At 35.3% G+C, this 130,307-nt stretch overlaps 2 protein-coding genes and 1 long non-coding RNA gene across 7 annotated transcripts in view; all 3 read right to left on the reverse strand.

Moving 5' to 3' along the window:
- The window catches only part of LOC135153777 (uncharacterized), a 20,889-nt gene extending 9,222 nt beyond the window's left edge, over window positions 1-11,667 (reverse strand). The window contains exons 1-4 of one of the 4 annotated variants that reach the window (XR_010293283.1): window positions 11,597-11,667; window positions 6,402-6,731; window positions 3,202-3,285; window positions 1,966-2,156 (exon numbers count right to left, since the gene is read on the reverse strand). This is a non-coding gene — a long non-coding RNA (uncharacterized LOC135153777). Of the gene's footprint in view, window positions 1-1,965; window positions 2,157-3,201; window positions 3,286-6,401; window positions 6,732-11,534 lie in introns of all 4 variants that reach the window. The other 3 variants (XR_010293284.1, XR_010293287.1, XR_010293288.1) reach the window with 3 other exon arrangements.
- A 4,489-nt stretch (window positions 11,668-16,156) lies between these two features.
- On the reverse strand, window positions 16,157-73,050 carry LOC129259276 (1-phosphatidylinositol 4,5-bisphosphate phosphodiesterase delta-4-like). 2 transcript variants are annotated; one of them, XM_064097926.1, is made up of 21 exons: window positions 72,797-73,050; window positions 64,445-64,597; window positions 60,618-60,852; window positions 55,327-55,456; window positions 51,057-51,184; window positions 44,813-44,879; window positions 42,029-42,122; window positions 40,174-40,291; window positions 37,184-37,269; window positions 36,223-36,343; window positions 35,505-35,590; window positions 34,780-34,862; window positions 33,926-34,057; window positions 29,325-29,342; window positions 22,659-22,746; window positions 22,028-22,207; window positions 21,300-21,407; window positions 20,757-20,818; window positions 20,294-20,420; window positions 19,745-19,894; window positions 16,157-19,186 (listed from the first exon to the last, which is right to left on the reverse strand). In XM_064097926.1, exons 1-21 carry the CDS (start codon window positions 72,816-72,818, stop codon window positions 19,098-19,100), a joined length of 2,277 nt encoding a protein of 758 aa, XP_063953996.1. In that variant the 5' UTR covers window positions 72,819-73,050; the 3' UTR covers window positions 16,157-19,097. The 2 variants fall into 2 exon arrangements, with proteins under 2 accessions (XP_063953996.1, XP_063953993.1); XM_064097923.1 differs by lacking the exon at window positions 29,325-29,342 and adding an exon at window positions 31,481-31,498.
- Window positions 73,051-80,943: 7,893 nt separating this feature from the next.
- Window positions 80,944-84,988, reverse strand: LOC129259300 (proto-oncogene Wnt-3-like). The gene is made up of 3 exons (XM_054897600.2): window positions 84,754-84,988; window positions 83,991-84,277; window positions 80,944-83,475 (listed from the first exon to the last, which is right to left on the reverse strand). Exons 1-3 carry the CDS (start codon window positions 84,878-84,880, stop codon window positions 82,996-82,998), a joined length of 894 nt encoding a protein of 297 aa, XP_054753575.1. The 5' UTR covers window positions 84,881-84,988; the 3' UTR covers window positions 80,944-82,995.
- Window positions 84,989-130,307: the final 45,319 nt, after the last annotated feature.

Genomic DNA, 130,307 nt, shown 5'->3' on the forward strand with positions numbered 1-130,307 from the left:
CAATTGTATAAAAATGTTCTTTGATGACTGCTAAGCTTTATGTTACTGGCCCCTGGAAGGTGGGCACTGTCAGCAGTATTACTGTGGCAGTTTACAAGTGATCCACAGCCCTCTTTATACATCATATTGCAGTAATCCTAGTGATACTTAAGGTGTTTTCTACACTTGAAAGATAGGGAGTTCTTTAGGTCCCCTCCAAGATCCTGGTTGCACATCGCTGCCGATCACAACTACAAATCGACCAGCGTGTCACCAATGATGTAATCTACAAAATTGTACATTTCATTATTCCAAAATTTTCTTGGTCTCCATGAATCGCCTCTGCATTTTCAGAGTGTATTCCACAAAGCAGCAAAATTATCCTATACCGGGATCCCATACAATAAGGTATAAATCTTGCGATTAAATATGGTACATTACAAAAATGAGTTCAAGGATGTACAGTATATGTATAGCCAATAGCGAGTGTGTATGCAAGTCATGTCTTCATGCTTTAATTTTACGCAATCTCCTAGCTGTGCAGTTTTTGTGCAGCACTGTGCATTTTGGGGGCATCACTTCACCCATAGCACATAAAAACTGAGACGCTATCTGAAATATGTGTTCTTTCAGGGTTCCCAGCTTTTCATAAGAACAAAATTCCATGATTTTTCCCTGATGAAATTTAAAAATTCCCTGATAATTATTTCAACCCCATTTCCAGTTTTGCATGTTTTTAAGTTGTTGCAGTGAATTACATGCATTTTCAGTATAAAAACAATAATGTAAAACTAATTAGTACCACCATAACCAGTCATTCAATGGATGTCGTTTTGATATGCAACAATATACAACAGAGTCTGACTGACTACCGTGCTTTCGACTTTTGGGCTGATCAGAATTCCCTAATTTTTCCCTCATTTTGAGGCATTTTCCCTGATTTGAGGTATTTTTCATCAACTTCCCTGATTTTTCCCTGACTGGAAAAACGTAAAATAATTTTCCCTGATGGGCTGGGAACCCCGTCTTTCAAAGGGCTAAGGCAAGGATTGTGATTTGCTTACTTAGGCATGCATACTCGATGAGCCTGTGACGTCATAATAGAAAGCAGATGTGATCTCTTCATCCGTGCAATCCTCAAAAGTTTTGAGACTTGAAAAACCTTTCCACAACAAATTTTTACTGCCGGCCCGTTTTATAAAACAAATAATGCATATTTATAAATTTGTAATGTTTGTGACAATGCAGGCATCTCGGTATACATTCGCAATAACATGCAAAAGCACTCGGCGCAATATGCTCTGATATTGCACAGACAAATCATACACACATGGCATCTTAAAGGGATGCTCCAGGCGGAAGATATTCATATCAAAATAAAAAGAGTGAAATTCATAGAGAAAAATGCTGAAAATTTCATCAAAATCAGAGAACAAATAACGAAGTTATTGAATTTTAAAGATTAGCATTATTCCGGTGAAACTAGGTGAAACAGTTCTAGGCATGTCTTCATGAATATTCATTAGGTGGGCTGATGATATCATATCCCCACTTGTTTTTTTGTATTTTATTATATGAAATTAGGTTTATTCAAAATTTCTCTACCAAGAACTAAAACAATTGGATTGACAACTTATTAAGTGCATTAGTTATTTCTTGCTGCAACTTATTTCATAATAATGGAGACACATCATTTACACATTTCTGAAAAATGAAACAATTTTCGATTTCATGTAATGACATAAGAAAAAGGAAAGTGGGGATGTGACATCATTAGCCCACCTAATGAATATTCATGATAATGTGCATAATAACTGTTTAAAATTCAATAACTTTATTTGTTATCTGATTTTTATGAAATTTTTAGCATTTTGCTCTGTAAATTTTACTATATTTATTTAGATATGAATATTTTCAGCCCGGAGCATCCCTTGCATCGCTAAACTGCCCTAATATTACATCTATCATTAATACTGCACAACTTACCACTGGTTCTGATGTCTAATTTCTAGGAATTATCTTGACGTCTGACCCGACTTTGTTGAGTTTATCCTCCACCTTTAACAAAGACTTCTTTTTAATCTAGCTCCATATTCAGTGCTCCCTGTTGAACCACTTCTGCCAGATGAACCTGTTACGGTTTTGCTCTCACGGAAAGAAATCCCAGTCTCTGCTTGCTGCAGATAGAAACGTAAATAGAAAATAACTTTAAGATAAAAATTGTGTACTCGGTTATAAATTTGAAAAATGGAATCATCTCAAAGTGATTATGAAATCATATTCAAAATGCAGGTAAGATCTCGTGTTTGCTGTGTAGCAAAAATTATCAAAATGATAATAGTCAGGCAGCATTGGTCATTTACTTTGACAAATTTGCCAAGTTTGATTTTTCACTTAAAATCATGTGTTCAGGGACATCATAAGGAACAACTTTCAACTTGGTGTGAAAATTCTAATGGTCATCTTGACCATTTGAGGAGTCAAAATTGAGTCAATTGGGGTCAAATTTTGAAAATGGCCCTGGTTGTGTGATTCGTCACATTGTTTGTCTTGTTATAATGAAAAAGTGTACAGCATCATATACCCTTGGCCTCCTGTTATGACATTGGGTGATTTCAAGTTACGTGTTGACCTATTGGTGTTGGTGTTAGGTCAATTTTTACACGAGTATAACACCAAACATAAAATGAAGATGGTCCTGAAAAGTCACTCACTAGTTTTTGAGATGTCAATAATGTGATCTGGATCACTTTTACAAACTCAGAATAGATTTTGGAGATAGGGGAAGCAGTCCAAATTCCAACACCAATACCAACACCAATGCCAACACTGGACTTAGAATCACCCATTATTAGTGGAAAGGTCAAAAGGTCAACAAACTGTCATTAAAATACAATAAAAACAAGGTATTGTTAGTGTTTAGAAAGATTATTTTGGTGTTTTCTCTTCACTCTCCACTTTTTTTAGTATTCCATTATAATAGGTACATCCAGTAGATAGGGTTCAAGACAAAGCCATGGGGGGGGGGGGGGGTAAAGTGAGTTCTTATAGGAAAAACATAAACATTAACGGTTACTTGTACTCCAAGGTTTCAATGACTATTCTTTCTGGCAACATCCCAGCAACTTGGAAGAAACAGTGTAAGAGAATAAGAGATGATGAAATGGGGCTTGAAATGATTCATTGTCCGCAAATGGAGGTGAGGTGGAATTAATTACTTACCATTCTCTGACGCTGAAATTTCTTCACAACATCCTGAAGACATTCTCTGCAACATCCTCGCTGTTACACCACCACTTCTGATCCCTGGCAGATAGTAACAAAAATATTATTATCGTTATTATTATCATTCTTTGTGTAAAATATAGAAGTTAACAAGTGGATAACATTGAAGAAGAAAGAATCACACAAAAGATGACATCCATACTACATGTATAAAAAGATTCCCACAAGTAAGGCAAACTAGAAGTTACCTCAACCACGAAGGTCATCTATTCCAGCATGCTGATGCAGCACCAATGGGAGATCAAACTTAGAACAAATTTAGAAAATTAATCTTGCATGTCTTTACCCCAACATGAATATTTTTGCCAACTTTCATGAGCACTGGCTAAAAACTAGGGAAGTAGTGTGATCCACAATAAGTTTTTCAGATTTTTTTTTTTTACATAGTTATAATGGCAACACATTTTCTGACAAATGCAAAAAAACGTGTCTTGCACATCTTTAGCTCAAGACCTATGTGCGTGCCAAATATCATGGGCATAGGTCATAAATTGATGACATAATTCAATCCACATGATGTTTACACATTGCTGTAATATGCTGTTACCATGGAAATGCAGTTTCCAACACATGGAGAAAAATGTCTTGCCCATCTTGTGAACCAAATATCATCAGAATTGGTTGAAAACTGATGAGGTAGTTCACACTGCAAGATTTTTACCTAATTTTTGGCATAATCACCACATGTGGCAACAAAATTTCCCACAAATGCAAAAAAAAAAATGTGTCTTGCACATCTTTTAACCAAGTCCGATCTGTGTTCCAAATTTCATGGAAATTGGATAAAAACTGAGGAAGTGGTTTGACCCACAAGATGTGTGATGGACAGCTCGACCATATGCTGATTCCTTCAAACTTCGATTGGCAGGTAATAAAAAACTATATAACATAGTATATCCAGAAATCACTACCATCTTCCCTGACTAACCAGATTTGAGATATTAAATTTTTTATTGAAATATTTAGCCAAAAAAATAAAGAAGACAAAAGACACATAATTATGTAAATAAATATTTATAGATCCATATTAAATTATTGAAGCTGTATACTACATATACCGTCCACTGACAAAAAGGAAGCAACTCTTTAAAAATAAAAAAATTCTTCAAAATTTACTTTCCTTGATTAGAATATTTTAAGAATATTTTAAAAATTGTCAATGATCTGAAGTCACATACACGTATGGCCCAATTTCTGAAATGTATACATTTAAAGAGCAAGGAGCTCTATTTTAACAATGACACATTTTTATCATTTACTAAGAAACAAATTCCACAGAGTTGCTTCCTTTTGTCAGTGGTGACAGTTCATGCATATACATGTATCATGAATATTTGCACCTTGTGAATAAGATAAAATTACGCTTTATATGAAGTGAGTGCCATGATATTAGCATCATGATTGCCAGACTTGCCAGTCCACCTAAAAATGTATTATATCTTAATACGAGAATATTTTATTATCAAATGAACAAAAATGGTTTTGAGTTGATAACGCTAATAATCAAAAGTGTGTTGTTCATCACAATACTCCAATGATCGCAGTTACCCCCTATACAGTGCGTATATAAAAAAGTTTACACTTAAAAAAATGCTGTAAAAGTATACATGTGTAATATCCTGAAGCTTTTTCCACATTTAACCATTGGTACAGATCTCTTTTATAAGCAAATGATGATATAACTGTCAACAAATCTTTCTGCTTGAATGAGTTCTATACTTTAGAAAAGTTTGTGAAAAAGAATTTGCGCAGGGCTTGGAAATACTTATATCAATAAAAGTAGAAATTAGTCATGAAGAACCCAAACTTTAGCTAGAAAGATTGATTTGAAAATATATTTTGCCTTTTAAGCTTGTTTCCTTGCCCAAAACACTTCATAGAGCGTCATTGCACACCCCCCACACACCGGGGCCGTCGTGATATCTACTTTACACGGAGATGTACATGAAATGGCTAAGGCTTGATTTTAGGTTTTTAATCATTGTCAAGCTTGGGAAAAGTGTGGAGAAACAAGTATTAAATGAAATATGAAAATGTAGGGTTGTTATCGTTGAGAAAGTTCTTTGTCAATATCATGCTAAAAATATCTTACCGATATCATGGACCTATTACAAATGGACATTCAACGAATCCCCTCCTTTCGGCCGAAGACCGTCACCGCTATTAAATCCTTTTATAAATGAGCGCTGGCAGCTGACGCCCATCAATGTTTCCGTGAATTCCATGAAATCACGGAAAATCACTGTGTCCCTATATAACAGCGGGTATTATCGACAACGAGAGAAAGGTTATCGATATCGCTAAGTGGCAAAAAACAAGTGATTATCGACAGGACTAGCGATAAAGACGTTATCAATAACAGCCCTAACAAAATGTGGTCCCAGTCTAAAAACTTAGTGAAAGAATGCTGGAGATGTCTGAAATAAACTTTTGTTTACATTCAGTTGTTTCCTGAGATCCAGCCGGCACAAAAAAAAGGAGTAAAGGTTGTGGTCTAGGATTAAAATGTTAATATGGGTGGCAAAGTTCTAAAAATATTTAGATATATCTGCATTATTTCAATTCGCTAAAAATACAAAGGAAATGTATGAGAAATGTACCACACGGTTGGATTGTTTTCGCCTTTTTTCCTTGACACAACGTCAAAATGATCTTTTCTGCGCAAACCTATTTCTGCGAGCTTTACAAAAATGGACAGTACTGTTCACTGAAGCGTACCATTCTGTCAAAATCTGTACTTTCATTTGATAGATGAGACCCAAACCCAAGAAAATATGTGAAAAAAATATCTCCATGTTGTACAGTATGTATATTTTCAATGCCCAGGACTTTTTCAAAGTGTAAACTTTTTATTGATATGCACTGTAGAATTCTTTCTTGTGATGCTTTGGTGGAACCGTATTAGGTCTAAGCACGTAATGCTCCTTATGCCTTAATACATAACATTAGTTGATTAATCCATTGCAAGCAGCCTTTCCTTTATAGCTAGATATGTAAGACAAGAAGACATAGCCACAGAGCTGGGACAAAGCCATGTATAATCAATTAAATTGGTTAAAACAAGAGTTTAACTCAATTCCTACATTGATTGGTGTCCAAGTAGATGTGATATTTTTACATTTAAGGTTTCCGCTTACCTCGACTTGTTCCGATCGGTCTGGTTGCTACACGTCCGAGCTTTGCAGGTGAGCTGAGCTGACGATCCGGGGTCCGTTTCTTAAAGACTTACAACTATCTTAACATTGCCATTATTGTAACTTCCATGGAAATCTTTATTATATCTGGCTGTTGAGTCTTGTCGTCACGGTAGTTGCCATAATGGCGATGTTACTTGTAACTCTTTATGAAAAAGGCCCCTGATCTGATGTCTGGAGCTGCCGCAGTCTAGTCATCGGGGCCATGTGTCGGTGTGATTGGTCCTGGTAGCAGGGGCTCCACAGCGGTTCATAAGAGTGGGCATCATCAGGCTGAATTGAACAAAATTAATAAATGAATTAATTACAAAATGGCTCAAATGGACTGTTAAATTATTGCATTTCCATTCTGCTTAGAGTTTAGATGAGATAAAGTATTAATTTGTATCAATGATATAATTTTACTAGACTGCCTCTGAGCTTAATATGAATTAATGGTGGCCTGACAATTTCTTTGCCAATCAGGACATAATTTTTAGAGAATGGATAGCATGTTATATGCTATTGTAGCATAAACAATAATTAAACAATGCCGCCTGAATGCTCATATAACCGGCGATACAGACTACTAATATGTACTATTATATCCCTTACTGAAAATTTGTTGCTATTTGATTGGTCGAGAGCCCTTCACGTGACTAATCACAATTTCACCAGAAAAATGAATTTCATAGGAGATCAAAAAAGTTTGTGATGTCAGAGTAGAATAGTTTTTTTTACTATTTTGTGTCCGACTGAAAACCGCGCAATCACTCGGGCACAGCGCACGATGGACTGCCTCCACAGGGCAAGTCTAGTAATGCAACGCCGCAGACGCTTTATCAGGGGACCGCTGAGCGCAGACTCAGAATCACAAACTCTCCAATAAATAAACTGTCAATGTGAAATCGCGTCTTGCTTGTTTACAATGAATTTGTATCATCATTTGATCAACCAAAGATTCGGGCTGCTTGATTTTAGTTCAGCAGGGTTTGTTCACAACCTTCACAACAGGTAAGTATGTTAGAAGATCGATCTCACTAGCACAGCCGCTGCGCAACATCAAACCACCCTGAGTGGTGCTTGGGAGCCGACGGTAGCCGCGCGCAGTTTATTCAGGAACCGGCTAGCATAGAGTGAGAAGCCAATTTTGCTTAAATTAGAGCTAAGCTGATCTAGATTTTGTCCAGATCATGGAGATGGGCCAATTAGGACTAGATTACCAATATTTTTGTTCAAACTTTAATTATGGAAGGGATATAAAACAAATATACCGGGTGTTTCTTTCAAAAGAGTAGTATTTCATCCTCCGTTGGTCCGGCAATGTTACTCCCTCGGGGCTGGCACCCTTCGGGAAAAATATTAATTGCCGAACCAACCTCGGACAAAAATATTTCCACTCTACTTTCTCAAACCCGGTATATTGTCTCACCTGCGAAGCAGAGTGAGACTATGGGCGCCGCTTTTCCGACGGCGGTTGCGTCAACACCAAATCTTAACCGAAGGTCAAGTTTTTTAAATGACAGCATAACTTAAAAAGTATATGGACCTAGTTCATGAAACTTGGCCATAAGGTCAATCAAGTATTACTGAACATCCTGCCTTAGTTTCAGGTCACATGACCAAGGTCAAAGGTCATTTAGGGTCAATGAACTTTGACCATATTGTTGGAATCAACATCAAAATCTTAACCTAAGGTTAATAAGTGTTTGAAATGTAATCATAACTTAGAAATTATATGGACCTAGTTCATGAAACTTGGACATAAGGTTAATCCAAAGGATCTAAATGGTTTGGTAAGTGTCATAACAGCATGTGAAATCTAAACTTGTGTGTTATTATATTTTATTTGGGCAAAAGCCCATTATATATTTGCATGTGTCATGTGTGTCGCGTGCATATTATAGATACTCCTTCGCTCGCGCAAAATGAAATGAACCCATGACATGAGTAGGTGGAGCGTAGTGTAGTGGTAGTGAAGTGGAGCCTGCACGAACTTTGCTCGAGGGGCCCGCATGCGCACCGCACCCAAGGGTTCATTACATGCCGCCGCGCGCAGAAAAATCAAGCCATAGAAGTCGTGTGTTGTGGAAACCAGAAGTGAGATCCCAGCACTCGCGACCCACTAGTTAGAAATCCACTGCCAAACGTGGTTCATGGACATGGTGCGAGGTTAGTATACTACTAACCAACGAACGTAGAGGGCAGCAACACACGGCAGTGTTGCTATTAGGAACGTCCACTCGATACGCGCATACAATTGAAGTGCGAGAACAAGTTGGTAGTCATGCCAACGAAACCATGAACCGTTACAATACACTCACGGAGTGATAGCAAAATAGAGGTAAACTAATGAATTATGACAATAGTAGATTCAAATAATAATAAAAAAATATAAAAACAATACAATTATATTGTACCACATTTTAAAAATAAAACTATTACTAAATTATTGTCTTAATTTTTTGTAAATCTTCAGTAAAACAGGATTGAATTCTGTCATAAACAAACCAGTCTGCTAATTTCACCTGAATTTAGCAAGCTCATTTTGTGACCATCGAAATCCTCTCAGAGCACTTTTTTTTTCTCACTATTTTTGCTTGAAAAGTTTTTACATCAAATATCATGCTTAAAAATATGAAATATGTGTTGCTGTATTTTTCCTAAAATATTACAGGGTGGTGACAACGGTTTTATGACTTTGCATATCAATAACAAGTATACATGAGGTTGATACGTCTTCATCTATAATTTCGCTGCACCACCATAATGTGCCTGTACAATCCAGCACCGCCTAGAGCGCCATAGCATGACATGACCTAGACAGCTGGCAGCCGTCTGTTTCGAGTTTTTTCAACATTTTTTTACTTTTTTAATTTCTCCTCGTACACAGACGGCTCGCAATCGTGCAGCCACCATTAGGGGGTGAACAATGCAAAATCCCCCCGACGGGGCACATCGATTTTTGTCTTTATTTCTTAAAAAATATTGAAAAAGAATTGAACCAAAATAGAGATTATTATTCCGTTTTGGCCTGAAATGCACCAAAACGGGGAAAAATAAACTTAAAAGGGGAAAAACAGTGACTTACTTTGGCTGTCGCACAACTTCACATCCCCGCTTTATCCGAGCTTAAGTACATAAACATATGGCCATTGAGTCCCCTGTACAGATCGCGCTAGAACTTCGGTCTCTGTATTTGGTGAGTTGAGCCAACGTAGTTCAGCGGAACAACCAACATAACAGAGACCGAAGCTTTTGGTCTAGACATGACCGTAAAATTATGGAATGAAAATAGTAGATGTATGACTATGACATAGACCTTCACCCCTGGCCTTGATAGTTCTCAAGTCAAGACCCGTCGGAGGCATAGCCATAGCTCGATACTGAACCAGATAGTTTGTCTAATTTTTAGCATGCGGAAGCGATATGCGCGAGGTACCGGGTCCGGTCCAAGCTCGGCCCCTCGCGCATGCGATGTTTTGAAATCGGCCGCGAATTATTTATACGTGAAAGGAACTTTATGTTACTGTTATAATTATATTATTAGCTCTAAATCACCAATTTTGAGACTGAAAGAAGCATGGAAAAGAAGTGAAACTTTGTGTAAAGTAAGAATATTAGTTTTAATTGTTTTTAAAGATCGTGATGTTGCATGAATTTTATATTTTCCCCCCATAAAATCCCACCTTTGTCGCTCGGAAAAGTTCACGGTCTCGAAGTTCGGGTAGGTGTAACCCAGGGAACTCCTGCCCGCGCAGGAGCCCACATTCATAACAAAAATGGCCGATCGAGACGGGGGTAGAAGGAGAGAACTTTTCGTTTTTTGGAAGTTCCAGTCTGTGCCTCGATGTCAGGAAACTGCCACTCGTTAGACTAGTCTTGAGGACTCCCATGATGATGTTTTATCAATCTGACATATACTTTTTATCATGGGAGTCTTGAACAGGGTTTCATATACACGTAAGCGAAGGAAGTACACAAAGATGGATTTCCCCAGGAAATCCATCTTTGTGCACTAGAATCGCACGAAATAGGTTTATTTTATTAATTTCTACACCTTCCCACGCGTAATGCGTAGGAAGGTTTTACAAATGGTCACTTAAAAAGTATTAAAAATGTCGCGAAGACCCCCTCGTTCCACATGTAAACAACGCAAATACAATGGCTACGACCCTTGAACTGCTTATGTATTACGTACTTCCGATGCGCGATGCCGTTTTGAAAAACAATTCATAGATAAAAAAAATATTTTATGAATATTAAAACTTATTACGTGATTATAAATAATTATTATCTTACTACTAATTATTTATAATCACGTAGGCCTAATAAGTTTTAATATTCATAAAATATTTTTTTTTCTATGAATTGTTTTTCAAAACGGCATCGTGCATCGAAAGTACGTAATACCTACGTAATACATAAGCAGTTCAAGGGTCGTAGCCATTGTATTTGCGTTGTTTACATGTGGAACGAGGGGGTCTTCGCGACATCAGTCTGGTAAGAAACCCTATTTTTTATACTTTTTAAGTGACCATTTGTAAAACCTTCCTACGCATTACGCGTGGGAAGGTGTAGAAATTAATAAAATAAACCTATTTCGTGCGATTCTAGTGCACAAAGATGGATTTCCTGGGGAAATCCATCTTTGTGTACTTCCTTCGCTTACGTGTATATGAAAGTAAACCCTGTTCAAGACTCCCATGATAAGAAGTATAGGCCTAGGCCTATGTCAGATTGATAAAACATCATCATGGGAGTCCTCAAGACTACGTTAGACCTTCATCCATATAATCGTGGTAAGTGCATACTTTCTGTTTTCACAATTCATTTGGAGAAATATTTAGACCATAAATCACCCTAGTCCCGTGAGTATGGTCAAATACACGGTAAGCCCCTTGGCTCCCGCCCGCTGCGCGGCCGGGAGCTCCCTGGGTTAGGGTAGGCGGAGCGATTCGCGTAGTGTAGCGGTAGTGAAGTGGAGTGGAGCCTGCACCAACTTCGCTCGAGGTAAGGCAGGGCGTGATAGAAACAAACACCAGTAGGCCTAGTAATAATGCCACAATCTATTCTTTGTAATAAGTAAGGGCTTACTTCAAAATTACCCTTGGATTAAGAAGGAAAACAACTTTCGATACATCTTACAGTATCATCACCTTGAATCTGCCGCCGCTCTTTCATTCGTTCCTCAACACGTCAAAGTATACAGCGCGCGGAGTTCGCCATTAAATGCCTTTTCACATTTTCAACGTTGGTGTCGTGATACTTTTCAAAAAAGAAAATGTGTGTCGTACACATTGATTGATTTTATTTGGCAAGTCACCATAACATATATATATTAGCATTAAAACAACAGGATGACCCACGAAAGCTCGAAAGCTTATTTCCAGTGGGGTCCTCGACATACAGAATTAAGATAATAAAATGGTAAAATTTACATATTTAAAAAATGAAGAAAAAAAAAATCAGAATTTACTATTACCAATAAATAAGATATATAGATAACATATACAAGAATATAACGAAGAAGAAGAAAAGAAGGAGAAGGAGGAGGAATAGAAGAAGAAAGGGGAGGAGGAGAAGGAGACGAAAGAAAAGGATGAAGAAAAATAATAAGGAGAAGAACAACAGCAAAAACGGCGACAACAATAACAACACGAAGAGGAGAATAGAAGGAAGAGATAAAAGAAATAGAAAGAATATAAGAAAGGACATATCGATGCTTCAATCAAACTATATAAAATAAATAATAATACCTGGTAGAGAAGAGAAAAGAACGTGGTCAGTATTCAGGCTAAATCAACCGTATAACATATCATTTGCATCTTCTCTTTGACTCTCAAGTGAAAGATATTCTTTCAATTTCCTCTTAAAATGCAAAAAGTTTCCTATTTCCTTTATATCATTGGGAAGGGAATTCCAATGTTTTATAGCATTGTAATAAAAGGAGTTACCAATACTACCTATCCTTTTTGGTAAGCAAAAGTTGAAATGGCTGTTTCTTGTATTATAGTTATGTAATTCGGTAACTAGATTAAAGTTTGATCCAATGTAATGATTCGATCTATTGTGATAGATTTTATTCAGGCTAAATATTCGTGGTGCAAAATAAGCTGTTTTGATCTTTTGTTGACTTCAAGAAAACCTGGCTCCAGAGAGTTCGGTGTAGCCAACATGGGTTCTGGGACCAGAACAGTTAATGAATCTAACCATTTTATTCTGTATAATTTTCTTTTATGTATTGTTATTTGTTACTGGAATTTCCAGGAATTTAAAGTGGATATGGTGTGATCAAACTATGAAAATTGATAACCCATAATGGTCATATCATGACTTTAGTCAAGAATATCGTGCACAAATAAAGGCATATCAGCCAAATTCCATATCATTGTCTAATACGTAATAGATCGATCGAAGGGGGTAACAAATTTCAACATTTTATTCTCTTTATTCTATATAAGTTCTCAATTTGTTAATTACGTTCTTTCTATAATATGCTATTTTGTTGTTTATTTGTGTTGTGTTTGACAACTCTCCATATTTTTTTGTTATAAGGTGTAAGCTTGATGAATAGTAAGTGGATGTTGGGGCTATTGAAATCACTTACGTCAATTAAGTGACGTATTCAGGGGGGGGGGCGGTGTGAGAGCAATATATTGAGCTGAAAATTAAACAAGTGGAATGCCTCTGGCGGTCTCACCCGCATCACGCGATTCAATATAGCAGCAGTGCTGACTTTGAAAACTTTTATAAAATAATTATTCACAATAAACACTATTCATATAATGATACAATACTACGTTCATTGATATTTGATCTTGATCATGACCTAGAACTTGTCAGTGATACTTATTGATTACCCCTATATCCACATCTTATACACATTGGCCCGAATTCACAAAGGTCGACTAAATTTAACCCCGGTATAACTTTAGTCGACCTTTGTGAATTCGGGCCATTATCTATAGACTTTGAAAGTTATGACAGCTATCTAATAATTACCTCGAATGGCCAAAGTTCAATAACCTTAAATGACTTTTGTCATGTGACCTGAAACTCGCATGAGATGTTCAGTGATACTTGACTATTCTGTCCAAGTTTCATGAATCAGCTCCATAAACTTTCGAAGTTATGATGGTAATTCAACAGATACCCCCATTATGGCCATTGACCTTTGACATTGGTCATTGGGTAATAGTGTATCGCTGAAGATCCTGCCTGAGTTTCAGGTCACATGATTAAAGGTCAAAGGTCACTTAGGGTCAACGAACTTTGGCCATGTTGGGGGTAATTTGAGGAATTGTCATCATAACTTTAAAATTGTATGGATCTAGTTCATAAAACTTGGACATAAGAGCAATCAAGTATCCTTGAACATCCTGTGCTAGTTTCAGGTCACATGACCAAGGTCAAAGGTCATTTAGGGTCAACAAACTTTGGTTATGTTGGGGGTATTTGTGGAATTGTCATCATACATGTAACTCTAAAAGTCTATGGATCTAGTTCATGAAACTTGGACATATAAGAGCAGCATTGTATCCCTGAATACCCTGTGTATTTGTCAGGAACATGGCAAATATCAAAGGTCATTTAAAGGTCAATGAACTCTGGCCGTGTTTGGAGTATGTGTTGAATTTGCATCACAACTTAAGAAGTTTATGGATCTAGCTCATGAAACATCGACATAATTAAGGGTAATCAAGTATGAATGGTTGTTTTGCACATGATCTTGGTCAAAGATCATTTTGGGGTCAATGGATATATTTTATTATCATATTAGTGTTTTCTTCTGTGAATTCATTGGCTGTTTTCAAAGGAAGCACTACTGCTATATCGAATTGCGTAATGCAGGCGAGACTGCCAGAGGCGTTCCACTTGTTCATTTTTTCAGGCCAAAAATAGCAAGGGGCATTGGCAAGCTACTGAATTTGTTTAGAATAACTGAAAATAATTTAAGAAAAGTTGAGTTAAATTCTGTCAGAATGGATGACCCTACGAGTGACGACTTTCACGAACTTGACTCGTCCAATTTGGTCGCATTTCAGAAAATCCTACTTGTATTAGCTCAGAAATTTCTTAAAGATATGAAGTTGCAAACTATAAATATTCCTATGTGTGACTAAATTAATGATAAACCACTTTCATCCATTTGAATGGCATTTGCTCATAATAGAAAATTATTATATAACAATGATGGGGATGGGCAAAATTTTAAGATGTTTGCTCATGAATATTATCAAGATATTTCAAAATTCGATCATCTTTTTCTCACAGTCAATGTGTGCACATTAATACCTCGGTCACATATGCTCTACGGCGGCCGTACGGCGAGTCGAAAACAGCCGTTTTATTTATTTTAATTCAAACCACCATGTAGCTGGTGTTAAAACGGCTGTTTTCGCCTCGCCGTACGGCCGCCGTAGAGCAAATGTGACCCAGGTATCAGTGTCATATAACTCATGATAAATCTCATTTATTCATTTGAAAAGCATTATGGCATACTTAAAAAAATACGAAAAAATAGTGTCGGATCTAGACAGGGAGCAATGTCCCCTCTAGGCCTACATAAGATTTGTTAATTAAACATATTAATGTTCTTTTTCTACACAGGGTTTCTGTGTTTTAAAGCAGCTATTTTCCGAATTGACAACATGCAGAACCATAGGCCTTTTCTGCTTAATTTTTATACAGTGCCTCTTTATTTGTCATGCATACTAGTGCAATTTGTGTTCAATTTATTATATGTATAGTCATGTCAATGTGTGCTTTATTTTAGTAACTACCAATCTAAAAGCTAGTGGAGGAAATGTTTCTTAGTATATCATGGATTGATAGATTGAAATTGGATTGAATAGCTAAATCTTAAAGGAGAATGAAACCCTTGAAACCAGCTGAATCCATATCAAAGAGAAAAATCAAAGAAACATATTGTTGAAAATTTGAGGAAGATTGAATGAATAATAAGAAAGTTATGAGCATTTGAATATTGAGATCACTAATGCCATGTAGATCCTCCTATTGGCAATGCGACCAAGATCTGTGATGTCACACACGTACAACTCCCTCATTACTTTAGTACTTATTTCACTTATATTCTCACTTTTATAGAGTCTATCACAAGGTGAGGTGTTCTCTTTATGAGAGGACAAGTATAGAGGTTTCACAACATTATATCATTGATGAATCATTTTGTCATATGATTAGAATGAGCAAAAAGAGATGTTTTGGGGTATATTTTCAGTGTCCAAAAGGGGAGAGTTGTTCATCTGTGACATCATAGATCTTGGTCGCATTGCCAATGCGAGGATCTCCATAGCATTAGTGATCTCGACATTCAAATGCTCATAACTCTTCTATTGCTAGTCCTATTTTACTCAAACTTTTGTTGATCTTATTCTTTGATTTTTCTGCTTTCACAAAAGCTAACTTGCTCCAAGAGTTTCATTCTCCTTTAACAATTTTCATGCCCCCTCTCTTTCCAAATTTGCTCCCCTTTTATTTAAAAATCCTGAATCTACCACTGATTTTTCTTTTTCAATTTTTGGCCAAGATTGTAAGGGTATGGGGATGGGGGCCGGGGGTGGTAATTCAAGAATTATGTTTACTTTTACTAGTAAATATTTGACAAATAAAACATCAACTGGCTTGGTAATGTCATAATCACTTACTCCAACTTTTCTGAACTCAATAAAGACATAAATACAAGCATCAGAGACTTTAAGATGATCTCACATGTCATTTAATACCAAATCAATCCTGCTTCGCAACAGCTGTAGTTATCGTACCAAAATGAATGGTGGTCAAATTGATGAAAATCCCAGTAAAATAGACTTTTCACTTAGAAGATCCAGGCAATATGACTTCACATTGAATGAATACTGTTGTAAAAGCAGCAGATAGGCACAAAAGATTTTTAACCTTGAGGGATAGAACTAATAAAATATTTTAAGTTAAGTCTTACAAATAAAGAAACGTGATTGTTGCATAATTGTAAGAACTTATTGTCTCAATGTGAATGTCTGCTTCTCTAATAATCATTTTTTCTTTTATTTTGTAGAAAATGGACGAGTTATGAAAAAATGTGTTATCTGATAGAAATGAAGAAATAAAATAAATGTATTTGTAAATGCAAACTCCTGTCAAGTCACGAAATTACCCACAAAAACAATAATTTTAAAACATGAATTACTGTACTCTTATTACTTAAAATGCTTTCATAGTGATTTTGATTTCTTCATTGACTAGACACATTTATGTACAAAGATCCCTTCATATTGAACCGCAAGTTATCTCATTTCCAGTAGAGCTATATATTGCATAATTTACATGCATAGAATAGGTTTAAATAGGTATTAATCATAATTAATTATATCGAAATGGGTCATGCAATAATTACCATAAAAATCTCCACATTGACTTCTGCCCATTAAAAATACCATATAAAACACTGAAATTGATAAAATATTATAAAATGTATCTAATACATATACATATTCTATTGCTTTTTAAAATAATTTCAAACATCTTTCTAATGCCCCTACAAAGCATATTCGACACAATCATAACGAATCGCAGTATTAATCAGAACGGCCAACATTAAAATTTTACACACCCCAACAGGTCTAGTTAGGAGTTTACTGTGTACAATATACCAACATTTGATTGTCTCACATGCGTATTTAAAAATAGTTAATTGAATGCTTGAGTGTTAGAGTGAACCCAATCTACCTACCCGTTTCATTGGAAACATTGAAAGCAGCCAACTACTACCTTTTTCCTGCAGCAACTAGCATTGGAAGACTTGTTTGATAAAAATGATAAAAAGAAAAAATCTCAGATGCTCTCATTGTAAAGACATTTCCTTTTGAATTATAGCTCTGTTATAGAAAACAATGGAATGTTTTTCTTATTCATTTCTTGGCTGATTTTTGTGAATGGAGCACAGGTATATTCAAAGTATGGTCCACTATATTTACTGTATAGAATGAAAGACAATAATGACACTATGACTACATAAAGTATTCCGAAATCAATAGTGGAATTACGCAAACAATTGAAACAAATGACAAAAAACCCATCTATTTTTCCTCAAAAAGGAGAGTATTGATCGGCAGTAATGATAATGTCTAACTTCCAATCACTGTAAAGACATTTTAGGACCGGTATTTAATTCAAGTTCAAGTTTAATTTGCTCAAAAAGGATTTAATTCAAAACTAAAGCTGGAAAAACTTAGTAATTTACAAATATTTTTCTGAAATAAAAGCTTCTCTGCTCACAGTCATTCTGAGCTGTGTAGAATAATCAAGTAAGAATTTTAGTAAGGCACGTTAATTGTGCATTATTTAGCAACAGCAATGTAAAATCACAATGCTGTTTAGTAAGAATTTTGCCTATACTTGGCTTAAAGTATAACAATAACTAATGAAGTGAATATGATTTAGGTAATATTTCTCAGCAAGTGATATGCTTAGTATAAGTTTTGCTTAATCCAAGTATTGAATTGAATACCAGCCCTGATCTCCAAAGAGACAACGCCTATGAAAAAATTCCTTTGAAAATCAGAAGGATTCATCCGAGAATTTAAAAGAGATTTAGTAATGTGTAATTTACAAACTGTGTACAAACTAAAATGTCTTTAACTCAAGTCAATATATACATTAAACTTAATGATAAAATTGATAAATCTTTAAAAATGCTGAAAATCTTCACTATGTACATACAAGTTTAAAAAATGTTCAAGCTTTTTTATGTACCTGTAATTTAAAGTTGAAATCTACAAATTTGTAATTTTCTTAAACAATGATGAAAATATATAGACATGCTCTAAAATCTTAAAACTTCTCAAATATGGATACATGCATATCAAATAATTTTCTAAGCACATCTAAAATTTTCTCAGGTTGCGAAAGAAATTTGCATGGTCTTCTTTGTAACATAAATTGCACTTCAGATGACAGAGAAATAAGATAAATTTTCCTTTAAAAAAGTTGATGTCATGATTAAAGTAATTTCATATTTCTCTCTTAAATAATTATCGAAGTTTTCAATACTCAGTACTTGGAATTTCTTTTTCATAATTTGAAATCTGTTTACAAGTTGAATGATAACAAAATATTGTTAAAAAGTGAAAGACATAACCCTGATACATGGAATGGAATATTTGCTTTTAAAAATGGCTTAAAAATGACTTAATTCCACATTACACATTTAAAAAAAATACATGTATATTAAACTGCATTATTATAAAATACACGATTTAAAAAAGGGCAGTTGGAATTTGTAAACCTTAGAATTTTTAAGTATATATAGTAGCACTAGTTGCAAAGCAGACTGCTGAATGTCTGTACCCTTTGGCTGCATGACGTACAGTGTATGACATAGCAAGACATTGAAGCTTGTATGTGGTTACACATTGAGGCAACACATAATGATTTTATGACAGTAGTTGTTTAACAGTTTTAATTCACATGTGTCCACAGTTTAATATTAGACTTTAGCAGACATGATTTCAGAAAACATAATCCTTCATTATCATGCATAGTTAATTATAAGAGAAAGAGAGCGGTCTTGTAAATATCATAACAGGACGTTTTGGCTGAGGAAGGAAGTCCAGAGTAAGGTTGACTTCTTTACCAACATGGCCTTTCACCTTAGATCTATGATGTATTAACCATGGTGTGTATGAAGAGACTGGCCGGCATAAGGTCATCACCCTTTGATCCCAATATAGGGACATGATGGTAGCCTGTAAAATCAAAATGAAAAATGGAAAAATTCTTAAGATGATAAGGTGGGCCAAGTGCAATCACATTGTTGGATGCAATCACAAGTTGGATGAGTTCAGGAGAAGGAACCAACTTGGAAAATCCAGGGAGAGGCGAAATGAACCCTAAAATTTGTGTTCCCTGGACATATGCAATATTTCTGCAATGCACAAACCAGCAAACACAACTTTCTAATCACTTCCCATTTGCATCTTTTAAAACAAAATTCAGGAGACCCAACGGTCCAAGCAAACTTGTTTTGAATGGAATAAATCAATTGCAACTACGAGCAGCCAGTAGCACTATAATCTACAGTATCAAACTCAAATTCCTTCAAAATAATTCATACATGTAACAAACATTCGGGCATCAATGTTTGAAACAATCAGCATGCCCTTTCCAATAGGGAAAACATACGCCTCTTAATAGATGAAGATGGCATCAATGACTTTCCAACGTTACAACTGAGGATAGGACCCTGATGGTCCTTGAGTCAAACCTACAGGAATTAAAGAATAGTTTTCATCGGAAACACTCACCAAGTTGCATTGATGCCAGTGGGAAGGTGTACTGACCAATGAACTCATTGGACGATGCCATGTCGTAGTCATGTACCACCAATCTGACCAGGGCTAGCTCCGGTACCTTGACTTCAAAGTCAAACTGTTGGTTCCAGGTGGGATTGAAGCCTGAATATAAGATGGACAAATGATATACGAAGATAAAAAGCAAAGGAGGTGCATCAAAACCTGTCTGGGTTCCTGCATACCAAGCCAAGAAAATGGCAGGATGTGCGTTAAAAACACCATTTAGTTGGTAAAAAGTCTTGGTTTCAATAACAACAATAATAATACATTAGAGTGAAATAGTACACTTCTCATCTTAGATAGATACTAAAGGTACTTACGCACTTTTAATGAGCAGGGTCTATATAAAAATCCTTACATTTAATCATTAGATCACCCTTCCAGACAAGCTTCATAGGTCGCCAACATGAATTTATTTACTAGATGACAAAAACATGTAAAATGATTATATGATTGGAAAAAAAATCATGAATGACTGAATTTGCAAGTAGTTTATCTCACCATTGTCTGAGACGACCTCTGTCTTAAATTCCTGCTTGGCCCCTCCTCCTAGGATATAGACCTTGACATATGGGTCAATGACCTCCTTGACACCAGAGGGTTTGGGCAGCTGCTGACCGCTGATCACCTGAATGAAGAGAACACAAGAAGAAGGAAGTCAGTTTTCTATTTGGAACAGCAACTGGAGCAAACAAGGTAGAGATGTCGAGGAGAAATAGCAAAAAGGCCAACAAAGATGTGGAGGGTGGGGATAATGAGGTGGAAAGCAAGGCTGGAAAATGCAATGGAAAAGGGGAGGGGCGGTCGGGTACATCTAGAGAGAGATTGATGGAGCACACAAAAAAGATAGGGATAACTATTTAAAAAAATCAATTTTTTGCTTCATATTGATCATTTAAAAAATAAAATTAACCCCCCTTTCCCTTGCATTCTTTATATTTCCTTCTTCCACATAAAGACTTACAGTGAGTGATACATGCTGTGTGTATTGATCGCCTGGCTTGGATGGGTTGAACTGCATGTTTGCTGCAAGATAACAAAATATATACAGTTTGGATTAAATTATTATAAATAAGGGTGAAAACTACATAATTCGAGCTTATACAAGATAAACAATTGACAAATTTGTCTCTTACAATATAACAATTGTAACAACATTGAGAATTTAAAATCTGAACTAATGACCTATATTTTCCAGAAACTGTGTCAATAATATGTGACATATTGAGAAGCTGGTGCCATTGGATGCTTTTTTAACAGAAAAATGGCACAATATGAATGCTGTTCAATATCATCACCACCACCACCACCATCATCATCATCATCATCATCATCATCAACACTCACATTCATCGTAATCAAAAGATACACGAAATGAAAATCAATAAAAAAAAAATACAATCCAACGAGACAATCTGAGATATATCATATGACATTGTCAGGATTGGAACCAATTTCATGCATATTTTTTTTCAAACCTTTCCCCTTCACCCAAATGATTTCTTACGTTTCCTAAGGAAGACCGGTTTTAAGATGAATCCTGACGCGCCATTCTGAAGGAACTTTCCTTGATTGAGATCCATTTCTTCACAAGGTGTCTGGAAGTTCAAAGCAACTGAAGGAAAAAAAAAAGGAAAGGGTGGATAAAATGAAAAATAATTAATGTTTCAGATATTTCACAGCATATATCAACAACTTTTGTTGGTTATGTCTTTTATACTCTTAACATGCATTGGTCCCTGATTGTAGTATCAAATGTACATGTATTGCTGAACTAATCATAATCTATAAATTGAATACTTGACCATTTACCAGCTTTGGTCAACAATAGTCACAAACATACAGTCAAATTCAATAAATACCCATCATCATTGAACAAGGAAATTAAAACACAGAGTTTTATGTGACATCTATCAAATAATCATTGGTATCCTTGTTCTCCTGAATTCATAGTTAAAATTAATCTCAAAATCATCACTGTCATTATTTTCATCAAAATATCAGTACAACAGGCAAAGAGATAATAAAGTCTAGAGTCCCTTTCCATAGAAGAGAGACTGAATAAGAGCAAATGTCATAATGTATGAAATGACAGATTTTCAAAAAGACACAAACAGGGGACGAGCTGCCATTCTCTGATAGTTACCATAGTAACAGTCAGAGACCAGTGCTTCTCAGCCAATCAAAAACAATGATTTTGAATTGGCTTGATTATGAAGCAAATAATCATCTTACCAATCTGGGCACCTACATCCCACATAGGAACAGGGTTGTAGTTGGAAGAGTTGGTCCGGAGACCACCGGGGTAGATTCTACTCAAGAAGAGTTTGTTGTGCTCTACGTAGTCCTGAGCCTTATCCTCGGCCAAATTGAATGCTTTACCCTCGGCAAAGGAAGACATCTGGTGACATTTGTCTGTGGATGGGATACGATATTCTTCATCAAATTGGCAATCCTAAGGGTTGTGATGCTAACGTGAATTGTGATTATGAAAAATACCCGACTCTAGACTACAACATGGTACATGATTAGAAATTGCATATAACACTATAAGCAGGTTTCAAAGAACATATCATTCAAAAGAAAAAAAAATACATCCAAAATAAAAATGTACTTGAAATATATGCTGTATATATTTATACAGATTTCACTATTTATAATTTTTTGTAATACATTTTGTACATTTCACTGAAGAAAATGGCTTTTAAATTCTCAACACCAAAGAACAAGGCGTTGCGAAAATGGAAAACTGGAGACTTTAGGTTAAACCGTTGGAGGCTGAATGACTTTGCTCTAGCGCATGTTTTCCATAGACTCCAGCACGCATATATATGGACTCAGTTTCCAATGCGTAAAGGGAACTCACATTTCTCCTTTGATGAAGAGAAAGAGCCGTAGTGGACACTGGCAAGAGTGACGATATCTGACAGTTCTTTGGCTAACTTCAGCTTTTTCTGTGTACGTGAAAAACAGATGGAAAAAAGATACCATATTTAAAATGCTTAACATTAAAAAAGAGGACAAATACATTACAAGTACATGATCTGACAACTTCATTTCCCCCTTTCAATAGATTCTACTTTTATTCAATGAATACTACCACTTATTGGCTTAAAAATCGTCATATTTGTATAATGGTATAATGAAATAATCATGAAATATTCTAATCTCCATATCGATACCTACATGTAACACATTTAGGTGAAACTCTAACATTCAATAAATTTGTTTCATAGAAATTGTTAGTTGTAATATTGTCATAAATTACCAAAACACCATTGATATTCCACGAAACGATTATTTCACATTTGTACATATGGGGGGGGGGGGGGGAGTGGCAAGAAACTGAATTGTGTTCAATTTCAAATTGACAATAGATTAATCTTAATTATACCAACTGAATATAATTTGTTGTTGTGGCACGAAGCAGCCAAGCATCTAGTTCTTAATTTGTGCATATAATTGCAAGACTTATACATTAATTGATTTGGGGTTAACTGATTTATGACCTAAACTTTACTAAAAACAGTTTTTTTGCTACATTACCTTGGATTACAAAGATAATATTCAGAAGTTATCTATTTTATCTATTAACTTACAACTTCTCATTAAACATTGACTTTTAGCACAGTAATCATTGACTGTTTTCAAAGCTTTGAACTTAATTACAATTAGTAAAACATATATTTAGTTTACTAAGCAATAAGAAAATTTTATTTTGAAAGGTAAGGCATGGGCAGGAAGGTTTTAGACTTTAAGAAAGTAATCAAATAAATAGCACAGGAAAATTAAGTCTTACATGATAAGAAAGTTGCTAGCAAGAGAGAACACATATTTTTTTTTACTGAAATAACTGAACTATGCGAGTACTAACACATGTAAAACACAAAGTAATCAGTATTATTAACTCATACTTAAACTTACACAGTACAAGCTTATATATGGTATTAATGTTTTGAATCCCAAAATGCTTATTATGTCTATTAGATTCCTTTAGATCTTCAAATGTGGTGAAAATAACAGATTGTATAAGATATATTTATCACTGTTTTTTTTTTTGTTTACATAAAACTTGTATCCAACATGAATGCATGGAGAAGCCTTTAATCAACAATAAATGTGATTTTGTCTCTTAGAAGTCAATATGCTCTCCACTATAAAGCAGGAAAGGCCTTTACAAGCAAAGTAAAGTTTTACACCACAAGCAGATATTGTTTTTGCTCAAAAGAGGCATTTTTAGACACTCTAAAAGTTTTCTTTTTCAAAGTTTCAAGAGAAATCAACTAAGAGAGAGAGAAAAAAAAAATTAGCATGTAATACTCTATAATGAAAAAAAAAACCCGAATTAAATACAAGCATGTACATTAATTAAAACCATTGCCAATGTGGCAAGAGGCTACACGCAGTCGTTTCAACCGAATATTTTTAATCAAAGATACCACAGAGAATGAGAAAATTGACAAACATAGCAATAATTCATTAACAAGTTTCATTTAACAACTCTTACATATACCTCCCTTTTATTCCAAGGAGTATGCTTCTTTTGCATGCAGCCATACTGCTTCAGGATATTTCAATTCAAGACTACTTGTTATATGCTCCTCAAAAGAAAGTTTGGAAATCCAAGTTTGATTATTTTCCCCTTATAGTAAAAGTCAGTGCATGTTTTGCACTGTCACAAAGATTATTTTTTTGTTTTAAAAATGAACTTATTTTTTATGACTATGCCTGATGTAAAGGTGCATTGCTTAGGAATATTAAAGATTCAAAATTGAAAATTTCAAAGTAGATGAAGTTTAAAAAGTCACTCAATGGTTGACCGCCAACAGGGTTGTGGAAACTTTTTTTTTTCAGAATCCAGGTGTAAACTTAGTTCTGCGGCCTATGAATCAAGCACAATGCATTAATGTAGTTCAATACAGTTTTTTTTAATGCTCAGTGTCAGACATAGATTGTTGTTTGTCAATTATTACTCAACAAATATCATTTGCATTCAATCAAGAAGTGTTTATCAAACAATGCATTAGACCTGTCTTAACTGTTGCTAATAGACCTGCCAACTGAATGGCTTTAAAGAATATCAATAATATTATGATGGTACAAAATAGGCTCTGATTCCAATTACACATATCATTAAAAAAATCAAACCCCAATTTTTCAAACTTTTTGAGGAGTTTCTATAAATTGATTTTACTAGATTGACATGCACAACACATGCTGATCACAATGCACACTGAATGTATATGGGTGGTGTCAGAACATTCTCATCAGACAGGAACATGAGGGTGAGACAATGCGTACATTATATCTCGCTCCAATCTATCTGATCAGAACAATCCGATGCCATTAGGGGTAGGAGAGGCAGTTAATGATCAAGGTATATACACAACTCTATCATCTTCATCATATTCACAACATATATTCATGATTATATAGTTTGTTTTACCTGGAGCATGAATAGGGTGGGGTAATGCTGTGTACAAGGCATGCCATTGATTTATTAAGGAAAAAAAAAGATGGAGGTTACGGTGATGGATACAAGATTTAAACATTAAAGTATGTGTATGCAATTATTATCAACTCAATACAAAATAAGGTTTTCATTTGTGCATAAAATAACAGATAATCTTTAAACTGCGTTCTACTGCTTCAAGAGTGTGGTCTTTTAATATAAGTTTTCATTCAATGCATGTTACATAGGGACTACTGCCAGATGTTAAAGGAGATGGGTGAAAGTTTCAGCAAAATTGATGATCCAATCATTCTTTACAATTTGACTACTTTATATCAAATTTGTAAATATCAATTTTGTATTATTAATATCATCAATAACAATGTCTAATAATCAAATAATATAATATCCTCTTCTCCAAGCCGATGTTAATGATAATCTTTGTACAAAGTATATTTGTTCAAATGTTCTCAAACATCTACATACTGAGTGAAAGACGGACAGTGCATGTAAGTTTATAGTGCTACTATCAATCTGACTATATTAAGCTATGGTACATACAATTTAGATTTTTTTCAGACACCATGCAGCAAAGCCCAATAACAGTGTGCAAACAATGTCATTGGGATAAGAGGAGACGGAAATCAAATTTTTTGAAATATCCAGCAGAAAAGAAGGGGTATGGACAAACCCATTACATCACAAGTTTGTTCATTAAGATGATTCTTCCAAAGTCAAGCTTATAAATTGACTTTACAACTATGATCATTAAAAAAAAACAGTTGCTGAGCCTTATTGCACCATGTCAAAACGAGATCATTTAATTTTATTTGAGTCTTAAAATGACTCATTAAACAAACATACAAACAGACATATTCTTGGTGCTTTGAAGGGTGTCTTGTAAAGCTGTTCATAAAAGGTGATTTTACAAATGATTGCAGCGGAGAGCGCCAAAGTTTTTAACAACAATGGGGTAATAAAACATCTGTGTTTCAAGTAATTCCAGCTTTTACATTAAATTTTTTTTTACCCGAAGTAAGTATCTTGATGATAAAGATTATTATCAATAACTGCATTTCAATTCAAGACACCCATTTGACTTGCCATATCCATTCACTCATGAATAATGTTGTGCATGAATTTACGAACAACTTTATGAAACAGCCCTGCTAACTGGATAAACCACCACTGAAAGATATCTAATCTAAAATACCACTTCCTAAGGAATCAGTTCTGTGCAAAACAATCCATATAGATATCTCATTTTTTTTTCTTAACACCCAGCTACCCGTGCATTCAAACTGATTTAACCAATAACACATTCAAATCAATCTACACTGAACATTATAGTTCTAATATCGGGTGTTTAATTATCGATATGTATAAGGATGTATATTTTAAGAAAGCATTATACTGCAGAAAAGCAAGGCTGGTATGAGAACCTTAAGAAGAAAGAAATATGCAATTCTATACATGGTTTGTTTTTATTCATTACTTGATCAAGCAATTCTAAATTTAAAGGAAGAATCATTATTTTCATAACAATTTAACTTTAAGATTATTTTTCATTGAGGCCTCTAATATATGAATTTGGAAACAATACTAAGCCACTACTTATTCTCATACTAAAATATGAATTTTCTTCTTTTTTTAAATTTAACTTGACAGTTTCAAAATATTACAACATGGGAGACGCAATATCCCCCAAAAACCATAGAAGCTCACATATTTGTGAAAATAAGAAAAGTACCAAGAAAGTCTTGAAAAGTAGGAGAGTAAAAGCAAATGGTGGTGATGAAAGTGCGTGAAAAGCTGTAGACTTCCGCCAAAAGCGGTAGAGCAGGCAACTATGGTGAATTGTAAAAATAGCAGAAAAAAATAATGAAAAATATTGGCGAAGGTTTGAGGAAAATCCACCAAAGAATAAAAAAATAAGTAATTAGAAGTTCAAATAATTTGATTTGTGACGACATATACAAGCAGCTTTCCTACATATCGTATGGTAAAAAATCAATAAAATGTCGTTTTCTTAGAAAATTGAGAATGGTTTTTATTGTTCCTTCAGTATATCAATACACAAATCATTTCACACATGCTCCTAAAAAGAAAATGAAAAATAAGTCATTACAAACCATTAACAGAAGTAATTTATGCATTTTATATTACATAACATTTGGGGCAGCTGCTTGTTTATATCACAAATCAAAAACTTGTAATTCTAATAACTTTCTTTAATAATATTCAATGGATTTTCCTAAAAACCTTCACCAATATTTCTTGTTATTTTTCCTGCTATTTTTACAACAAACTTTTCGTCAGGGTGAACTTCCCCTTAAATGCGTACTACACAAAGTCATGCAACATTACCACTACTTTCATTGTTACTGTCAAATAAAAGTAATATATAGCTATTTTCCTTTGAGCCTCAGAAAAAAAGTTTCTACACTACCAACATTGCACAAAACTTGATTTAATATACATGTATGTAGCTCAATCAATGTAGTAAATTCTGCCAGCTACATGTAAAATGGAGTGCTCTCCTGTGTATTGTAACTTACAATAAAACTAAAACAGGTGACATGTGCATGATCATGTACACGTATATCCTTATGTATGCATCAAGAATACAATAGAATATGAAACAAATGTGATCAGATTACACGTAAAATGGTCAAATATGGAAAAACCAAGTCGCAACATAAAGGCACTAAGGAAATGTATTTGAAGATTATAGTCTCAACCGCTGACTATCATCTAAATATTCTTGGGCATTGCACACAGGTTCAAACCATGGTTGAATTTATAAGCTGTTGCCTCTGTAGTTGTTAGTGCTGTTTTTGTGACCTTGGCAGTGCGAAGTCACTAGCCCAAACTCTAACCCAAGCAGGTGTATTCATATAAAATATACAATAACAATATTTTGATAAAAAATGCAAATATACAGTAAACCTCAAGGATCTGTTAAAAACTTTCCCTCAAAATAAGAATAGGAGACACCATTCCAATTTTGGTTTTATGAGAATTGAAGCCATTTCACTATGTTCCATGCAGTATTCTATACATGTACATGTAACAGTTACACTATGTAGTTCCATACACACCCTATACAGGTAGATCTATTATATTCCTCAAATGAGCTCGTCTAACTAACCCCCTTAAGTCACGGAAGAATCTGCTATCAAACTAAAACTCTATCTAAGACCCGTTTGGAATTTGAAATGGACCGATGAAACATGTAAACTGCACTAATCAATTGTTCTAGGGGTGGAAATAAAAGTTTTGACGCATACATGAATAAAAGATAAGGCACAATCTGCAAAGAGAATACATCATTGCATTTGGATTTTAGCTGTACATGTATGTGTCTGAAGATTTCAAACATAGTGTGCATGAATGTAATATCACCGAATTTGGATTTTAGATGTAGTTGGGTTGAAGTATTTCAAACACAGCGTTATCTTATCAAAATTCACAGCAACTTTTTCATCATATCTTATATATATAGAGGGAAGGTATCTATTTGGAAGGGATAGAAAATGCTTTTTTTCTAAAGAAAGTTATCATAAAATGCACACACAGAAAGATTTGTCATATGGAGTTAAACCTCTTACATTTCAAAATCACATTGTAAGTTATTCAAATGAAATGGTAACAAAAATAAATGGATTTTATGGTAATTATGTACATGCATTCTCCGTGTGATTGATTACAAATGAAGCTGAATTTTTTTGTGGATATTTTGTTTATGGAGATTGGTACATGTATGTGAGTACAATCATAACAAAAATCAGGAAAAATGATTTGTGAATATGCAAATATGCTTAATAAAACAAAGTGATGAGAATATTTGGTATTGTCTAGGTGTTGCTGAAATGGTTTTGAATAGTCATACTTGCTTCATCAAAAAAAGGTTTGATGATAAAAAATGGGTTGAAAAAGCATAGTGGAAAAAGTCTGGAACACAACAAGAAAAGCTATGGTTAGAAATAGGCTTTATCAAAAATATGAGTTAATCGAAGCCGGTGGTGTAGGGCATGCTCTTCGTATGGCTACAAGACAGACACAAGTGACATAACTTACCTTTTTCTTGTCTTTTGACTACATATAATACCAAATCATTCATAGACGAATGAAAAAAGGGAAGAATAACAAAGGCAGATTGAGGGGGAGAGAGAGAGAGAAGAGAAATACAACAACATACAATATTTAACATGATATAAATGGGGAGGAGGAATATATAAAAATGCAAGAGACATACATGTACGGGTGGGGTGACACATTTTCACAGATGGTAAGAGTCTGTGTGAGAACAATGAACTTCACGACAATTACATGATTTACATCAAAACTTAGAATGGCATGCTGGACAAATTCACAAGTGTACTACATTAATTAAAATGATATGTACCAGCACAGTACCATTCACATATGTACATATATTTCACAGTGACTGATATTTGGATTCAACAATACTGTATAATGAAAAATTATTCATGCAATTTAACGAAAATAATGAATCCTATCCTATTTGGGATTATATATCTTTTATTTTGAATCAATAGATTGAGAAGATAATACCCCCCCCCCCAAAAAAAAGAGAAGACTTAATTTTAATTATAAGCGAAACTGTAAGACATCTCACAGACAAGTTGACATTGGCAAAATGATGTAAATGTGATATCTAATTTGCATCAAAAGTCTGCTGGTATTATAACTTTCACATGTCACCTTTCACATCACTGCTTAGATTCAACTATTCAAACCTCATAAATTGCAACTAATCTACACCATGCATATACATTTTGAATAGAAAATTGTCTGTGTAGAGGGTATCCTAAAAGAATAAATGAATACTTTTGAAGAGTTGGATGTACTACCACTTCTAATGAAAAATACATGAAGAGATATCAGGAAAGGAAATATCTGCATCATAATAAGTGGATAACTACATACAACTAAATTATCATTATTAAAGTCTGTTTCATGTTCTAAAATACATTTTCACATGATTTACAGATTTAGTAGTACGTTTCACATCATTACGTGAATTATATTTTCTGATTGTTAAAAAATTCTGACAGTTATTACACTACAAGTAACTACATGGGTATTGTTTAAATGCCATATCTATGACGATTTGAAAAAAGGGTTTTTGAAAGGATTTAACAATAAGATGATCATATGTATAAACAAATATCATTACTATGTGGGTTTCTTAGGGTACTATTTGGAACATATCTTTATTTTCATGCAATATTTCTCTCTGCTTGATCTATGCATAAAAGTGAACAAAAGGGAGTATTTTCAGAATATGAATTTATTTGATTCAATGTCAAAGCAAGAAGGCTCACCTAAAGTAAGTTTGATAAGCCTCTGGTTTGGTATTAAGAGGATTAAATACCAAAGAGAAATAAATAAGATGATTAAAATAAAATTTCAGGTTCCTTTTACATAAATAATAAAGTTCCTGTAATCTCTACTTTCCAGTCTCATATCATTGCAGTTTAGTTTTTTTTTAAATAAATTCAAATTATTGACCTATTCTGCAGTGAATTAAGTTGATGATTCCATCTGAATAATACAAAAATGGTATTGATGGTGCTAATAAAAGTGGTGCACAGTACTCCATATTGCATAATAAGGTCATAATTGAGTGAGGAGATAAATGGTGCTTACGGCTAAATGTGCTTGTCCAAAAAGTTTATTGAGTAATTTGAGTTGCAAACCTGTAATATGTTTCATACAATACATCACTGATGCACATACAACACTGATAACAATACAAATACATTCTACATTATAAAGGCCCTGTTACATTGATCTTTCCGATTGAACAAAATGATGAATGCAATCATGGACCTACTAGGTCCATGATACAATCAATCATAATGATTGGCCCAACCATCAATTGCTAAGCTTTGTGAAACAAGGTCCTTGACAACACACATCGATGCGAAACCCAGGCAATACTCAAAACCAAGCAAATACACATATGTAAAAACCTTTGCAGGCAGAACATGTGAGTCCACAGAGGAAAAAAAAAATGGCAACAACTCATGAAATGACCAGAATTTGTGTACATGATGTAATGTACAACATACAACAATATCGAATACAAGTACACGTACGACAGGTGTTTCAGATGCTAGGAGTGAGAATCTTGCAAACTGGGTATTAAATTGGATGCTGGTGAGTGAGAGACGAATAATGAACATTCCTGTAATTTTAAAACTTACCTTTTCCCCTTCATCATTCTATGAAATCAATGAAACAATTATTCAGATATCTTTTAATACCATGTTACCATACTGATTCTCATTTACTGCATTTGACAAGACTAAAAGCGTTGTTGTTTTATCCTCCATGTTCCTCTGACCCTATTCCTATCCTCTGAGCCTTCACACTTTTCACCATAATATATGTTGTTTATCATTTGCGAGTATGCAATATGCATTCTTTTATTATGTATCATTGTACAATGTAATGATCATGATTGGAAACACCTAAAACAGCATCAGCAGTACAAGGAAGGAGGGAAACTGCCCTTCCCATGATTTTTTGAGTTGTGAAAGAAAAAGGGGGAGAAACAAAATTAAGAAAACAACAGCAAAAAGATGAAAAGTATCAAGAAGAGAAGTCTGGGTCATGGACTCTATATCATCCCTGTTATTTAATTGAGGACAAATATTACATAAGCTTCATGTCCTCTCATCCTCCCACCACTGACTTTACGATCCCTGCATCAATTACACCATCGAAACACGAGTTCCACAAACACCCACATGTCAAAACCATACAATGGAAAGAAAAAATATTCATAAAGGTGTCTAAACATGTAACATCTTACTTATAAAAATATAAATGTCTTTTTAAACGATTTGATAATCTACATGTATTAAAGAAAATAAATGTATGTATAGTAAGTATAAATATATATTGCTGATTATTTGCAGTTATTTATCCTTCAAAATTTGCTGATAGATGTTGGATTTGTTTATTAATACTTAGCTGATAAAAAGACACCAGTATGAGTAAAGAACCACTTCCCGTCAGGAAATCATGTACCCTTAAAACTATGTGTAAAAAGCTACCCAAACATGTCCTAGTTTCCATATTAACCACTTTGCACTCGACTATATTCTTCTCTAGACTTTAATACGAGAACCATTAAATCCCAGAGATAATGAGTTAATAATATTGAAGCAAGATTACATGGGGGCAAGCAAGCAAGCGGGCCAAGAAACACCTGGACAAGCAAAATGAATGTTGAGAATCAGTGTTCACCGATAATATTGCACCAACAAGACTCGAGAGACTTGATAAACTTGAGATTGAGGCCCTCCGAAAACTGCTTTTTCGCCTCTGGAGAAGGATAGGAAAAGGGAAGATCCAGGAATCAAGGAATATTTTAAATCTTTTATTTTACTGGGAGCACTGCAGCAAAATAATATGAGGGACCGCTGAAAAATAATTGTTTTCTTACAGCAAAAGATGGAACTTTTGCAAAAAAGTTTTTTTTTCTTGTGCTATCTTTCCAAAGTTTATCCTCAGCAATAATATGTTGATCATGATTGTGAAATGCAGTTTTTGTCTCTTTAAAGAAAGGAAGCCTGTGCACATTTCATAAAATCGTAGATTGGTTTAAAGACCAAAATTCACTAGCTGATTTTCAAGTACATATTTGATGACTAGAAAACAGCTGAAAACATTACTTTGATATGGCACATAGCAAGAGTATTGTACATGTATGCTTAAGCCCTGGATTTCAATCCATCTTATCCAATCTATTTTCTTCGCATGTCATTTGTTTTACTTGCTGTAAGTTACTCTTGCATGGTTTAGGGCATATTCATTATATGTATCTCAACTAGAAAGCTTTCCCTTTTTGCAGCCATTTTGATATCAGTTTTTGACATGTGAGTAAATTAGTACATCCCTCATTGCTTCGCATTCATAAATTTCATGCTTCAATTGGGTATTTGTCCTGCCTTTCTCTGATAAACTGTATAATTTCAATGACATACATGACGTAATGTCTTGTAATATTTATACTTTATTTCCAGCACATACGTGCCAAGCTTGATATACAATACAAGGTCGAGTTGGGGCAATATGGATTTTAACACTTAACCTTTATGTTTTGCATCCAAACTGTTATGGAGATTCTATTGTCACGCATCCAATTTCAGTTCATTCACCTTTGGTAGATCACAATACCATAGGATATCTGACATTGGAATGATAGAAAACACATGTTGTATGTCGTTTTGGACCTACACTAGCACTAAATCTTGAGATTGATTAAAGCAGAACTTGGTCTGTATTAAGACAGTACCTTCTGTGTGGATATTATCCTTCCGCTAATATCAACTCCTCAGTTGGATGAAGCACCAAAATTGGATCTGTGGTGCTGGAATTATAAGGACCCTGGAAGTTGTCCCAAACAAGCAATTATCACTCAGATGGGTTTAAAGCATGTACATTTGACCTGCACTGCTAGAATTAGAAAGTAGAATCTTCTGTGTAGTAGTGTTCCTACACCAAATCATCAGATGGTACACAGCACATACACTTGATCTGTGGTGCTAGAATCACAAGCAGTACCCACGACAGTGACTTAACACTAACACCTAAACCTGAGGTAGATTAAAGCACCTAATAAAGCTAGAGTTATAGTTTACCTTGGAAGTTGCCTTCTTCTTCTCCAGCTCCGCCTTTAGTTGAGGATCTTCAGTGTCGATGTCAGCAGCCTCGTCTTCGTCACTGACTTCACCATCATCCTCTGCTGTGGTTGAAGGGGGAAGCCTCTTACCCTGATTAAAACATGTGATGCAATATTCAAATTATTGACTTATAAATTTTCTGATTCCTGTTGGCCTATTTTAATAGTGACCAGAATCTTCTAATTTTCAACCTCCTAAAATATATGGACTCCTGATTGCACAGAGTAGTATAAGTCTCTGCCATTGCCAGATGGAGATAGCACACAAGCAACTTAAAAAACGATTGAATTTGATAGCCCCAAAACTTATCAGCTCACTGTCACTCATATGCAGACTTGGATCAAGTTTAAGGTAGATCATTCAAACAGTGTTTTATTTGATATGAAAGTGAGACAGGTGGACAGACGAATGGGACATGGAGGCATAAAGATAAAATCTAATACTATTTCTAGGTCCGCATGTTAAATTTGTGATGCTTGTGTCTGCGTTTGAAATCTGTATACCTGCTATCCGTTGTGTGTACACAAGCTGCCACTGAGCTCTCCAAAACTCTTTTGCAAAATTCTTTCTACAAGGTCAATAGATAGCTTCATGTACATCAATAGATCAGTATATCTTCCTAGACAAATCTCACCAGAGATAGTAGAAACAGATATGTTGATGATTTAACAGTGATATTAAAAGAAAATATTATTGGAAAATTGAATATATATATGTGAATCTCAGGTTGTTTGTTGGGTGAAAAAAAAACAGATATTCATGCAAGGCTCTAAAGGAAGACTATGAGACTGATATATCAATCCATACAATACCTTGATAAGGATTTTTCCTTTAAGTTCCTCTGGTGATGGGAATGCTGCTGCATTGTGAAGGTTGTTATTGGTGTAAAGCTTGTCTGAAAAAAAATTAAAGGAATATACATGTTAGTCATAAAAATATCAAAGCAATTAAAATGCACTATTTGCCACACAATTTGCTTCAATTGTCTCTTATTTTGCCACTGTCCATCATCTCACTTTCATCAAGATCTTACTTAGGAAGGTATGAGAATTCAGTTAGTGGATCAATGACGATTGGCATTGTGACACTTATGTCTTTTGATAAAGGCATTAGTCAATCCATCCTCTGAGAGGCTATAAAACAATAAGTCCTCTGCTTTGCTTACAAGCACTCATGCTTAATGGGTATTTGCATCCTGATATGTATTATCACCTTCTGCTGGTCAACATGGTAAGGGTTCTCAAAGGACAGTATCACAAGATATCTTCATCACAGGTAGAGCAAGATCTTCCACATTCTTGTGTCTGACACCTAATAAGTAATAACTGCAACCTCTGCTTTAAAGAGTTATGTAGAAATGACCAAGTATCAACGTAGAGATCAGTGCCATCACCCATATGCAAGTCCACATTGCAAATGTTCTCTAAAGAGAGTGCAGAACACTTTTTCCGGGCAAGAAGGAAAAAAAAAAGTCCCTTCTTGTTTCTGACAATTTATAATTGCACCATTTTTCTTCTAAAGTGTTACCCAGAATTACCTTTGAGAATAGATGTACAGATCTGTGCCATCACCTTTTGTTGGTCCACACTGCAATGGTTCTCAAAGGACAGTATCAAAGGATACCTACAGTATAAAAGATATAAAAGATTTTGGTGTCTTAAAGCCACAGTGCCAAGACAATGTGTTTATTCCAAGTCCTATAATACTCAGAGCCCCTGATTCTTTATCCACAATGCAATAATCTGACTAAGTGTACAAAGTCTTGTTATAAATGCCCACTAGAAGGAAGTTATATTTTTTGCCACTCTACATACAAATATTTTGAATTATATTACAATTAATCTTACAAGATCATTACGGCAACTGGGAATTATTTTAAACTGAACTAATAATATTTGTTCCATAATACATTGCCCTCATTTAAACATCACTTGTTTGCATAATTCTGAGAGATGGTCTATCTACAGTAAATGTACATGTACTCAACATCATGCATTAACCACAGTGTTCCTCTTTCACTATGATAAAAAATACCATTTATACACTACAGTTTTTATGGGATCAGTTCTTATTAATCCTTATTCTTCCCTGCACTTGAAATTCCTTGTTCAGTCACATATTCCTTTCATTATTTAATTCTTACCCGCAGCCAGTGAATTTTTATATCTTTGGAAAGAGAGGTCGACCTGCTAGCCTCTCATGATAATTAATATTGGCAGTGAGTGTAATATGAAGTACGTGACTTGAAGACTTACTCTGAGGCAGCAAATGCATATTTGTCTACCACTTCAATGATGTCTCTGAACTTGATCTTGGATGTCAGGGTGTGACCGTGGTAGACGATTGGGTCATTATCGGGTCCATCCCAGCAATCCACTGAGGGTTAAAAAATATGAACAGAAGAAATATATACTAGTATTACATACAATAGAGATGTAAATGTAAATAGCATTCAGATCCTTAGACTTATTTTATTATCTTCCTTTGCAATCTTTTCTCCTCATTTTCATATAAGCTTACAGGATAGATAACGTAACAATGGATGGTGGCAAATTTGCATGTTGTCAAATACATAACAACAATTTTATGAATATGAGCAACAACCTTTTTAATATCGATTTTGATGACTGATTATTTTTGCCATAAACATCTGCCATCATCATCAACATCAACATCATCATCATCATGACCATCATCATCATGACCATCATCATCATCCTCCTCATCATCGTCATCATCATCATCATCATCATCACCATCATCATCATCATAACCATCAACATCATCATCATCATCATCATCATCATCATCATCATCATCATCATCATCATCATCATCATCATCATCATCATCATCATCATCATCATTATCATCATCATCATCATCATCATTCCTTCTCCTCATCGTCGTCGGCGTCATCATCATCATCATCATCATCACCATCATCATCATCTACATCATCTTCATAACAATCACCACCATCAAAACATTCATCTTCTTATTCTTCACTACCATTTATATCATTCTCATTAGAATCACAGCTGCAAACATTGTCATTACCATCATCATCACCTTTAGCACTCCATTGCCACCATTTCCCCATTACCTTCCCTCTTCCTTAAATGTCAGTATCAACATCACTCCCATCATCATACACCAATACATCAATCCTACTTTGACCCTCAATGACCCCATGACCTCTACCATGTAACTTACATTCTACACATCTGCATCCTCTTTGCAATGCACTAATGTAGGCTTCTGTACTGCTTGGTCCTCGAAGCTGATCCTCCAACAAATATCTGCCATCAAAATGATCCAGTAAAAACAATCCATAATTGAAAATAGGTAATACATAGTCATGTTGATAAGAATTTTTTAACTATTAATTTTTCTCGGATTGCAATGCAAATAAATCATTCTATTAAATTACAAAAGGAAAATTATGATGTTACAGACAATTTAGATGTACAGTGTACATGTATCTCAAATATAAAATATATATCTAAAATATACTTATACTTACAAGTGATGGTGGCATATTTTTTTTTACCTCATGAGACCAAAATGTTGTCTTTTCCAGATTATTAGATTATATTGCATTATGTTCATATTAAAAAAAAAAATAGCACACTCATTTGACCTTTGAACCAGGTATTAAAGTTGAATTAAGAAGGGGGTGAGTTTCCATAAATATAGGTTCTACATACAATATATAGTATATATAAGTTGTTCAAACACATAGCATGTCACAATAATCCTCTGCCTTCTCGATATTTTGCTTTGAAAGTCTATGAAATTAGCCACCTGTCAGAGCCCGAGAGACGAGTGTACAGAAAAGTCACTCGGAGTGTGACGTCACCGGGGGGAATTTAGTATAAGAGGTGCCTGAATGTCATACAGAAATGCTATGCAGAGAGAGAAAGATATTTTACAATTTTTTTTCAAAGCAACTCAAATCAAACAAATAGGACTGATATGTACAAATCTTTACTTTCCCTGTATAAAAAACAGTATGAATAACCACCATGAACTCTTCAATCATGATGTAAGATAGCAAACAGTGAGTTATTGAATGATATTTTCACTATTTCTCATTTATTTTATCACGATGTTCAATCAAGTGAGTAGCTGGAAAGTAATTCCGGCGGCTAGCTCAGCGCGCGCTGAACGCATAATACTAGTACACACAACACCCAGGCATTGAGTGTACTGTTATGGTCTGGTATGTCGACTTAGTTCATGGCCGTGCAGCGATCCCCTGGCGTTTTTTTCTTCTTTTCTTTTGTCTTTGACTCCACTTTTATATCCTCTGGATCATTTCCACTCATAGCTCATTCCACAGAACAATCTTGAACCAAACGTATAGTATTCTTTCTTGGCCTTCTGAGTTGTTTTCTATATTTAATTACGCTAGGGGTCACCGTCACACATACAAACGCAATTCGGAAGTGAGTTGAAGACAGAAAGATATATAGTAATTAGTATACATCTCTATGGTTGAAGACAACAAGAACGGTACGGTAGCTCGACAGCTAGCTGCGCCGGAGCGGGCGGCCGGTCGGCACAAAGCAATTCCGCAACCAACTGTGTTTTTTTGCAAGAGCCGCGTCACACGCGGATAAATATGTCATAATAACACGTCTGCTACGTTATCGACTGGTGAGAAGATCTCGATCAAATTTCATATTATTCACCTTGAAATTATTCCTTTAGGGTCTATGGTATCATTCTGAGGGAATTCACATATTTGGAATAATAGTACGGCCACAAATATTTTAATCATTTCCTCTTTGCAAGTTCTATGGCTCGCAGATACAACTTCAACTGCAGTTATTCCATATGAAGGAGTACGTGCATAGTACACAAAACGGCACTGCCTTGTTTACTAAACCGGGACCGAATACCCCCCCGGTGACGTCACACTCAAAGAACACCCGTCTCGGTAGGCATTGCAGGAGCGAACTCAGGGAAAATGGGTACGGATAAATCGTTCAAATTCACTATTTTGAAAAAAGAAAATGGGGGGTCGAATCACCTATTAGTGTTTGGGGGGTTGTAAGGTTGCTATTAATGTAAATATCTCAATATTTGGAATCGTCTTCTTAATTCAACTTTAAGCCCTTAAAGTGGTTTTTGTTTAATAACAATGAACAGGATGTGCTTAATTAGTGTGCCAACTTAGGGGGCAATCCAATGACTTTTTCTCACTTTATTTATTTTTTACCTCTCTTTGTCCCCTTCTCACAACAATGGGAGTGTATTAAAGTAAGTTTGCTTCAATGGACTGGCCCACTTTATTTAATAAACTTCATTAAAAGTAACATTCTATTGTAGCAATATGAATTAAGATCATCCAATGGTTGCAAGTTATACATCATTTCATCTCCTTTTTCAGAATGGAATTCACTTCTGGTCATTAATTATTAATTCATTTGTTTATATTTTATTTATTAATTAATAAATTCATTTATTCATTTTATTATGTATTAATTCATTCATTTATATATTTAATATTTTAGTCATTCATTTTCATCTAATTTTTTTGTAGTGCCTGGTGGGTGTTTCATAGAACTGTTTGTATCAAAGTTACAAATGACCTTCGACACAACTGATGTCCCTTCCTTGTCGGTGCTACATTATATAGATCTATGTAGCTGTCTTTGAGCACCTAAGAAATTGATTCAGCAATGTGAAGTCATGTGTAACCTTGCGAACAGCTTTATAAAACACCCACCTGGCTGGTGTTTCAAGTAAAGGTTAGGTGTGACTTGAATTCAAGCTTTATTGTCAACGCATACTGTACATGATATGTAGCGTGCAATCTTATTGATTAATATGCAGTAGCATGCACTGTCGGATCCAGGGGGGGGGGGGGCACGGGCCGGCTGTGGTTTTTGGTTAAAACCCTTTTTTTTTTGCTTTGTCAAATTTTTTGGTCAACGAAATACCCTTAATTTGTTGTTAAAACCCCCTTTTTTGGGGGGGGGGCTTGTTAAATTTTTCCTCAGGAAAATGTGCCCCCCCCCCCTTTCGGAAAATTCTGGATCCACCCCTGATAGCATGCATCCTCTTTATGGCACAATTTGAATATAAATGCAGAGATGCCTTTTGTAACACACAAGAACTGGGAATTAATAACAAGTTCAACTCTAGGTCACATGTAAATCTTTGTGAAACACCCAAGACGTCACAAATGCACTCACGTGTTGTGGGATGAATTGACAAAGTAATGAGCCAGTGGTTGCTTCATATCCTGGTAGACACTTGCATGGAATGGATTGAAGACCAGTCCATTAGGGCCAATCATGAACAAGAGGAAACCTGGTCAAACATGAAGTAAATCATTGTTATTCTGTGATTAAAAGGAAGATTAGTTTAATGAATTCTGCACCATTCAGGTGAAAAATTAATGTAAATACTTAGATTAATACCGACTTGTTTCATGATTTTGGATGAAACTTATTTCCTCTACATTCCTTATTCCTTCAAGTGCTAGGTCGTTTTAATGGCTGGAGCATTCAGAGTGTCCAGGGAAATTTTCACTGACAAATTGTTCTTTAAACCTATCAGATACATCGGTTTCAGTAGCTTGTAACAATACTCAGTAAAATTCAATAACTAATATGACGGATATAGGACCATTTGCAGTACATTTATGTCAGAAATATTTAGCGTAATGACAATTATGTGTATTTGTGATAGCATTGGGCAGTGTTGCGTGTGATGAGTTTACCATACAACCAAACTCACCAATTCAAATCGCACTGAGAAGACAGAGAGTCATGGACATTAGAGTATTATATTTCAACATACATGTACAGTTGAGGCCAGAAGTTTACATACACCCAGGAAATTTGAAGAAAAGTTGACATTAGCCAAACATCATAAAATTTACTGTATCTTATAAGATATTTGTGCTATCATGATGAATTTGATATCAAACAAATGAGTATGTCATGCCCCTTCATCATATTGCTTTGTCATCAGGGGCTGAAAAATACTTAGGTGTCATTTCCCCCCAAAAAAATCTTCATATTTTAGACAAAATAAGTATAAGAACTTGACAAAATCATATCATATTTGTGCTAGTTACTTCTCAGCACAAATATTTCAGATTACATTTTTTTTGTTAAGTGGTGACATAACATGATAGAAAATGTAATTAAAGTCATAGATTTGACATTTATACATTTCTATGAAATGATGTTTGAAAATTTGATAACAAACAATAGAATACATTTAGCATGAATATTACTCTTTCTTTTCTGAGAAAATTCCACTTGAAATATACTTAAATCCCAACAGCATCCCAATCATGTGAAAAAAATTAATTCGCTTTTTCATTTGATACCAAATTCGTCATGGTAGTATTTATATTTCTGAAGATATAGTAAATTTTACGATGTATGGCAAGCAAACAAATTTCTCTTAATTCCATGTGTATGTAAACCTTTGGCCGCAACTGTATGTTTAAAGCCTTATTTACACCGTCATGGATGCAACATGTATCATCCCAGATGGTCAATCTGGTGTCATCTTTGTTAGTCTGGGATTACCGTGTACATACTGGCCACATATCCGTGTCATCCTTGATGTACCAGCGTATCCGGGAGAAAATTTGAACATGTTCATTCAATTTTTCATAACAGGACACTCTAGATGTCAATAAAGTATACTCCACACATGCATATTGTAGACATTAGTAGACGACAGTGGGAGCAGAGTGCATGTATTTAAGCTTATTCTCTCCTCAAAGAACCAGGATAATTCACTGATATTGTGAAAGTATCATTTACACATGAACAATGTGTGAATTTAATGCTGTTGTATAGCATTTAGATTTTCCAAAACCTTGCATAACCAAAGTTAATTTTGAGGAAAATGCTAGACAAGAAGTGACCAGAATGAGAGAATAATCAAAGATTTATTGCAGCTTGTAAACTAGACACTAATAATTATCACGAAACTATAACCTTTCATAAAATACACCATGTATTACATGAACATTGAATTTTGCTGGTGTGAACAGCGTTTCTATCATTTTTATATCATCATTACCATCCATAGTGAGGATCTTCTTATCTCTGAGCTCTTGGTTGGGTTCATACTTCTCAATGTTTTTTGCACACCACTCTGGGGTAACCTCTGACCTCTGAGAGAAGAAAAACACATAGAAAAATATAGGTGAAAAAACTGAAAAAACTGAAAGAAAATATGCATATCTTCATGCACAAGAATGGAGGTTATTGATTCTCGAACACTAGGACCATGAAACATAAAAGATAGAATCATTCTTGGAATTGATTGTAAACATAAGACTTTGTGGGCAAACCATGTATAAAAATTTTCAATTAATTGCAGACAATGATTGTTTCTCATAATGAAACATGCTCCATGGCCGTTACACCTGTAAATAACATGTCAAGCATTGTAGAGACTGAAAACAATACTGGTGTACACTAGATGATTTGAAGCCCTCAAGTCTGAAGCAAAATAACCGTCAGTACATTTCAGTCACCTTTATAGGCAACCAGGTTGTAAGTTTAGATATATATTGTTCATCCAGTGAGGGTAGGTCAATACAGTATTGTACTGATGAAGAATAAATATTGATTAGGCGTAATGTAAATGACCAGTGACCAGTAGATGGGGCATGATATGATATTGCATTCTTTATGCAAACAAGATTTAATATGGGATTTATGACAAATGGTGGGAGAACAACCTCACTGGTAAAATTGGTCTGTGTATGTAGCCAATATAGCTTTAGGTGTACATGTTTTATTTTAAAGGAGAATGAAACCCTTGAAACCAGCTGAATCCATATCAAAGAGAAAAATCAAAGAAACATATTGTTGAAAGTTTGAGGAAGATTGAATGAATAATAAGAAAGTTATGAGCATTTGAATATTGAGATCACTAATGCCATGTAGATCCTCTCATTGGCAATGCGACCAAGATCTGTGATGTCACACACGTAAAACTCCCTCATTCCTTTAGTACTTATTTCACTTATATTCTCACTTTTATAGAGTCTATCACAAGGTGAGGTGTTCTCTTTATGAGAGGACAAGTACAGAGGTTTCACAACATTATATCATTGATGAATCGTTTGTCATATGATTAGAATGAGCAAAAAGAGATGTTTTGGGGTATATTTTCAGCGTCCAAAAGGGGAGAGTTGTTCATCTGTGACATCATAGATCTTGGTCGCATTGCCAATGGGAGGATCTCCATAGCATTATTGATCTCGACATTCAAATGCTCATAACTCTTCTATTGCTAGTCCTATTTTACTCAAACTTTTGTTGATCTTATTCTTTGATTTTTCTGCTTTCACAAAAGCTAACTTGCTCCAAGAGTTTCATTCTCCTTTAAGGGCGATATTCAATTTTTCTAGACAAACTGTTCTTTAACATTTACAATAATACCAGTAATTTATTTTCTTATTGCACCATGGTTCCACTGGGGAATACCAACACATCTTTAAATGCTATCAAACAGATTACCATGCTAATTTCATGACTTTAACGTTATTTTCATTAAAAAAATCCATACAACAAATGGAAGACAATGGATGAATTAAAATTGATGAAGTAAAATTGATGGGTGGGTCTCAATCCCAGCCATAGCACATTTTCCTTCAGCAAGAAATTAAACCATATTGAGCTGAACTCAACCCAGGTGAGGTGAGGTGAAATGGTACCAGGTAGGATTCATTCTTTGATCGAAAGTACCTATATGGCGGCTCAGCCACAGCCGGGGTAATAATATGATACTAAATATCACGAGCAGTAGAGTGTATACGATAACTGCACGATATAAATGGACCATATTATCATTATTAGGTACATGTAATGTACATGTATATGTGCGGACAAGGCTGATATATTACTCAGATCTTCAGTTTAGTGACATAATTCAGAGGTTTGAATCGAAAGGTAAAAAAATATAATATAGAAAATGATATTAATGGTAAGCTATGGTGCATGCAATGAGAAACATTCCCAACAATGAGGAGAGATGGCATGTGACCTTTAAAAACTAGTTTTAATGCATATTTATTGGGTTAAGTTCTAATGAAGTGAAATCTTTTATTTGCTGACCCATTTCCATGCTCTTCTCTTCCACCTTTATGCCATTCTGCATGTACAAAAGCCCCGGTCAAATTCATGGAGGGAAATGGAATTTAATTGACGACATGTCCAGCAATGAGTGATGAATGAGAGAAAATTTTTAATAGGAGTTCCACATGAATGGAGCGTGTCACTCATTACTCATGCTTCAATCTCCTTGTGTTTGGTGGTTGAAAAGAGGTAAACATGTAGATGAGGATTATATATTGGTGGATATATTCTGATATTAGAATGTACTAACATTTCAATGAATGCATTTCGTCTGTTAAATGCATGCGGAATTATAAAAACAAAGAGAAAAATCATCATTGAATCATGATTCTAATGAAACATCACTCAAATTAAGATTTTTATGTTATTTGTGGAACCAGTGTCCTTAAGCAAAGTAGGGATTTTTTTAACATGTCTTGGACTCTAGGACGTGTTTGAGGCGGAGCTTATGTGACTTTCTGGCCACTTTTGCTATTACCTGCCTACAATGTGCAACAGGTTAAAAACTGCATCTGCAATTATACTGCATGATCCATGCCTGGCAAATAATATGCTTTTCACACTGCATTTCCTTAACCCCATACTATCCTTACCCTAGACTATCCTTTTTGTTTCAGACCGTCTTTCTCAACCCTGTACTATTTGCTTTAATAGCGGGGGTTAATGCCCTAACACTTTTTCTTTTTATTTGTTTGTGTATTGGAAGACACCTCACCTTCTGTTCTTCATGCATGAACTCAGCAAACTCCTCTGGTGTCCAATAATCATCATCACCAGAATACCTGTACAACAAGTAGAATCAAGTATATGTATTACTTTTCAAGTAAAAAATATATAGACTACTAAATCATAATGATGAATTTAACATTTAACATTGACTCTAAAGGCATTTTCATAAAAGTACTTTCACTATGACTACTAAAGTTAATAAAACTGAAATCAAAGGGGTCACCCATCTTTAAAATTGCAACTGGGGAATATCAGTCACTATCTATATGGAGTCGCTATGAAGAAGTTACATGTGAGGATGCAGAGTGAAAGGATCCTCCCAACAAACTTCCACTTCCTTCCCCCCACCCACACAGAAGCAACCAACTACATGTACATTACATGTATCTGACTATAGAAATGCTTTTCAATCAAAATTATTTTCAAATGCCCCGTTCACATCTGCCAAAAATCTGGAGTGCCTCCGCAGTTTATGTAGACGAGTCATTGGATCCATCTAAACGGTCTCGGCACAAAGGACAAAGCACGAATCTGAGGTAATCACGAGGGAAAATACACCATAGACAGTTGAGCACGATCGCGAGATCACACGGTGGGATCCACTGTTGGACAGTAGATCTAAACGGTCTTGGCATAAACTCGGCAGAGAAAACGGAAGTCTTTTATCTGAGAGCATGGCCTCGATTGTTGTGCAGCGCACGCTTTCTCCCTTGATTGATATTTTGCCATGACAACACAATTTGCGAGTCCAAAGGGAGACGATGTACATTGGGATTACCGCAGATGATCTCAATGGGCCCTCTATTTTTGATAAGGAATTTCATGCTATGTTCACCGTACGATTGTCTAGTGTGACACAAGAGAGAGAGAGAGAGAGAGAGGTCTAAACTGGGTACAAGAGTATGCATTTAATTGAGATTTCTACATGAATTTCATCCCTGTTTAACTTCTCAATAATATTTCCCTTGCTGCACTATTCACATGTATGAATAGATTGTGAAGACATTCGAAGCACAATTACAGTATTAAAGTAAATTATCAAATTACCCCCCCCCCCCACACACACACACACTCAGTCAATCATAGATTACTTCTTGACAATCTCTAAATTATTTAAATGCCAGAGGTGCGCTGCAGGAAATGAAGAGCTTTCTTCACACTCTGACTCAACTGCTATCAAAGGGACACACAGCTTCTTATATCCATGAATTTGGTTGTAAAATATTAATTAAACTCATGAAAAATTGTAAATATATTTTCACAATTAATTCTATGCAAAACCATGAAGAGAAAGACAGAATTTTATGGATGAATTTACCAATACCCTGAGCTAAATTTCCTTTGGTTTGTACCTAAAATCTACTATATCATATGAGTACGCATCTTGTGGGATAAACTTTCTATTTAAACTTTTCTTGTCTGCAGATGTATTGATTTTTGTATGACATTTTATCTTCATTTAATTGTCAACATTCCTATCAGTGATGAATAAACTCAATTTAATTCTAGTACTAGTCGTTCTATGTGGAAATGGATTTGTTCTGATACCAGATGCAGTGACAATGATGAAAGCCATTAATTCAAATGTGGACTTCCTATTCATTCTCATTTGAACTTCTTCCGGATGGTTTTTTACAGTTTACTTGTAATTGCAATTCATCTCAAATAAGCTAATTTTTCCCCAACATATATCTTTCTTTCTAATTCCACATTATGTCATCAAATCGTGAATCCCTAGTGATATTCCTGTACTTCAAGTAAAGTATTTTAACATGGAGCTACATGTAGTGACAAATTTCTGTCTATAAATAACAACCTGCCATATGGATGTAAAAATATACCATAAAGAAGTTACCATCTGTGCATGAGTTAAATTGTTAATGGTATTAAAGACAAAAAGGAAAGTGAAGATGGGAATTCTGTATAGAGCTGGTCCAGTGCTTTCCGAGGATGTAAAATATGGCAAGTTGGAATAATTTACACCAGGATCAATGTATTGCATAACAAACATCCAGTGAGAAGTACATTTCTGTAAAAAGGCCCCATTGACCCAAAATACTATGGTAAGAATACCACATCTGATGGGAACAGATGTATTCATCGCAAGCTGAATGAAAGACTAGTACTACCAGGTGACCGTGAAAAGGAGAAAAGACCATCAAATCTGTGTCAGTTTTATTTCCTGCTGCTCTTCCAGCACTCATCAAAATGCAATCTAATTCACAGGGGCATATCAAGCTAGATTATCAATTACCACCAAACATGTAGCCTACCTCTCTGTGATTGAACTGGTCAGAGATTAAACGAAGCTACATGTATTTAACTCAACAATCTGAAACTTACAACCATGTGCATCATTGCATATACACCTGGAACTCAGAGGGGAATGGATTAGGTAATCCTCTTCTGTTACATCATCATCCCATCCTGACTATTATACCAACATGCATTTCATCTCTTAAGTCCATATCATCATGATTATAGATTGTTCTGTTGTGGTTTACATCAACAGTAATTATATGATCTCATTCTTAATAAATTCTTCTTCTAAAATGATTGGCTCAAAAATGATTTTGAAACGTTGCATTCACCAAAGGGACATACAGGCCTACTGTACTTGACCTCAATAAATATCAAACATGATATTTTTCACTGCAGCTTTAAAACTCATCATTGAAAGTACCAATCAGAACAAAAATTTCAAGTGAACAACAGAGGCAAGACTAAACATATGGAGCGAAGACAGAAAGGTGTAACAGTTTGAAAATCAATTTTTGTAATGACTCATGAAACAAACTCATGCATTACCCTGGTTCTGGTTGACTTGCTTATAAACAGGAGAAGTCAGAGAATCATTGATAAAGTTCACCAAAATTCCTTTATTTGTCCAGTGTGGAATTTTTGTACCCACCCGCCCCTGCTTGACTAACTACATTTTAGGGTGTAACTTTTATCATTCCTCACTTCCAGTCATATCTGTCCTTTAGTCTCCTACTATAGACGCCCACAAGCCACACACGGATTGTAGCAATATAAAATTGTGACAGCAGTAAATGGTGTATTTAATTCATGACTGTGTCATTTCCTTGGTGACAGCAACGTTTACATCTAGTTCCATGATAGAATAGTCCATTCCACAAATACTAGGATCTATTATTGAACAATAGAGTATGCAAATAATATGAAGATATTTTATACATGAGCACCCACACGTACATGTATCCCTTTTGTAAATATACTGTGCAGAACATGTATAAATTTGTTGTAATGTCAGATAAACAAATTTTATCTTGTACATATATGTACCTCTAAAGCATAACGGCTATCTAAACTGTAGGCCTACATACGATAGTTCAATGTATAATTATAGAGTTGCTTTTGTCATCCTTTATGACCATCCTTTCAAAATAATTTCAATATAACTTCAATGAATTTATGTGGAACCTAGCTGTACAATGAGTAGAAAATGTATATGATGCACCCCCCACAACAACACAAAATTAAAAGGGGTACAGTATACCTTTTTTCTGATTAAGATGTGATATATATGTGGGGGTGTCAAAAATGTCAGAAAAAAGTGGGGTGTGCAGAAGTACATGTAGAGTACATGTATGTTCTCTCGCAATTTCTGTCAAGATATTGATCAGATATTTGTGTTACTTAATATTTGTATTTAGGCCTATGGCTATGATAGAATACTATTTGAAAAAATGAAAATAGTTTTTTAATATCTGGATGTGTTTTAATACTTGTGGTGTGCAAATGTACGATGATATTAAGTGCCCCACCCCCATCCTGGAAATACTGAGCATCTAGTCATACTTCAATTGCAAAGAAATTACACTTCTGACCATCTAGCCATTGTAACACATCAAAAGCTAAAACCCTCACGTAGAATGTACATGTATGTACATATGATGCAGGCAATATGCTTTCATATTCATTGCATTATTTTTATAATCATAAAATTCATTTGAGTTTTGTACATTAAATGATAAAACTGGTCTGCAAACAACAAAACATTTTGGGGCAATAATCCCCATAGTCGAATTCATAAATGTAAAATTAAATAGTTCAGATTTAGTATTAGAGCATGCACGAAAGAATACATCAAGTGGTATTATTCTTTTAAATCATGTTTTGACTGGCTTCCCCCTTCTACTGTATCAGCAACTTTTATTCCTCTTTCAAGATTGTTTATCAACTAAACTAATTACAAACACTTCACCCATTGTAATCATTAACCAAGTAATAATGACGTTTTCACAAATATTGAGATTACAGAACAATTAGTGCCCACCTTGATGATTTGCTAATAATGACAACATGAAACAAACATACATGTAGCTCCCAAGAGATAAAGAGGAAAATGGTTTATGCATAGTTCCTCAAAAATATGCCAATAAATGTTTTTCAATGCACGATATTAATCATTAAACTCAGTGATGATGTTTCTAAATTAATTATTAGCTAGGCTTTCAAAAGAGTAAATTCTTTTCCATCTTGATATTTCGAAATCCGCATCATGTGTTTTTACATCATGCAAAATATAAATATAAAAAACAATTTGTTTACATAAATGTACCTGTCATAAACAATAAATAATTTCTATTATTACACTGAATCTGAAGCTTTATAGCATCAAGCAACTAGCACAAATACATGTTAATGGACTATTAATGAACTATTATTATGGCGAAACCTGGCTAAAACATTTAATATGTTCTTCTCCTGATCCAGTGCACTATGTAAAATGTAATAAATTGTACATGACACAATAACCCAAATATTTGGTGCTGATAAGATCATTCAAGGATGCATCTTTGCTTGAGATCACAGCTTTAATATTACATATTATGAAACCGCACACAATGAGTCATTTCCAGCATCTCTGTAAGACCTCATACAAGCCATAATTATTTATGAACCCCCTTTTTAATGTACATATACAGCCTGGATCACATAAACAAGTTGGCCCGTATTCTCAAAAGAGGTTTCAATTGTACCATGGTACAAAACCATGGTTTATGCAGATTTCTTGTATTATCGCGCTTCCCTTTTTATACCGTGCTTTTCGCAAAGCACGCATTTAATTGGATTTATTAGCGTACACATTGAAATAAGCGTAGTTATATAAAAAAAAATACAACAGAAACCTCTTTTGAGAATGCGGGCCGTTATTATTGAAGTGTAATATCTAAATTCTAATATATAAGTCATCACATTGAGTGATAATTTTAAGAGAAAGTCTACAAAATTTTATTGTAACTGTTTTCACACCATATCTTTTCTAGTAAGTTCTGTCAGTTTACTTAATACAACGCTATGAATCAATGGGATTTAGACTGATATATCAAGGAGAACATTGAAAACCACACGTCCATAGACAAGCACACACAGGCACATGTATGTATTTCACTACTAAGAGAAGACCTGTCATTTTCGATGATGCTTAATATTTCTCGGCAATTGCTCATTTTCTTCCATGCTCATTAGGCATATTCTTTATTCCAGCATATAAACACTTTGGTGATTGTTTAGTTGGATTCTGGTCCTGTTGATCTTATGATTGTTGCGACAACTGGAATTTATGTTCTAAATTTAAATTCCGCTTGCAATCAAAGTTCTTGTAATCTTCTCAAACTAAAGAATATTAATTTGTCCTCTGACTAATTACATGTAAGAAAATCTTTCATCATGAGCTGTAATGCTGTATAGGGGAGGGTGGGGGATCCAATACATTGGATTAATGACAGGGACTTGCCACTTTGACAATGCCCCTTTTCAGATTCTAATTTCAAGATACTCAGTTCCGCTCAAAACCTGCTCAGCATGCAGCTACTCAGCAACACTCTGAAGACCCCCAAGATGAAACATATCAATTTGCATGCGAGAGCTCAGAGGCGTGAGTCTCCAACCAACGTGGCTATATTGCACTCCACTGCCTCCACAGCACAGCCCCTCCGATAGCATATTTGCTACTAGTTTGTGTGAACTTTTGTGATGATTCAATGTGCGAGGCCCTCAGAAAATTAACTGAAAGTAAGAAAGTGCTGTGCTTGCCCTATCCTCCAAACTCCTCAAAATACAGATGAAATACTTGAAGATACTTGTGGCAAGATAAAAAAGCTAGTGCCCATTTTCAAAATTATTTATATATTGCTGCTTTTCTCAATATGCTGAATGTTTAATTTGTTTACTTTACCTTTCATATGACATGTATTACTTACTTTTTGAAGATCTCTTGTAAGTCTGGACGGCGTGTGATGACACGATAGAATTCAACAAACTCACTTTCACTGAGAGCATCGGTCCTTACTTTTCCTTTCTTTGTCGTAGCCCCCTTTGTATTGGCGAACTGAAATACAATCAAACTTATTCAATTAATATTGGGTAAATGCATTATCATCTCATTTGCGTAAATTCCAATGAATTCATGCAATGGTAACGTCAGTCATTTCGTTTTTTGGTTGAGTTGCCTTTGTATGGCATGAATTCCAGTTATTAAAATAGCAAATAAGAAATTAAATACAATATCGATATTTTGTGACACTTTCATCATACAAGACCTACAGATTTAATAAACATGGGGGAAAGGATAATCAAGCAATATTGATAATATTTAATTCAAGAAATAAGGTTGGGAATACAGAGCATCTTTCATATTGATGCAAATACACCTTTAACACTGCATTATCGCAAGCATCAATGGTGTAGTGAGTCTGACTGTATGTACCTAGCCTTCTGATCAGAGGTTCATGTGTTCAAATCCCACTACATTACAAGCATCTCTAGCAAGCATCAATCTAGGCCACAGTTTGCCTCTCTCCATCCAGGAGTCAAATGGGTATAGGATGTGAAAGCCATACATGTAGTATTTCCCCAACATTGTAAGAGCATCACACTGCGATTTAATTGCATACTCACAATTGCATACTTCTTATGAAAAGACAATAGGAAGTTGCAAATTGAACCAAAATGAGTCTAATTTAATGTCTTTGTTTCAAATTTTAATATCTGTACATGTATACTGTACAATCAAAATGGTTTCAGATTGTTAACATTGAACTCATGCATTCATATGTGTAAATAATTGTGAAAATAAAACCAAACCAAACCAAAATATGATGAAACTTAATAATTATTTGCCATAGCTGCAGTTAGACAGTGATTTGTATTGCGGAATACATCAGTATTTCTGGACAATTTAGAAATTTGAAAGTTTTGGCATGAGCGACTGATACTCTTATTATTTAATTTCCTATTCTCACTCCTTGTACTTATGCCAATTTATAGAGAAAACTAAGAAATGCCAACAATTCTATTAATGCTCAATACATTTATTGTGTACTGTATGTTACCATACTTTGTGATAATTACAGTAAAAAAGAAAGCTAAGAAAAAATATTCTTGATATATTTTGCAAACAATAACTGCCCCAGACTGTCCTGTCTCCATAATGGTAATAATGCTACTTCAATAAAAAAAATTTTTTTAAATATATATATATATCTATCTTTCTACATCTGCATTCAAGGCAAATTTCTTTGTCTTTTTTCAATGTTTGCAATGCGCCTTAACGCCCTCTATATATGTATTATGATGGAATAAACCCATCCATAGACTTCGCCCTTTTGTAGGATGTACATGAATGCATGTATGTATATATATTATACTTTATATAAATTTGATCTATCCCTTCCATAATAAATGTTTTCTTGTACAGAGGGTACATTTCAGATACAAATTTAAATAAATCATTATCATAAAAAAATCTAGGAACCTATATGTATAAATATTACCCACCACAGAATCACAATTTGATATAATTGACAAATTATAGAATGTTATTTTAAAGAAAAAATCAATAAAAGAAAATAGTCAAGTTAACAAATGAACAAAAACAGAATTACAATATTACCTGATTAAGATAAGAAACTAGTAAAACTAACAAATTTTTGGAGCATTAAACAAGAAAGAATGGAGAGTAGAATGTGTATATACATGTAGCAAATAAACAATTAGAATTAGGTATATTCACAAAACACCACATTTTCCTGTAAACACAATAAGTAATATCAATTCATCATAAAACCCGTAGAAATGGACAGTTACATGTAAGTTTAAAATAGTACCATAATATGTAAGTACTTACTGTAATCTGAAAATCAAGGGGGAAATATATGCAAGAATAAAATATTAGACAAGCAGCAACAATCACACTGATAATGTGAATAGCAAGAGCAGAAAATAGCGACAGAGATACATCTACATGTACATTGCACATCAAGCGCAAAAAATGCAACAATTACCTAGTCTGTTCACACACAAAAAAAGAATATTATTCAGAAATGGTGAAATGATTTCTTCCCCTTTTTTGATTGAGAACCAATATATTCTATAAAAAAAATTATACACAATGAAAACAAAACTAATACAGAGTGTAATATAAATGCATATATTTATCATTTATTTTGAATGAGAAAGAGGTTTGTATGATCAAGAGTTTAGGAAAATGTTTCACAGGGAGATAAAAAATATTTATCACTAGATATAAATACTAATTGGTTGCAACTTTACATAGCGAAAGACCCCCCATCTCCTTCCAAATATTTTATTTTATCTGCACATAACCCCAAACCAAATTAAATGTAATAATTGTAATTTGGCCACTTCAACAGAAGGAGCCAATCTAGAGAGTACTACCGGATTTGAGTGGCCATAGAAACCGCTTCTCTCCATTTCCAAAGAAATGAGAGTGGTGAGTAATAGATGACAAATTTTGACAACTGTTTTAATAGACCATGAGATTTCACAGATAAACAAACTTTAGTTATAGATTTGAAATATGAAAAAACTGTCTCAAAACTAGAAATATCACTGAAGGTGAGTTTTAATACCCCCACCCTATGTTGTTACCATGGCAACCCATTTTCCAACACGCTTGAAAAGTGAATCTTGCATGTCCTTACCCAAGATGAATGTTTGTGTCAAATTTCAGGAGCAACGGTAAAAAAAAAGTTTTCCAGGGTTTTGGGCAATAATATGCTGTTACCATGACAACAATTTGAAACACATTCAGATTTCCAAAGCATGCAAAAATGTGTCTTGCACATCTTTACTCCAAGACCAATTTCATGTGTTCCAAATTTCATAAAAATTGAGGAAGAAGTTTGAAAATTTTTGCCATATAATATGTTGTTATACATGTATGTACAACGGCAACACGATTTCTGATACTGTACATACACAAAAAATGTGTTTCCCACATCTTTACCTCAACCGAATGTTTGAGCCAAATTTCACGAGAATTAGTTGAAAACTGATGAAGTAGTTTGAATTGCAAGATTTTTACCTCATTTTCACCATATAAGTACTTTGTTACCATGGCAACACAAATTCTGACACATGCAAAAACTATGTCCTGCACATCTTTACCTAAAGACCAATGTGTCCGCCAAATTTCATGAGAATTGGTAAAAAATTGGGGAAGCAGTTTGAAACGCAAGATTTTTACCTCATTTTTTCCATAATATACAGTTACTATGGCAACACAATTTCCTAAACATGCAAAAAATATGTCTTCCACATCTTTACCCCAAGACCAATGTGTTCCAAATTTCATGAGAATCATTTAAAAATTGAGGAAGTAGTTCGGTGTGCAATATTTGCAACGGACCGACCGACAGACCGCCCGACCGTACACTCATTTCTATACACCCCCTTCAAACTTCCGTTTGGCAGGGGTATAATGATTGGGAAATGTTAATTTTAAGGCTGATTACAATCATCAGAGCATGTGGAATGACACAAATGACATACTCTAATGGCAAAGCTATTGTAAAGCAGTATCATGTAAGCACATCAAAAAACTAATTTTCTGAGTGGGTTGACAGACAATGCACAGTATTTCCATTTCAAACTAATGTACAGGATATACCGGTAGGTTTCCTGATTGAAGTACATTCAGTTTTCATGAAGTTGGATGTGGATGTAACATATAGTGAGCTGTTAAAACACTGAATCAAACTAATTTTTTTTTTTTGACTGCCCAGAAAAATCTACATGTATTTCAGAATCATTAAAACCTTATCTTGCTTTAAGAGTGAGAGAGTTCTCTACAGAAATAACACGTAAGAGACTGTTTCCAGGCAACATAAAGGTTGATATCATTGTCATAATTCTAAAATATTTATAAGATTATATTAACCTTTTCTGAGTTGTCCTAAAAATGTCCAAATTTTGAGATATGAGGTTTGACAGCCCCCAACATAATATGATCTGTTTTCATATTGTATTAGTTTAATAGTATTTGGATCCCTCAATCTTGTCTTCACCTCCGGTGGGCAAGACAAAAATACAATGCTTCACATGTATTAAACACAGTCGAGCGGGGGAATCTTCATAATGTTAAAACACAGCATGCAACAAAAACAAAATTATTTTTAATAGCTCAAGTAATTAATTAGCTATGCAAGCACAACATTAAACATATCATACCTGGAATAATCTCTTGGCGTGAGCCTTCTCAATCTTGATGTTCAATGTTTTGAGAAGTTTGACGGATTCGTCAAGGTCTACGGTTCCATCCTGATTAACATCTGCTCGTCTGAAGGCATCCATGATCCATCTGAATGATTGGCAGATCAAACGTTAAGGAATACCCACAATTCTTACCATGTAATATTCTGATAAATAATTTGAACCAATGTTTCACTCTAGACTAAAAAAGAATTTCAGTCCACACTTGTATGGAATGCTAGAATTTATCTTCTTTCTATGATATTGATGACAAAGAAAATGTGATCAAATAATTAATAGAAATTCTTTGTATATTCACATGATCAGTTTCTTGTCATTATGCACGAACAAATTGGTGTGTGTGTGATATGAAATAAACATGTTTTCAGAGGATGTACATGTACTTTTGTGATTTTACATTAAAGGAGAAATATATTGATTATGAATATGGTCTTATTATATGATCGAACTAGGATCTACTCGCTGACAGTGTGGAGAAATCGCACGTTCACTAGCATTCGCCATATGTTTTGCACACAAGTGGACCTTGATGTGGGAGAGACAATCACGTCTCTGCATGGTACCATCATACACGTCATCAAATTCAATTCCATTCAGAGACAGAGGCGAGGCTATTTCGGAGAGGCATTTTAGCGCTTTTTAATTGGCAATTTCCAACTTATGTATTATTTTTGTTATAAAATGACCTAATGATAATACCCACATCATTACCTTTGCACTGATATATATTAAGGCCATATATATAACATAAGCAATATATTTCTCCTTTAAAAATATTTTGGCCAGTGACAGAACTGTTATGTGCATCTTTTTGCTTTATAAACCCATTAATCAAGCATGGAAAAAGCTGACGATTTCAGGATGTAGGCGATCTATATGGCTGTTGCAAGAAACTTGCGATCTAAATTGCAAGTCTTCTTTTGGTCCCTAAATCAATCATATGTCTTGCAATTAATTGCAAATCCATGATTGAATGCTAATCTGTTCCTTGAAACAAGGAGTGTAATCTGATTTGCTACAGCTAAAATATTAATGTATCAATTTTAAAACTGCAACAGAATACTTGCAACTGATAGCAAATATTTACTTGAAACAAGGAGTGTAATCTGATTTGCTACAGCTAAAATATTAATGTATCAATTTTAAAACTGCAACAGAATACTTGCAACTGATAGCAAATATTTACTTGCAACACCATATGTCTGTATCTTCTTGATATATAATCACTGAATTTGTAAAATTTTCAAATTCTCTTTTTAAACAACAAAACAAAATAAGAACATTATTATGATGGAGCATTAAATTAAACTGAACTTTTCCAAACGAATAAACAGATGAAAAAAGTTACTATGATATACACTTTCGTAATATTGGTATTTGAAATGATGAATATAAATCACCAGAGAATTCACATTGATATTTTACCAAAGCTTTAGACAGGCTTTTTACAAGCTCTACAATTACCCTCTGAGAAATATGAATACATTTTCAATTAAAGAGCTCAGAGCTGGGTATATTCTGTATTTGTCCAATTGTAATGTGTGTTTTCTTTTCTTTGAAAATTATTATCTAACAACCCATTAAAACCTGAAGAGCTAAACTCTACAATTCATGCCACAGTGCACTCCAATACTCTCAGAAAAATAAACAAGCTAGTTGTTTTGATTGATAACATCTGTTGAGGAAATTAGGACTACTTTATATCTACTAATTACTTTCATATTTAAAGGCTAGTATTGATATAAAAAGGAAGGAAATGAATGATGCAAAACCATTCATTTGTAAAAATCAACAAAGATTTGAGATTATCATTTCATTGAGTTAAAACATACATGTACATAAAGAATTACAAAAAATGCAATGATACATACATGTATACTCCATTGCAAAGTAATATGATATCATAATAAATTTGATTTATATCCCTTAACAGCTAATCCTTAGGTAGTTTGAAGGTGTTTCTTAATGCATGTTGCATACTGTCTTAATTCCTTTATTATTATTTATTATTCCAACCATGCCAACATACATGTACAGTACACAGCAGGCATAGTAGCTCAGCTAGGAAGCAAAGCAGAGGAGGCACAGTAGCTTTAGTTGGTAAAATGGGGGGGGGGGGGGGGGCTCTTAATAACAGCAACCTGGGTTCAAAATAAATTTGATGCACTGGTAGAAGGTCCCTAGGAGGTAATAGGCCATTGGTCCTCTGGTTGCTTACTCAAAAAGCATTCATGATTTTTAGCAGTCAGATAAAATTACCACCACTAACTATTAAACATGGTTTTCCTTTTCTACCTTTTAAAAATCACATTCAATTCCATAATTTCTAGTGAATACTGACTGATTAAACTATATAAAAGAAAGCTTTAAAAATAAGGCTCAAAATTGATTGAAACAAGCAAGGATGGCTATTCAGATAGAAAAGATTACAGTAGCACCCCCCCCCCCAAAAAAAAAATAATAATACAAAGTATTCACTCATAGTGTAAAACAATAATGATGATGATGTCTACTGTACATCTTCATTCCTATTTTGTCGTGCAAACTTTAAAGTGTTTGAAATACGAAGTAACCTTTCCTTTTATCTCTATCTTTGTTTTCTTCCTTTATGAACATCTGTTTGTAATTCTTAAAAAAGGGAAAAATAAAAATAAAAAATAAATAGCAAGGATGACTGTATTTACTGTTTATTATCTTTAATGATCCTTTTACTTGTACTCCCCCACTTTGCAATTTATATCTTTTTCCTATCCCAATTGATTGTGCCTCCCATTTCCTTATATGGTCTTAAACCTCTTTTGATACATTTGCCTTGCTTCCTCTCAAAACTTGTATACCCTCTAAATACCTTCTTACATGTACAAGCAAATCCCAGTTCTCATTAGCTCAAGAATTTATAAAAGGAATATAACATGAAACAATATTTTTCATTCATATCCTGAGCATGTTGGAATGAGATTTTGATTAGTGATGGTTCATTGAGCAATGGCAAAAAGATAATAAATCATGTGAGACCTACATGTACACCCAATACTCACGTAAACATTTTGTTGTTGTAACATTTTCTACAAGGAACTCAATTAGTTGTGTGCCGATTCAAATGATTGGTCACCTATACATGGATGTAGACTTCATTCATTAAAAGTACAAATCATTTTCTTACAGTTTTCTCTGTAAAAAAAAAACCGTGAACCATTCTTAATAATTCAAGATATATATCTGAAAACATTCACATACATTTCAATGTCCCTTCATACAAGAATTGAACTAATTTTCATGAGTGTGAACTGACCGAAAGACCTTCTTTCTGTGGTCATGCCTCTATCAGGAGGAACTCCCTATTTCCCCTCGGGTTCAACATGCAAAGATACGCACCCCTTGTTGTCATGGCAACAGAGTTCTGACAACAAATTTCAGCACACCCCAGATCTGAGTCATCTAAAACTTTCTTTTATCTGCTTATTGCGGCTGGGATCAAACTCTTAACGTACAGAGAAGGTTTGGAAAGAAATTAAATTGTATTCAACATTAAATCATTGCACTGTGGTCCCTTGTACAATGAAGAAGGCTTCGCTCATGTAAACATTTTTTTTTAGCTTGTTAAAAGTTATTTCATATAAATTTTTATATATATACATCCATTTCATTCTATGCATTCTCCTTCCCAGTAAAAAGGTAATATGGTATCTTTGTGCAGTGAGGAATGCTATAGTGTGACCTAATCATATCATAATTGCATTTTTTTTATCAATATGTATGGGCACTCTCCCCCCCTTTACAGTTTTTCTCAACAAACATGTACATAATGGCCTACATGGTCAATATCTACTTTACATATCATATTTCTATTTTGTACCTTTTCAATTTTCATTGCACAGCGATTGATTGTTCAACCTGTTTGTCAACAATCCACATGTTTATATAGACCTGCAACTGGGTGAAGACAAACCTATAGTGAACTAAGAAAATAAATTCCTCTTGTTTTCAAGAGTTTATCCATTGTATGTATGCCTGGGGAAAACTAGGGCAAGGGCATTGCAAGGAGTGAATTCTTAAAACAGAGTTGGAAGGATTTGCAGCTCTATTTTCTCTTCTTTTTCAAAACAGAGCTTGCAATGCGATGTAAAGTATGGGCGGGATTAATTAACTTCCACAATAAATGATGCATGAGATTTAAAACAGAACACACTGTATAATATTAAAGGCATTGCATACATGTATCTTGTAATTAAAACACTTTAAATTATGGACTGTTGATATGTGTGTATCTCTGCTACAGTATACGGTTCAAAGCTGTGAAAATTGGCATTGGTTTAATACTACGTTCAAAATAATTTCAGCAAATTAATAAAAAGTCATTTTTTCTTCCATTAGTGTGGTTGTTTGATGTATTACCTACATGTACATAAGAGCAATATGATGTCTATTTAGATTATTTATCTTATCAATTTGTATATAGACAGGTCATTTAATCAACTTATCAACATGGATGAACAGATCAATTGCTCTGAATGAGCTAAGTCAACAAATTTGGACAATTGAGCAATCATATCAATCAACCAATAAAACAAAGCTAGTTTTTATAAGCTTGGAAAATAGCTTGTTAATTGGACATCTCAAATATTAGCCTGAATTTAGCTGAAGTTTCATCTTCATCAGCCTGAGCCTTTATAAATTAATTGAATTCAGTGCCAGGTACCTTGGGCTGATTGTAACGTACAGTTGCCATGGAAACCTAAAATGCAAAAAATCAAAGTAAAAGTTTTATATCACAGGGCCCAGGAAATGAGTAAAAGGTACCAGGAATAGTGACCTAACTGGATTTGTGGTAAGGAAAATGAAGGACTTCAAACCTCTGAAAATGATTGGAAGGCATTGCAACAGCTGAACAGGGAATATCTTCAACATATTGCTGGGTATTTCAAATTGATGCCCATGTGCATAAGTTACACCTATAAGGATAGTCTTGATAATTCCATTCAATAAAACAATTACGGTATAAATGTATTTTTTTAATTGAAAAATAAGAATGCCTAGAAGCATACGGTAGACATTCATTTCTTGGCATATAGATTATAGTGTGTGAAATGAAAAGAGCGGAAAATCATCATTCTTGTGGATGTGGACATATACTAGATTATAAAACTGTTGCATCCTGGGTAAATATCTAGGAAAATTATAGGCCTAGGACTTTATGCTGGTGCTGTGCTTTTTCAATTGGCTGTGCCACGTTGGCTTTAAAAGGATACGCGGCCTGTTTAGCGTGGATGTCGATATGCTGCGACTTCTTCTTTAGCCATCGCAATCCCATGACCCATGTCCTAGCGTCATCCTGACTCGGCGCTACAAGATTCACGGTGTGATTCTCTTTGCCGACGATGAGAGAAAAGCAACGTTCTTTGGCATATTTCCTTTTGTTCTTTGAGATGCGGAATGTGTCTGTCTCATGTCCACTTCGTATCTCATGGATCTCTGAAAGGGACACTGTAGGGCGGAAAGACAAAAAAAATAGAAAATATAAATAATACCTACATGTATAAAAGAAAAGACATACAAATTACAATGTATGCTATTTCGTCTCTAATTTAACTACATGTACTACATATGACAAGTACAAATCAGTACGTGAGAAATCTTAAGTTCTTCACCAATTGTATTGTCTATATTGAAAAAAAGTAATAGACGATCAGGACTATGAGACTGGAGTTTAAACAAGGTATTGATTTGCAAGATTCCCAGTAGAAAAAAAAATGACCACATGCAACTCTGTGCAGCATTTTGCAATAAATTTTCATCCTTCTCGACAATGCCCACATGTGAATAATATGAGAGTTTATTACAAGCACTTCAACATTGCATGATTTCCTGCAGGTTTTTAATAAACAAATGACACAAGGGCACGATCAGCCCAAAAGCAGTACTATAAAGTAATATTTCGCAAAAATAAGTAAAACTGAGTGATCAAATTTCTCTTTATAGATTCTGGTGTGCTCCTACAAAATAAGCAAAATTTAAGAATTCAATTTTTTCTAATTTTGTAAGTTCTTGACTAATGAAACTGCAAGTGAGTATGTGTAGAATGTACCTGATAATAAAAATGAATGTTTCAAACTAAAGTATGAATACACTACATGTGCATTACTTGTACAGACCTGTGTAAATCAGACAATGCCATATATGAATATCATTTACACTAATCAATAATGTCAATAGTTTGAGTCCAGAAGGTAGCAGACAATAGTTCATAATGACACCAATGACAGAAATCATCTTGTTCGACATGTAGTTGAGAATAAATGGGATAAGTATTGCTTGCTTCCAACATGTTAAACTTACTGTATTTTACTGTACATTTTTACTGTAGTACATTAATCTACATGTATGTAAACAAAGCAACAATGGACAGGCCCCTGTATTTTGTACTGCTGTCCATGTACCGTACATGTACAAACATGTAGTTACTGACACTAGAATAAAACGCCTATTTATCATGTAGGCCTATAATTTTACATTCATTCTTAAAAAAATGAAATGAAAAACAAAGTGCTTTTTTATATTTCCATACCATACATCTATGTATGAACAATGTGTACACGTAGGCCTACAGACAGTGTACATGTACATGTACTGTACATGTTCAAGAATGAACTTTTCATGACTTGACAATGAAAGGCAGCCTGGCTATTTCAGCTGGAAGCAAGTTTTGATAATTTAAAGCAAAATAGTAATCATGTACTGCTTGGCTTGTTATGATAAAAAAATAATAATTTTCTGCCCATAATCATTCTATTGGACTTGTTTTCCTTGAGTGTACACGCCCATTCAACACGTGTGGGTGGAGAGGGATCAGTGCCCTCAGGAATGGGACTTGTTAATTGCTTTTGGAGATTTCAGTGGATACAAGAATGAGATTAGAACAAGAAAAATGTCAACAAGTTGATTAATAAATCATGAGGGGGCAACAGAGAAAATTTAGAGTAGTCTGCAAGTTCAGACTCTATTACATGATGTATGCAAACGTAATTATTCCTGCAGGAGTCTAGAGTCGAGTCTAGCTTTGTTATTCCCAGGTACACATACAGTACATGTACATCACATAGTTTGCAAAACTATCATGCAAAAGTTAGCAATTGCTGGAGTGGTTTTGAATATTAATCAGCACAGAAAATGTTGACTGGACATTTTGTTGCATTAAAAGAGGCATAAAGTAGTTTTTCAGATGCTAAAATTTCAATAAAATAGAAATTTCTGAATGCTGTCAATATATGAAAAAATGGTAGCAACAAAAAAAAGTACACCAGGTTTATATTGCATTGAAATATGATCATATTAACACTTGTTAAAGGTCATACATTTAAAGCATTAATTCCAGTACATGTATGTTTTTCCTGGTGAAAAGAGACCTTTGAATATCATTTTAACTCTCTATGATGACATCTTAGATGGACATGTAGTCGTGTTCAGAGTTCCTACATTCACAACAATAAATAGTAATAATAATAATAAAGGACTTGCATAGCGCACATACATGTATCCACCTTGCTAGGTGTTCAAGGCGCTCCTATATTACCCTGGCTAAGCTAGTCTACCGATTCTGGTGCGCACAGCTTTTTGAGGAATTACTTCCTGCCGGTACCCATTTACCTCACCAAGGTCGAGTGCAGCACAGTGTGGATAAATTTCTTGCTGAAGGAAAACACGCCATGGATAGGATTTGAACCCACGACCCTCTGTTTGAAAGGCGAGAGTCAGAACCGATAGACCACGACGCGCCCACACAAGAGGTGTGCTTGAGGTGAACATCATGATACATAAAAGTACATGTATATCTCCCAGTCTGCTTGTATACGCATTTGCTTTCAAAGAATACCCATACTTTCTTCCTAGAATATTACTGATATGACACATACTACATGTACATGTATGTATATCTTAATTAAAGTGATGACAAATGTCCCATACTTTCTTCCTAGAATATTACTGATATGACACATACTACATGTATGTATATATCTTAATTAAAGTGATGACAAATGTTACTCCTGATTTTATCAAATTTTAGTGGAGAAATACAGGTGTATATACACAGAAGTAGTGTACTCACTTTTGAAACAATCATTATCTCAATTATCTAATCTACCATATTTCTGAAATAGACTCGTTGATGTACATGTAATTATTTCAAGCCTCTAGTTCATATCAAACAAAATACAAACAATGTCTAATACAGCATTGTGTTTGACTTTGACATGATTCCAACAGGGTTAGAATGAAATTATCACATTTTTTCATGGGGTGTAGGCTACTCATTTCTGTTGGATAGGCTACTGTAGGCCTACATATATCTCAAAATACCCTAAATTTCACAAAACAGTCGTAACATTTATATGCAAATTGGTTTTGATATCTATGTCACACACTCACTATATCTTAGGTATCGACTCTATCGAGTAATGGAGCAAATGAAATATTTTCATTTCTTGGATACAAATATCCTCTTTATTGAATACTGCTTTAAAAATGTAAGTTTATAAGGATTTCACAAGTTCTAAGGTGGAGTCTATTAAACTACATGCACATGTACAACCAAAAGAAGGGGAAAATGAAATATTTCATATTTTATGATATGATGTAGAAATAGTATGTGTCATCATAAATTTCCCTATTTGCACCCTACCTATGATTTCAACTGATTTGTTTTTCAGCATTATATTCGTCTGACTTTTCTCTATACATGTAGGCCTACTCAATCAACTTATTTTTGTGTTGACTTGATATTTGATGTGCAGGCCAATCAGGGGAGCGTTTCATCAACATTTTTGTCTGACAAGTCGTCAGATCTGACAACTTTCCTTGATTCTGATTGGCTGAGAAGCACTGTTACTATGGTAACTGTCGGATAAAATGGGACTTGTCGGATAAAATGTCCACAAGTCCTTTCGTGAAACGCTCCCCAGATCATATATCATAAAGGGGCTGCGGAACCAAGGGAGGGGGGGTCTGTTGTTGCTGGCCCCCCACCCCACTTTCAAAACCATTCTGCAGTCCCTGTTATAGAATGATAGTACAGACTGACCTGATGCTTTGTGTGATGCCTTCTTAGACGGGGTGTAGACAAGAGCAGAAGCATCATCAGTCAGTGTGAAGTTTCTGCTGTGCTTCTTGGTACTGTTAGGAGAGATCTTGGTGAACTTGGTGCCTAACTTCAGCTTATGCTGAATTTGTTCAACTGCAAAATAAAACAGGATAATTAAAACAATTATTTAAAGTGAAACCTGTCTATAAATATAGAGTCACTGGAGTTGAAAAGTCAATATTGGAGACTATGGAAAAGGGATATCCAAGATGCAAATAAAAATGTGATAAATCAACATCTTTAAAACAAAAAATAACCCCTATTCACCATCTACAAAACATTAGGGACGTTCCACAGTTAAAATGAAATCCATGTCATTCCATCAAATTTTACACAAAGTTACTTTCGCACCTGAATATTTCAAATATGCACAAACATAACACGGGCTTGATGTTTTGCTATTGAGCTTTGAAGTTTACCGAACTGGAAATTCCAGAGGATTGCACATTAAAAAGAATTTGGCATTTTTAGACCCCACAAGATCACTACTTGGAGGTTAAACCTCCATTACTTTTAGTCAAAATCCATGTAAATTTCATCAAATCTTACATATATAGTTCAGAAATATACTAAAGATGGAGAATTCCTTCATATTGCTATTCATTCGCCCTTCCACAAGGTGTGAAAGATGACAAAAAACAATTGAAAAAAAGTTGAAATTCCTATTGCAAATCTGTGAAGAACAATAAATGCACTTTATTCAAAATCCATGTCATTTTCACAAAAATTTGCAAGCTTGTACAGGAAGGTGTACTTATTAAAGCGGAGTAAACATTCAAAAAACAAGGGTTCGTGTGCTTGTTTTCAAGCTATCAGCACTTTTGTTGGAGCAAGTGTGCTATTTAAATCCCCAAAACACACCAAAGTCTTTGTATCTACAATGTATGTGAGGAAAAATTCAAAACCACTCTACCAATTGAGGTCATATTTGCCATACTTTGCAGTACTTCAGACTTCAGAGTATAGTATTCAGAAATTGTACAGATATTTAAAAAAAAAACATTGGTCCATGGATTATTTTCAGTTAATTAGCCAGGGCTCGACACTAGCGCCGGTCCGACGGTCCCAGACCGGTAAAAATCACTGTCGGGCCGGTAGATTTTCAGAAATAGCAAGATTTACTGGTCCGACATGACCAGTAAAAAATATCATTGTCGGTCAAGTAATTTTTCCAAAAATAGCAAGATTTATGGGTCCGACATAAACAGTAATAAAAACTATTGTTGGGCCAGTAACTTTTTCAGAAATGGTCAAATTCGCTAGTCCAACATAAACATGAAAAATATTCCATGACTCAAATTGCGAACCATTTTCCTCCCGTTAAATTCTGGCATTCACACACAGAACACACACAGAATGAATCGCATGCAATTTTTAATAGGGTAACATACAGTGTACACATGGCTAGCCAGCCACACAGCCCACATGGTAAATTTCCTACTGGCTGCACGAACGAAGCTTGGCTAACCTCTGGCAGAAATCTCTCATAGAACTGTCAAAATTCACATTTCACACTAATGAAAAGCTCTTATAATGTCCATATTTCCTAAAAAATTGCCAAAATTGGGGTAACTCTGTCATTTGTAAGCAGTAAAAGGAGAAATTTTCACTTCTGTTTTAGTTCAAAGAGATCGGGTTTCGACTGATATCGTCTGAATACATGATAGCCCCACATATGCATTTGTGTGTGTGTTGATACACTTGGTTTCTTTCGTAGCTAGTACTAGTATATTTTAATTGAGCCAAAAAGAAACTGATAATTTATTTATGATGATAGTTTTAGCTTTCTTCCTTTGTTTTCTTTCAATATTTCTTTGTTTCTTCCCTCTCTTCTTTTACTGTCTTTCTTTTTTAATTTTCCCTTTTTCTTTGTCTTTCGTTCTTTCATTCTTTCTGTCCTGTTAATATTTTTCTCTATTTCTAATGCTCTTTCTTTTTCTTTCTTTTTTGATTTCCTTCTTTCTTTAATTCTTGAGTCCATCCATCCTATATTTATCTCTTCTTTCTTTCTTCATTTCCTTCCTTCTTTTCCCCTTTCTTTCCTTCATTCTTTTTTACTTTCTTTCTTTCCTCATTCCATCCATCCTTTCTTTACCCTTTCTTGTTTTTATTCCTTCTTTCAGCCCTTTCTCTCTTTCATTCCTTCCTTTCTTCTTTGTCTTTTGTTCTTTCTTTTTCCCCTTTGTTCCATCTATCCTTTTACCTTTTCTTTCTTCCTTACTGCTTGCTTCCTTTCCTTTCTTTCTTTGAAGTTTGGTCTTTCTTTTTTGTTCTTCCTTTCATTTATTCTTTTACATTTTCTTTCTTTTTTTATATTGCTTGCTTGCTTCCTTCTTTATTCCTTCCCAACATTCTTTTTTCCTTCTATCATTTTCCCTTTTCTTGATTTCTTCCTTCTTTCAATCCTTTCTTTCTGTTTTCCTTCTTTCCATCTCTCCTTTTACCCTTTCTTTCTTTTTTTATTCCTTCTTTCCTTCTTTCTTTCATTACTTTGTCTTTTGTTCTTTCTTTCTATATTGCTTGCTTCATTTCTTTCCTTCTTTCCTTCATTCTTTTTTTCTTTTGTTCTTTCTTTCCTTCCTTTCCTTCTTTGTTTTTTTTCCTTCCTTCACATTTTTTCTTTACTTTTTTCTTCCTTCGTTTCTTTTATTCTTTCTTTTTTCCTTCTTTCCATCTCTCCTTTTACCCTTTCTTTCTTGTTTTATTGCTTCTTTCCTTCTTTCTTTTTCATTTTTCATTACTTTCTGTCTTTTGTTTTTTCTTTCTTTATTGCTTGCATCATTTCTTTCCTTCTTTTTTTCTTTCTTTCTTTCTTTCCTTCCTTTTTTTCTTTTGTTCTTTCTTTCTTATTTTTGTTCTTTCTTTCCTTCCTTTCCTTCTTTTTTTCTTTAGTTCTTTCTTTTTTCCTTCCTTCACATCTATCCTTTCTTTACCTTTGCTTTTTTCTTCCTTCCTTTCTTTTATTCTTTCTTTTTGTCTTTCATTCATTCATTCCTTCATTTTTTTTTTTGGGGGGGGGTAACAAGAAAGGACAGCAAAATAAACTCACACCTTTTTTAATGTTTTCTTTATTTTTTGGGACCAGTAGATTTTAGGTTCAGACCAGTAAAAAATTGAAAAACTGGGTATCTACTGGTCCGACATGAATAGGTTGGACCAGTAGAAAAAAAGGGTTAGTGTGGAGCCTAGCTTTAAAGAATAACATATCAGGGCCCTGTCTTACAAAGAGTTACGATTGATCCAATCAATCAATCGTATCTCTATGGAAATCCATCAGTGTCATAATTTTTTCTACCAGAAATGTCCTTGGTAAACAAAGAGAAGCACAGTGAATTTTCAAGAAAACATGAAATGCATGAATATAAATCATAGAAAATATTTTGAACAAACATGCATAATAGATGTTGATGTTGCTGGCCATCCATAGTTCCGATTGACCAGAATTATCAGATCAATTGCAACTCTTTGTAAGACAGGCCCCAGATTTGTAGTTAGAATGCAGATCATGTGAAAACCAGCTGATCCCTATAGCTGATTAATCACCTGTTCATCCATTGTGATGTCAATGTGCATAGCGTAAAATATGCGCAGATCATGAGCACACAAACATAAATGTACAGACTTCTGATCTCAAAAGACAAAAATTCTGCAAGAGAAAATTACTACACTGCTGTTATTTAATATCTCTTTGACCCTTTTGATCAACATACATGTATTACTATCATAGGCAAGGATAGTGTATTCCAGATGAAGTTTGTCTCCTGGATCAGAGAGTCTCTGATGCCATTCGCCTCTACTACAACTTCAATGTGTTACAATTGAATTTAAGCCTGGTTTTTAATGAATGTGTGTGGGTGGAGCACAGGCTTACTCAACAAAAGCAATAATGGGGGGGGGGAATGTTATGGAATTTTTCTGGGTGATATCTGCCCCCCCCTTGATTTTCAAAGCTTAACATTTATAAAAGTATTTTCCAAGCATTTTTGATTGATTTTGTATACAGGGTTCGCGACTAAATCCCAGTGCACACTATGCGACACGACAGTTGTCAATCGCATCCCAGTGCAATCACATCGCAGGCCAGCTCAAACATTGCAACAGCTCTGCAGTGCGCTGCATCTCATGACATCTTTTCTTTTGCATGTATGCTGTCTGCGCTGCAAAGTGTAGCGAATTGGACATGACGCAATCTTCTAGGATAGATCTGATTGGCTAAAGTTAGCAAAATCGCAGAAAGATTTGACAGTCAAATGTCTGAGATTTTATCTATGATCTTAATGCAACAAAGCGGAACGCAGTTGCAGCGCGCTGTAGGTTGGCGGCTTGGCGCACATTCTGTGATTTTGTTGCGATCGGATCTTGATGTAATTGCGTTGCATAGTGTGTGCTGGTGGGTGTTTCATAAAGCTGTTCGTAAGTTATGAGCGACTTTAAGAACAACTGGTGAACCTTTCTTACCCGCTAAACCATTGTCAATGGTGTATATCATTTACCAAAAGAAAGGATCACCATTCGTTCTTAAAGTCGCTCTTATCTTACGAACAGCTTTATGAAACACCCACCTGGACTTAACTAATATGCTTTTCACACTGCATTTCCTTAACCCCATACTATCCTTAACCCCGGACTATCCTTAACCCCATACTATCTTTTTTTCGATTCACACTGTCTTTCTTAACCCCATACTATCTGCTCAGCCGGGGATAATGCCTTAACCCCGGAATATCCCTCAGCTCATGAATATTGATGATTTTACCATACAGAGCGTGATTAACGTGCAATTCGACTTCCGTGATTGGCTTATGCTTAGCCCCACCTTCCTTAGCCCTTTTTTCGTTTTCACACTGCATCTCTTAGCACCGCAATTGTGGTGCTAGAGCCGGCTAACCCTGCTTTTTTGCAGGGCCAGATAGTACCGTACTATTTACCGTGCTAACCCACTTTGCTAAAACGTAGTGTGAAAACGAAGTGGGCTAAGCTAACCCCGGGAAATTGGTGGGGCTAAGACCCCCCCTTAGCCCCACCAATTTCCCGGGGTTAAGGAAAAAAAGTGCAGTGTGAAAAGCATATTAGAGGACTCACTAAAGAAATTAAGCTACATGTAGCTCAGCATGTACATTTTAATACTAGAGGTCCCTAGCTACATGTAGACCCTGTTTTTCTCTCTGCCTGATAGATCATAGTTCCCAAGACCTTGTATTCACTTCCTTTCATGAGGCACGTCCATGTGATATTATAATTTGAGTTTGAGCGTCCCCCCCCCCCTCCCCCACAGCCCCCCTGGTGCCCTACATGTATGTCTGAGCAGAGCAGTGCTCTCTTGTCTGCAAATAGATCTACTGCACAGGTGATTCTTCATAATTTTAAAAAAATGTCTGCCAAAGGCAAAGCCCAAGAACAATATCTGGCTAATATTTGGACTGCGCTGAACATTAGTGCAAGTCAAACTCTGAAAGAGCTGAACCTGTTGCTGGAACATACTCAATTCAATTTTCAATTCAATTTGATTTTTTTTTTTTTCACTTTCAGATAATGAACATAACAACAAACACATAAAGCAGAATAAACGCCATAATAGATACTTCAGAGTTACAAATAATATACAAAAGTGATCAGTAAATACATAAGTCGTAGTTTAAATTCAAACACATTTTGATAATAAAAAAATTGAAAATTACAGGTCACACTCACAGTTAAGATTGAAAATGAAAATAAGGGACTAGGGACTTATTAAAAGCAAAGCTTGTATTGGTAAGCCCCTCTGCTAGGCTCTGGAAATAAATAGTGATTTTATTTCTTTAATCAAGCATAAGCAATTAACAGTAGGGTAGGGTATATGATCAATTTTAACATAGGGAGGGGGTCTACACATGTAGGCCTACCGCTACCGGTATATCTTTTCTAAATGTTGCAACATTTGAAGGAATTAGTTTATAATATCAGATGACACAAGAAACCCTTCAACATTGTAAATGTTCATTTCTAACTATTTTGATCAGTGTCAGTGAGTGGCGCAGAAGATTTAACATTAACTTCATGACCTGCCAGGGTGGTATTCTGAGATCCATTTTATCTCAGATAAATTAAAATATTTTATCTCCATTAAAATAAGTGAGATAAAATATCCTTAAAATCTCTCCGAATTGGTATTCTGAGAACAATTTCATCTTCATTTTATCTCTGTAAGACACTCCTATTTTTTAATCAATATCCAATTAGAAACACGCTTTGATAGTTCTCTCATATCACTCAACCAATGGAAATCCATTCCGCCAGGAGGTGTGGTAAAGGAGTGAGATTGCGTCAATTTATTGACTTCAAATACGCTTGCACTATACGCTTGCGCATCTTTACAGAGATTTCTTTGAAAAAATGACAATACTCTAAACTTCTTTTTTGAAATCTATATCGCATCTTTTCAATCATCATTTCAAAGACAATATTAGTCAAGAAAAGTCTCATGAAATACTTCCTGATTGTACAGGAATAATGTTAAGGTGTTATTCTCATATAATCTATATTTTCTTCATTTTCATGTCAACATTTGGAGTTAATTCACCTAGAAATAATTATGAAATTAACGTCGTGGGGATAAAATAGCCCATACCCTCTTTTAATTTTATTTTATATTTTCTTCAAAGTAACATGGGCGCAAGCACATCATCCGCGTTGCAATGGCCACATACGCGATGGGTATGTCTACGCAGGTACTTCTCTGTTGCGTATCAGACTGTAGATACTTAAGATAAAATTCAAAATTTTATCTGAGAGATAAAATGTCATCTCAGAATACCAATTTCATTTTAAGAGATAAAATAAAATATTTAAAAGATAAAATGACCTCAGAATACCGCCCCTGAGTGATGTGGTGTCCATGCCATGCCATGGGCCTGGCATGGGCATGGCCATGACCACCCACGGCTACATCTCAGCCGCCGACTACAGAATAATTGAAGGCACGGCGCATTCAACAAATAACGTTAATTTACGAAAAATTAATACGAGGACTTACAGAATGAAGTCCTCCTACGAAACTTACGAAACGATGTGAAGTCAATTCCTCATAATTTGATGAATATCCCTCAAAATGCGTCATAATTTAAGCGTTGATTTTTCTTCTCGTTGACAAAATACGAGAGCTACCTTTCTAGCTCTCAAATTTTTCGTCTAATGAGCGAAAGAGGGCGCGCGATTTATCTTCATATCAAAGACACTACAATTGAAAGACTAGACACAGAAATTATCTTACACGTAAATCGATGCAAAGCGTTACGCGAAGTCGGCAAAGTGTTCAATCTTTTTACTGTAAAGACTTTGGTGGAACGTTAATTGACAAACGAACGGTAGCACTTGCGGGGCTTTGTTCAAGGTACATAGAATTTTCTATATTTTTTGTTTAATTTGTCATCGTTTTGAATATTTTCCAAAAAGTATTATCGTCAGCAAAAATAATAAAAAAGTACGTTTTTTAAGTTACTAGTATTGCATTTATTGGGGTCTCTATTTAATCAAACAATTATTGGAATTGCGCATACAATGAATCATGAATCTAGTTTTAAAAATACCACCAAGCTAAATTAAGGTTGTGTTCAAATTGTATTAGCGCCACCAACGACCTTCTTTTTATTTCCGTGGAAGAGACGTGCGAAGCCACTTTCCAGGCGGAGGTAAGCGATTTTGCTCTTTTTTGTGTCCTTTTTTAAATTAAAAAAATATGTTAAAAATTGATAATGGAACGCTTTCTACCAGAAAAAGCCCTGGTGAGTAGCGGAATGGGTTTCGGCTAACATCATTCACGTTATGAAGCGATGTTAACGACAACTCTAAAATCCACTACAAAAACACGTTGGTTGTGCGAGGTTCGTATAGCATATATACTAACCTCGCAATAGTGTGACGTGAGTGGGCCATGGCACAGTGAAAATATTATTATTAATATTACTGAGTGACTAGAAGTTAAACTAAAGTTTAAGACCTGTTATTAATCAAACCTCAGTCCAATTTAATGGAGCACAGGGATACATGTTATTAAATTCCCCAAATCGGCTAAATCCAATGAAATACTTGATCATATATATATATGAAACGTCAATAATGAACTTGCTGAGCAAACTTTGAGAAGCAGCGGTGCAAGTCTACCACGGTCCGGATTACAGCAAGCGGATCCCCGACCGCGCCCCACACAGCTACTCGTCCGCTTCCGACTCCCTCAAAAGGGATCCTGCAAAAAAAAAACTTTCATAATCACGACCTCTCATGAACCCAAAAAACTTATTTTTTGTAAAATTATACCTTGTCCTTGATTATCTCCCATCTTGGAAAACACTTCACTACGCTCTGTGTGATGTTATAAATTCACTTCGGTGAAAAAGGTGGAAAACAGAGTGCAATCCAGAACGAAATTTACATTGGCCGCTCTCTCCTCGACGCTACGCCTGATCGATCGGTTGCAGCTTTGCGATCGCTAGTCTTGGCTTCAGCCGCTCTAGCGCTAGTTAACCGGGCCGGGCTGCGTAGCGAGCAGCGCATTAGCTGATTTGGTGGGCGTGGTCGTCTGATCAAGCTTTATGATATTTATTAAATATGGAAGTAAAAAAGCAGGGAGGAGGAGGAGGCCCAGGGGCCCGTTTCATAAAGAGTTACAAATATTGTAACTTTGCCATTAGTGGTAACCTTGATTTTAATTGGCTGCTGGGCCCTGTTGCCATGGTAGTTGAAACGGGCCCCAAGGTGGAAGGGAGGAGAGGGTGAGGGGTGATGTGAGGGCGGCAGAAAGGGAGATATCTTCATCATCCTTCCTCCTCTACTTTTTTCCCACTATATCCATCAATTTCCTCATTTTAAGCCTGTTTGATTCCTTTACCTCCATCACTAGCCCCTATTCATTCTCCCACCCGGTCTCCCACCTCCGTCGATCTCTTCACTGACTTGCTCATCCTCAAGTTCCCTACTAAAATAAATTTTTACCTTTAGGCGTTATTCTTTTAGGCCCACCCAAAGGGTGGGCCTATATCATCCCGGCCGGGGGGCACCAGTATGTGTGGCTCTTAACCCCCCTTAAGCCTTTTCATTAACAAACCGATGCCATGTCAAGTTCCAGCTCCCAAGTACCCCAATCGTGGAGGGCCATCAAATTCTTAAGCCCCTCATTTTCTAGCAACTTCAAGGATGGTTTTAGATTTTGGGGCTGCACACCCCACCCTTTCAAAATCCAAGTGCCCCCACAGGCTCTATCAAATGTGCGGCTCACTTTCGCTAAAGGGCTGACTTTTTTTCGCCCTTTTTTGTCGCTGCATAAATTAAAGCCGGAATAGAGACATCATACTCTTTTTACACCCTAATTAATAATGATTGACAATGAATTTGGCAGCGGCAGTGCAATCCCGTCTGAACTAAATGTCTATTTGACCCGCAAGTCATCCTTTTTCATTACTCTAATAAGCATGCATGTACCCAGGGGCGGATCCAGCTTTCGCCAATAGGGGGGGCCGAAAAATATTTTCATCAACATTTTTCTAGATTGGACGCTATAATCTGAATTTTTGTTGGTTTTTCAGGGGGTAGTCCTAAAAAGACTGAAATTTTAAGTATATGTTAATTTTTATTGTTATAAACAAGATAAGGTATTTCATGTGGTCTTAATATATAATGCGAGCGCAAGCGCGAGCTTAAATTCTTTGATATTTTATGTCTATAGACCTGAAGTTTCTGAGGAGATTTTATAATCATGAAAAAAATATAAGTATCCAACTGAACAATGCGAGCGCGAAGCGCGAGCCGAAATTTTATTATAATAACGTGAAAAGGGACTCAATTAGGACCGTTTTTTAGTGATTAATGAAGAGGATACAAGTATCACCAATTAAATAAAGAGAGTGCGAAGTGCGAGCTCAAAAATTGTGTTATTCCGACCTGAAAACTGGACAGTCTAAGCGCGTTTTTATTTAAATAAAGAACAATTAAGCTGTGTGTCTCAAACAATTAAATGCGAGCTCGAAGTACGAGCTTATTTTTTTGATATACTGACATGATAAAGGAGCATTTTGACAAATTTTTGTAAGAATTTCCAAAGAGGATAGGTAACTCACAATTCAAACAATGCGAGCGCGCAGCGGGAGCTGAAAATTTTGATATATATAAAAAATTTGTGTAAATCAAACAAAATAATGAAAGCTTGATGTGCGAGCTAAAATATTGTATGCAAATCGATTTCAGTACTGGATATATAAGTGCCATTTAGTCCTCTTGAATGGGATTCATTACACAGGCAATGCGAGCGCGAAGCGCGAGCGAATTTTTTTATATAAAGTCTATTTTCCAATTCGATCCCCTCACCTTTTCTTGTTTCCTTTCGGCCGGGATCGGGCCGGCCGTTACGAGGCTGTAAATTACACATCATGGGTATGATACCTCTTTCTTACTTTTCTTTTCTGCACACTTTTTTCTGCAGGTTGTCAAAAAATAGGGGGGGCCGGGGCCGGCTCGGCCCCCTCCTGGATCCGCGCCTGTGTACCCCACCCTCACTAAGCCCCCCCCCAAATGTATATAGTGTGTGTGTGTAATACAATATCAGGGGACCGTTTAGATCTGACAACTTTCCTTGATGCTGATTGGCTGAGAGGCACTGTTACTATGGCAACTGCCGGATAAAACAGTACTAGTAGGATAAAAAAAAGTCCTTTCATGAAAAGCTCCCCAGCTAGGTTTTTCTGATTCAGCACTTGTTGTCTGACAAGTTGTCAAATTTGACATCCTTTGATTTTGAGTGACTGTGAAGCACAAGTGTCTGATAATATGGTAATTATAAAACAAAAGACCACAGTAGAGATACGTGTCTCTATATAGTTTAGTGCAACCATAGAGATGTATAACCTATGTAGGTCTATCTGACCCTACCGACAGGTAGAAATAGAGTCGATGAAAGGGGGCGCTCTTTCAAATATAGTTCTGAGTGACCTTTACGTTCGCCGGTTGTCGTTTGGCATATATGATTTTTGTATCGAGGCATATTTTGTATTATGCCAACCTCCCCCCCCCCCTTCTCGCTCTCTCTCTCCCCATCTCTTTCTGTCTTTCTCCTTTACCACCCCCTCTCTGTCTTTGGTCCTCCCTCTGTTCATAATTATTCTGTGAATTAAGTGTGGTGTTGAGGCTTACTTAAAAAACAATGCGCAAACTGTATATTGTTCATTATGAAAATAATGGTTGAAAATATCTTACAGTAGGACTTGGGCATAATACTACTGTCGTGCTGTCGTAGCTATTTTTCAATACGAAAATGGAAAAGCGTTGTTCTCATGCACTCGAGATTGCCGCCCATGGTTAAAGAGACCTATGTTTGCTTATACTTAGGGTTGGTTAATATATGCACAAGTTACATAATCGATATTTGTTTGTATGGAGCAATGACCAGTAAAAGTTCATTAAGATAATGGAAACAAGATATAATATTCCATTTGCTCGGACCACAACATTACTGATTTGAAAAAATTAGCGCATAAGCCTATACGCAGTACTTTGGAGGAAGGTAATATTTATTACTTATCCCAAGATCATTCGTTGGATATTTTCATTCCTTTTTTTTTTTCGACTGGTGATAGTCAAGTTGCTGTAATTATAAGCTATTAGCCTCCTGATAAAAAAAAAATCAGACATCACTTACTGTCGCCAACCATCCCCTAGCTCACATGCAAAAAAAAAAAACCAACTGAAACAAACAAACGAAAAAAGGTATACAAAATTGGTGCATGTATAAGTTATTCATATGCGAGAAGACGGGTGGTTGTGGTGGGGGGCTGGTTCGGGAAATGCTGGATCTAGGGAGGGCCCCCGAGCCCCTCCCCCAAGCAAAAATGAACAACAGATAAGAGGGAGTATTTTCCTTTTTAGTTATAGTCCCATACGTCGAAAGAGCTGAACGTCAGAAACGAAATTGCTGTTCCCTTGAAATATATATTTCTAGAACTGATATCATGAAAAAAGATCACTTAAATGACCCACTACAACCAACTCTGAGTGAATGTCAAAATCTACATCATAACAAAGGGCTTGAGTTCTCGCATTTTCTCATAGACCCAACTGATATTGTGGCCTCCACTTCCTAAGCCCATCAGACGTACTTCGGTTGTCTAGTTTCAAAATAATCGAACAGATTAAACAAAACAAACAATATAGGCCTATCCCTAGAAAAGACAACACTTTTCATTTCGAATAAAATAGTAGATTGTTTTAAGTTATATCCGGAGTTATATACTCACTTTCTTTCGGTTGGAGAGCTTCAAAGGCGATGGAGATGTCATCGCCGAACGACGATGTTCGAGGTCGGAAACAATTCATGATTGTCTGATCCGTTGATTCATGAAGACGACGACCATGCACATTAATTTGTCTTGATAAATACAGTCACAATAAGACTTGTACTGATTTCAGAAGAGTTGAGACGAAAAATCAATAATTCAGAAACAACCTTTCTCGTTCACTTCTGGGGTCTCCTTGCAGCTTGAACGGCGACAGCACACAACTGCGAGCCTTCAATGATAAGGGCGTAATATTAACCTCAAGTGGTGTATCAGATTCTACAATGTTATCAAGGGTGTTGGCACAGACCTAATGCAAACCAGACTTGGCGTAATACTGCTCCTTATCTACCATTCGTGGTTTAAACCAGGGGCAAACCACGCCAAAAACGAAGCTACAGATTTTGACATCCAAATATGTTCAAAATGCAATCGAATGCCTTTTATAATCCTAATCAACATATAGGTGTGTGAGCTTTCTAAAATACATTATGCAATTGCAGTACGAAGGTTAATCTCTGCTCAATGAAAACAAACTATTAACTGGAATTTTCTTATCACAAATAACTAGACCATAATATTACAACAAGGTAAATCTGGTGTCCCTGTATGAAAAAGCATACATGTATGATGAATCTTTTAGGCCTATTTAATAACAAATCTTATCAATCAAAATTTGAAATATACCATTCACATTGCATTGCTTTTGTAAAAAAGGGATACAGGCTTATAATGTACTCCATGCAGAATTCCAGGGTTAATATTTAACCATCATGTCTGGAATATAGTGCGTCATTATGTGTGTAAAGATACTTCAAAATTTTAAAAGACAAAAATCTAATCAAAGGGAATACCTTACATTGGGATGACATTGTGCATTGGTATGAGGGAGGGTGTGTGTGTGTGTGTGTGTGGGAGGGGGCGTATATGCATAGTTTGTGACGATCGACCATTGTGGTGCCAAGTTACACCCAAACTTTATGTCCCCTGTCTCACTTTTGCCCCCTTTTTTGGAGGGGTCCTTAAAATCTTTCTTGTATACCCTTGCTATTCTGAACGAAAAAAAGTGTGTATTTATTCAGATTTGAATAAAACTTGAACATAATGACACAATTGAAAATTCTTTTAAAAGGTTGTCTTGTAAAAAGGGGAAACACGTGGATAAGGCGACTCTGTGATTTGAGTTTGAGCAGGCAGAATGCAAGCAGTTCTCGTTACCAGTACAGTGCTAAATTCTGTTTGTTTTCTTCATGAATGTAATTAGTAGTGACTGGACTTTGGCCTTTGGACCGCCAAGAAAGCGTCAGTGACTAATATCATAACGTGATCATTGCATGCTAGCAATTCCAGTTAGGTTTTTTGAGAATGAAAATTATAAACATTTATGAGGCAAGACGCCAAGCTTATGAACGATATATACCAAAGGGCGGAGAGGGACTTATCTTGAACAAATGTTATCATAACTGCTTCACTGGAAAGTATTAAATCATTACCACATGGGGGATTTTTTTTCCTAAAGGGAGTAAAAAGACGTTAAAAAAAGAAAAAACATACAAGCGATCGAGGAAACAAAGAGACCATGCTAATTTGAGATATAATTTTTTTCAAATTAAAAAATTGGATGATCTGGTGCACACATCGAGGAAAATTTGTGCAATAAAACGGGAGGTTTGGGAAATTTCGACAAGGGGGTAGGGGGTGCCCCGTTGTGTAGGCTTTCTACCTGCGATTTCATGTTCAAAGTTATCCATAATTATCCATTTCATTTATTTAAAAAATCGTCTAATTTCTCTCGTTTATGTTTTCCGCTAGCATTTTTTGAGAAATAATATAATAATAACAAATTGGTCGCACTGCGTATTACGGTTAGGCTTAATGAGAAAGACAATGCAGTTATAGGATGGAAGTGCCAGTGGTGTATATGAGCCATAATCTAGAGGGTACTGAACAAATTCAAAGTTGCGAGCGATCGATAATATTGACCTTTTCCAAAACAGAATATAATTTTGTGACAGATTTTGATAAACATATTCGAGAAAAATTATCACACTTCACTCTTTCCCCTTCTTTCCTTCTCACTTGTGTGTGTTTGGTGGGAGCGGGGGGGGGGGCGGTCAAGTGCCCCAGCCAATTCATCTGTACACCAGTAGCCTAGAAACAGCCAAAGATGGAGAAAGTTAGAAAGGGGAAGCGTGGGAACAAAAAAATAGATTATGGAATTTATTCCAAACGGGGGAACTACCCGCATGTGACATTGACAAAATAACAATTATTTTGAGGATTTATCTTTTACCTTTTCTTAAATCTTTCTGATTTTATCAGAACATGTCTTTAAGATGACCATAATATTATAAGTTACTGTTTACAGGGGAAGTTCACCCGGACAAAAGTTTATTGTAAAAATGGCAGAAAAAGTAATAAAAACATTGCCCAAGGTTTAAGAAAAATCTATCAAAGAATAAATAAGTTATTAGAATTTCTCAGAAAATTTAAAATGGTTTTTACTGTACCTTAAGTATCGGACAAACCATTTCATACCCGTTCCGAAAAAAGAAAACAAAAATCAGCCATCACGAACCAATTATAATAATTTGTGCATTTTATATTACATAACATATGTGGGCCAGCTGATCGTTTATGACGTCACTAATCCAAAACTTAAAATTGTAATAACTTTCTTCAATTCATTTCAATTCAATTGTTTTATTTGTACACTTTCAATTTCGATTTCATATTTACAATTATCATACAATTAACAAAGTAACATAATTATAATCACATTTGAAGTATATAAAAAAATAATAACATTACAATAGACAATTATCAAATTGAAATATAAATAATTAAAAGGGAGGGAGGGCCAACTGAAAAGCAGAGCTTGTGTAATGTAGCCCCCCCCCCCCTGATATTGTAATTAATTCTTAATGTTAAATGGATTTTCCTCCAACCTTCACCAAGATATTTTTTTCCCTGCTATTTTTACAACAAACTTTTATTCAGGGTGAACTTCCCCTTTAACTGCACAACTATGTTTTTTTTTTTCTGTGTGTGTCTTTCAACACATCCTACACGCACTCTCTTCCCATGTCCACGTTGCTTCTATGTCACTACATGCATGATACATTCTATTTCTGTGAATAAACTTCGTTTTACTCACTCACACTCTTTACAAATTACACAAGATACAATTTCTTTCTACTTACACCAGTTTATTTAGTTTATTTACACGAGTCCAAAATACCTGATTGTTAAATGCAATATAAGAAGAATTCATTGATGACAATCATATTTCAACAGTTTGTTTTGTACATATAACTTTCGATATAAATATAGTTCAACAAAAAAAAACTATCATACAATATAAAAAGTATAAAGCATTATACTTTACCCTAATGATTAGGAAAATATACATATCAAACACGTAGCATTTTATAGCTAGGCTATCGAGCTAAGTTACAGAAAAATGGGGGCCTATATTCTATTTTAACCGGATTTAAATGGGGTCAATAATTCAGAAACTTTCTTATTTCAAGAATGAACACGGTGACAGTAATGGTATTGATGATGAAGAAGTTGATGATGATGATGATGATATTGATGATGATGACGATGATGGTAAAGATGATGATGATGATGATTTCGATGATGAACGGATATTAATTTTTAGAAATTAAATGAATATTCATTTTCAGAAATTATCGAGGGGCAAGTAATCCTAAAAAAATAGTTACAAAACATTCAAAATATTTCTTGAACTTTTTCTAATGGTTTTACGTTTATTGTATAAGGTTAAAGGCCATTTTGCTCTATTAAGTACTTCCCATGCAAGAATATAAAGGGACAAATGTCAATTTATTTCCCTTACGAGCCGAATAATAGGACTTAACCCTTAATCAACACATTTTGGGGAAATACAACAAATACACGTCATGAACATTATCGTTTGTAAACTTTTTATTACAATTATGACACAGATGTTGTACCTCAAAGGCCTTTTAATCTAATGCCTATAGACAATTTTATGCAAATACAAAAATAATTATATCTTATTACAGTAAAGAGCACCGAATTTACCATTATATACAATGATAATTGCTTATTTTGTGCAAAGTCAGAATCAGATAAATATGTTTTTCGTCTTGTTAGAGAAAGTCATATATCGTAGCAATATTACTAGATAATAAGGCAGAATTTGTATGCATTGGAATTTGCATAGAAATATAGAACATCATTCCAATAAAATGATTGTAGTGATATACATTAAAAAAAATCGGCACCCTAAATGTGACAATAACAACGCCCTATGAGGCACTCCTTTTTCTTTAGAATAAAACTCTGTTTATCAGTAAGACTGCAATGTTGAAAAAGCGTTGATTTTTCAATAAAGGCTTCATTCATGAAATGATAATAATAATACTGACATAAAAAGAAAAAAAGAGGAAGAAACTGAAGTAAATGATACAAGTTTTATCCTTTTCACAAAATATAAATAAATACTATTGAAAAATAAGTTTAAGAAAAGTGGCAAACGAATTTTGCCAATGAATACGTTGATTGACCTTATCAACGAAATGATAGAAAAGTGAAGCGGTCGTTTGATCAATTACAAATTAAGAATAATGTTTTACCTCTTGTATGTAATTACAATGAATTATGCAATTTGTTTTCACGTAGGCATACATGCAAAGAAAAAAGTAGCACATTGTTTAAGCTTGTCACTCTAATAACAAGTTGCTTTAACTTTTTGTAATTGTTTAAACTTTTAAACAACTTGTTTAAAAAGTTTAAACAGTTGTTTAAAGAATTTAAACAATAGTTGTTAGAGTGACGGGCTTAAACAACGTGCTTAAATTTTTGAACAGCGTTTTTCAGTGTGTACTTGGTTATCATGGAATCGACTGAACAATATAGCTATGTATTGAACGAGGTGGTGGATTTCAGATGTCCCTTTTCAGAAAATGTTGGTAGTTTTTGTCAAACAAGCGCCCCCTCCTTTTTTTAGAGAGATGATGACACTAGTCTAAAATTGCGTAGATTGATTGATACAGTCTTCTTCAGTATAATATCGTCATAGCAGTAAATCAAGCCACTTATTTACAAATGTCCAGTAGCGCCATCTTGCGGCAACAAGCATCAATATGCAGAGTTCCCATCACGGAAATAATTTATTTCCGTGGTTCCTTTTCCGTTGCCCAGTCCCCCGGGGGGGGCACTCAACATATAATGCATAGTGGGTATGTGCCGCGGAGGGGACCCCCATTTTTACACTCAAATTTCCGTTCCGAGGCATAGCATTTTTGTCTTATTGAGAAAAAGAACAAAGAAAGCCGCTCCAGAGCATAGCATTTTCTTCTTCTCGAGAAAAAAAGAAGAAAAAAATCCGCTCCAGGGCTTCGCATATTTTCCGTTACGCCGTTCCGGTAGCAATTTTGGTGAAAACCGGCCGCAGCTCGCTGTCCGACCATCGTCTCTGCGCTAGCGCGCACGTTAGTCGTGCCGCCGGGCTAGCCGCATGTACGTTCCATAGGGATGCATACGCACTCGCACACAGGCGACCCGTTCCAAGGACCCCCGTTTTCACAAACATTTGTAGTTCCGAAGCCCGTTCCGAGGACCCTCCTTTTTACATTTAGCCCGCTCCAAGGCCCCCGTTTTTTGTCTCGCCCGCGGCACACCCCTACCACTTTTTTTGGTCGAGTGCCCCCCCCCGGGCCCAGTCCGTTCCAACACCGCGTACAATTGTGATGAAAACAAATGAAAAGAAAATAGAGATTATAATGTATGGTCCCTGTTTCCTATTCGTTGTATAGGCAATAAATCCTTTACAATGAGTGCTATATTTTGAGCTAAAGATGAAATTAATAATAATAAAAAAATGTGACTATGGCACAACATGATTTTTATTAAGATATTCAAGTTTCCTTAATCAATTCATCATATACAGAAGAACTCTAACAATAGAGGCTTCACATTATGACAAATTTGCGATATGCCTTGAAATATAATCATAAATTGGCGGGATAGTTCGAATACCGCGAGCGTTTGAACGCTCGAATTACGGTTCGGTGGATGATCAATAAAAGTCCGCTTTAATCTCCAAACTATCGAAATTAAATTCTTACTTCTGGATCGTCACTGTCTTTATCCTAACAAAGTTTATATCACGTGTCCTTGTCTGTTTGTTTATTTTTCTTGCTATTTACAAGTGTGGACGTCGATAACCCGAACACACTCTTTGCAGACCACTTTGCAACACCAGACGAAGACGCAGTCACACCGTTCTCTCCTAACCACTGTCATCGTATTGTGACCACGGCCGCAGCAGAGCAGTTCGCAACCGTCAATGCCGTGAGAGGTCCGGTTACACTCCCTTCCTTGCGTTCCAAATGATCCTACCTCGGGGTCGAAATTGCAGTAGTCGGGAGACTGGTCGTAGTAGATGAGGTCATTGGACGTAGGTTCCTTAAAGTCGTCGTAGCGAGGCTCCAGCTCTTCGACGAAGGTTCGTCCTTTCCGCTGTCGTTCGACGGACATCTCTGCAGCCATGTCGTACTTTGTCTTGAGGGCGTCCCCGAGTTTCCTGAAGGGCGCCATCTCCCACCAGCATGTCTTAAGCTCACAGCTCCCAGAGACACCGTGGCATTTGCATCGCAATTCCATGTTATGAAGGACAGCCTGTGGATGTGAAAGGACGAAGATAATTAAGCAATTAAATTGAAAATGAGATAGAAGATGCCCGACAAACCTGACATGTTGGGGAATAAAAATAAGATAATCAAATTCGAATTCTAATCTCCATTCATTCCACTTCGGTATTTGAACATCTTAATTATTATATATAGTATTCAATTTCCAAAGCATAAAACATACCACTTTAATAATGGTCCTTTTGACGTAAATATTAAAAAGAATATACGAAATTTTTAGAAAGCTTTACGTGATTTAAATAAGTGAACACATAATCTATCCAAAATGACCCATCATAGAAGAGAAAGCTTAGAACAGCATTTCAACAACGTTGAACATGTTGAACGAGCAAAGCGGAGAATGAAGGGTCGAAATATGTATACTTTTCTGTTTGTTCTGTTCTCTTTTGCCGAACCTAAGATTAGATTCGGAAATTCGTTAGCTAGGTTTAATTGTAAAACGATTGGTTCTTGGCAATCATCATAATGACTTTAGCTTCTTACGTTTCGTCCAGCATCTGTATTATGTCGATCCATCTTTGTCCTCGCTCTCTTGGTTGAGGTTGGTTTCAAGAAATCCTTGGTAAGTTCCATGGAGTACCACACTTCCTCGCTGCAACCGCCCCATCTCCAGGTAGCGTTCGGGACGATACCGTTTCTACCGCCCGGTGGACCGCGGTGGGTGCGGTCACAACCGCATTCCAAGAAGTCCCCTCGTGAACATGCCCGCGTGACCGAGTGAGTCACGCCGGCGGCAAGGATGGCGTTGACGAAGGCTGTCTCCCTAGATGCTGCAACATGAAAGCAAAGAAAATTTAAATATATGATTGGTCTCACACATATTTCTCGTCTAATCGAGGAATTACTGCCAAGCATCAACAGAAAGATATGTGTTAAAGCAATGGATTCATTAGAATACATGATTTTAGAGATTATAAGCAGGCAAGGAACCCATGAATCGCAAACTGTTTTTTTTTTGGGGGGGGTCTTGTTTTTTGTTATCTAGGCACTCTTTGAGCGATTATAGGTCTATTTAATCTATGAGCATCATGCGATGGTATTTTTCTACTGCTTCTTTCGACCATAACCATATTCACAAAACCTAGGACCTAACACTTGAATGCATTCCAAATAAGCTGTGGAATCTATATCTGCTTGCGTCTCTGGTGCCTACAGACGTTCCCATTTTTTATTAATTCAAATGTGTTCTATTTAGTTTACTCAGAGCAAATCCCTTGAATAAAAGATATATATTCTCGTCACCTACCCCTGTCCAAAACGCGGCCAAATACAGACTGGTCGCCGTCAATCGTCGTACAGTTCCACCTTCTCCCTCTGAACTGGTGCTGGCACTCTTGAATACCATGATGGGCGCCCTCTGCGACCGTGGGCATCTTATTTTGGTTTTTGAGGCAAAATCGCACCTGTTTGCCCGAGATGTTGGGAATGCCCTTGCAAGGGATCTCCACCGGCTCAGGTGCTGTTCCATAAGCAGCCCCGAGGAACCTGGAATAATTGGATAAGATAATAAAAAAGAGACATGATTATTAATTACACACATTAATTTATTATATCATTTATTTTCATTTTTACAGATTCATGCAGGTCATCAGTTCAGAGGTGCGTGGTACTCGGATTTGGTTCGAACGATAAGTTTTGCCGAATCTTCCAAACCTGAATTTTTAATGGCAATTTTGATGGGAAGTGTATCCATTAATAGCACAGGTTATTCATTAAAAACGTGTGTTAAACGACAACATGAACATGGGTGGATATAATATTTTTTTAAAACATATTGGCCTAGACTACCAAATTCGCAGGCCTACCCCAAAATGGGTTTCCTTTTGCAAAACGTAACCTAGATTAGTACATATTCAGTGGCGTAACAGGCGGGGGGGCAGGGGGGGCAAGTTGCCCCCCCTGGCGGATTTCACCGGGAAAATAAAAGAAAAACGGGAAAAAGAAAAAAAAAGAGGGAGAAAGAAAGGGAAAGGGAAAGGGGAGGAGGAAAAGGAAAGGGAAAAGTGAAAAGAAAACGAAGAAAAAACTTTTTTTAAATGGAAAACGAAGGAAAGCGGGAAAATGTACGAAAGAAGAACATCTGAGAAAGAGCAAATCATTCCGAAATAGGCCTATGTAATGCAATAGCACGTACAGTGGGAAATAAATCAAAAGATGACAAAATGGCAAACAATTGCGGGAAACGAAGGTAGAATGTAATTAGTCAAAAGCTATATGGACTGCATACAACATTGTGCTTTAAGCTTGCTAAATGCGGGGCTAAATTTTATGCAAATAAGCTACCGGGGCTTTGCCCCAGACCCCACGCAGGAGGGGCTCTTCATTTATAACCTTCAAATGGCTCTATAACGCCCCCGTTCAATCACTGGCAGACAGGCGGGGGGGGGGGGGGTCTTGGTTCCACACCCAAGAGGAAATAAAATAAATTATAGGAGACAACGTATAATGAAATGAATGGAAACAATAAAAGGTGTTATTTGCTGAATATAATGGAAAAATCTATCACATAATTAGAATTTAATTTCAATAGGCTTTTTTTTCCAGCTCGCTTTGCACGCTGACGACTTTTTACAAATTTTTCCCACATTGCAATGTTTTGCTCCCTCAAAATATTTGGTTCATTACGCAACTGGGTTGAATAAATGTGTTGTGTAAAATTAAGCTATATTAGTATTTGCCCGCGATTTGATTAAAATAGCGGCAATCTGCGAGGTTTAAATGGCTTTGATATCAAGAAGTTCCGGGGGCTCCGCCCCGGACCCCAACCGCACAGCACAGCGTATGGAAGGGTTGGGCCATGGCTTCAAAAAGTTCTACAAACAAGAAAAACAAAAAAAAGGAGGAAAGAAAAGCAAAGGAAAAGTGTAGGATATGATTTTATTTACTGAATAAAAAATAGCTCAAAGTTAGATTCTCAGGAAAAGGTGATTTTTTCTCGCTGGCTTCGCTCACTCGGGACTCATATAAAGCAGCTTTTTAGCACATGTGCTATACTGCGCCCTTCGTTTTTTTTTTTATACTCTTCACGCTACTGCCGCAAAGAATCCTGTTCACAGTGGCGTACATACCACAAAAAAAAAGGAATCTAAAGAGAGAAGAGTGAAATATATTATTCTCTGGATATCATGTCAAAATCTATCACAAAATTGGATTTTTGTATTAGAAAGGTCAAAATTTTTGCTCGCTCGCTTCGCTCGCTCGCAACTTTTTTTAAAGATAAATTCTGCCTGATACGCAATATCTGGCTTTCTCAAAATAGTCGCCTCATTACACCATTACACCTTTTCATACCATGATATGACCGGGAAATTTTTGGCTCTTGCCCCCCCTGGCCACCGACCCCTGTTACGCCGCTGTACATATTTCGTATGTCAGTCACACCAACGAAACTGACTACAGACCGATTGATTATAATGCATCATTTTAAGTGGCATACCATTGTTTGGTTTGAAGTCAGTTTGATTGGTGTAACTATGATGTTATCTTGTTGAATGTATCGAATGTTTGCTCTACAGAATCAGCCGAATCTCTTCAAAAAAGACAAACTAATCATTGAGTTGGAAAATCAAATTATTGTTCATTTTGTGGTTACAAGGGATGCTTTGAATTAAGCTTTTGTAGTATACCCATCCTATTCATGACGGACTTGTTTTAATAACAGTATGTCAATCATTCTATTCTTTAGATAGTACCGGTTTCTTGATTTTCGCATATTCTCACTCATCCGAAACCTTGTAGAAAATTACATGCCAGCCTTAAAGAACAGTCTTCAGACCTTTAATGAGAAATTGCGATACAGCCTTGAAGGAAATCAATTCAAAGACCATCCGGTTCAAGGTCTAAAAACAAAACTGACAAACGTTGTCACACTTTCGTTTAAAAATCGAAAGGCTAATTTTATTGGCTGATTGCTTTATTGCTCCAGCAAACACAGGGTGCGGGTTACATTTTGGCTTTAACGAGGACTTTTGAGGGTGACGAGATACCACAACAAAAAATAGCGCCATCGGATATCGATGGCTAGGAAAAGACACTCCTATTGCTGGCATTGTAGTACATCGATCGAGAATTAGTGGTTGGTTCATTCGAAAAAAAAATGTAATCAATAACCGACACGCATGTGCTACTGCGACAGGGTATAGGTTCAACGCCCTTCCCCCTTGGGAGAGGAATGGGGTGATGAATACTGTGAGGGGGGTTTATTCAATTCCGCCCCAGAAGTCCATTACGTTTCGACGTCTGACAGTAATTAAGCACCTATGATAATAGTCACGGTAAAGTGGTACACTGCAATTAACCAATTAAAGCATTTGGATAACTCAAATCAGAAGAAATGACTCTATATATCACGATGTACTTATCATGATTACGTACGACTTTGATGAGAACTCTCTTGTCAAAAGGGGGCGGGGAGGGTTGACGAAAGACAGTTATTTGGTGCCTCTTGTCATGGTCTTAAATCTGGTGAATATTTGATTATCTAGTTAGATCAGTTGAAACCGGGGGGAGGGGAGGGATGAATATAAAGGAAATTTCAGACCTACGGGCAGAATCTGACATTTCGGTATTAGGTTTTTTTTTTCGGAAGTCAGTTATGCAAACTGTACTGATAAGTCGGATATTAAAGTTACTAGAGACTTTATGACACTGATTATATCATCATAATTCACCTAAACCTCCAACAACTCGAATCATCGACCCTTCGTGAAAGACACCCGAACTGACCGGAAATGCGTCTATCCTCCAAATAATACTCTTTTCTAGAGCGTAAAACCGCTCACTCGTCGCTCTTTGATCATAATGATAGGTCATCCTTTTAAGAATCTCAACCATGACGATAAAGAATAGGTGGAAAAAGAGACTGAAATTTTCATTATCTTTTCTTATTCTCCTGATAAATTGATATAGATCCAAAGACGAACGCTGAGTCGAAAACAAAATGGATTAAATTCGATCTTCTTGTTATTTTCATGTCGTTTATATCGATTTCGGTTTCTCCTCCTAATTTTGTTTATCCGTTTATGTTTGTATGTTCTGGTGAAGTATCGGGGTTTGGGTTCTAAACCAGTAGTTTTCTATCAGTGGTTAAGTAATCCTCATTAGTTCGTGTAATCTTTGAAAGTTAGAGTAATTCTACACTCAAAAAATTATAGCAAACTGGATTAAGTTTGGATCAATACGCTAATAGCTTCCGTACAAAATACCGATAATTAGGATATGAAGATAAAGACCTTAGTCAATGAAAATTATGATTTTTCTGTTTTGTGAGTTATTGTCGCTTTGAGGACTCTTTGAAAAGTATTGAAATATGGTTAATTATGTCATTCATCACGAAGGCTATTAAATGATTATTTAATTTCTGGCAAGATATTTGTACTCAAGCGACAAGGACATATTCAAATAGTTTCCTTATCGTTCTATTCAGTCGAACATGTCAAATAGGCTGACTTATGCAACAAAGCATGTGTACCCATTATCTTCAGACGTTTCAAGTTCCTTGGTTTTCCTGTTTAAGATTCCATTCTATAATATGTTCATGACCTAGTCGTCTGGTGTAAATTAGCAATAGTCATATTTCATGTTTGAATTTTGACACCGAATCGGGACAAGCTTCAGGTTGCTAAGCAATTGAGCTCATGATCTAGTTTAGGATATATTTTGTTGGGTATCATAGAAATATGGAGTTTCCATGAAATGTTGGAATGACAAGACGTGTACATTACGGAAGCACAGTCAGGATGCGAACCTCCAATCCAGCAATGTTAATCGATCAGATATTTGTCCAAGGATCCAACTTTTTTTAACAGTCAAGACCAAACTAGGTTGGGATTTGGATTGGCAGTGGAAACAAATTACCAAGGAAAGGGTATTTGAATTGGGGAAAAAAGAAAAGGGGGTCAAAATGATTAATAAAAAGACAGTCAGGTTAATAATACATTAATGCATATGAATACATCTCGACGAAAATTCCATGATAAAACAGTTAATTAATTGATATTTGAATTCATTTCTGGGTAAATCAAGTGGGGCTTCCCCTCATCGCTCCCCAGTCATAAACTCAAGAAAGGATATCAGAAGCTTCATCGAAGTAACATTAATCTTGTAAGTACCCGGTGTTAAGTGTATTGGTACAATCTCATTTTCATTCATTTATTTATTCATTTTTCCAACAAATTTTACAATGCAATAATAACAATATATAAAACATAACATCAGACAATATAAATGACATAAATATTCAAATAAACCAAATATAAAAAATATACACTTGATACAGAAGATAATATTTCCAATTTGATAATAATATGCAAGATATGTTGGAAAAATGGAGTGGCCCACTAAAAAGCAAAGCTTGTAAAGGGTGGACCACTCAAAAAGAAAAAAAAGTATAACGTATAACACCTAAATCTATTTGTTTAAAGGGGAATGGAAACTTTGGAACAAGTGGGTTTGTGTGGAAACAGAAAAATAAAAAAATAAGATAAAAGATAGTTTGAGAAAAATCGGACAAATAATAAGAAAAAAATGAGTATATGAATATTGAGATCACTAATGCTATGGAGATCCTCCAATCGGCAATGCGACAAAGATGTGTGATGTCACATGTGAACAACTTTCCAGTTTGATGGACTATAAAATACAAACTCTTCATCCATAATGCATTCTTTGAATATATGTATTATACGCCCTCCTAGAGAATGAATACATGATCTACTGATAGATGTGATAAAGGGGGCAGTTTAAGTGAAATATATACAAAAGTAATGGAAAAGTTGATCACATGTGACATCACCACTGATCTGAAGACATCACGCATCTTTGTCGCATTGCCAGTAGGAGGATCTACATTACAATAATGATCTAAACTTCAAATGCTCATAACGCATTATTTATTCAAATTTTCTCAAACTTTCGTTGACCTTTTTCTTTGATATTTCCGTTTTTTCGTACAAGCTATCTTGTTCCAAAGGTTTCAGTTTCCTTTAACATGATTAGGGTGTTAATTAACGTCATCAGACTATGGATATTTATTAGATGCAAAGCCACAACGCACTCCAGTTACCATAACACTATTGGGTTGGGTTTTAGAGCGCTTTGGGCCTTTAGGGGGTACAAGACTGTCCCCTATATCCATGATATCACTGCACCAACAGTGGCCTTCACTGATATATCAATTGAACACCAGCTCTCTTGAAATTACGAGGCGTTGGTTTTGCGGGAGGTAATTAATTTCATTTATGATTTTGTTGACCAAAATTGGAGGCGCCAGTGGTATCATCAATTTCATTCCCTGACCCGGATTTGAACTTGAGAAGAATCCAGATAGAGGTTAAGTGGTTTGAACTCTCCTAAAAACATTCTAATGCTCTCGAATAAAAATGGAATTATTTACCTAATCACTGACAATGCCATATTCAAGGCCGCGGTTGGCATTGTCATTGAGTACAAGATCTTTAACAGGATGATACAATAATTCCGCAATAAATCCATTATGAATATACCCCACGCGAGTCCATTCGATTCTTTAAATACCCCCATTCATATACAAGATCAACGTCGAGCTAGTACGTATTTTAAACCCATGCATGCAAAAATGAATAAGCTGATCCCAAACACTCGGATTGATTTCACTTGGAACGCAAAAATCTGAAAATTCAACCAATTCGTTGTTGAATGGAGTCAACATGACAACAACTTATATATGAATAAGACAATTGTTTTGATCCATAGACAAGAGGCCTTTACAGAGAATGTCCCCGTATTCTATTTTTTATTTTATGAAATCAACATGAATATTTTTCTTATGATACGTATACGAGTAGCATCGAACGTGTTTGTCCGGAATATAAAATGAAGAACTCTGATCAGTCCCTGATGTACACAAATACAAGTAGTAAGCACACTTTACTATGGATTATCCGATAAGCGTATCAATTTTTAATCCTTTAATGATATCATCATGGATTAAGCAGCGCCCTCATAACGTCAATTGCCTTTCGTTTCCTGAAATTAAGGAATGATACATGAAACTCCAATTTACTCATCCTTGAATCTTCAATAATCAGGCAATAAAACTTAATTACACAGCAACAATATTCTAGGTAAATCTGCAATGGGTCGAAATCGTAATGAACCTACAACTTTATTAATTATGGCAAATACCATGGTGACAGTGCTCACCTCCCAGTGAAATTCAAAGTTTCATGGAATTGACCAAAAACGGCAATTATACGAAGTTGTAAGTCTTAATGAAGAGAGATCCAGAAACAGTTTGGGAATAACAAATGGGGGGGGGGGGGGGGGCAAGCTTTCAAGACAGATGTTGCTGTTTGTGATGGTGTTCAATTCTTATTAAAAAAAAAAAATCACTACAGACGCTATAAATCTACGAAAATATTGTATCCAGTTCAAGACCATTTACCAATCTGGAAATCTATCGTTTGAGCATGTTTTGCTTTTTTCTGAAGTTTTAGTTTGTTGAAAGTAAACAGCTCGATGTAGCCAGAATCAACATTTAGGATGACAATAAGTGTCAAACCGATGGCAAAATTCGTCACATAAACCTCTGATCAAAATGACCGTGACCTAGACAAGCTAGACATCGTTAGTATGCAATTAGGTGTCAAAAACTGTGATTTAATAAATTTCAGACATAAATCATATTTTCGCCCCAGCCCCAGCCGTGAAATCCCGCTCAAAATAATATCTCTGATAATTTAGGCTTTTAAATCTTTTTTTCATCCCAGACAAATGCATTACCATCTGAGAAGCAGTAACTGAATAAGTATTGTCTGTCTGTACTTTTTCGCTTCTATTATACAGATATATCATTACCGGATAACGGAGTACGATCTACTTAAACAATTTATTAAGCCAGAGGACGTTACACAAACAAATGGAAATCTTAAAAGCACACATTAACAATAATATCCCCTTTTGCCCCTTTTGTTTAGGTTGGTCTTGAATAGAGAGGTACAATAAATTGAAATGAATGGGGGAAACAAATAAAGTTTATTTTGTGATTTTTCATTTCAATTTATTCGTTTCGATACGGAACTATTTAATCATATTCCCTTCCATTTCATACGTGACTTTATCTGAAATTCCCGAGAAGCAATTTTTATAGAACATTTAAAAAGTATACCAAATGGCGTCGAGAAATGGCACCGAACGTCTTTGGTGCTGTCGTAACATTTTAATCACCGGCTTTCGTTTACATTTTCTAATTCAACTAGCATATTACGATGGTTATATGTCGTGACAATGATTTATAAGGGCAATTTTGATAAACGGCATCATAAACTTGACCAATTGTCTGACCGTTTGATAGAGTCTCGAGATGGAGAATGCTTTTTTGGTAGGGACAAAATATTCTGATGATAATCTGGTGAAGTGGCGTTTTATTGAGACACGAAGGAGAGAAGGAGGATGGAGTTGACTTTAAAAAGTGGAGAGATTGCGAAGGAGGACAAAAATGGAAAGACGATGATAAAAAGATAACAGAATAGAGATAAATGAGAAAGAGAGGAAATAAGGGGGGGGGGGGGGTGTAGTTATAATAACAGCAGAATTGAACTAAAATAATACGTTTATACAACATTATTCCAGCTTTGTCATGTTTGATGTCGATTCGGTTCTCCCAATTGACTGATTGACAATAATTTATATGTATGTAAAATATTATTTCTTTTCCAGAATAATGCAACAGAAAACTAGATAAAAATATCGTTCTAGATTCAAGAATCAATTTACTTATTCTTCGTAACATCTAATCATCAGCAGAGAACTGTAATCACAATGGTTATTTCATGAAAAATTATTATTCATCAATACTATTTATTTGAATTATTGTGTAAAATACACAACATACCCCACATTCATCATATTTGTTTTACAATCGTGTATGTTTCAGGACCGGTATCCTAGCAACCATGTCCAATGAGATGAGGACAGAGGCAGGTGTAGAGGGATTGTGGTTTATATTGAGTTATGGAGGATTCGCCCAACAAGCTTCTTCCGCTTGTGTCTGAAGCAGTTAACTGGCTCTGAACTTGATATTTTCGACTTGCCCCATCCGTGATTCATAATATAATTATGAATTATTGTAAACTTTATAGTTAATTTTCGAAACGTAAAAAGTCATACAAATGGCCATTCAATAAGAATACACAAACATACAGTACATTTGTGTTAATTAGTACAGACTGATCAATGCAGTGTTCAAGGAATGTTTGCAAAGATTATCAAGACATATAGGCAGAAATATATAAATGTGAATGACAACAGCCATCTGCTCCCTCACAAAACCCCGAAAAAAAAAACAACAGCAACGTCTTGGGGCAAGGGGTTCATATAGAGATGATGATGAAAAAGATATGACACTAAAGATTTAAACTGGAAGCAAAAACATAGAAAAAAGATCAGAACATTTTAGAAATTACCAAAAATTGCAATGTACGATACGGATTGTGAACTCCATGAGAATGGGAAATGAAAGGGCAGGAGAGAGCGAAGGTTGTGAGAAAACTGTTAAATAAAGCGAAAGGAGATGACCTCATCATGATGAAAGCAAGCTAAGAAAGAAAACATAAGAGAGAAAGAAAAAAAATAGAAGGATATGAAAATAGAAATACATCCCGAATACATCATTCTCTTCTTCTACAGGATGGGGAGGTTGAAGAGGATGATGATCGTCCGTGAACTGTATCCTCACAACCTTGATGCCGTGGTCAATGATTGCCGGATTAGGTTAGTGACCATCCATGAAATCGACAACGATCCCAGAGGGACCTGTCCAAAGAGATTGCTCGATGTCATCATGGTTCACTGAATCAACAACCGATGATTTATCCAGTTTCCGAATTGTTCCCATACAAGGCGAAGAGGATGTATTCGAGTACACTCGCTGTCGTTTTTAATCGAAGTGATACAAATTGTTTGAGATTGAATAAACTCTTTGCACAATCATTTGTGGTGTATCTGCTTTTTACTATTTTGCATCATATAAATTTAAGGGTACCAAGTCATACGAAATACCTGTCTTTCATAGACATAAACTTTATTTCTGAGGCAAATCGCCTTTTTTTCTATTCGCCACAAAGTAAAACATGGATTTCGGTAATTTCCAATTTCTATATTTTTCTGGGACGGGGTCGAATTTGCAGGAATAACGCGACTTTAATTTTCAGCTGAGATAAATGACTTGAAAGTTATAAAATTGTACCCTTCCCTTTTAAAACAGCCAAACATGATTAGCACTTAAGGCTCCAGTGGTAACACACTATTTTGTAGAAAAATGTAATTTTACATGACAAATGATAGGCGCAAAGAAATATGGTGTCTTACCCAGGCAGGGTGGAGTAGACTACTCTTAGTCAAAGGTATAAATTTTCACCAAATCAAACCTCTCTTCTAAAAGTAATGCGTCAATCAGAAAAGGAGATAAATATGTATTAACGACTATTGAAATGATATCATAATGAGTATCTCTAATATAAATAGCGTGGATAGAATGTAACACATATGTGATGGGTGAGGGTAACCTGATGCAGTATGATGTTGAGCCTGTGCATGGGGAATGGACCAGTCGGATTCACAACTATCCATCTTCTCTTATAAGGAAAAATTATACCTCATTCAGAATTATTCCATAAAATGCCTATCATAATACAGATAAAATACAATGTAACAACCGAAGGGTGACGATGAGGCCTTTAAAAAAGAGCAGTTCGCAAATTTTGCACACTGAAAAAAAAAATTGTTCAAGTCTGCACCCTATATCCATCACTATACAGCACCTTTTGGGTACAATCTTGTAGCAAAAGTGGAAGAGGGGGTAAAATACACCTTTTTATTCTTACTGGCACCCTGAAATGCTCGTTTGCACCATAAACATGCCAATGATACAACAAAGGTACACATTAGCACCTTCCCTCTAAACTACAACTCTGCACCCTCAAAGCGAAAAAAATGTACAAAATGCTTCTCAGGGTGCAGGGTTGCATCCCCAAAGGAGCTTTTAATGTTTGAAGGGTTGTACCTCTTAGCGCGTGCGTGAGAGTCTCATTACTTTAATTGCATTAGGTAAACAAATTTCATAGGATTAAAAGGAAACGAGGTTAAAAATATTTGTCTAATTTTACAAAATATTTGGTAATTTCAGGATTAAAATGATGGATTTGAGGTAATTTAATGGACAAACGGTAATTACGTGGTCTAATCTTCAACAGATAATACACAAAGAGGAGGCGAGAAAAATAGCATCAGCGGGATAACTTGAAAATGCACTTTTTTCACATTCAGAAAATAATAACTGTCTCGTGGTTAGATACAATATCGGAATTTTGATTATTTGCCATATTTGCGGAGAGGAAATTGCAAAGCCAAAATATTTTTGAAGAAAAATAAACTGCACAGACAAACAAGTGTTCAGAGATAAAGAATGCCAATTGTCACAAATGCGTTTGGCTCAATCAACATTTATGACATACTTTTCGTGCTGAAATTTCAGAAAGACAATAGTCTTGTTTCTGGGTATCGGAACCGTCAAATTACCCTCTTCCCCCTCTAAAACAAACTATTTTGGTTGTGTGTCCAACCAACCCTTCTCCGACCCCCACCCCTTTCATCTCTCCCTCTCCTCTCCCCTCCCCTCCCTCTCCCTCTCTATTGTTAATATATATATCCCTTTCACTATCTGAAAGTCCCCCTCAATTTATCTGTCTCTTTCTACCCCCTTTTATACTTATTGCAACCCCTAACCCTTCAGCTACTTTGTGCATATTTACTCCTTTTTAAGGTGACGGTCGTGGTTCGTTAGCTGTTCGGCCAGGCGACACCGATCGCCAGAAGCAAACTTATTCAACAACTTTATCGACCCTTTCCTATCAAAATCATATTCAAACAATTTCCCACCATAATCGTTTAAAGTAATAAAAATAGTTTCTGTCATATAAAATGTTCGCGCCAATAGAAGACTAGACACATGAAAACAATTCAAATTGCCGCTTACTGTGTGACAACACATCAGGCTGAAAATCATACGTTCCCTTATTATACTGTCGACTTGGTAATGCAAGTTGTTGGATTCGCAAAAGAGAAAAGGAAAATAAAAACAAATTGCTCATAGTCATATTCACAAGACTCTACGTATGGGACCACACTCAAATGTTACTTGAATGTGTGTCCTCTACAGCTCAATTCAGTGGTTTAAAGATGAATGCTTTCAATGACACATCTTTCAGGGGCCACTTTAAAAATCTATTTACCCAATGATACCATTTGATTGATTGATTGATTTATTGATTTATTTCATTTCTTTTCTTTCCATTTTTCACATACAAGTCAAAAATACATAAATACAAATACATAAATACAATTACAAAAATGAACATAAGTAACGACCTTATACATTTGCAAAGATTTGGTAATTATACGAACAAAATACGATACTTATATATCCTCATTTTATAAAACTTAACATTCTTAAAAGCTTGAGTATTCTTGTGTATGTTAAAAAAAAAGAAAGGGGTGAAATGAAAAGAGAGACCAGCTGAGAAGCTAGGCTTGTTGGACGCTGATCTCTCGAATTCGTAAATAATGTAAATAACGTAATATAATGTAAACTTGGTAAATGATCATTCGAAATAAGGGAACATAAATAGTAGGAAAATCGCTGAACATATGGAAGATAAATGCATGGTCATGGTCATGGATGATATAACAAAAAACAAACAAACAAAACAAAACAAAACAAACAGAACAATGGACGGGGGACAAGAAAAACGATAAGGAAAAGACAAATAAGAAAGAGCGAGTAGGGGAAAGGGGTCGGGGGGGAGGTGGGATCTGTATGATTATCAAGTAATTGAGGTTTGTTGTGAGTAGGGGGCAAGTAGTGATTTTTTAACCTTAAATTTAAATGTACCTATACTTAAGCTCTCTCTCGTATTTAGGGGAAGGGAATTCCAAAATTTGGGGGCAGTAAATATAAAAGTGTTTTGTGTAAATGCTGTACGAGTCCTTGGCAGATTATACAAATTGATTTGTCTAGTTGGGTAACGGTGAATTTCATTATTTACTCGAAATATGTTGTTAAAAATGGAGGGTAACCCTTGGTTGTTATACTGATACATAAGAATCGCAAGATTCAATCGATAAATATCGTAAATTTTTAGAGTATTGTTTGATTGGAAAAGACCGTCTGTATGATGTCTAAAATCAACCTGATTTATGATCCGCATAGCTTTTTTTTGTAAGAGTAATACTTTATTTAACATATATGTTGCACTATTTCCCCAGGCGAGTATTCCGTAATTCAAGTGGGGTAAAACTAATGTTGAATATAAAGATTTCAGAATGTTAGGGGGGAATACCCATTTGAGCTTATTTATTACACCAACATTTCTAGATATTACCTTACATATATTATTAATGTGATATTTCCATGAAAGTTTGTCATCAATGAATGTTCCTAAAAATTTTGTTGTAGTTGCCTGTTTTATTTGTATGTTATCTATTAGAATTGGATAAGGTAGTTCATTAAATGTGTTGCTAAATAGCATGAAATTAGTTTTCTCTAGATTTAGGGATAATTTGTTGGCCTTAACCCATGTTGACACAAAGTTTAATTCGGAGTTGACTATCTGATAAAGAGTTTCTATGTTTGAGTGTGAAAGAAAAAGATTGGTATCATCTGCATACATAATAAATGAAAATAAGTCCGAGGATCTGTTAAAGTCGTTGATATAAAGTATGAAAAGCAGCGGGCCAAGTATGGAACCCTGAGGGACACCACAATTAATATTTCTCAATTGTGACGCATGATTTTCAATGCTAACATATTGTTGGCGTTCGTGTAAATAATTACGGAACCAGTCTAACACAATACCTCTAATACCATAATGTGACAGTTTATATAAAAGAATTTGGTGATCTATTGTGTCGAACGCTTTAGAAAAATCTAAAAACATTCCTATCGTATGGGAGCCTTTGTCAAAAGAGTTAGCTACTTTGTTGATTAGGGACAAGATAGCATGAGATGTATTATGATGTTTTCTAAAACCAAACTGACAACAAGTTAGAATTTCGTTATTATTCAAAAAGTCAATTGTACGTGAAAAAACTATCTTTTCTAATATTTTTGAAAAAGTTGATAATAATGATATGGGTCTGTAGTTTGATATTAAAAGAGGATCACCTTTTTTAAAAATCGGTATTATCTTGGCTAATTTCATTCTATTTGGAAAAACACCAGTTCTCAAAGAAAAATTACAAATATAAGTAAAAGGTTCAATAATACAAGAAATAATATTTTTCGTTATGGCATTATCAAAACCGTCATGTCCACAACTCCGTTTGCTATGTAAATTATTAACTATATCAAGAATTTCACTTTCATCCACCGGGGCAAAAAACATAGAATTTGGGTTAGGATTAGGTAAATATTCATGAAAACTTTTGTTACTGTCTGGTATCTTACTGGCTAAATTTGGGCCAATCTCTACCAAAAAGTTATTAAAGTGATCGGAAATTTCTTGTACATTATCAATAATTCTATTATCGATTTTTATCTTAGATACAGCATTTTTCTTTTCATGTTTATTCAATACTTCATTTATAATTTTCCATGTATTTCTTGCATCTCTTTTACATTTCGTGAACTGGCAAGAAAAATAATTCTTTTTTTCTCTTCGTAATAGCCCTGTCAGTGTGTTTTTGTAATTTAAATATCTTGATTTATTATTCACAGTTGGCTTTGCTTTATGTTTCAGATAAAGATTATTCTTCCTATTTATACATCTGAGTAAGCTAGTTGTGATCCATGGGGATCTGGGGCTTCTTTTCCTACTACGCTGATTAGATTGTCTTACCGGGAGACATTCATTAAATAAATTAGTCAATTTATCCATAAAATCGTTAAAACAATTATTTACGTCAGTCATATTATAAATATTACCCCAGTCTAGTTCATCAAGTCTTTCTTTGAATGTGTTAATATTGCCCTCAGAAAAAAATCGTGTGTATATTTTAGAAGGTTGTTGAGTCTGCTGTAAAATTTGGAAATTTGCAAATATTGGGAAGTGATCAGTGATATCAGAGATGACCACTCCAGCGTGTGGAAAAGGATGCATATTGGTAAATATGTTGTCTATTAGAGTGGAGGAGTGTTCCGAAATACGAGTTGGTTTAGATATAAGTGGAATAAATGATGACGTAAGGAATGTTCCATAGAACTCCTGAACAAAGGAATCAGAATCATATTTCAGTAGATTAGCATTAAAATCACCCATTAAAAAGCAATCCTTACTCCGTAAAATTGGATTAGAAAGAATGTTTTCGAGATTTAACAAAAAATCATTATGACTGGAATTAGGAGGTCGATATATTATTCCAATTACAATATTTTTTCTACCGACGAATTCAATTTCTACGAAAATTGTTTCTATGGAGTCATTGACATGGTTTAAGACATTTTTTTCAGTATAATTAAAGTCAGTTTTAATGTATAACGCAACGCCACCTCCCTGTCTGTTAGGTCTATTGTTCACTATTAAGTCATAACCTTGTAGGGAATATAATGAGTGTGGTGTATCTGAAAGCCAAGTTTCGGTTAAGCCGATCACAGAACAATTTAGATTAAGCCTATGGTCAAGAAGGTTACGTAGGCACTCGAAATTGCTATTCATACTCCTAATGTTAGTGTGGAACATTGAAAATACAGTCTTATCTAGATTTGAAAAGTGAGAAACAAGTTGATTTTCAGTGTAGTAAGAGGAAGGGTTAACCTGTTCTTGCTCATTTTCATCAAAAGGGGCTACAAAATCCAAATTATTTGAGTTGAGAGTAGAGATCATATTATTAACAAAATCACTGTCGCGATCGTTAGAGTGGGAATGCATTAATGATTGAAAGACATTCAAGAAATCGTCATTAGTTAGGTCAGTACCAGGGGTGACATTATTTGCCATAAAGGGTAATCATTGGCCACCTAAGGGGAAAAGGATATAATAGCTGTGGGGGCTGGGAGAAAGCTTGTCAGTACGACTAAACGTATAAACAAATTAGATAAAGCAAATACAAGCATACAATGAGTAATGACTTGAAAGAGGGAAAAACAAACAAACAAACAAAAGATCAACAAACAAACAGAAGATAATTCAAATAAACTCAAACGAGTCTCAGAAAATAAAGAATATAAGACAAAGCCGTGACCATGCATCAATCAGCGAGCAGTTGAGAAAGGATTAAATTAGAGAATGATAGAATACACCAGTTTTGTTTTTCAAGGGGAAACTATATATACGGTGTGTCAAAGTATATATACTCACTACGTGCGGGTGAAGGGACACCAGACAATCAAATCAAATTTAGAGACCAAAGTAAGAATAAACGGGGGGGGGGGGGGGGGACAAAAACAGAGAGAAAAAGCGAAGATATGCATGGGGGGGGGGGGCAAACTAACAAAGCATTGATATCAACTGTTTTACTTTTCAGCTCCTAGAATATATATTAACAGAAGAGATCAAATAGAACAAAAGAGATTTAAAAGGAAAAATACCGTTTAGCTCTTTTGGGTAATGTGCAATTAAATTCTTTTCGAGTAAAGATCGTTCAACCATGTCAACTCTATAGCTGGAACGATTGCATTCACAACACTTTGGCGGGAAAAAAACACATTACCAGACATGATTGTCAAGATAAATGTGTAACCCTTTTTCTTTACGAAGCATTAACATTTGAGTCTTATTGTAAGAAAACACTATAATCATTGACCTTATTTATATTGTTACAACACAGAAATCATTTTGGCGGGGAAAAACAATCATTAACGAGTTAGATCTTTGAATTGCCGTGTTAATTATCAATGCAACACTGGCTTGAAATTTGTATGGAAAAATAACGATGGGCTTTTTAGGGTAATGAGCAATTTAACTCTTCGAGTAAAGATTGTTCAACTCTATAGCTGGAACGATTTCATTCACAACATTTTGGCGGGAAAAAAAAAAAAAAACCATCGTGATGATCGTGGAAAGAATGATGGAAATGCTGGAGAACTATTATCACCTTAACGATAATTTGTTCTTCTCTTTAAGTAGTCCTTCCCCCTTTCACCATCAATGCAAATGAGATACAGTCCATTATGTGACACATCATATAATCTGATTTTATATATCCACCATGTCTGGTTCTCTCAATGTGATTTTTAAAATTTGGGGACCTGCCATGTGTCACCATCAAGTCTTCTTTTTTAGGTCAACATTCACCAAGGAATTTTGTTTAAGAAAGTTAAGGTTTAGCTGTAATATTTTGTTTCAATAAGATATCTTTGAATGCAACAATTTTCCACCGTCGAGTTACAGTGCTTAAATTGGAAGCAGTCTTACTCAAGACGTTACTTACTAATCATGATCGTCATGTTGTCTATGCCGTCAAATTTTAATGAATAATTTATTCAAAAGGTAAACTTCTTTGCTGTTGTTTTTGGTGGTGAGGTCGTAAACCTTACTGACGAAGTAATAAGATCAAAGAGCTATAAGTTAATGAATAAAAACAAGATTAAAATGTAGAAGCTGTTATTTCTTGACTTCATTTATTTCGAAAAGTAATGCGTACAAAATGAGAAGACAACAGCGATGTCAAAGGTGACGATTCTGTTACATTATCTTCTTCCCTCTTTTATTTCATTACGAGGGGGCTTGCTTTTAAACTCATATGTTCTCATTTTGACACAATAAATATTTTATTACATATAGTATCACAAGTCTTAAATATTCCTTCCCTTTAAACCGAGAGAATAACGCGCCACTTAAACCGCCAAAGGCGCAACACTTTGGATGACAATAACGAAATCGTTTGCAACAAATTGCATCGAAGTTTGATTGAACGAAAATGACAATTTGTAATTTTCTGATTGGGATTCAATGGCAATATTATTTTGCGCTCGTTAAAGGGTTTATTTCATTAATAATCCTGTTACAGGACCTGCGGCTATGCGATGGTTATGGCGTTTGGAATGAGGTAACTGTACTTCTCTGTACTGTATGAACTTTTGACAATTCGATTTTTATAGGACACCTTCATTCCGTTTTAAGGTAGGTCAAAATTATTCTCATCCCAATAAATCCCCCATTTGGGTACGGATATCGTCTGTTTTGTGAATTCAAGAACGGGGAATAAAAATCAGTGAATGGTTATTTGTATAAGTTTAAATATTTGACGGTTCGTCAGAAAATCACTCTTTCAAATCACAAAATTGAGATTTAGTCACGGAATTCTCCGTAGAATACACAAAACATAGGCCTATCTTTTTTGGATTTTCATAATTTCGACATTGGGAATTTCAGTTAAAGATATCAACAACAAGCATGACAAGAAATGTTGCTTAAAATTGTTCTAAATATCATTTGAGTAGACCTCGATGTACACAAATCTATGTAATGCCCCCTCCTTTATTTATTTTAAAAAATACTTATTTGTCTTTCAGAGAAAGATATTTGAATAGAACAGTTTATGTGAAACACATACACTGGTAGTGTGCCTGCTCATGATACAATGCATTTGATTTTTTTAGATTTCTTTACAAGGTACAGAGAAATAATTCCCCCCCAATGAAAATATGTATAATATCTACCAATTTTACGATAACGAGGATAAAACACCCAATTTAAAGAAAACTTTTTATGATTTGTATATGATTTTCAGGAGATCAATATTTATATCTTTTCACACGATTGGAGATATATTTCGACATTATATTTCTTCTATTCATTCAAGGATACCATACATTGCATTATGACGCCATAAGAATAATATACTTGCAATACCATGCATGATAACATCATTTTTCCTTTTACTATTTTCACATATTTCTTACTTCTTTGCACAATGTAATAGGTGATAATACCAATAGAGACCTGGCCTTGAATTGGATGGGTGAATTGTCAATTATGCCACCCTGCTGTTAAAACCTTTGGTAATCTGTTTTTTTATTTGTCGAAAGGCAATTTGAATCATCTCTATCCTTGGCAAAAAGTATCATTGCAACCTTGCTGAAATATGAGTAAATCTTGGTTGAATAAGAGCGATGAGATATTATGATGCGACTTCACGCAGTTCCAATGTAAATACTCCATTCTAATTTATTGTTCTATTTCATTACCTTGTATAGACAGCTTGATGGCTTCCTTTTCGGGTAATTTACCGTGACATATTTCATTATGTTATATCATTCACAACTGAAGATTCATTCCGCAAGAACAGACGGAAACTTAGGACAGTAACTCTCATCCATCGTGAAAACATATATTTTTCATCAATAACAACTTATGATTATATTAAAGTGGTTTGGTAATATATGTACATTTTGATGAATTCTCATTTGATACCTAAAATTGTATGAACATAGTTAAGTTCCAGTTAAAAATGACAATCTGAAAATCTCACTCTGTAATATTGATAGGAAAAAATTAACTAAAATATGAATACCTCAAAGTGTAATATTCATTAGAATTGTTTAAAAAAAATGGAAATCTGAGCACGTGTTTGAAAACGATACTAAACTAACAATAATTGGTACTTATCATATAAAAGACTGTCTCTCATGTTGAGAAAATAATCACATCGTTGTTTGTTTGCTATCCAATGCATTTTATTCAAATTTTGTTGTGGTTTCAGGGTCTTTTAATAAGTATCCTATCTGCTTATCCATATACATATGTCATCTAGACCTGGGATATTCCTTCAATTATATGCTAATGATCTTGATTTTTAAGGTGCATGATACGCCATAGTCAAATTCTTGCACATAGTACTGTGTAAGAATTATTGGACGATATTAACTACACAACTTTGGTAAATAATCAAATCAGTCTTATGGGCAACATTGGGTAAAATTCATAACTGAGCGAAATCCATTAAATGTTGGCTGGAGCTTACTCAACATTTGGTTTAACATGGTTCACTTTGGAAAAGGTTTGGTTAAACTTTAAGCAATGTTTTAGAGTGTGCTTGTAAATACAAATATAAGTATAAAAGCACTGCATTCCAAATATCCAGACATTTCCAAAGTCAAACAATGAGGAACTAAGTAATACCTAAGTATTTAATCCACCGTGTACATTGATAATCTTTCTCTGGAATAGGCAAACCAGTAAAATAATTTGTTGTCTTTATTTGCCAGAAATTTGCGGTTCACAGGCTTCTCTTTTGAGCCTTTCTTCACGGGTCCTTGCCCAAGAAGACATGCAAATAGGATTAGGTTAGACAGCAAAGGAACCACCAGAAAGTAATATGTTATCATTGAAAAACACCAGTTGGTCTTTAAAAAAAGCAGCAGGATCGAATAGATTAAAGATCCATGATGATATTTATCTCGGAATACAAACATGACAAAGGCAAAGCGCAATATAAGGTGCATAGATCGTACACTAGATAGAAATTGATTTAAAAGATAAATGAGATATTTAGTGCTCCAGAATTAGGGCTTTCCCAGATTGAGGTTAAAAGAATTTCAGATAAATTTTAGGAAGAAAAAGTTTTTTGGATTTCCTTTTCAAAATGTATTTACTCAGGTTAACGTTTTAGCTTAAAAAGTAAGACAAAAAAAAAAGTAACAGAGAGAGAGAGAGAGAGAGAGAGAGAGAGAGAGAGAGAGAGAGAATGGGTGTGCGTATGTGTGAGAATGGTTGAGAGAGTGTGTGAGTGTGCTTCAGAGGATGTGGGTGTGTGACAAGGAGAGAGAGAAAGAGGAGGTGGAGAAGGACAGGAAGCCTAACGATATAAAGTGAGGTAGCTGCACATTAGTATTACGGTCTCAAAAACCAAAATAATCTTAAAAGAATCTGCTTTGGGGGAAAACCAGCGTTAAACATTATGACCATGTTAAGGTACTATCATCATCTATCACAGCTTCTCTTCGCCTCCTCATTTTTGTGGTTAAAACGGATTTAAATCCTTTGTCGCAATAATGCGTTTGTTTCCCCAAATAAAACAATATCATCCAAAAACAAATATCAGGTAGCGCAAAGACACCGGTTTGTGCATGGAGATGTTGTTTGCCAGGATTGCGCAGTCGTAGCCTTGACGTCATACGAAGAGGTTAACAGAGTTTTCAGCAGGAGTTGAAGCAACCATTTAAGTCAGACGGTCTGAATTCCATACTCTTGAAAACAGCAGAGCAGTTCATGAAAACCAAGACAATTGGCGTTATATATTACATCATATATATTAAACTATATATTAAATCATTTAGTACTAAGTAACAAAGCGCATATGGGTGATATCAAATGACATGTCCAACATCTAAAGTGTAAGTATTAACATGACCTTAGCTTGGCGGTCAACACAAAATATTATGGGACTCAATAACTTTCCATATAAAACATCAGGATTGTCAGAGAAGTTATATGTCCCAATCGTTTCTTGGCAATCTTTGCACCATAATGATTTTTGCACCTTTATTCTAAGATTACACACTGAAGTTTGCACTCCTTTTTACGAAGCATTGACTTTCTTTCATCTCACAACATTATGTTTATGTTGGGAAGCCTTAATTAGATTCACCCTCGTAGCATGAAAGGTATTTAGAGCACGATTCCAGACTTTTCACACGCATTGCTTCCTCCCCGGGTGTGCTAACTCATAAAGAAAAATTGTTGGCTCCGTCATTATGATCATATCAACTTTTCTACATTCCTTTCCGATATTGGACTGTCTCCGTTCTTCATGCGACCAATGGTGTGCATCGCGGCATGGCGGGGGTTCATTAAAAGCCCCTTTTGGGGTGAGAGAGGGGTGGCGGTAAGGGCCGACATGCTATTGTAACAAATATCCAAAGTTTATAGACTTTATCGGCAGGAGCAATGCACCTGTCTGCCGAAAGAAAAAAGGTTTCCGGATCGCTGTTCTTTTTATTGTACACCTACTGACTTTAAAGCATCAGGATAAGCTTAAAGACAGAGCCAACTATTTTTCAAAATACACGTGAATGGGATAATTTGCTAAAATTAGACAATTTTCCATAAGAAGAAGTTAGAGCATAACGAAAATACAATTGTATTGAGAATGCCCGTTCAAATATTTAACAGAAAATTATATCTTAAACGTTAGCAAAATGGTCATATTAATCTGATTCACATGCCAATCGCAATGGAGTGTACCACCATTTTACTGCAAAGACCAGTAAGTACCAACTTACTTACTCGACGACCCTTACATCATGTACATGTAAAAGTTGGTAGCGTATAGCTGATCTGCAAATGTCAACATAAGCCAAGACAAGACAAAATGTCTTTATTTTGGGAACTTTTGGGGAATTTTTCTTCTTCATTATATTTTTTATACTTTATGGGCCAATGCGGTTTTAATTGCTTCGAATGCTGAAAAAAAATTCATCATTATATTTATTAAGATGGATTGTTTATAGGTCCTATAGATAGAATCGCTGCGCTTTCACTACAGCAGTAACAATATCACTACCAATATTTGCACATACTTATAATCCTACTTGTATGATTGGCCAAAAGTTAAACATGTGACATCATATTTTGTCATCACTCATTTCGGGTGAGAATTGAAATACACTCGATCATTCATTAGTGGAAGTCCATTTATACGCGGCTCTCGTATCTGCATAACACAGGAACAGGGGCGTGATGAATTTGAGTAAGCGCCAAATGAAAGTGCGTTACATTTTATGGAATAGATAACGAGCGGCCAATGAGTATCTTGTGGCGCATAAAACTACAAATGGTTCTTTATATATATATGTTTTTTTGTCCTTCCCTATATAGCAAACCAATATGCCACAAATAATTAATATTGTTTTAATCCGTGACCATCCCTAAATGATAATGATCTTAAACCATGGAATGTAGATCACGTACCGGTCCAGAAAAAAATAATTCCTTTGGTTCCTGCTGATGAAACAAACATGTCCAATCCTTGTCTGTATAGGTATCTTGATTTTTATAACCTTGAAATATATAATACTACTATCTACTTCCAATTTTCGTAACATAAAGCAAAGTACATCAGACATGCCTAAAAAGGGCTAGATAACACATGCAACATTTCATGAATTGAGAATAACACCTTTTCTGCAACATTGTTCTTGGCAGACTGGAAAAAAGAAAGAAATTGCATGTTTTGACAGTGAGCTTTCCAAAATAAAGAATGAAGAACTATTGAACAGTGAGTCATTCGCTAAAGAATATCAAGGTCATGCTTGGATTATCATACACAAATATATTTTAATCCAATGATGGTATTAAAGTACTCAATCCTTTGAAGCAAGGCAACCATCCTTGTGGTGAAATGAACAGCTTTTTCAGCAAATAAGGTGTGAAATATTTCGTTTATTTAATACAAAAATGAGGTTAAATGTATACTTGTTCTATATTGTTGCATGATATATCTCTATTTCAGTGTTTAATCATTCAATTTGTCATATTCGTTCAATTCATGATTGCTGTTCTTGTAAACATCTAACAACAAATATAATAAACTGAATTAAAAGCATAGTACTAGAAAGTGGAATTGCATCTATACATCATCACACATTTTCTTTATTTGAGTGATAATGACCACAAATCTCAGTCATCTGATTGCTGTTATTACTTGCAATATTTTTCATTTATTTTCTTTTTACACCAAACGAAAGTCGATTTCTTTGGGAGCCAGTAAGGTATTATTTCTGGCGGAAGAGTCCAGAATATGACTGATCAGACTACAAGAAAAAAGTGTATATGTAGGTTTTTCTTGAAATGGATACAAAATACTGCATATATATATATATATATATATATATATATATATACATAAATATCACCACAACTCTATTGTCCTTATCGTTTGAGGCTTTATCGATGGCAAATTCCAGTAATGTAACTTCCTTAAACACATTTGCTTGTGTTTGCACGTATCAGTGGTTTGCGGGTTTTTTGATAGCTCACCACATCTACATGCGGTTGCGAGATACGTAATCATAGTACTAAATATTCAATCGATATCTCTTACTTTATGCATATTTTCTTTAATTGCTCTTTCACAAGAGTAATATGGGAATAATATATAATATATGTATATGTATCTATTTACAACTTTGCACAGTATGTTCCTTGAAAACTATTTTCAATTCCATCATCTAAAACAATTTTTAAGCTAACTTGGCGTATAATTTCTGAAGCTCTATAGATTACAATCTTCGTTGACATTGATAACCAAGTGCAGTTTTATAAGAACCTGTATGGGAGGACCATTATTGTACAATACACATGCTTCGCTCCTCTGCGATAAGACCTCATCATCTGACTTACTCAGTAGTCATTCCCAAACAGAACTCCAAAGCAAACATTATCACCTAGTTGTTTGGTTTATTCACCAAGAAAGTTTACCTCAAACGGTATAAATCTCTGGGCTGTTCCCTTGAAAAGAACCGCTACGTTTACAGAGAGTAACCCAATAGCTGTTTTATTCCTTAGATGCTTTATAGAGAGAAAATCATATTTGCTTAGAGATTTACCCCATTTCGCGAAGCAAATCTATGGAGCTAAACAGAGAGGTGACGATGCGAGAATGTTAAAACGTCATAGAATGTTTGTGAAGATAAGGAGTATGTGATTTGTATCCAGTAGCAAACTACTTATATTCCCCGAAATTTTGCATCATTAACGACATTATGACCTCTTCCAAATAATCTAAAAATTTTTTTTTACATTTTTCTTAGCATGCTGAGTGTTACTGGTTAATAGAAATGTGAAATCAAATTAGAAAGTGAACAATGGTATTCTTTATCCTATTTATATTGATAAAACGCATTTTCTTCATTTGCTTCTCATGAGTGAACTATCACTACAGCATATACATTGCAAAGATTTTACAAATTGAATAAGAATTGCCTTTTGATTTAATCCCACAAAAAAGCAATACGTGAATAGGAAACCCCTTCCCACGAGTTTCTCAATAACTTTTCCTTTGGTTATCGCTCATCGATACCAGTCCCTACCCCCTTCCCATCCCTTCCTAAAAGCCTGACGAAATATTAGGAAGTTGCCCTGGATAATCTCTCACACGACAGCGATGTAGTGAATGCGACAAATCGGCTTAGCAAAGACAGGTTCTAAAAAGAGCAAACGCGGGACCTGTTGTACTCTTAAGCTATTAAAGAACTTTCTTTATTTAATCCGGCCATATATTTCGGCAGCACATTTTACTAACGGTGAACAGTAATTTGGTCATCAGGGGAGAGCTCCGTAAAAACGTGTCGCTTTTATCAATGGGGAGGTAGCTTTAAGTACCTTTATCTTGTTGATGAACATTAATACATATTACTTTTGCCCTCATGTGACATCAAAGGTGTCAAGTTTCTTAACAACAACTTAAGATAGGATGGTGATGTTTGATTATGTTTAGTTTAATAAAAAAATATTAATGATATTTGGTAAAATAGAAGCGCGAATGAGCAATGCCGTGTTTCAAATACATTCACTCCATGCGCTTCTCTCCATTAATGCAGGGAATGGCGTGTACAAACACATGGGTCAGGAACGGCATACCACCCCCATTTGCTGTCTCTTGATCGTTTGAACCCGTTGAAAGGTCTTATTACACGAGTCCATTAATCAACAAATTTTGAAACTTAAGAAATAAGAACAGTAATATTAAAATGCGATTACATCGTGAGAAAACTGATGTCTGTATTCCTTATCGACTGAAGTTGGGCTTGGTCCATTTAGCTTAATCTGTCTGCACATGGTGTATTCATATGCTCGAATATAATTCTACGAAGATGAATAGACTGGACACATAGACGCTTATAAATATATTATCCTATATATCGATTACGATCTCCAATGCACACTATAATTGGCCAGGAAGCAAAACATGATTGATTATAAAAATTCAGAAACCCAAATCATCAGGAACAAATACTATAATGATCTGTATATATTGCTTAAAATAGCCATTATTGTCCAACAAGCATTCAAGGACTATCATCTTGTCAATCGAAGCCTGAAGATGAACAGTATTTGTCGACAGGGGGTAATGCTCTGTCAAGTAAAACAAAAGTTTTTCATCTCTTGTTTGTTCTTTTTCCGCACCCTTCTTCAAAACAACCATTGTCCTCATTACAACTTCCATGAAACTCCTGACTATTATGGAAATGTCATGGAATTTGACACGTAAAATCCGCATTACACCTCAGACCTGTGAACATATCTAACCCATAGTCATCCTTTTATCGTATTATTGATTAGGAGTATTGGGAAAAGAGGGATTTTAAACGCCTGGTAACCCAGAAGAACTGGACTGAACCCTTCTATATTGATCCGTACACGCTTCATGATTTATAGGGAGACACAGACAACATACTATAATAATACATGGTGTGATTATTAGCCCTATTGTATTTATTGAAAAATCGTTTGGTGTAAAAAGCCCTTGGAAGACTATCCACTGTGTCGGGATCGGTCGTTCCTTAGAGTCTTACGTATTGTAATACTCTTTCTGTCTCGAAAATGCAAATATGAAATCAAGTTGGAAGGTGAAGTATATTATATAAATAGTGTACAATCTATTGTAGAATATACTGCATTATACGTACGACAAATATAAAATGATCCCGAGTGGAGGTTTAGTTCTTCTCGGCCTTCGGCCTTGGTGAAATAAACGTGCACGAGGGATACTTTTATATTTGATGTTCATATAGCGGCAGTAATATTGTATAATAGAACGTCCCGTAGAACAATCACTATTTATTACAGTAAATTTTACAACGCCTTCTTAGCTTGTTGTACGCGAGCAATGGGAGGCACACGTACCATCCAAAATGTATCGTCCATAATGTCAAGTTGCACAAGTCAGGAAAAGGTGACGTCAATATAAACAAATTAAGATTCAACGCATTGCATGCGCTTAGTAAGATGCGCAGGACTGACTGGCTAAAAGCGCATTGCCATTAATCGATATTCTCCCATAACACGGGTTTTACCCTCCAAAAGTCAAAGTTATATTGTATATAATTTATGTAAAATATAACTTTTTGAAGGGAGGTCACATGGTACCAATCTAGCCAATCACAGCTCGTATTTTACTACCACTATTTACTATAAATAAATATACAATAATACCATGCAATACGTGCATTACCAATGTGATGAGACACCAAAGGGTGACAAGGAAGTCTTTTTTCATCAGAAGTGTAAAACACTTATTCTACAAGTTTGGGTTTTTTTAACATGGAGAGCCTGGTGCAACGGGAAACCCTTGAAGAACTGTAATTGCAAGGTTCACTTTGCTTCTTTTGTTTGAAATATTACGTATAGATCTATAGATGTACATTGAAAACCCTACCCCAAAATACAACAAATTATCATACAGGACTCATATAAATCTCAACAAATAGGCAAGACAACACGAAATCTGCCCCTGATAGACCAAAAGGTTGAATAAGTATTCCTTAAGATGAAACACACCGGAAGAAGTCGAACATCTAGGAATAATTAGTGCCAAATCCATTCATAATCACTATTTATTTTACAAGTCAAGTCTACCACAGTAGATGGGCTTAGATATTGCAAAGACTCCCACTAAGTTTTCTTGATTTGCGTAAAGGAATTAACCTTTGGAACGGGAAAATCCTTCCATTGTGCCATTGTGACAGAGAAAGGAGTCGTTGAGATCTGGCAGAGTTTTATTTCTCCTCCGATCGATGAAATCAACAGTTTGGAGGACCTCATTAAGTGGGGTGTGATATCATACTGTGAAGCGGATCTCTCACATCGATCTATACAGTTCTGAAGCTAGTAAATATTCTGGGAGACCAGTCTACATGTATGTAAACCCAAGTGTCATTCAAAGCATTCTAGGTTCGCATTGGACGCCAAAAGTCCCACTGGCACTTGACACAGTTCCGTTATGACACTGAAATCAATTCACGAATGATTTTTCGTGGGTATACATTAAGTGAAAATTGACATTAACTGATTAATGCAAAGTTTAGGTTATGAAGAAACCTGTCACTGTGCATATACATACACCAAAAAGTAATAGATACATTACTATATTGGGGAATATTGAAAAAAAAAAGGGAATCCATATCTAAAGTTCATGTACTTACCTGCATGTACACAATCAAAGAGGCGCGATCGCAAGGAGATGGAAAAGCCAATGAACAGGAAGTTCAGATGATGACATGAAAATAAAACAAAGTGAACAATTTGTTAGAGAATAACAGTGAAATAAATCTTTGGATTACTTTATTACATATCGAATGAAAAGGGATAAAAACTTCTCTAAGACATTCAGTTAAATTGTGTTGCATGTTCATTATGTTTAAACAATTATCAAGGATGTATTTCTTTTTATATGAAAACTTAAAATGTTTTGTTGATTGTACTATAATATATGTTTTTTAAGAGAAATAAAACATTACTTTAAAATATAAAAAATAAAGAGGGAGGTTCAAATAAGAACGTAATGCGGTTAGAGGATGTTCATGATCTTGACGCCATTTAAATGTAATGAAATCATGTCATAGAAAATGAGTCATTAAAATAGGACAGAAGGAATGACATGTTATAAGAATGTATGGTAAAAGATTGGTTCTTCTTAAAAATAAAGCAATAATAAATATTATAAACCATCGATTCAGCATTATTTTATCCCACTCAGGTCTATAAACCCATATTCGGTAGACTTGTTGCCCTTTCCATAATGTAATTGTAGAAAACTTGTTTCTGTATGCAACTCAACGTGTGATCAATTTGTCTCCACAGGCGCTTTATTTTCATTTTCCATCAGGTCCACTTTTCCAGTTATCTTAGAAAAACAGCGGTAATTTGGAGAAGTCGGAAAAATATCCATTCTTTTCAACGCAGCCAGAGAGGTTAGCATGTTAATAGTAATTAAGGATGTCAGAATTGTTTTTTTGGTAAACATTGTGGTATGAGGACCATTCCAGGGTTCATACTGCATGTACTGATATATATCTGCAAATGACGAACGTCTTGGTTGTTTAAAATACATGCACATAAAATATGACTATTAAGCTTTTATATTTTTATGTAAACACTGATGTTTATGGTTCAACGTCTGATAAATGTTATGCGTTTTACTATACACACGTGTTTTTTTTAATGCAATGACATAACAAAACATGTAAAAGGAAGGATAACAATATACTGGTAAATAAAGATAATAGCAAAACAACCACATCAGAAACACTACTACTGCTACTACAACTACTATTACTACTACCAACACCACCACCACTACTTCTACTTCTACTACTACTACTACTACTACTACTACTACTACTACTACTACTACTATTACTACTACTACTAAAACTTCTACCGCTACTACTACTACTGCAACAACTGCTCATGGAAATGACAAGTTAATAACATAATCATTATCGATATCATTATTATTGCTATTATTATCATCATTATCATCATCATTTTATTTGGAAGATATTGTAAAGATGAATAAAAAAAATTGGTGAAAGTACAAAATAAATCTGCCAAGTGGTTAATATTGTGATGTTCAGATAGCATTCTATAATAAAGTCAAAGTATATTTCATGATCCTCCTGTAAATTATCATCAACTTAGATTGCGATCATCTGATAAGACAGTGATTAAATTGCCCAGGCTTAAAATGTCCACTTTAAGATAGATGGATGATTACATGTCTCTGCTATTGTTCATGTATCATTTGATTGTCAACAAATATACATAGTCGCCAATTTCTGAGAAAGCTTCCCTATGTTTAGAAAAATCTATCATGAACATTTCACAGACGCTTGCTTGAGAACCAATCGTGAATTGCGAACTCTGTGTGGTTATTTGTAGAAATCTTACAAAACGTATTATTGAGGACAATAGCTATCTTAAGAACACAAATCAGTAGACTTTTCGAACAACATCGAACATGGTGGAAGATGCGAAGAAACATCAACAGCAATACTTAGTTTTAGCTTGTATTTCTCTTTGGAAAGATTCACTGAAAATTACAGCACAAATATGCACCAAATGTCAAATAATAATTCTTTGATTGCCAACATATTAATGGTGTTCCAAGTAATTATCAGTGATTTTGTTGATAAAGCAAATAATGTTTGGAAATGGAAACCATGTCGGCAGACGGATGACACTATCCTTGCGAATAGGGTTACTTCGTGAACTTGGCTTCATAATCTCTAGAATATTAGGCTACCGAGAAGATTTTGTTTCTGTATTTCGATGTTAAAATCGCGTGCTTCTTCGACCGATTGGCAAAGACCACCCGAGGTTTTCTGCTGATTGACTGGACTATTCTGTTTGGATTACGATTCGATATAATAAGCTCAACCCACTCCGATGAGATTTTTCTCAAGCATACGATACACTCTTAAAAGTAATACTAAGCACTCAACACAAGAATGATCAAGAGATTTATCCTCGAGCATTCTACACAGGAGATGGTATTTGCGTATTCCCTACAAGGACCATATCGTATACATTGCAAAACGATTTGTACTTTTGCCACTTCCACGAGATCGAGCCAAACATAAAACCTAATTCTGAACCTATCACAACGCTAATTCTTTCCCAGTGAATTTAAGACAGATGTCACTGTCGCAAGAGCAAATATCAGGGATAAAGTTCAGCAATCCATAAAATCAACAGCAAAGACGTGCAAAGAGAAGACTTGAATTTCAAAATATTGTAGAAAAGCAAAGAAAAGAAGAAAGTATGACCCCATTCCCAAGTCTTCCACCTGTCCCATGTAATTTCTTATTTTCTTAAATACATGTACAGTATATAATAAGTATGTTTTGACTCAATTGTATCGCATCATCCTTATCCACCTTGAGTTTATTAATCAATCACGCAATATCACTTTCATCCGGGTCCTCTAATCTCAACGTATATAGGATAGACCTACCTGAGCTTCAAACTACGGTCTTTCTCATTTATTTTATGGGTTATGGTACAAAACCAATTGGGAGGCATATTCATTATGGATTATTCTACGCAACTTCGATCACAATTTGTATGTCATCCCATGATCCCAATCTGACCAGCTACAATTTATCACAAAATCGAATTTGTGGGATTAGAGATCTATTGCCAAGGATTCAATTAAGTCCTCTTCACTAACTCTGATTGACGAATAAACAATTATAGACTAGTTCGTATTTTCTTGGCAGTTAAAGGTCTGACAGTTTCATTTGAAGTAACGAATTTCGCCAATTATTCTTTTACAGAACAGGGTCCAAAAAGTGAACAGAAATGAATCATTCTTCCTTCTGAGCTGATCGGGTTAGCATCGTAATTAAACCACTCCTCCTGATACAGTGATACTTATTGGATTACAGTCAAACCTTGCTAAATTGCTACCCTGATGTTTCTTATTTCTTTGTATGGACAGGTCTTCGGTTACTTTCTTCAGAAAGTTAGTTGCAGTATAACCAAAGTAAAAATAAGCATTCCAAAACAAATCAAATGTACCGTTATCAATTGATCTAAACTAGTTTCTCGTTTTTGAATGTTATCACATGCAATTAAATGCAGCTACATCAAATTGTTACGATGTCATATATTGACTTTACCATGTTTTATAAGTTTATGAGGTTGGTCAAAACTGAAATAAGAAAAAAAATGGGCCAGATTTTCAAAGGATTTTACTTTGCCATCATGGTAACTAGATGCAAACTTACAAAGATAAAACATGTGAACTTATGAAAAATAGAATATGGACTATATATTTCGATAAGAAAATATCATCTACATTTAGTGAAATAAAGGGTCTTTATGAAAAATAGAATATGGACTAAGTATTTCTATAATAAAATATCATCTACGTTTAATGAAAAACAGAAGGGGCTATTCGGGACAAGTTGAACGCCCTTTCAATTTTGATAATGATAATTTGCCAAAATCAGAAACCAAAAAGAATATCTTGAAATAATATAAAATTGATCAACTTTTAGATCAATGGAGGTATAAGCAAGAGAAGATAGGGAGAGTGACAGAAAGAGAGAGGGGGAAAGAAATTAAATTTAACTTGGTAATTTTAGCCCAATCAACCACATTATAGAGGCGGTAGCGTTTCCTCCTCAGACAACAAATTCAGGACTGGCGACTTTTGAAAGGGAGCATTTATTTGATTTCAATCGTTTCACAACAATTCAAGTAATTGCGGATCAATCTAATTAGGCTATGAGGTGATTCCTATTTACATTATATGGATTCTTCTCTGAAAATCTAAAGCGTTTCTACAAAGATGGACAAATTTACTCAAGTTCCCCGATAAAAAAAATCATATGGCTTTTTTTAAAGGATGTTATGAAGCATATCATATAAATTTTTAGGTTATAATATCTGATTTAAAAATCACAGTTTTTATCCATAATTGCCCCTTGAACTCTAAACTTCTAAATTTGTATCTTCTTTATCTTTTTGTCTTCGGATCAATTACAGGCAAATTAGTGGTATCTGGGCATTTCCTTTGCAGATTGAATACGATCATGGTGATTTTGTTTTCGTGGGTCTAAAAAGCAATTTACTGAGGGGGGGGGGGGGTCAAACTTATGAAGGGGTCGAACTTGAGCAAGGGCAATGTCTGAGTCCTTTTTATTCCAACGCGAGTCAGGAGTCACGTGTTAATAACCAATTACGATCCTAGATGAAGTCAGGTCCCATGTGTACAAGCTTTGAGTCATCATGATGTATTATATACGTTTAATTCCCACGTGTTTGAGCAAACTTGACTTTAGATTTTTTTTCAGTTTACACCTCTTAAGTTATACAGAGTGGGTCAGGAAAAAATGAAGCCTACGCACATCAACCGAGTATTAGATTCATTCGTAATTTCGTAGGTTGGAATTCAATTTTTAAGGCTGCAATTGGATATCAATCCAAAATAAGATTCAGAAGAGACTAAGGACTTTTTACATCGATTAGATTGAGATTCTTAATAAAATTTTGGAACCCGTCTCTCATTACAGTTTAAAGCATCGAAACTATATACATCTAATGGAATGACTTTCAGACAATGCTCTGACTCAATAGTTATTTATCAAGCTCAGCAAGCCATTGTTATTTATTCAAATTCTGATACAAGGAATTTTTTTAATATATAAGTAAACCTAAAATACGATATATTTCATGGTAAAGTCATTATTTGGGAAAAGAAAAGACACTTCAGCTCACACGATATTTTTCAACATGTTAAATAGTCTTAATACTATCAATTTGAATGAATACACCGAAGACAAGTGATATTAGGCCTATTTATAGATTTCCCTCTCAACTAGATCCAATCACTAAAGTTGGAAATGATATGGACTGTTCTTCTGTGATCAATAGACTTTGTGCACACGCTATTTATCAGGCCTACATATTCCAAACAACAGCAAGTGTTCATGCATAGCATGCATACAGAATATTCTTTTTTTGTGAGACACCATGTAATGAACAAATGTTTGCAAGAATTTGAGTGGCCTCGATTGCTTACGCTTGACTTTGGTGCTTGATCTTATTAACGGTTCGATTTAGGGCTATAGACATGGATACATTCAGGTCAATATTTGTTCGCTTATTCATCGAAAACGATGGGGAGACCCAAGCGCCAAACTCTATCTGCAAAGGTTGACATTTAGAATAATGTAAAAAAGAGATCAAAGGAATCGTCTGATTACAGAATATGGGAAAATAGATTCAAATTGTCTGACGAGTGTTGGGGACTCAAACATAGGCGAGTTCACGGACAAGTTGCATGCACTTTTCTGATGCCGCTTCGCAAGCGGCGCCCAAACCCAGTTACATTGCCGGAATGATTCCATTCCATACCGAGCAAGAATCAACAGATTCTCACTCATGTGGATGTAATGAAATGTCAATTCATGCTTCCAACATCGATTGGGGCTGATTTTGTTTCAATGAAACGAGGGTTTCGTCTGACAAGTCGGTCGTCTTTCGTAACAATGCAATGTGTATGACAAGGTAGTTTCATGTTTTGTGGGTCGTCGTGGTTATTTCTCTCTATTAGCCGACTTGCTTTTATAAAGTCCAGTGACTGATTAATATGTCTCCGTACAGACAGCTGTGACTGAGGACTTACATTCGTTGACTATATAGCAAGTACATGGGCATTAATATGGTGTGACCTTTCGCTTGATGTTATTAAAATGTTGAGGGACGCCGATATCACCATCGGCGTAGTTGTAGGGGGACATCTAGCGCCCCTCTCCCAAAATAATGAACATTTAAACAACAAATCTTAATAGGTTGAAAACACATGAAACGACTTTTATCTCTGGTAATGTATGCTATAAAAAAGAAAACCGTACAAAAAGTGTGAGAGTTGTAAATAAAATTGTTTGGGAAATATTACACAACGTCGAATCCCCCTGGCATAGATTATTTTTATTCAAATGAAATATATTTTAAATTATACATTTATGATTGGGTATAATTTTCATTGGGATATCAGTAATATTGATCAGAGAAGTGCTTTGCAGTAATGTATGATATATATAACCCCCCCCCCCCCTCGTTGGCGGACCTCACCTTCCTTATGTTATAATCAAGAAGCCTTGTTCACGTACTTGGAAGTGATGGCAATGTCTGGTATTGAAAATATTAAAAGTTGCATTGAGTTCATTTTAGTTAACCAATGACATAAAATCATGCTACTCGAAGTTTTCTTTCACGTTTACCAAAAAAAATAAAATGGGGACTGAGAAATGAAGGTATATTTCAAGGGCCTCGGAACTGGGGGTGGGGCTGGGTGGGTTGAAAATTGCGCTTTTTGATGCTCTTTATGTTGCAGTGGGTTGCATCTTTTATAAGAGACTTATAGTTTGATTTTTTTTTAGCTTGCAGTTTTGAAAAATGAAGGCTTATAAACGTGGGTATATCAACTCTGTCTTAAAATGAAATATGGCAACAAAGGGGCACATAAGCATATTGCTTTACGTCTCAACATCCAAGTAAAGTAGATTGATAACAGCGTCACTGCATTTTCAGCAAAAAAGGGTACGTTACACTTTTACTGATCTCGAACTTTCACCTATTTCTCCCTCTTTCAATGACATTCTTCAGTGATTTTCTTTTTCTTACTGAAATAAAGAAGGTCTCAATATAGCATTCCCTGGGGTAATCGAGGTGGTCAATTGTTGAAAAGTTCCCCACCTTTGGAACGATCCCCTATCTCCCACACCCCAAGCCTATTTTTACAGTCGTGCACGGGGAATCTATAACAGATTCGATACCAGAATAGCAGTTAGAAATCCACCTCCCTGACCAGGAATTAACTTCGACACCCAACGGAACCATGTGTCGTCGACTCCGTTCTTTCAGTCCCATACGTAAGAAAAAGTGTAAGTGACCATTTTTGGATTAAGCCGTTTGTCAGCAGGATGTATGAATATGATTTCAGTGCGTTGCGAGTGCCGGTGGTATATGTTGCTTGCGGGGTGTATACAGGTGTGCGTTCCTGTCAAATACACGGATGTGCGGCGACTCTAATGAACGACGTGTTATGAATTCTGTATCAACACTAGTTTGGTTTTAAAAGGACATCGGTACAAAAATATCCATCTGATCAACTTTCCCTGCATCAAAGCTGGTCTCTACATGAGTCACTTTCGTGAATATGAAATGTCAGGCCTACAGAGGAAATGATAAACGAAGCAGACGAAAATTGTGTTGTTATCCTAGCTTAGTAACCTTACGAAGCAACTTAATTTGCCAATAATTAAAAGACCAACACCCATTCAACATGGTATCATGCCAATCCTTAATTACGATAGCTGCGAGAGCAGCGTGTGACGTCAACTTGATTTAAAATCTTCGTAAATTGAATTTGACAAGGCCAATGATAATATTGGGGATTATGGATTGATGTGTATACCAGGCGCAATAGAATAGAATAAGCTAATAATGACTCCTCCCTTGGCCCTTCACTGCTTATCGGTGATTCATGTTATCATCCAAAGACATAGATTTTGGCCGCCAACTAAACAAAGTCTGGATTTAATTTGAATACTTTTACGATTTAACCAAGCCTGTCTGCATTTAATCCACACACATTTGATACATCTGCCAGCTACCACTCCACTTAATTCATTTTTGCTAATTACCAAGATAATACGGCTGGTAAAAGACTTAAATGAAATATGGGCGCGAAGTTGGCGCCATTTCCTCGATCACACCTGAGACAAAGTAACCATAGTAGACATATAGGTCTTAGCATCTTTCTTAGGAGAGCTAATTAATCGCATACAGTTCACAAACCCTTATCCCTCATCTTGTTTTAGAATCCGTGTACGTCTAACACTTGCTCTAGTACCATTGCAACCAGAAAGGCAAGGAATCACCAAACTTGTAGGGCCTACCCATTTGGAGCATATCACACCCCAAACAGGATACACTTTCATTTTCATTTTTGTCAGTGTTCTCTAGGGGTAAGATACATCCAAGTTGAACCCCCATGGTGACGCATTCCAGCCCAGAAACAAACTCGATATCCCTCTCCTCTGTGACGTGGTAATCCACCCCTTGTAAAACCCTTTCCGATCCGTGATTCGATACCACTTTTCCTCATTTCACCAAATTTGATACCCTCCGATGTAGCACTCGTCTCGTCGGCTCTTTGAACTCCCAAGTTCAAAACCCGACCAAACTCTTTAAATCCCTCTGAAAACATTGACCAAAGTGGCTTCAAGTCGAGGGTTTGAAAAGTACAATAGACGTGCAACCATCATTGATCTATGAGCTTAAAGTGGATCATGTGTGCAAGCAAAACCTTTTGACACCGTTATGATGTTCATTTCATGTTCTCCATGGGAACGCTTCCTCAATGTTATACTTGGATCAGTTACCCGAATATGCTAAATGTAAATGATTATAAACCATATCACCCATTCGTTTTTAAGTAAAACTATTTTACTTGAGTATTCGATCTGATGATCATGATGATAAAATCAATTTCTTATTCGACGTTCTCAACGTATTCAGAATAATTAATAATAATAATAATTTACAAGTACATCATCTTTACAACATGTCTACAAGGTGTGATTAATAAAAGTCTTAGAACACACCATATATATCACATTATTGATTCACAAAATAATAAGTTAATCTAAGTAAAATTAAACAAAAGTATCATTAATACTACCAGGAAACAGAATTGGTAAACTGTTCCACGTAAATAATCAACTTCAATTTTGAATTTAAAGATATTACAACACGTCGTCGGAAATTTATTCAAGAAGTTCATATCTTTCATTGATAGTCGACTTTTTAGACAATTGTTGTTTCTAGGCTCATTAGACCATTTAAAGCTTTATCTGCTGCTTGTGCCACGCAATAAGCAAGTTAACGCAGGAATTCGTCTATGCGTGACACTCGAAAGTCATAAAACAAATTGTTGACCATATTTTCGTCGCCGAGTGTGATTCATATCAGTGGGGGTTTTTCTTCTCAAAATAATTATTGCTCTACCGCATAATACACTGACACAATTTTAAAGAGATATTGAACTATGTTTCCTGAGATCGTAAAATAAAACACAAGAGTTTCTTTTAATTATGACCAACTTGTTTGACATGTGTTATGAAATGGCAATAGGGGTAGACATTGTGTAACGACCATATATCTTTCAAAATATGGAAATCGGAAAATGAATGCAAGATTAATGACCTTGTTGATTGGCCTTTGTAAAATAAAATAAAGATATCAAGAAATGGAGCTAGCGAAATAAACATGGAAAAATTTGATAAACTGAATTAAAAACATCGGAAGCAAATACGAAATTCAAACGAAAGCCGACGCAACACACATGGAGATGGAAAGATTTAAATGTTGAGCTGTTTCAGATCTACGGTCTATTCGCCATTATGTATCCATAGGGGTCCCATATCTGTCACTTTAGAGGACATCCATGTTTCAGGGTTTATATAAAGACTATTCACCTTGCTGACTTGATAGTCAACAGGTTTCAAGCATTAGCCATCAGATGGATATAACGAAATTATTAACGATTTCATCGTTTGATATTGCCACGTGAGAGGACTTGCTCTATCATAAGTTTTGAAAGATATCAATGATCCTTTGATATTCTTAAAAACTTTACATCTTAGGTTTCGAATGAGAACTGGGAATGGAAATGGTATTTCAATATCTCATCCCTAAAAATCACCAACCAGGATGAAAAAGATGAATTAAAATCTGATGAAGATATACATTTTGGAGCTTACCGAATATCGCAAGTCACTACCGAACTTTATGAAATTAAAAAAAAAAGATCCAACTCCTGTTTAACCACGAAATTAATTTCTCACTTTTCTATCGACCCGCTGTGAGATGTAAAACATAATTGGAAAATATTTAAGAACAAGCTTAATCCTCGAGTGCAATTTCAAACATGACGATATCTTCGTAGAAAAGGTGTCAGAAGTGCAATAAATGCCATATATCATGCGGTTGAGAGGGCCATAAATTGTCTTGATTGTGGCAAGTCATGAGGGTACATATATCGAACTGGAAGGATGTCGGGACAATACTACCACTCTGGTCGTTAAAATAGTTCAAGTACTTTACAGGAAATATTCCATAATAACTGCCTCTCTGTACAAGGCCACTGTAAGGAAAGAAGGGAGAGAAATGTGATTAATTGCCCCCCTCCTTGGTTTTGCGGGAAGGGGGTTGAAAAGGGGATGATTTACGACAAATGATTCTTTCCGTTCTTACCCGGTATTTGTCAGATTTTTACAAGTTCATTGTGTTCAAGTTATTGTGAGTGAAATCAGAGCTATAGATGTTGCAGCCAATAATCGTCTGCTAGTATGATGAGTTTAGTTCAGACCATAGAAACTGTTTTCAACCCTCCTCCCAAATTTTCATCGTATGGATGTCATTATAATTTTCTGGTTGTTGACCTTATAATGATAAAAAACATTTATTTATATCGAAGTATTTAAAAAAATAACTTGAAAATTGATAATTAGGGTACAGGTGGTTTAACAATAGCATGCAATTATTTCTGTTATAACCTGTGAACGATTGGAAGATATAAACCGAAAAAAAGTGATTGCTTCACAGAAAACCATGACTGAAAATTTTCAGCTCCTCTCAATGACAGTAATTGAGTTGGATGTGAAATGCACGTGCATGTAAATCTAATACTCGGTACGTTCTAATGAAATAATTTTTTTCTTAGGTAATCGTACCTTCGTTATTAGGCAAATGTGAAAAAGATCTCTTTCGCATCTTTTCATGTGCATGCACTGAGAGACTCTTAGCCATTTGAGTTCACTTGTTTTCCTTTCACAAGCTGAACATTCAACATATTCAATTTCTTGTCCTTTGCAATGAGTGTGTGCGGGATATGAGGGAGGGTCCATGTGCGTGTGCACTGTGGGTGTCCGCATCCATTCCGCACCTTGTTGCCATACGTCTTCTGCATCGCTCCTGTCTTTGATAATCTTGTCATGTCTTTTCTTGTAAACGACTAATCTATGCCATGTATCACCACTTTTCTAGAGCATTGTTGTCTGTGTTTTCCCCTCCCCTTTTTATCTCTATCGCATGCTTTGGAACATTTGGCGGAAACCAGCAATTCCCTCACGAATCGGCCGATGGCTCGAGGTGAAGGGACGACTTTCAACCCTAAAACCTAAGAGGACATTGTCCTCCTTTTTGCTTTCTCATCATCAAATCATCCAAATCAAGAGCAGAATATCAATAATGATAATCCCATAGAACACAAAGATGTATAATATGTAGATAGGGATATATCTCTTTAATCTTTTCCCTTTGAAATATAAAAGTAGGCTCTATGTTAAACGAAGTCCCTCGAAAATTCTAAGAAATCTGTTTCAGAAATCTAGCGCTTATTACACTTATTGCACTATATCAACATAATTACATCATTTACAAGAATGGAATGATTATGACAAAAGACGATACATTCAATAATATGCAGCGCTTAGAAACATTTGCAGTAAGCACTATAAAAATGTTGCAAATTGTTATTATCATTTGGGTGCGAAATTAGGAAAAACAAAAAGACGGGAATTACTTTATTTTACCCATCACAATTTTTTTTGCTCTTAATTTTGTTGTTTATTTCATTGTAGTATGAACGACCCAGATTGTTTCAGGACACGGGTTAATCATACAAAAGTATAATGTCTATCACTCTGTCGGCGCAAACAGGTTCAGAACATACCTTACATCCATCAACTATCACGTCATATAAATGAGTCACTTTGAACTCCAAGAAGCTGATGATGTAAGTGTACATGGACACAGCTTCACCTGGTGACAAAATGTAGAGGAAGTTGAAGACCGTTGGGAATGGCTTCTTGCCCTTCGTCACGTTATGGAGGTCGCGGTTGCTACGGGAATAAACCTGGACAACTTCAAGGTACATTTACAAGTTTTGATTGCGTGAACGAAATTGTGGCAGGAGGAGGTCTTCTATCCGATGAAGTTTCAAGTTATCAGCTTGGAGTATAGGTCTGTATCAGAACCTAAATAAAGAGCCAACGAGGATCAAGAAATGATAAACATAGGTAACTTTTGATTTAATAAAAGTATCCGATTGCCGAAGTTATATGTTTTCATAAGCAACACCTATATTCCGTCCAACTATTGTGTTTCAAGTTGAAGAAGTGCTGTTTATACTAATGTCATACGTCAGGTAGGCACAATGCGGTCCAAACATCGATTAAAGTAGCTTGAATACCGCCTTCAAAATAGCTTCAGGTGGGAAAGAACCATAAATATGGCCTGAATGCAGCGATGTAAGGCCTAAAACAACTGTTAGAAATTATGATGTAGATATAATGATGCCAACTGCCCTAAAAAGAGTTCTGTCAAAGTTCATCTAAAGGAGCCCACCAGTAATATAATTATTATATTTATAAATTCGAATTGTGGCAATAGATAAAGCTCCTATACATGCTCCTTTATATTTTACTTCTACACCCTATCTCTTAGCTTGCAAGGGTTGACAATTCGGAAATATCAAATCTTGAAGAGGGAAATTGTTCCTCGTTTGCTGACAGACGACCAAACTTGGCGCGAGAGTTCGTCCAAACGGGAGCATAAAGAAATTTGTCAACAGCTATCCGCTAGAGGGGTTACTTAAAGTCCTTGTTAAAGGATTGGTCATATTCCATGTTTAATTACGTGAGTAAACTTGCAGTATACTATTAGTTCTGATACAATATTCGAAGAGCGTATGTACTTGACAATCTTGAATGAATTTGTCCCAGTATTTATTGTACTGTTAAAGACTATTGAGAAATAACACTGGATATCCACTCGGAGGCATAACTAAGTAATAAGGTTCAACGCAACAAACAGAAAATGTGATTATTATTATCATTGTCATCATAATGCCGATTGTACACAGGGATAATAATTGAAGGACTAATATCGCATCAATAATAGTCACCTTTGTTATAAAAAATACTGAAGTTTCCGACTGATCTTTTTATTAGTTGCTTATTCGGTGGCGGTGAAAACAAATATTAAAATTTAAGATTCAAAGGACCACATGCAATCTAAATGGTAATTCGATTAGATATCAATAAACATAAACATAATTCTTCTGAAGTAGATAATTAATGATAATGAAGATTAATAACAAAGGAACATGAATCGATGTTAATTTCTACATCTGTTCGAAACAGTATGCCTAATCCCTAATTCTAAAAAAGACATGCACACTGCAGTCACTAACCCTTTAAGCTTTATAAGGATTTCTTTCTCCAAAGACCTTTTTTAATCATTGAAATTTAGATGTCACTTGTAATAACGTTCTAGGATCCAAATAGAATTCTCAAAACTGAAGAAAAAAAAATACTTATTGAGATGTGTGGTGAATTAACTGGTCACCAATCATTGGTGTGTATCGAACCTTTACATGGTATTTTGAAATAGTTTATTGGTTATAATACCTTTGGACAATTGCAGTCTAAATAATGGACGTTACACATTAAGAGGAAGAATTGTGAAAATCCAGGTGGATACGATCGTAAAAATCACACCTGAACGGCAGAACAAATATTCCGATGTAGGAGTTGATAGCAATCCTGGTTTTCGCCAAGGCCTTTTGGATACGAGTGTCCAATCAACTGCGATTCGCGGTACCAACAAACAAAAGAAATCGACTTTTCTCTTGGAGGGGGAAAGAGTGGAGACATGGTATAATTGTAGATTTAATTCCCAAGATTAGTCATAAAGATCAATCCATCCGTATGATTCGATCCTTTGTTCCTTATGACCCATAGAATTATAGCTTTATGATTATTTTTCTAGCAAACGCGAGGAATTCAGCCCCTCAATGCTAAGCATTTCCATTCATATTTGTGTAATACCACAAGGTTGCGGTGAGACCCAGTCGGATCAAGAATTCATGGCAAATATCATTCCAAATTTTAATAATAGTTCGTCAATAATTTTGATTTCAAACGTGACTGTTGGCCCTGTAATTGATGGTGATAATAACACACGAGCAATTAAATACCGTTGAGTAATATACAGTATTCCAACCGCGTTTCCTGTGAAGAATAACGAAAAATGTAATTACTATGATATTATTTCCCTCTTCGTTTTGGATAAAGGTAGGCTTACAAGCGAGTCGGAAATGTTCGAAGCCGTACAACTTGACAGTAACGATGACGTTACGAGGATTCATTTTGGCGGGACATATTTGAAGAGTGTTATTAGATAATTGAATCATCGAGGTGAGGCCAGAGATTATATACATGTAATCTAGGCCACCTAGCTACACCACCATGACCAACATGACCCAAACAGCTCTTGTACCCAATCATTGTGCGTGTCTGTTAGGTTGATGATCCTTATGTTATATGGCTATAGGTTTGTCTTCCTTAGAAATACATCGGTTCAAATCTTTTGATACGTTGATGTTGGATAATCATAGTGATTTGATAATCTATCGACGGCTGTCTATAAATAAGCGAAAGTGACAACCTCCGCGCACAAAAAAACACGACCCCAAACGGATAAAACATAAAGTTTAAGAAAAATCGTTATTCTAGATATTCGTGTTACTTGGTACCAACATGAGTAGCATCCACGGTCATGACGGTAGGCAGGTAGTGAGTGACTTCAACAGAACTCGCTGCGCAATGACACAAAAAGATGGCAGTGTATATGTCAATTGTCTTTGATGACAGAAATATGCTCTAAATTCACCAAAATCAGTCGTTGAGATCATCAAGATATTTTCATATTCCATATCTCTGTCAGAGAAACCGTAACGTCTGTCAACTAACGTGATAAACGAACCAACTAAGCAGGCTTTTCCTACGGATCATACGAACGGCTGCGATAGATCATCAGACAACGGTGTTATTCGAATGAAAATAGAAAGTCAGCAAAATCCTCATCATCCTCATGATGTGACGAATTCGAGCCCCCGAGAAAACCACTTCGGTTATGATTCTCAAAATCGCGAAAATTAATTTATTTGACCCAAACCTGAACTACTATTCATAATCACGACATTTCCAGTTTCGTGTACAAGAATAGCTTGGGAGATAGTGAAGTCATTGAAAGCGCGTACTTGTATATCACATGTATCGGAGTCGTCGGGTTTGTTGTTGTTTATGACTAAAGGCTAAATCATTAACATTTCTAGAACTGACTGAACAGGGTCAAATTGTCAGAGAGAAATATATCCATGTATATATTGCATGAACATTATTAGAATACATTGACAAAGTGCCGATGTCTCGTTACCCCATCAATTAATGATAAAGGTGAAGTAGTGCACTGTCTCCCGGTAGATGGGTGCAAGTTTGCACCCCTCGGATACCAAACTAAGGGTAAACGGACGTGTAAATCACACCGGTGACCCCAAGGAGTCTGCCATTCGACTTTTATGAAGGCTACCCCTCGTGTTCATTTCCAATGATAGGGATGTTAGAAAGTCGTTAAGAGATGAAAACATGGAAAAACAGAGATGGTCATAAAGTCTAGTTTTATCGTAGATGTAGGAAATGCCCAATCTTGCTTTCTGAGGTAAACCTGGCAATTAACCTGGTATGTGAGTTACGGTTATGAGCTTGAACTTCCAACGATTGAGGTTGATGATAGCATGTCCATGGTGATAATAAGAGGATGAAAGTAACACAAAAAGTATTTTAAATAATGTGTTTCCTTTTATAGAAACATAATGCAAAAATACATCATCTACTTTGGACTAAAAATCACTGTATGTTGTATAACTATTGTAGGTCCTATACATAATTTCTTTTTAACCATATTGCCTCTAAGCAGATACTTTTAAGGCCAAAGACGCTGCCGTCCAGAATGATCCAAACATTCATTACATAAGTCTAAGAAGCATTATTCAGAATAGCGATAGTAATTTGGCCAATGCACAAAGAGAAGGGCACTATCTCGAGGTGAATAACAAAGTAAAATTTAATAGTGAAATTGTACAGGCCGCATTTTATTTAAAAAATCATCAAACTCGGACGGAAAATCTAGAATTTATGTTCAATCCTATAACTTTTACCTAACTAATTTCTACGAAACCGTTGTACATTATGCCTGTCGGTATGTATATGTATACTGAGTGAGCTGCTGATGTCATGTCCCAAGTTACATGTAAGTTTATTCTTTTAATATATTTATCCTGTCATTGACATGCATATATTACATCCCGTGCGACAAAAATGTCACAGCAATGATATTATGCATCGAATCAAGAGTGAACAGTTTATTCACATTTTTCTGGGTGAAAATTAGAAGATATCTAAAAATTATAAAGGTAAATGTGGGATATTACATCATCAGCTCGCTCATTGCATATGCATAATGAAATGTGCAACATTTCAACAAAAAAATTCAATACTTTAGAATTAAATATATATATAGAAATATATATATATTTATATACATATATATTTGTAAGTGTGTGAACTTACAATCTATTCATATCATATGCATGTATTTCCATCCCAGAATACCTCGCTAATGTGTGTATGAGAAATGAAGTGTGATAAGATGCGAGGGTGTGTGTGGTAAATGTGTATAAGTTTGTCAAGGTTAAGATTGGTGAGGGTGTGGTGTGAGGGGGTATGTGTGTTGGAGGTGCCGTGGCCGAGTGGTCTAAGGCGCCTGGCTATACATTGGAAGTCCGGGGTTCGATCCCTGGCCGCGGCACCTATTGCCCGTGAGCAAGGCATTTAATCTACAATGCTCTTTTATCCTACTTTCAAATAAATGGAAATGCTATATGCATTATTGGTAACTAGATGTGCACTTGTTAAAAAAAAGTGTGTGTGTGTGAGGGTGGGTGTATATATATATATATATATATATATATATATATATATATATATATATATATATATATATATATATATATATTATATATATATATATATATATATAGATGCATTCTACAGTAGTTGTGCTATATCTGCTGTATACATTATGACTCGAATAGATCATTTTTTAACATCAGCAATTGGATGTTCAGGATTTATGCTCCGAGATGACCTGCAGATGATTTGCAGTTATTCTAAAGGAGATCATTGAGGTGTAAAGCTTGTGTCATGAAAAAGACCTATGAATTTTCTTTTCACCGTTATTTTTCTCCCAAATTTTCGAGCACAATGCACTCTCTATCTGCTTACATTGGGTATTCATTTCACAATTTCTTCGTTAAATCAAATCAATATTTACTCGCAATCGTTTCAAACTTTGTATCACACTTCACCCAAGAGGAAAGTTCGATCTAGGGGAGAAGAAA

The sequence above is a fragment of the Lytechinus pictus genome, chromosome 1 (genome assembly GCF_037042905.1).
Source record: "Lytechinus pictus isolate F3 Inbred chromosome 1, Lp3.0, whole genome shotgun sequence".
NCBI classification, from domain to species: Eukaryota; Metazoa; Echinodermata; class Echinoidea; order Temnopleuroida; family Toxopneustidae; genus Lytechinus; species Lytechinus pictus.

Excerpts from the sequence above, each read along its gene's own strand:
- LOC129259276 (XM_064097926.1), bottom strand. The coding sequence starts at position 72,818 with ATGGGAGATAATCAAGGACAAG. Across the intron at positions 55,457-60,617 it reads ATCCACGCTAAACAGGCCGC|ATGGATCATGGATGCCTTCA; the intron begins GTATCCTTTTAA and ends CCAATCATTCAG. Across the intron at positions 35,591-36,222 it reads TATGCATTTGCTGCCTCAGA|GTATCCTTTGATACTGTCCT; the intron begins GTAAGTCTTCAA and ends TTTATACTGTAG.
- LOC129259300 (XM_054897600.2), bottom strand. The coding sequence starts at position 84,880 with ATGCCCACGGTCGCAGAGGGCGCCCATCATGGTATTCAAGAGTGCCAG. Across the intron at positions 84,278-84,753 it reads TGGCCGCGTTTTGGACAGGG|CATCTAGGGAGACAGCCTTC; the intron begins GTAGGTGACGAG and ends TTCATGTTGCAG. Across the intron at positions 83,476-83,990 it reads ATACAGATGCTGGACGAAAC|GCTGTCCTTCATAACATGGA; the intron begins GTAAGAAGCTAA and ends TCACATCCACAG.